Source organism: Atractosteus spatula, chromosome 4 (assembly GCF_055471065.1).
Source record: "Atractosteus spatula isolate fAtrSpa1 chromosome 4, fAtrSpa1.hap1, whole genome shotgun sequence".
NCBI lineage: Eukaryota > Metazoa > Chordata > Actinopteri > Semionotiformes > Lepisosteidae > Atractosteus > Atractosteus spatula.
This window is the reverse complement of record NC_142709.1, coordinates 14713476-14857654: the sequence shown is the minus strand read 5'-3', so window position 1 is coordinate 14857654 and position 144179 is coordinate 14713476. Positions and strand designations below refer to the sequence as shown.

The 144179-nt window shown below is 37.2% G+C and overlaps 1 protein-coding gene across 4 annotated transcripts; it reads left to right on the top strand.

Moving 5' to 3' along the window:
* Positions 1-25885: 25885 nt before the first annotated feature.
* On the top strand, positions 25886-130324 carry mid1 (midline 1). 4 transcript variants are annotated; one of them, XM_088914727.1, is made up of 10 exons: positions 25886-25943; positions 75495-76213; positions 102635-102730; positions 109264-109371; positions 115182-115330; positions 118603-118730; positions 119365-119508; positions 124004-124165; positions 126436-126643; positions 128324-130324. In XM_088914727.1, exons 2-10 carry the CDS (start codon positions 75551-75553, stop codon positions 128670-128672), a joined length of 2007 nt encoding a protein of 668 aa, XP_088770853.1. In that variant the 5' UTR covers positions 25886-25943; positions 75495-75550; the 3' UTR covers positions 128673-130324. The 4 variants fall into 4 exon arrangements, with proteins under 4 accessions (XP_088770853.1, XP_088770851.1, XP_088770850.1 ...); XM_088914725.1 differs by lacking the exon at positions 25886-25943 and adding an exon at positions 52207-52471; XM_088914724.1 differs by lacking the exon at positions 25886-25943 and adding an exon at positions 70807-71285.
* Positions 130325-144179: the final 13855 nt, after the last annotated feature.

Here is a 144179-nt window from a genome sequence, read left to right as displayed (position 1 = left end):
GGTGTGAAGTCAAACCCTGCAAATGAATAAAGGATTTAGCAGTAAAGAGTGGGAAGGTTTGATGCTAGTTTCGGGATAATTTTTGGTTTCAGATATCTTTGTGAGGGCACAGGCTGACAGTCCGATCTTGGCATTAGAGGTGACATGGGGAACTATCAGTTTAGAGAGATCTTTGATCCTCACAGCACTGCCATGCTCCCTGAAACAATCTGCCAGTCTCCTTCCTGCCTCACCAATGTAAAGAACTGGGCATTTTCTGCAAGAGATGCAGAGGTCTTTGAATGTGAGTGGTATTGGATATATATTTAGAGGTGATGCAGCAAGTCCCATTGCAGGGTATAGTGTCTGGTGTGGATGATTGCAGTGGGCTGTCAAGGGAGCTGTAAACAGGAAGGTTACGCAGATTAGGTGGTCAGTGATATGAGATGGTGGGGCAGTCAGGAAAGAGAGTGCCAGTGGAAGGGTCATCCTGTAAGATGGGGAAATTGTCATTAATGGTCCTGGAAATAGAAAGGATGGTAGGGCAGCACCAGTGGAATGTGGGTGTTAGTCCAGGACTTCCTACTGTAATTGGGTTGATGATCCGAGGGCTATTTTTGGCTGGGGAGAAGGCCCTGTCAATAACATGGGCCTTGGTTATAGCCATAGGTAGGATATCCTCTGTCAATGAAAAAAGAGTGCATTTTGAGGAATTGGTTTGAAAAAGAATTTTTTTTAAAGAAATTAAGATCAGGAGGAGACCTGGTTCAAATATTTCAAATTTACAGTCAGTCCAGTGGGCATCTTTAGAATCGACAGTGAAATGTGAAACAGGACAGAATAGGAATTTAAAACTGAGACGTGCCTTGGAAAAGTATTCAGACTCTTGCATAGTTTTCACATTTTGTTGCTTTAAAGCTTGCAGATACACTATGAAGTAGAAATTAATATTTTATATACTCTACAGAGCCTACACTACATATACAAAGCATAAGAAATAATTCTATAGATATTTAATATGAAAGAAAAATAGAACAGTTATGACTGCACAAGTATTCAAACCCTTTGCTACGCCAACCCTGTTTTAATTTAGGTGCCCAATTTTACCTTATTTAACAACATAATTAGTTGTTTGCCCTCTGTCTCTGTGCAACGATAGTGGTTCTGAATAAATCTCTGTGAAGTCCCTCAGTACAGTGGCAAATTTCAAAGAAAGATTCAACCATGAATACCAAGGAGCTTTCAAAGCAACTCCTGGATGAGGTTGTGCAAAGGCACAGACCAGGAGAAGGGCAGAAAACCGTTTCCAATTTGGTCAGTTACTTTTTAATGGCCAGTGGTCAGGCTGTCCCTCCAAACTGAGCTGCCGGGCACGGACAAAACTGGTTAGGAATGCCATCGTGAGGGTAACGATGACTTTGGAAGTGCTACAGAGTTCAGGGGCTGAGTTGGGAGAAAATGTCCATGGGTCAACTATACCTCAATCCCTCCAGAAGGGGGGCCTGGGGTTTGCTGCTGTACGACTCAACCTAAGTGATATTGCCAACATGTGGCAAAAGGTTTTATGGTCTGACAAGACAAAAAAGGAAGTTTTTGGTCAAAATACAAACCATTGTATCTCAATGCATTTTGCATTGCTAATTCATTGTAGCTTCTCAATATAAATCATAGCTAACATTTTATTTTCTCATAATTTTGACAACAGTTATCTTAGGGGTTGTGAATATGCCTTCTAGATATGAATAATTTACCAACAGACAATAAATTAATAATGATTCCTTACACTTATATAGCGCTTTTCTGGACACTCCACTCAAAGCACTTTACAGGTAATGGGTGTTCCCCTCCAGTAAGTTCAAAGATGGGGATTATTAGGAGGCCATAATTAGTAAAGGCCAGAGGAAACTTTTGGCCAGGATGCCAGGCTAACACCCCCACTCTTTTCAAGAAATGCCCTGGGATTTTCAAATGACCGCAGAGAGTCAGGACCTCAGTTTTACATCTCATCAGAAGGACGGTGCCCCCTACTGGCTCCACTAACACCTCATCTAGCAACCTTAGTTTTTCCCAGGAGGTCTCACATCCAGGTACTGACCAGACTCACACCTGCTGAGCTTCAGTGGGCTGCCAGTTTGAGTGGGTTGCAGGGTGATATGGTTTAGGATTAGGGTGTTTTTATTAATACGCTATTAATCTTATACATTAAGCTGTTTGTTTTATGGATTGCAGTCATCAAGTATCTGGTACTATGGAAGTGATAATCTGGTAATAAACTTGGTCAATGGTGTAGAGGCGATTTGAGATTCCCCTACCTCTGTAGATTCTAGAACTTTGGTATATAATAAGAGACAAATTCAGACAGATTAGAGGTGCAAATCTACATGCAGAGTTTTAATGTTTACATGTTTCTGTCACATTTAATAACTTGATCATGATTGTATGATTACCATGCATACTGTATCACCAGTTGCATTTTAGCACAGCACTGTCACAAGTTCTTCTGTAGATTATATTCCTGAGGATTTACAGTATGCCTTATCAAAACTATGTTTAATTACTTTCTGGGCACCTTGTAACTGACATCTTTGTAGGGGTTATGGTAGTCATGTGTTCAAAGCCCGTTACATTGTTTTTTGAAGAACCAAAACCTCAGAAACCAAAAGACACATGTAATTGTAATATTAATAAACAATAAGCATATATTTATATATATAAACATATATTTTCAGGTGGTTAGCTGCGTCAGCATGCGTAGGCTGCAATAGGTTTATTCCATGCTGAAAAGAGAAGAAAGAAAACACAACGTTTCGGCCATGGAGCCTTCTTCAGGTGTGGAAGGCTCCACGACCGAAACGTGTTTTCTTTCTACATATATTTTCAGTCTAGACATAAAAATAGACTATTTAAAATCTTTAACATTTTTTACATGGTCAGTCTTTTTTCAATTTGACTACAGTAACGTTCATTCATCCTAATATTTTCTATTCATTGTCACTTTCTAAGCTTTTGGAGCTTTGTAAACACAATAGATAAGCATAAAACATAAAGATCAAAATCAACATTACAATATTCAATATGTCAATATCAGTTTTATACTGAAAATTACTCAGTTAAACTTGAAGAACCTGCTGAACTGTCTTGGGTTCTTGTGAAGAATGTCGAGATTGTTGCTGGCTTCACTGCCTTCTCCCACTTGGATGTCAAAAAGGGCTCCAAAGGCTATAGCAACTCTTCTATAAATAATGTACAGTTTTTCTAGCATTTCTCATCAAGGCTTGTCTAAGGCAGCAAGAGCACTTGTGTTATTGCTGTTGTGAAGCCACTAGTGAAAAACATTCTACATAATGTTACTGGCTTACTGTTGTGACTTATGAAAATGAATATTACTATATGAATATGAAGAGACTTTCTCTTTTGAACAGTCTGTATACTTGACTTCCTGTGATCATTAAATCTGACTTGAATCCAAGTGTCAAATGTCAATATAGACCAAATCATATACAGTAGATAATGCATGCATTTGCTGAAAGTTATTTGGGAACAAATTCTCATTTGCAGTAGTGACCTGATGTCTCTTTAATCCAGAAGAACAGAAAACCATACACAGACACTTGCCTGTCTGGGTTCTAAGAGGAATGAGACAGTATCTGTAACCTTGTGTAAAGCATCCATCACAGATGTGATATCAGAGCACCTGTTTTATAAAGACAACTGTCCTTTCCTTATGACAATAGTGAACGTTACAGTTATATGTAATGTTATAAGTTTCTATTTGATACCCAGTATATACTGTACACACATTATCTACAGTATACTGCATGCTGCCAGATCTCATACAGTATCTCTGTGCTCAGCACCCTGGAGACTGTGTTCCTACAACACTTCTTAGAAAGGAGAATGGTTGTTCTTAGCCAACCGTTCATTTCACTACCTTTTCCAATTCTTAAATTAGTATCCTGTACTGAACGCTTCTCCAATATTCCGAGAACTAATTAATCTACTGTGTAAATTTAAAAAAAATGTTCATCTGTACTGTATACAGTCCTGTTCACATTATTGTAATTAACTTTCTCGAGGTTGGTCACTCCAAACGTAAGGCTAGATTGTAATTAACTCTTATTGCTTATCAAGCATGGTTAATGAGACATAATTATAATTATCACTGTAATTAAATTCTGAATGCATACCTCAGCTTTGAATCTGAATGTATTGACACAGGAGAAAAAATTGAGGACTAGCTCGGCGCTTCTTATCAACAGCACTTTGTCCTTAATTCTGTGACAGAGAACAGAGCCACTATATGCCTTTGGGATTTGAGGACTTGACGATCATCATATGCAACACACACTCCCAAATAATTGGTGTCAGCAGGGTCTTCTAGACCTTTATTTCCCTCTGCCCTGGAGATAAGTAGTTCTTTGATGTCTGAAGCATTGCCACCTCAATAATCCTGAAAGAGAATTTTCAGGCAGATCTCAATTATCAGTGCTCAAATGAAACAACAAAAAAAACAGGGCACTAAATTCTTGTTGCAAGTCTCAAAACAGCTGTGGAAACGTGATTGTTTGCTTTTTTAATCTAAATTAAATGATTTGTGGAGGAGTGCGGCTGCAACATTTACAAAAAGCCTGGGTATAACTCACAAAATGATGCAAAGTGATACATGATACATGAAGTGATACATGAAAATTCTGTAACACAGAAATGTGGAATATTTTCTGGACCTCAAGAATTTTGGAACACAATAATATCAGTCAATAATTCATATTTATTAGCATTCTGTATGAGTGTAGATTATTTTAACTAGCAGCTTATTTTAAGTGAAGATATCTTACGCATAGGTATCTTCCCTCAAAGTGTCTGGAAGTGCTATATCTATAATTAAACACTGCAAACTCAGGACCAATATGCTGGTGAATTGTGTAAAGGACTTCTTGTAACAGGTGGTCACTAGTTCTTAATTTAAATTATAAAACACCTAGAATAATACCAGGTACAAAAGTACAGTATAATACATGAAATATCACTGGTTCACTATTTACTAATGAACTATTAGTATCTGGCACAAAGACCTTGGGTAAAATCACTGTTTTCATATAGGTATGTGCAAGTGTTCAACACATTAATAGCTGAAAGAAGTGATTGTTACATAATTTCTGAGGGTTTTAGCATTTAAGTAATGCCTGTCAGATGATAGCAGTGTGTTGTCTTGGTTATATTATTTGGTTTTGTCTCTGAAATAAATACAACTGTAGCAAATAAATGTCTGAAGTGAGACAGAAAATAAGAAAAAACAACTTTTGTGCATAAACGGCATGACTACAATACATTTCTTTGTGGTGTCCTTTACCGTCTTCAACAGGAAAATAAATTCTTTCTCTTACAAATCTCAGAATAGTTTACTATTTTTAAAATACAGCAGGTTACACAGAAACAGAACACATTCACATACAGTACTGTATATGAAAGGCATCTTGAAAATTATCTTCAGAAAATATTAAATACAGCATTTGTTTGAGGTTCTGTCTATGAATGTTTTATGATGTTGTACAAGTAGGCATTGTTCCTTTCTAAAAGAATTATTCCATTGTTTCTATGAGCATGCTTTTTCACTCCATGCTTTTTCAGTGCAGGCTTTTTTTGAGATGAAGGAAAGTGCCGGGGCTCCTGCTGATGGTAACCTGAAAACCGGCTGTCATAAAAATTAGATGACAAAAAGACAAGACAGAAAAAGGATTAAATTTGTAACGCTGGTTCTTGAAATACACTTCTTATGTTCCCATTTTATTAATTATTAATAATTTATGGGTACAGCCCACTGTCTATATGGGTATCATGCAAGAAACCTCTCACCTAAAACACAGGTACAAGGTACCAGCATAAAGCTAGTGGTTTGTAGAATTCTTTACAGGATCAATCAGAGCCTCTTGGGTAGGAATAATAGGAAGACCTCTTGGGTTTTTTTCAAGTTTGAGCCTTTAATTATCATACATACTGTAGCTGGTTTTCCAAACATCTGCGAAACAAACTTGGATAAAACAACATGTCTGCACCTGGTTTAAGTCCTGTTTGTGTGATTTGTACTACTTTCACATTAAAGCCTGTCTTAACACTTGATTTAACACATGGGCAAACCACAGGAACATTTATACATTACTGACTCTGATCTAAAAGAAAGAATCGCTTAGAAGTGGCTCCAGTATTGTTCCATGTGTTGACTCTAAGTGCAACAGTACTCGTCTGCTTCCTTTATCTCACTGTGTTCCTTGAGATATGCTTCTCTATATGCTGAACTTGGATTATTAGAGACTCCATGGATGAGACGTTCACTTCAAAAGAAAGGAAATCCACACAGTCTGGGAACACAAATATTATCCAGAAATAAACAAGCCAAAGCAGTGTTACTTGTATGACAAACTGAAAATGACTTCAGATTCAAATCACTCTTCTTCAGATTTATGCCAAAATACACCGAATTTAATCATAAGAATCTTAGTTTCTAAAATACTTCCTAAATACCATGCTCCCATAATTTAATAAAAAATGTAGCATATCCATCTTTCCAGGCTGATTTGGAACTGCGCCTCTGTGCTCTTCTTGGAGAAACAACTTCTTTTTTTGAACAACTCCTACAGTTCAATTGTGTTAGTGCACAGAAACCTAAATTTTAGTTCTGTTCATCTGGAACAGAGTGCAACACGCTTCTGTTACATTTTTCAGTTTGATGATCTTTTTGAATGTTTTTTTTATGATGTAGCAGAAGTGTCTAGAGGAAGACAAGGGAATTGGAGACACTACAGTCCTTTTTCTCTTTTACGTGACATGCGCGCTGCATGTTTGAAACTGCAATTCAAAAATGTAAAACTGCGGAGTGTCAGTGTCATCATAAGATTAGACACAGCTCAGCCAGGATCAAGGGTCACTGTCTTGAATTGTCTTGAACAAGCTGTGAATTCCCCAGCAAGATCTACCCCCGCACTCCCCCAGCTAACTTTTTACTGTCACTATGGATTATCTACCACGCTCTTTGTGTGTTACAACCAGAATCCCAGATGGCAATCTCCAGTGTTTGGGACTTCTGCTCTCCAGGTGGAGGCTTCTAGCACATGAAGCACTCGAATTGCTGACAAAATGCACACACTGTGCAATGTGCAATACTCATTATCAGGCTTCTCACTCTGTCTTGTAAGGATCATGTGGAAAGAAAAAAGTCGTGGTTTGCATGTATTACTCCCTCGATGCTCGTAACTGGTGGCGATGGTAAAAATTTAAAGGTCTCCAAGGGAGCAGTGCACATTACACCAGGGGAGAACTGAGAGTTGCGTTAGAAAACAGTTTATGAAATGTTAGTTTCAGCAGCAAAAGTAGCTGGAAATATAAGGAAGGAACACCTGTGTTTCTCACTGTTCTTAAGTGAAGTGAACCCTATCCCTGTTCTTTATTGATTTCACTGTGGTTCTCTAAAGGAACTAGCAAGGATCTTGCTGTACTGATACATTTTCATGTAGGAGTGATACCAATGGATTTGCTTACTTTTAACAGTGCACTTTCAATCTGTTTACAGCCTCAACGAGAATCATGTTGTGCATTTTTTGTTGTTTAGAGCTGGAGCTAGTATCTTGTGCTGTACTGTATATCTGATCCACAAAACCCTGAAAATGCATGATTTATGACTGCTGGCCGTGATCGTTAAAAGAGGGTGGAGTCTGATGGTACTGTAGGTTCTTTAATAACAGAATTAAATATTAAATAAAAGCATCAATGCCAAACCAACATATTTCTGCAAAGACGTCTCTAAACCTTTAATCCATACTCACAAGAATATTCACATTTGTCAGGCTGTCATCATTTGGAAGCTCCGGGAGAGAGATGTGGAGGAATTGAATGGCGATCTTCTGAAAACAGAAGCTGTTACTGAAGGAAGGAGAGTATTCTGCTGAGTCTGCCTGACAACAGTGTTCAGTGGCTCTTTGTCTTATTTGTTTTACGGCTTCTGTCCTTGACACTTGCTAGTATAAGAAGATTATGTGGACCTTTCAGGCACCTTCTCATGTGATCTTTAAGAGACCACCAAAGTTGAGGCCCTGGGGTTCAAGTTATACCTCCTCTGGAATCATCATCTGCACTGAGAGTTCCAGACACTAAGTCTGTTTTGACAGATCGAACTGACAGGCAGCCATTGGACAATGCTATGATTTCCAAAACATATGTTGTGACCGATTAAAGAAATATTTATGTATCTGTAAAAGATATGTTTCACAACATTTATTCCTTCTTAGGGCAAAAGAATCTTAAAATGAAACGTTACAAATTATACAGAATAGGAATGGTTTTAAGCATACAATAATATTGCTGTCTTTCGCCCTTACTTCTTTTGCAAGTCTTTTTAAAACACAGGAGAAAAGATTGTACTTAGAAGACACATTTGAAAACCACCTGAAGCTTATATTTGTCTTTTCCCTCTGTAAATGCACCACATATATCTACTGTATATAGAACACATACCTAATTACTTACCTTTAAGGCCTAGGAACAAGTCTTTAATTCCACAGGATACAGGCAGTTACTGCATCAGTTCACTTTATGGCAAAACCGTGGGGCATCTGCATTTGGCAAACATGTTTTAAAGAAATAGAATCCAAAGCATAACCTCTGGGACAATAGAATAATATGTATAGTTAAGATTATTTGGTAAGAGTATATTTAACTTTGATAGATCTATCGATAAGTGTTTCTTATTGTTTTTCGTTTTAAACTGTTCTGTGGCACTGCACTTCTTCCATTTGGCCAGAATAATATTATTTGTCCCTTTTCAAGGTAAAATTCCAAACAATTTTTGCTTCATTATCTCAGAACATTGGCTAAGATTGGTTCTGTGAAACAGTTACTTTTGCTATGAAACAGTATAACTTTTGTTTGTTTTATCTAATTGGTGAAGGTATTTTCTGTATAATGCATCAGTGTTTCTCGAACCCCTTTTAATAAATATTATCTCAACTCATAGCCTTTGATTTTTGTTTTTAGGCAGGCAACATCCACAGTCTCCCTCCCAAGCACGTATGCAATCTTCACACAAAAAATGCACAAAGATTTACAACTTTACAAAAAACCTTGCTTGTTTGGGCTGTTCCAGTGTTTTTTCTTTTATAGAAGTGTTTAATAGGAATGCATTTTCTAAATCAAAATTTATTGTTTTTTGACCAGAATCCCTCTGTATATATCTTCAGAGTTCAGGTATGCACTAGCTGAAGCTTTGTGGATTTTGTGTTTTGGTTATTCTTTAGCAATGACAGGTAATTACTTACAAAAACATGTTTCTTGATGAATAGCTTTGATGGATAATCAAGGCATTCCACAGTAAATGGGCATTGTTTGTATCAGCTTAACATGGATTATGTTGAATAGAATGTTGGCAGATTTGGGCACAAAATACATATATGCACTTAACATATTGTATGTGATATAAAAGCTCAGGTCTTGAGGAGTTCTTTTAAATAAATTTTATTGGTGAAGATTATATGATACTTCACTCTCTACTTTAAAATAAAAGCACCATATTATTGTGACACGACATTCAGCATGCATTTTTAAGGGGACTGGAATAATGTGGAACTATGCAAAGTAAACTGAGAATTTAACTACTGTATATCTTTGATCTTATACCCCTGAGAGAAAGATACATGTTGAACACCATTCAATTTGAACAATGGCTGAAAACCTTTTTTTGTTTACAAAGCTATTTGAAAGGTACACATCACAGTTTCTCCAAATTTTACAGTACCCTAACATTAACATAGTAGAACATAATTGGAATACTTTAAAAGCTACTTTAAATTACTCTTTACAGTAGTTTAAATTATTCTTTTTCTGGGATACCTTGAATTTGGGATCATAGGAGGACTCCCACAGTATATTAAATATGGAAGACAGCATTGAGCAGGGTTATATCCCAAAGCATATTCCACAAGTACAGTGTTAGCATATTTTTTTCTAAAGGCTGAAAACATCAGATTACACAGTTGATGAAGAAATTCAGAATTACAATTGAAATACAAAAATAATGCCATTTTAGTATCATTGCTGAAGTTGTTAGCTGAAGATTTAAATAATGCAATCATTTAATATTATAAAATGTTAATTCACTGATTAGGCAAAAGTAGTCTTGAAAATAGTTACAAGCTATTTGAAACTATTTTTATTACTTCTGCTACAATGTCAGCACAGTTTTGTTTCTACATTTTCCCCTACATCTGTAGTAATTCATTTTTTTCATTTTAATGTGTGGAACAACGGTTAATAAAATGCATTCACAGTGCAGAAGATAAACAGTATAGCATTTATAAAATTATTATAAAACAATTGTCTTTTTTCACCTTTTTATCTGTGATACTGTTAAATATTCTTTCTGCTATCAGTTACATTTTTTAGTGCTTAACATGTTTAAATATATCCTGAGGCCAAAGGGAGAATTTCAGATCAAAAGAACATACAAGTTTTGTTACATTTAAGACCTGGATACTTAACTGAAGTCACAAGTGGCATTACTTTAAAAGCATATTTCTTTGACTGTGATTGAACTACGCTGAAGGTGTGCATGGCTGTCGTCATTCAGAGGCTAAACATATTCATATCAGTGTCTAGTAATAATGTTTTTAAATGTATATACCACAGTAAAAATGCCTTTATTAATTGTTAGCATCTCCTGTTGTTCAGTATTTTATATGAAAGTAGAGGAACTTCATCAGGCAATTGACACATTCAATTTAAACAACCAGCCGAAAAGTGGTTGAATAATTTGTCCAAAAGACCCACTTTCCCTGAAGCAAGCACTTCTCTGTCATTAGTCTTAGTATTTAAATATTTAAAAGGATTCAAAAGCTGGACCCCTTTGTCTTCAACACTGAAATCCCTCTGTAAGATAAAGAACTAGAGCCATTTTAGTCTTTTATTCCTGAGATTAGCTCTTGAGTAATTATGAGTATTTTGAATGTAGGAGAAAAAGACAATGGAACAGACATTTGTTGTAATCTCAAATACAGTTAGGAACGTGTATTTCCAAATGTTTGTGTTTCCCCTTTTTTCTCTTATGATAGAAAAGAATGTGCCAATATCAGAAAGACTGTCTGAGTATACTGTCAGTAATAAAGCAGAGACGCACACATTAAGTTAAGAATATTATCACATAAACTGCAAACAAAAGCACAAAGTGAAATGAATGAAAAATAATTACACTCTTTCACACTTTAACTAACCCTAACTTGAACAATTTTTTTTACATTTGAACTCAGTGATTTTCTTTTTTTTCTAGGTATAATGTGTCAATTGAATTCCTTTCTTTGGACAGCATCACACATTAGTTGCTGATTGAACAATTGTATGATTGCAACTTTGTGCTCTTCAGTTGTATATCCATCCATTTTCTAGCTACTTCATCCAATACAGAGTCATGAGGGAGCTGGAGCCTATCCCAGCAAGCAACGGGTGCAAGGCGGGATACACTCTGGACAGGAGGCCAGTCCATCACAGGGATGACACAGACAAACACAGAACCACACACATTCACAACAGGGCCAATTTTCCCAGAAGTCAGTCAACCTACCAGTACGTTTTTGGACTGTGGGGAGGAAACCAGAGCACCCAAAAGAAACCAACATGAACATGGGGAGAATAAGCAGACATCTGTGGAGAACTGAACCAGAATTGAACCCAGGGCCCCAGCAGTGCAAGGCAGCAATGCTAACTCCTTCCTAAGCCCTAATATACTTTATTTCATATTAGGATAACATAATTAATGCTGCAGTTAAAGACTCAACAGAGCCAATCTAGGAGGGTCCGATAGAGATCATGTCTTATTTACCACTGCAACTAGTAAGGTTGTATGAAAATGTCATTATTCCACTCAGTGAACTTACCAACTTACAATAAGAAAACCTGAGTATTGTTGCAAATACAGCTTTGGTTGTACTTATGGTGTTGGAAAAGCACACACAACTGTGTTGTTTGAAAATAAGAAGTGAAACAATCCCACTCCTTTTTCCAGTGTTGAACAATCTTGTTTTATTTCTCAGAGCTGTTGCTTCCTTCAGCTGGAGAGCCCTTAGGTAGGGATATTTAGGATACTGAGCACATACGTTTTCATTTAATAATTAGCTCCCAGATGTACTTCATTTTATGGCATTCCACCCACAAGGAGGCACGGTAAAGCTAGCAGGGCACTGGTAAATATATTAACAAATAATGGGTTTTCCATTTTTCGTATTATCGTAAATAAAGCAAATATCATGTTCCAGAGACTAATTTCTTTGTATTATACATTGTATTGTCTTGGGAATGAGAGCATTTGCAACATATTATGTGGCCTACATAGACATCACTAGGAAAATCAGCTGAAAGTCAATACTATCTGGAGTCTCACATTATACAGTACACTGTTGCAACCGAAGTCGTTCTAAAATAACAAAGTGGTGAAATGTAAATTGCAATCCTGTGACAGAGAAAATCTCCATCATGTTTTGTAATGATTTCAAGGTAATTGTGATTTATTTGGTCTTGATTAATTACCCTGTGATATAAAGTTCATAATTATAGCCAGTGACATACTGAGGTTAATGTATACAGTATGTGCATAGTTGTATAGGACACTATTCCAGCTGGATTATAAAATCTCTCCCTTGCTTTTTTTCAGAACTAAACAACTTTAGTGTAAAAAACAAGTTATATATTAATAAATGATTAAATAATAAACTGAACTCTTAGCACTATAAACAGTAATTTAAAAATAACCTAAAAATGGTTTGATCTCATAGCATTGTCAACAGCAAGATATACAAACCTTATCGTCTATAGATTTAAGAATTCTCTTTCCTTTAAAATAGGTGACTTTCATGAATACATGGCCGTATACAGTAGGTATTGTAGAGCATGGAAACAGAGAAGTCCAATTTTATCCAGCAATTAAACTGTTTTCCAGAAATGTTACCCCCATACCAGCTTCAGTTGTAGACCTTTCGGAGAGCTTTTGGAGTCTTTTAATTTTTGAAAATCATGGTCAGTGGTTTGTCTTTTGACAACTCCTAGACCCACTTCCCTGTATCCCTTTCCAACCACTAATTATTGACCGGGATTTTAAATCAATAGCATTTCCAAAGCTAGATGGTCTCGTTTTCCCTTGTCAGCTTTCCAAGCCATTTGACATTTGCGGTTCAGAACAAATATTTGTAATAGCTCATAAGAACAATACCTTACTGCTTCCTTTTACAGTGATTTATTAAAGCATTTCTCTTGTGTTAGGAACATTTAAATATGAATTAATAGTTTGAAAGTAATATGATGGAAGGCTGGAATGAAGAATTATTCATGCTGAGTGAATGTGTCTTAAGTAGAAAGTTCCTGGTGACTGGCCAAGGCCTGTTGATTTAGCTCTCTTTCTGTGCTAGGATATAACAGACCACACATGTGGTGCCGACCATAACCAAATCCATAATGTTTAATTCCCTAAAAATAATCTTCCCAGGGTCTGTGAAGAATGGTCTGATATCCTGTTTAGACACTTTTCATTGTGCCAAACCTGACCATCAGGGATGTTTCCTAAATCAAGGACTACGTAATATGAAAATAAGCACTTCTTTTAACTCAGTCATGCTGAAAAACAGACCATCTACCCTATTGATTTCTGGCACTTGGCAGCAGCTTTACCTCAAAAGGCATTCTCACCCACAAAACAATCTATTCTTCCTTCAATAGAGCACAGATCATCCTCACCCACAGGCTCCTTTCGCCCACAATTGACAACAGACAACAAAGGGATTTGTTGGCAAAATTATGTGAACAAGGAAGTAGGCTTGCCAAAAAATATATGATAGTCAAATTCGGGGAACTCCTTAGAACCATCAACCTTAGTACTGATTTTTAAATACCAAGGAAGAAAAAATATTTCTGTATCTTTAAAATTCCATTTCAGCTAAGCCTATTAAGATCTTATTCCTAATGCAAAATGTACGGTATTTTACTTTATTTACATGTTGGTTTCATAGATGTATTGCAAATTGACTGTAAACTGCTTTTCCACTGGAATCGTTGTGCATTAGTTCAGATATGAATACAATAAATTATGTGAGAGGAAGAAAGAGGGAGTGCCATTCCCTAAATGGTTAGCCTGAATCAGTTCTTCACCGTTATCTACACTAAGGAACAGTGCATTTCTCTAAATAGTATAAACAACGTTTTCTAACATTGTTTTCTAAGAGAGCAAAAAAGAGATACTTTTGTTGAGTGTAAAACTACAAACTATTTGGCCTGAGAAAATTCTTATATGTGCTCCACAAATACGTGCAAGACAGATATATTTAATTAAATACTTCAGTCATAATGTACAGAATCTAAAGGCATTCATTGTTGTGGAAACTCATGTATTCCCATTAAGAAATGAATCAGAAGCAATATTTTCTTAATACGAATATAACAAAGAACACATTCTGCTCCAACAGAAACATGTCACATGTTCTTCACCTGGAAGCCCTTCCACTGCTTTTGATCCTTTTGTGTCCTCTGAAGTGACTCATCTAAAGTGGCGTCCCTTCAGTTCGGCTTTTATGTGGTTATGAGAAAGAAAGCGCTGTATTAATTTTAACTTTCACACACAGCTCGTATGACAGGCGAAGGCTGAAACTGGTACAGGACAATGGAATTGGTTTGAACTTGAGTTTTATGATAAGAAAATGCTGAAATGTAATTTGGGAAACATTGCACACACACTCCATTTCCAGATATACTGTACAGGTGCTGTATGTTGACCACTTTCAACACTGAACCATTTCAACACTGAAAAATTTTTTTTATCATTCTTTACTACAGTATATTGATTTCTCTTACCATCTATTAAGCCGGTGTGCAATATTTTTTTACAGAGATCTATTCTCCACAAAAAAGTGCAAATAGTATATTATACTACATGAAACAGTAACTAGGAAAAACAGTTCCAAAATACTCCTTAAAAATCTCCAGGTAATACTTTAACGTCTGCTACAGACTTTTCTGTGAACAAGGAGCTGCTACTTCATGAGGATCTGGATAAAGACAAAGACATTGAAAGACTTAAACATGGCATCTTCAAGGATGAAGAAATGACTTTTCTATAACACGCTTCAGTGCTTGTAATCTACGTGCCAGTTCTGTTTTTGTTCAGACGGACACTGAATCTCAATGGGAGCATTCCTTCCATTTTCCAGCCATATTAGTAATGCCACATTTCCATCTGCCCCTGGGACGGAGTTGAATATGATGTAAAATCAATACTGGTTGTTTCCACTGGCAGCAAACCAAAATTAAACTGTTTTGAATTGAAGCTTTTGGCATCCTTATTGTGTGTACTTTCTAGTGAATATCTGTCACTTGTTCTCAAGTAGATATCCTCTGTTTGTTTCTCGATAGAGATTTAGAGAACAACATATAATGAATCCAGCATTATTTGAAGATGTTTTTTTTCTAATAATCGCACCATGAAATGGTTTTAAGTCAATGGAATACAGTTACCAAATAATAACTGTGTTGTATTGTTTGTTAAAAAGTTGTGTTGTATCGTTTATTTAAAAAGCTCAAATTAAAAATTGCAATTTATTTTCTCTAGAATGTTGTAACTTTCTAAATTATTTGTTATAACATAAAATGTTAATCATATCCAGCATTGTTAATGAGAGTAGACTACTTGAAATTCTCTTTGCAAGACTGCTTGGGATTCTTAAATGCTTTCTTTCATTTTTTTCTCGTAGATTCATTGTTTTACTTTCTATTATGCTTATTCTATCAGTAAATCATGAAACACTACCACTTGTTTCCTCCTTCCATTTCTATCATAGTTTATACATTTAATGGTATGGTTTTAAGTAATAATGTTGTTGTATTGTACTATCCAGGTTAGCTTGGAGATCAACATAGCTTTGTTTCCTAAACTGGACGAAGCTCAGCTGCTATAAGTAAATCTATAAGATATGGGGAATGCTCTCTGTGGCTGATATGATTGATTACTGATTACTGATACTGATAGTGCACAGGTAAATCTGACATGATCGACATGAATGGGGTATTCTAACCATCGAGCAAGCTGGTGCATTCTTCCCAGTTCAATTTTTTAACTCCCTTGATTTTCCTGTTTGTTGAAATTGACCATTTGGGTATAATCATACAGTGGAGCAGAATGTGTGTTTTTTAAATTTCATTGATTAGTTTCGATAAGTACCCAGAAATCCAGTGATTACGGCTTCCGTTGTGAACTGGTCACATAAATACCAGCAGTCTCCAGGGCAGTTAGAGATTCATTTTCAAAAGGCAAGCTCATATCACATCTTTTTCGGCTTTTATTATTTGAAGATTGATTTTCCAAGGGTACAGCTGACTTTATTAAAATCAAGAGAAGGGTAAGACCTCTAAATGCTAGTTGCTTTATAAAACCTACCCACGCACGTAGTGGCATTTTTCTGAGATCCTCAATATCAATATTCTTTTAAACATGTTCCTTGCACGATTTGCAGATGAGGTAATATTGATTATTAAAAGAGCAGAAATACGTATTTAAATCTATTGTTTCCAAAAACCATGTTTTACAATTTATATTCCCTTTATCTTTAAGACTGTCAGAATAACATTATATTGCAGTATAAAGCATTCACTCAATAGTTCTGAATGTAAATATTACATAAAATATCAGAAAAATACTCATGTTCTATAAGCAAAACATTTAAAACCTGTATAATTTTACATATACATGTGTATCTGCTCATACAGTTTATTGTTAATCTATTTGGCTGACCTTTTTGTCTAAAGCAACTGTGTTGTTTCATACTGTCATGAAAAAGGCCTTTCTTTTCAGAGACCCAAGGTGAAGAATTATTATATACTAAAGGATATACCACAAACTAAATATGAGTGATTTCCACTAGACACTGGGTCATTGGGAAAGTCTATTTGTTGAATGTAGTTGGTCACTATGTAACTCCAGCATTTTATCTTGAAATAACATAAGATGTTTTACAAGATGGGTCTATGATAAATATACCCGAAGACACCCAAAGAAGGCTCCACAGCAGAAACATTGTGCTTCTTTTCAGCATGGAATAAACCTTTACTTGTTCCTGTCATAAATGTTTATTTCCTACAAGACAGTGTTGTTTTGATCAACTTTTCTGTGAGATATTTTTTAAGTGGAAAACGTAGTAGTTGCAAGAAGCAAATCATTTTGTTACAAACAAGGGAAAAGGGCCATGTAGAATATTGTGACAAAGAAAAAAATGTGACATCCAGAAGACAAAAGTTGATTGACCTGTTTCTTTGCAAAGAACTTCCCAACTGTATTCCATGTCTGAAAACAAGATGTATTTTTTTGTGTGGAAATTAATCATTACCTCAATGAGTAGAAACTAGAAATTGAACAAGCATGATATGAAATGAACATCTTAATGGGCAGGAATTCCCCTGTCAGAAATGCAAAAAAACAGTAGAATTTCAAACCTTATGCCCATGTTTCCGCTCAATAATTAATTGTAAAATGGAATACCTATGTAAAATATGCAGTATTGCATAAAGTATGAATATTACCCAAGATTATATCATTACAGTTAGCCGAGTGACTGCTGCAAATCAAATTTCACATTCCGTATTTATGAATCTTGACTCATCAATTAGTTATGCTCATTGTGTATATCTGGGTCATGTAATGTGAGCAAGTCTGCTAAAGACTTTAATTTTATTTGGACTTACAGTACGTTCAAAAGAGTTAATTTCAAGTCAGTGCCACAAAATGAGCCTATAGTAATGACAGTGAATGAAAGAGGTACCCTTTTGTTATCATTTTATTGTTACATGCAAGCCAGCCCAGTGTGGGAGTTGTTAGCCTACGTTCTATAGGGGCTTTGTACATCTTATCAGTTTCATTAAATCCAAGTAGCCTTTCACTGTTCACTTTGATTACTTTAGTGTGGATTGTACAGGCCATTGATTTAGCTGACACGTGAAGCCCAGTGAATAAACAACTGTACAGCTCTGCTCAGATCTGAAGCCACAGCAATGCCAGGAAGCATTCCAGCTGGCCCAGTGTCCTCTGTGCAAAGGAATCTATTCCAGGTCACTTGCCATTGTGACTCACTGTTGCTGACTGACCTGCTAAAAATGAGCGTCATTCCAACTAATTTAAAGTGGCCATTGAAGTCAAGTAAATCCAGGTCGCAGTACATGGAGTGGTGTGGAGCTTGGATTGAAAGTGATTGACACGACCTCTTGAACCCTGCAGTGCTGGCAGTCAGAATCTGGAACGCCCTGTTAGAAATATGCAAATGACAGTGAGAGTCCCAGAGGCAGTGCATTCCCAGAAATGTTCTATTTGCTGTCCAGTGTTTTAATGGAATTCCCAGTACAGTGACATTAGAGCAGCTATTTTATTTTCTGTTCTTCTGCATTATATTGTAGAGTACTAATCATTATTTATTTTTTACCTGGACTGATTCATACTTTATTGGTTTAATTCTGCCCAAACATTTTTGAGTTCTAAACTGGTTTCTGTCTTATCACAGCTCTAAAACTGCTTCAGCCGCAATGTTTGAAATACAAAGAAAACAAATGAAAATGTGCAAATGTTACCCTGGCACAATCTCTGTACTGCTTTATAAATAGGGGGGGGGGGAATAATATTTGATATTTGAATTAAGGTTCTTTGAGGAAAAACGAAATATTCATTCAACTTATCATCACTGCCCCCAAGCTATCTGCTATTTTCGTTCTGAATACCAAGTACAACTAATACGACTAATGAAATTATACATTCATCACTGCATGAGTAGCATGAGAAAACAAGTAGTAGAGAAAGAATCAGACTGCTGTTCAAGACCTCCAAGACTAGAGAAGAGTATTATCTGAGAGTACGTGATGAAGGGAACAGGCATTTTACTCTTAGAGGCAGGTGGGAGAGGAGGTAAGAAATTATGTGATGGCAGAATACACTGTGTATATATGCAGTATATCTTACTGTAGGTCAAGGTAAGATAACATCAATAATCTACATGTATCATAAGACTTTCATTACATTGCAGGATTCTGGTTATGATACATACAGTACCTTTTAGCTCTACTGTCAACAGAAACCATTCAAAACTAATACAGTTATACATGCAAGGCCAATGTTTATTTTATTTTACAAATTGAATATTCCTATGTCATAAGGTAGCAATTTTCAAACATAGCACTTAGTGAAAATGGGGACTGTGTGCTCTGTCAGAATGTCAGTGTGCTTGATGTACTTGGCAGAAAACTGCAGATTGATTGTTTTCTGAAGTTGAAATCAGGTTAGTTGCAGGAAGAGCATGTGGTTCATATTTTTCTCAAAACAGATAATAAATGTGGCAAGAATGTAATGACTTATAATGGCATATGAAAGATGTTTTTATTCATTTTTCAGTTTTGCAGTTTTGACATTATTAACACCTTTTTTGTGTAGTCTACTTTGTTTAAAGGAGTTTCAAAAACATTTTAAGAGGAGAATAAGGTTGATAAAGATGTATTGTAAAATGAATTTGACCTCACTTTTCCTGACTATATTCAAATAACTATCAAAAACACATCTAAAGTTTAAGATTACAGATCTCTCATTCAGTACTTTCTGCCCATTGTTGCCAAATTAATTCTGCCCAAGTCATTGAACTATATTTTCTCTGAGGTGAATTCAGTATATATAATGTATATTGATACCATTTGAGCTATGGCTAATTTAGATATTAACTCCAGGACTTAGAGATTTTGTTAGTTATCCTCATTGTATCGTACTGAAGGTAATTGTTATTCCAATTATACCTTACAGTGCAATGGATCCAATATTTACTAAACTATGATTTGCTATTCGTTTTTGGTTCTTTGGTCAGCAAGTTACAATATTGTAGGCAGCAACCTACTTTTGTTTCCAAAGCTTTAAATTTTCCTCACATGCTAAAAATAATGTACTTTCATGGCATCTATAAGTGATGTGTAGTGCTCACTAGGATTCTACCCCTGTAGTACGTATAGGAGTAATGAAATACAGCTTTAGGTCACAACTGAAATTACCACACTTAGCTGCTGCAGTATTGTATTGTATTGTATAATACAACTTTGTGCTTTGTAGTTTGTAGTTAAAAGGAGAGAGACTAGATGAGTATGGTAAGTGAATTGTCTTCTTGTCTTATCCAGATTACAGTTAAGGGGTGGGGGCTAAACAAAGTTAGGAAGTTGCCACGTCTTTTCTTGCTCTGCGGACAAATAAATATTGTCTGTCTAAAATGTTCAGAAACCACACTAGTATAGAAGAGAACTAAATTTAAAAGATTTCCATTGGAAATTTCAATCATGCTTGTGTGGATGAGATTTGTGTTTCTAATTCATTTTGTGTCGCTTGGTTTAATAGTATGTTGGGCACACACAAGTTGAGGTTTAATGTAATTTCTTATTCTATTACCAAATAGCCTGTGAGTTGATTTTCAGATTGATCTAATAACAAATGTCAAGAGGTTGATTGGTTCTGTTGCTTTACAATATAATTATAGTTCGGTCAAGTGTAGACCAGGGTATCAACAAGAAAAAAGGTTTTAGCTGATAGCCTCTGATCATTAGCCTGCATGAAAGCATGTGTTCCACTGTACATTATGTATATTATATGCAGATCTCTTTCACGGAGTGATTAATCTCTTGATTCAATAAAGAATAAAATAATTAAACTATTATAGGATGAATTCTAAAAACCATATTGTGTAAATTAGTGATGCTTGAAGAGAGATGGAAAAAATAATAAAAGAAGAACCGTTTAGTTTTATGGCACTTAATTTAGTCACATTATTCAGGCACACCTGAAGGAATCTTTAACTCCGATCTGTTTTTAAGAATCAAAATGAAAACTTTTGCCCTAAAATTAAAATGGTTATTAATGCTGGCACCTCTATTGGCATTTACTCTGTAATCGAATAAAAAGTCATAACTCATTGGTTAAATTAATGCATTACGCTGTGCCAGATTAGTTTTTTTTCTTATTTGCTTTCTGCAAATCACAAAGTCCTGTCAAGTTTTTCTAATGCAATGACATTTTCCCTGTGACGCAGACAGTTTGATGTCATTGTTATAATGTGGAAAACACATACTCATGGGCAGTCACATAACTAAGGTCCACTTGGGTATAGATTCCATACATTTAAGGGTTGAGCATCACATACAATTTGAATAGACACACTACTACTGTAGCTACTGTATGTCAATAAGCTGTGAAATGCCTTTATTACTACTTTTATATTTGGATCAGGCACAGAATTGTACTGAAGGTGTAGACAGCCCCCTGAAGATTAACTCTGGGGATTTATACTTTACTCTTTAAAGAAATTAAATCTGGATTGGTTCTGTCTAGTGCAGGCACTTTCTTGGGGACTTGGAAATGAATCCTGGTATACTGTATCTGTCGGTCTGTCTCTCCTTTATGAAAGTAAGGAATGCATCTCTGCAAAGGAGAGCACCCTCCTATTAGATTAAAAAAACATATTCATTCTGCAACTGAAGCACTCTTTAAGCCTTAATTTTTGCTATTTAGGGAAAGTTTGTATTGCAGCAATTTTATATTTGCTAATGGCCTTATTTAAGAAAAGAAATGATTTCCATTTTACGTTTCTATTATTATAGTCCTTGTTGATTCCTGGTAACTTTGATAAAATATCTACAGACAAAGAATATATGTAACAGTGCATAGAAACACTTTTGATTTATAATTTGGATAAGTAACAGAACAGTGCATTGAAACAATTTGAGGTATAATTAGGAGGTTAAGTTTTGAATTCCTTTATCGAGATATATTGTTTTGTTCTTTCTTCATCTGGTCCAAAGGAATGTATGTACAGAAGTGGTAATGGAGAGTTTTGTGTAAAGGATGGCTTCTAAGGAGAACAGCTTGCATCTCTCAGTGCTTCATTTCTACAATGTTTTACAGATTAGTTGTATTAGCTGTCTTTCAGTGCTTGAGATACATTCTCAAACAGAGGATTGTTTTAATTAAACCAAATGTGCGCTAAGCATCTTAGAGAAACGTCATGTTTCATTTTCAAGCTATGTTTACATAGCACATAAATTGCTAAGACAATTCTAAGATAAATTCTAATTATTCTCAAGCCATTAAAAAAAGATTTAAATGCCATTATTAATTAATTTACCGGTACTTCATTTTGATCTTTTCAGCTGAAGAATAATAAAATGAGTCATTTATTTTCAAAAAGGTTATTGTTATAGTTAAAATGTTTTATCAGTCTGCTGTGCTTGTTCAATAGTGTAATATGAAAAAATGTGATTACCAGCATTTTATTACAGTATATCATCGTATTATCTGAAATAATGAATGTGAAATTGAATTTTGACATTTATTTCCTTAAATAATCAGAGAACCGGCACTAGCAAAAACCAGAGCATCCAACTTGTATGACAACTTGTATTAGTATTCTACTGGATAGAAAAAAAAAGACCATATTTCTGGATACACCAGAGAGGCAGCAATACACACGAGGATGGTGTGATTTTCATTTAAGAACAGCTTTGAGTTAACAAATGACTTTTATTTGCACATCAATCCATCTGCTGTATCCAGTTCAAGGTCACTGGGGAGCTGGAGGCTATCAGCAACAGGCACAACATGAGATACCATACCCTGGATGGGACACCAGTCAGTGGCAGGACACACACAGACACAAACACACACTCGCACCACTGCCAATTGTCCCAGAAGCCAATTAAGCCTCTAGTATGTCTTTGGACTGTGGGAGGAAACAGGAGCACCCAGAACAAAACCCACATGATCACAAGGGGAACAGACAAGCAGCACCCCAGGTCTGGAATTCAAAACAGGGCCCCAGTGGTGCGAGGTTGCAATGCCAGCCACTGCTCCACTGCGCCACTACACCACTATACTGTACCACCTCATTTGCACATATTAAAGCCAATTCTTAGATTTATTAATATACACACATTGTGCATTGTTATTATGCTTAAATCATTAGGGTAAACCAGACAGTTACATGTTCAATGGTATCACATTAAAGTGTACTGATATACGTACTGATAGTAATAACACTGCATCGATCCGTTGAAGGGATATAGAGTAGTGTACAGTAAGTCTGAATGTACGTCTGCACATGCAACTGGTTTTCATAGTTCATTAATATCTACTGTCTAAATGGATCTCCATGTTGTTGCAGTAAATGAGATTTTGTTCTTAATCGATTTACTGGATAAAATGAAGAAAAATTAAATATTTAAGTCAAAATCAATGTCACAGATCAATATGTTTAACATGGTGAAATGTAATTTCCTGATTTCTAAATCAATATGAGGAGTGTAAAACTACAACACTGATGTACACACAATCTAAATTGTAAAGAAGGTTAGTAAGATACTGTAATTAATAAAATGTTTCCAAAAGATTAACACAAGATCTTTTTTGTCTGCTGATGTGTTATTTTAAGCTGAAATTCAGCATCAATTAGAATTTAAAACTCGGTAGCTCCACTGGAAAGCCAAGATTAAATTCAGCTGCCTACCTTTTCTTTTCTTTTGTCGTAGGACTCGGGGGAGATCATATTCATGACATTTTTAGGTAATTAAAATCACAATCATCTGCCAGCAGGGGTTTTAATGTATTATTACTCTGTTCTTAAAAATCTCAGCGTGTTGATTGAATAACACATCTAGGCAGTGTCAGAACAAAAAGAGAAGTCAGCAGACCAAATGAGCAGTTATTAGAGATAGTAGAGATAAAAACATGTTTTATATTAGCAGGTGAAACAGCCTAGGAAGGCCAGGCAGAGGTCTGGATTTCTAATAAAGTAGCTGCACCAAGGCGTGATCTAGATATGTGATACAGATTCAATCAACAAAAAAATAGTCTGGTGCAAATCTTCATCAGCCTTTGCATCTTTCTGATGTTGTGAGGTTTTATAGGTATATATTTATTTTATTTTTTTATTTAAGTGAAGTAAGTCAGAAAACACCTGGTAGGCTTTGCACACTGCTATATTGTAATACTGTATATTGTAATGGAATTACAAGTCCCTGTGCTGAATTTTTCATATTAAACAACATCCCCTCGTGAGTCCAAGTCAATATTTCTCTCTGTTAACTTCTCCTTTAGTTCTTTGAGACAAATGCATTAATTTCTCATGAATGGAAGCAGTTTTTTTTTACTTTTGATGAAATTAAAAACACTAGGGTCCTTATTATTCCAGTGGGCAGAGTGTGGGAAAACTGCCCATTCCATTGTAAATGAATTAAGTGTCAGTGTGCCCTCAGGAAGTATCTGGTCTAAAGCGTTCTAACAGTGTCATTCCTTGGTTCCCTCTGGTTAACTCCAGAGTGATGTGAACAGAACAAGTATTTTGTACATAGCGAAGAAAGGCAGTGTGGGTCAAAGTCAAATAGGACACAGATTTTAAGGCACGTTTCAATGTTTTCAAAGTCTCTATTTGTAAGTGTGTAAGGAAAAAAACCTTTACCTGAAAAAATAAAGGAGATTCTTCTATTTCATTATAGTGATACAGTAAGATGTGTTTTTTTCTAAGTTACTGCTTAGTGTTGAAGCTGTTGAACATGGTACTATGTGGACTCATGCAACATAACAACTGTACTGAAGAAAATCTATTGTAATAGCATTTAGAAGAGAGTGTTTATATCAAAGTTTTCTAAATCTTTAAGGACAAAATGGTTATATTGGACATTGTGCTTCATACTCACAGCAAAATAATGAAATGGTCATTATTAATAAGATAAATCCTTTTCACTCTAGGTTGATGGGCCCATTGAACGATTTCTTCCTTTCATCTGATGAAACACTTAATCCTTTAAAAGTTACCTTTTTTGTATTATTGTCTTTTTGCATAAAAGCCTCTGTTAGGAAACAACCATCCATTATGAGTATTGTTATGACTTCTAAAAAAAAATGCTGTCATTGATTTTCATTAAAATGTACTAGGGGGAACATATTATCCCTTGGTTAGAAAAGCACCAGATTGCTTACCAGTTTGTAGCTGATTGTCGATTGACAATTAAAATGGGAAACATACAATCATTATATAAATAAATAAGCAGGATATTAATAATGAATTATCACTGTAAATAAAGGTGGGGCTGTTAATTCCATTGGTTTTATTGAGTCTTGATAGGGCAATATGGGTATAAGGTGTTATGGGCATTTGATATGGTTTTGTTATTGGGTAAAAGTGGGTTTGATTTATTTGAATGCAGTTTTTAAAATAAGAATGATAACTTGAGAAAGGTTGTGTTGCAGCTCTCAAACGATTCTACACTCTAAATTGAAATAGCAAAAATGAACACCATTGAGTCTCAGAGATGTAGACAGTAATACGTTTAAAAGAGGGGAAAAAAGAACAATCAAAGAACAAGAAGTTTTAAATCATGTAGGTCTTTACAGACTTATTTTATCTATTGTCACTTCACTGTAGTGACAATTAACACAGGAGTGAATCAGAGGGTCACTGCTGTTTATTGGTTTTAGAGAAATCTAGAATTATAAATGAGATTCAGTGGCTCAGTGAAGCTTTTTAAATTTGTCCCAGCTGTGCGTAAAGCTTAGTTATTTGGAGTGATCCATCACCTTGTCCCCTGAGGTCCACGCTCTTTCTGTTTATCTGTTTGTGTCTCTTTGTTTTAGGTGATTCATGGGGGACTGGGAGTGGTGGTTTCACCACGAGAACATTGTGCAGTAATGGGAGCAGCTATCATGAAATAATACACTTGAACTGAAGGGTTTTGCTCTGCGCTTCATGCTAGTCTGAGCACACGGCAGGGATTCTAAGGGGAGGAGCAAAAGGGGGTGGCGATAGAGAAGCTAGGTGGTGATGTTTTGTTTGGAGTCAGTGTTGGATGCATGCGTTTCTGAGATACGTGGTGTGTAAAGAATTGGCTTCGAGGAGGTACAGTAGTTTTCTTTTCATATACTCGTTTAAGGTGGCATGCTGTGATCTGCACTGAGAGCTTAAACACTTAAGATGTGTTAAGAGAATCTTGCATGTGTGTGGTAGCAGGTTGTTCATAGTATTACCTTCAACCTCTTTTAACTTGTATTATTTCATAGTTCTTGTGTTTACTTTCTGAAATGAGAATGGTTTCTTTTAAAAGACCAAGGGCTACGTTTTGAACTCCTCAAGTGTTGTTAAAGGTATTTAAACAAAAGAAAAACTGTGACATTTAGAACTGATTCATTTATTAACAGTAGTAAAAGAATGATGTCACAGTCTTACGTACCCTTTTCATGTTTGCTCTACAAGTGTTCTGGATTTCCTGAGGTTTTGCCAATGAAAGTTTTACCTCTGCTTTCTTCTTTAAACACTTACACTTTGCAGCAGAATGTTCAGGTCTTTTTACAGAAAGATTACTTGGTTTCTAAGTATTATTTGCTCTGGGAAATGTTAGGAAATATCCTATGGTGATTCTCTGTATTTTGTATTATGGGTGCAGCCCTACTGGTCTGTCAGGGGAGCATTGAATAGTCTCATGTGTTTTCCACACGTATCTTTTTAAATATGTTGTAAATGTGTTACTCAAGTCAGCCAGGTACCTGTCAATTAAAATATTTTGCTCAGTAAGAATATGCATATTTATACATCTAACAACATGGAAGTCTATGTGTACAACTTGTGAATTAGCAAATGTTTTAAAATTGTACATGAGGATGAACAAAACAGCGGAAAAATTCAATCTTTGTAACCCAGACAGACTATTCCAATTAATCCACAAAGGGACAGAAGGAACGCCCACAGCTGTTTCTAAACAGCTGTATATTTCTCTTGAAGCTTGAGTTAAGTTTTTGCAAGCTTAATACACCACCCTGTATTACTGCAGAAGCCTTTTCACCTGGAAAAAAACAGCATTACAGTTTTTTTAGAACAGCCTAGTAAATCAGCAGCAGTTTTGAGCTAGCCTATATTTCATGTGGTTGAGCTGAAGACAGCTTATAAACCACAGCCTGGAAAGGCTCTCTTACTATTGCTCTGCTGTAGCAGAAGAGGAAAGGTTGCCACCTCAACTTTTCTTAGGTCTAAAAATAATGAAGTTGTTCTTGAACTTGATTTAGAATACTGAGACTGCAGATAACAATTCAGATTTGGAGGAAAGAGACACATTACTGAGAGAAGCAAAGAATATGAATAAGCAGACACCTATTTTAGGAATTTCTCTCCACTTCAAAAGGAGCAATCAAAAACTGAGCAATGGAACTGTGGCATAACTACATGAATATCTTGGTGAGTACAGATCTTTGTATAAAAGCAATATCATGCATATTACTGTATAAATTGCAAGTGAAAAGGCATTTTGCTCATGACATATTATTATAAAATTATTATTTAAAGAACCTGCATACATGTCAATAAAATATTTAAAAAGCTTTACTCGCTTACTTGTTTAATTTAATAAAATTCAGTAACTAAGAATATCGAACTTACAAGTGAGAGAAGGCCATTCAGCCCATGTAGCCCATTTGGCGAGTCTTTTTAGTTTGCCAGAGTTGCTTTCTGCAGGGCAATTTTAAAAGCCCTCTAAAGGTAAACATTTCAAAGGTGAGACACACTTTCCATTTCTGAAAGGACCAGACCCCTTCAAATAAAATTGCTTTGACATGGTTGTGTGTTAGTCCAGAAAAAGAGCAAATTACCCTCTTACTCTTACAGTCCATCTAGGTAAGTGTGTAGATCGATATGCTGTTGTTGTGACTTGTTTTCTGTATTATGAGTGTATATTTTTTTTAATCACTGTATAATTACAGTGGCAGCCTCTGCTTCAGAGGTCACAAGGTCATATCCTATGGTACAAGCAGATGAACTTAGGACACAGCAGGTCACATATGGGACTATTTGTCTTTACAAGAGAGTAAAGCTAAAATCATGTGAAAGAGAAATTGTTTATTTAATTATTTAGAAGTGGGTTTTATTTCTGGATACAACACTAAGATGCCGTCTTTTAAACTTGCTCTGGTTGTATTAAATTCTCTGTAAAATGACTCAAAGGGTTATTATCATAACAAAGACTGAGTTCTGCCAATTTCTGTATTAGGCAATGTCAAACACCCATTTAACAGGAAAACTAAAAATAAGCCAATCCAAATCCAAAGCAAATGTTATATATCCATAAGAAGCATACTATTAATACTGAATTATACTTTTGTACTAGGTAACTACACATGAACTTTATACATTTATTCAGAGTGTAAATGTATGCATTAATATATATTGTACATTCTGAATCAGATGAAAATTATTTGTTGTGTTTTCAAGGATGTTGTACTGTATTTGCATGCAAATTTATGTACTGTTTATCCCAGGACTGAGCAAAAAGGTCTGAATCGGATTTTTGTCAAACTCAGCAAAAAAATCCTTCAAACTTACAAATATTCTCTGGAGCCTTAATGTCACTTGCTTATTGTTTTTATGATGAATCTAAAAATATATATTGTTCTGGTGAATTAATTAGATATCAGTTTTTTAAAAATCACTTTGCAGTTTCCATGGAAGTTGTATGACTATGAAAGATTACATTTTCTTGCAGAGATGCTCTCCTGATAGCAAAAATCTAGAACAAACTTACCCAGCTTGCAAGATGAAGGAAATAAGAACTGGTTCATACAGTAGCAGTACCTACACATGGTGTCTGTATCAGAAGTGGCTGAAGAAACTCCCTGGAGCCTTTCTGTCATTTGCATTAAAAGGGATTTCTGAGATTCTCTGCCTAAAGCACTTTTTAGCGTGTCAGACACCCATTAAAAAAACACGCAGAATTGTAAAACGACATTCCCTCCCTTTTCCTCTCGTTGAAATCTATGTGATGTTTCAGTATTGGTCTACAAATAGTATTTAAGACCTCAACAACATATTTCTATAGTTTGCTGTTTGTCTATATGTGGTACAATATATGATCTCACATAGACATACAGTAGAGGTTCAATTCATACTGCGATGCCACGCACACGAGGCAAGCTCAGTTTGCAGATGTGATTAATGATTATCCTTCTAGTGATAAATGTCCAGTTGTTCCTAATTGTCAGGGGGTGCCTTTCCCATTATGGTACTTAAATTTAGCTTGGAAGCAAAAAAAGACAGTGAATACAATGCTCATACACTAATTAACATGCCTTCAATAAATATCTCTCTATTTTAAATGATAGCCATCGGGTTAAAGTGTTTAAAAGTTATAATATTCGGAAGCCCTTTTGAAGCAGCTTTGTCTCACCACCTGAATTGCTACTAGACAAACAGCCGCAGTTCACGAGGTGGGGAAATAGTTGGATTTGCTGTGGTGGAAAGATATCTCAAAATCACAAATGAGTGACAGGTCAAAGTATTTAGTTGTATCTGGATACATTATTATACAAATGAACTAGAGAATCATCTGTATGTTGTTTAAGAACATGTGGAAATGTAACACTTTTATGCTTTAAGCTGCCAAATATTATATTGAGGTTGCTCTTCCTGCACTGAAGTGTTGTTTGATCTGTGTCGTAAAATCGTACTGTGTTATAAATTCATTGACTTGTACAAGCATGGACATGTTTAAGGCTGTTCCTGATATGTCTTTATAGATTACATGCGAAAAGCCCCATACTGTTAGATCAATCCCGATATTTAACAATTGCTGCCTTTTATTAATGGTTTGGAAGGAAGGACAGTAAAAAAGAATTTGATTATGACGTTTTGTGGAAAGGAGTTTAATGTTAAAGACAGGAAGGTCAGCAGACAGGGATTTATGCAGTTTGGATAGTTTTAAATGGCTGCTGTAGATGATCCAAGGCTCAGGAGAGGAGGAACTTATAGCAGCAGATAGAATCTGCAACTCTGCATACCAGAGAGACCATGAAATGGACATGTCTTAAATCAACATGGTGTCTACTTTTAGTGCAGATGTCAAAGGTTATTTCCTCTTGAATTACTTTGAGAAATTAAGTTTTCTAAAGAAACAGCACTTTTGTCCTCACAGTGCAAACAAAATGAGGACGAAACTAAGGGAATTGAGGAAGATTATATAAAGTGAAAATATTATTACAAAAAAGTGTCATAGGCGTTCTGGAGTGTGAGTTATGTTGAAATGCTAGCTGAATATGAGTCAGATACTGCTAACGTTGTACAAGACTTTGCTGAAAACATTATGTGAAATGGTCAAAAATAGCACCATTGGTAACAACACTTTTTTCAGGAAAATCATGGAGCTGTATGTTACAGTATTAAGTCACAGAGGAGAATGATTACTGATGACTGGTATACTGTGTATTGGCTGAAACACACCAAATCTTACACATTTCAGCCTGAAAAAGGTAATAGAATATTTTAATTTAAAAACTGTAAAGTAACATTACTTCTGTCCTTTCTATGTGTGTGCGATAGGATATGAACGTATGGTTGTATTTGTGTGAGGGTATGTTTAGCTATATGTGTTATTGAACCAAAGTATTTTGTAAGTTATTACACATGGGAAAATACAAATCAAGGAAATGTTCATATGTATCTCATATTAAGAGATATTTGTTGTTGTTACAGTGAGCTAGTTGCAAATCTTAGGACAAGGCAGAAATTCAGAACAGCCATATGCTAATAAAGATAAAGACCTAAAAAAAAAACATTTCCAATATGTTATACACTTTCATTTTTAGGTAGCTGTTAAGGCATGCTGTAGCTCTGTACCTTTCAAAGTTTTAAATAGATATTTCTTCTTTAATCGTGCAATTATGTAATAGTAAGTGATACTAGTGATCAGTGAAGCAGGATTCTAGGACCCCTTTGTTGTTATAAATAAATATGTTAGTACTCATCTGAAGCTTTGACACTCAATATCTACTCAAACATTTTATAATTAGAATAGCTTACTAACAGCTGACATGCTTTGATTGCATACGATTTGATACCAGCTTTATTACCTCATGCAATACCATAACACCACATCTTCTGCGACTAAATCAAGCTCTGTAATGACATGATCAATCCTATTGTCTTTCTGAGGACTCTATTCTGCACCTTCCATTGCACTTTGACAGCAGTGATGGCAGGCAAACCATTTGATGATCTGCTCTTTGAAAAAGAGGCTGACAATTAGCCAACACCTGCTACAATATTATTACCAGAAACAATGTAACCAGCATTTGTCAGCACCAACAGTATTTGAACCAGAAAATGCCAGTTAGGTTTTGATGCAGGGCTTTAAAACCACTGCTAAAGCATGCTTGTTCTGGACACTGTTCGAGCAAGAGAATGCCTACTTCGTTTTTAAGAAGCCTAGCTCTTACTGCCAGAACCAGAAGGACTACAGAGGAAGAAAGGGATTGAGTGGGGGTTTTAAATGCTTTTTATTTCCTTCTCAGGGCTAGGATTCTCAAGGGACACTCTCAAGTCGCTAATGTCACTATCTACTGGATAAGGTCTATTGGGGCCTCATCCATCACGCCTTCAGTTTAGTTGCTATGTTCGGGTCAGTGGCAACAGAAGTGTCCCTTCTTAGGTTGAATTACGCATCGCTGAAAAGCTTTTGTAAACAAATTGGTTTCCCTTCGAAACTTGACGATCCTTCCTGAAGCACCACTTAGAGAAAAGGAGAGTCAGGGATAGCAGCCAGCGAGGGAGGCAAAATAAGAGACAAGCAATCTTTTATTTGAAATCTGGAAGACCTGCAGTGAATAGATTATAGTGCTCTTTTGGTAAAAGTGCCAAGTGTAGCTGAGGAGCTGTTGTACTGAATCATAGCAACAGCGGCAGGGGAAAAATACACAACCAAAAATTCAAATTAGAAAAACATAAAGGCAAGTTCTGTACATGCATTTTCATGTGGCTGTTGTTGTTATCTTCGGTTGTGTGCAATTGGATTACATCCAGAACATTCATAGTTTCCATTTGATAGCGGTGTAGTAAACAGTCTCAATCCAAGGGGATATGAAATTGTAACTTTTATTTTTACATTTACTGTACCTTAAGTGGTTAAAATAAGGTTTGGCAACTTCACATTTATATCTGCTTTAAAACTGAGCATTGAAATATCCTAATTTTCATTACTTGTTCTTATTTTTCCTTTACTCTGTACTGTATAGACAGTATTTGACAGTTGCACTGTGTGGAAAACCCAGACTTTATTAACACTAGTGACCTCATTTGTTATTGTTTTCAGATTATGGTTAAAGCCAATGTACATTTTTTAAAGTTTACTATATTTTGACTATAAGGATCTATCAATCCTTTCAAATACATTTGTTGATTTGCATTATTGTTTTAAATGTCTGTTTCTGGGAGAAACAGGCACACGAATTTGCATTGATGGTAGATCCTTGATTTTTCTAGCAGAATTTTTTTTTTGTTGAACATGCAAACTGTTTACTGTCGTCATTGGTGATTTATGTTTAGGAGAGTTAAACTTAATTTTTTTTAATCAATTTTCAAAGCCTCACTCTCTGTGCACATGTGTGAGCTGTGCTTGTGTATTAACACAGGGCTGGAACACACTATTTCGAGCAGCCAGTTTAAATGCACGTGGCTCTCATTCATTCCCTTAACACACAGCACTTGATCATCTCATCTCCTCCCTCATGCAGTGGCAGCATTCTCTCCTCTTCTTAATTTCCAATCACTGGTATCTTTTGGCAGCAAGAGGCAACATTCGCCCACAGGGGTGACTGACAGCCTCAGACCACTGGAGGGATAGTGTTTATCAGGTCTCTCTGGGGGACTCATGTGCAGTAGTGCTCCAGTGCCAGCAGAGAAAAAAAACAACAACACAAATAAAGCCCAAGAGGTTCCTGTCTGCTGTAGTCATCTGGACTGTGCTCTTTCTCCAATGAGAAGGATTAGGAAAGATGCCTGTGTGAGGAGAATCGAAGAGAAGGAGCCAAACAGAGAAACTATATACAAGGCTGTTAGCTTAGAGTCTTAAAGGAGACACTCGCATTCACAGCATCTTCTCTCAGGCTTGGCAGATCTGCTCTTGGTTGTCCTGCTACTGTGTTTCAGAAACTGGTAAGTTGCATCTGTATGTACTGTATTTGTCCTTTTTTCAGTTGTGTGAAGTGAGTTAAAGGGAAAGATAAGTCAGTGTAATTATAGCTTGATTTATTCAGCTTCATCTGAAAAGATGAAGGTCTTATTTACTCTGTTAGGCTGTACATTTTCATAGTTTTGGCATCCGACTGAATATAAACTGCTATACAAATAAGGGTGACATACAAAATAATTTTCTCTGTTTGTTCTTGAGTTGTTTTTTCTAAAGTTTTTGTCAGCTTCGGTCCATATATATTTTGAATCACTCTTTCCTCTTTCTTCTTTGCTCTTAGCTGTTAAGAGTTCACAAAGTTCCACAGAGTATTAAGTGAAATTATAGATTCTCAAAGGTAAGAGGAACAGCTGAGGAATATATCGACAGATAGAGGAGTTTATCCGCCATATGTGCATGTACATTGGAATTCTTATCTGCTCCGTTCTCTCAGGACATGCACAGTACAGAGGACAACACAGAACAAAAGATTGTACCAGATAACCCAGCACAATGTCACAATGTAGAATATATCATAGAGAATCCATGACTCCACACAGTGTATTGATCAGTATGAGATTTTTTTTTCTCTCTGCACTGAATTCCTGTTTGTTTTCAATACCATCAGAATCAATATTGTTTATCTGAGAACTGTTTGAGTGCTCTTTTTGTTTAATACATTGCAAATATGCTGCACATATTCTTCCGACTTTTGGCTGCTTGACAAGCCAAATCATTTGTGTTTAATAGCTTTATCATATCCAAGGTCTTTTAGGTCGGTGAAGTTTGGTTTTAAAATGGCCTGGTCATTTCACTTGTCTTACTGATTAATACATAAAATTCACTTATCACATAAATCAAAGGGCTCTTCAAGTACAGTACATGAAATAAAATCTACATGGAGAGTCTGAACAAAACTAGGTGACGCAAAGGAATTGAAAATGAGCTGAATGCTACTGGAGTTGCAGATGTTTAATTATAATATTGAAAACATTTATGTTATTCAGTATTGTTATTTAGAGTGTGAAAATGGAAAAGGTTCTTTGAAAGATGGAAAAAAAATACTGTTGTATAATAATGAACACACATCTAGTTAACACACAACACTTTATTAAAGAAGGAAAGTACATTGGATGTGATGTTTGTTACTGCATGTGCAGATATTTGAGACGTGTTGTAATAAGTCCAATTCCAATTAGAACATTTAGCAGGGTACAGAGCTATCGTTCTGTGTTAATACAGACATGCATTATTGATTGAACTTGCATGTAATTAGCTTTCTGGTATCTGAGATACCACAGTGAGACAATTTATTAAAATAGAGGATCAGACTAATTGTGATATGAGGATTTTGAAATCGTGAGTTGAACATCACTTGCAGAAGCATACCCAGTCTTAAAAGTACACAATAAGCAAGTACAAGTAAATGCTTGATTATTTTTGAGGGACTAAAAACAAACAAAAAATAAAAAAAGATGGATCTCAAAATATCTGTCAATTGCCTAGATACATTTGCTTGACTTCATTTTGATGCTTTTAAAAAATGTTCTCCTCAATTATGTTTTTCGATATGTCCTAGTTTATTGTGCCTAGCTGTAGATTAAATGTGAAGAATTATTGTGATGATTATTGCTGTCAGCAAGGAGTCATGGTGACTTAGAGGAGTATGTTCTTATTGTCTTATTTATGTCTCACAGAAGTGTGAATATTTTTTAATATTATTTTGACGAAGAAGATTTTTCTAAAAATACCTCATGAATTCATAACGAAAATGACTTTCATTTGAAATGTTATTTTCTAATAGACTGTACACAAAGAGTTCTCTAAACCTCAAGATTAATGTTATAGCATGAACAGAATGATGTTATGTACTTTAGCTTGTAGATACCTGTTAGCACTATGAGTCATATGGGTAGCAGGTTGTTGTTTTTTGTGGGATTTTTAGCTTAAAGATGATCTAATTTCATAAATGCTGAAAATGTGAGATACACATAATTTGTGACTAAGGTAAACTAAGTTAGACTAAGTTAAAATTGGGGGAATAAGTTAAAGTGTATTTTTCCATCTCATGGTGAGAATAAGGTGTATATTTTTGAGACAACACAGGAAACACATGCTGTAACACAATCTACTTATTGATGTATTTTGTCCTTATACCCCACACTGTACAGTACTCCATAGTATAAATTGGAAACCAGAACTGCTTGTTTAAAGTTAATTAACATTACAGTTATTTAGTGTGTTTGTTCTGGTATTGTCCAATGTCATATGCAGTAACACCCTTGAAATACTTCATGCCTGAGCCATGAAATAAAGATAATAATAACATCACTTTGTTAACCCTTTACAATTTCTTGCATTAGGAATTGTCTTTTTGTATACCCCAGCTTGCTCTCCATGAGACACACAGACAGAGAGAAAGCCTGGGGTCAGAGCACAGGGTCAGCCATTGTACAGTATAGCAGTTGGGGTTAAGGGCCTTGCTCAGGAGCCCAACAGCGTAGGATTTCTCTACCAGGTGCAGGATTTGAGCCAGCAACCTTCCAGCCATGGGCACAGAACCTTAGCCACAGAGCCACCGCTCCATCCTGGGTTATAATGGCTGGGTTATTATATTTATATTTACATTTCTCACATTACTTTCTGTATGAGTGCAGTACTCTAGTCTTTTACTGTGTATCTAAATTACCAGAATATACGGAGACATATTCTCCAATATGGAAGTCTATAACAAATACTTCTACAATTGAAGAGAAACCAAATATCTGCTCTTGCATTTCTTTAAACTGGTATATGATCCTAACAATGCCTGCTACTTTAACCTACATTAAACAACTTTAAGTCAATTATGGATGTTTGCAACCCTTAAAGTTTTATGAAATAAAACTTTATTTAATAGTCAGCAGATTATTTTGTTCCGAACAGGTGATATTCTTCATTTAAATATGCCTTCCTTCTGTTTTTGCCCAAAGTAATGATTCTAGTAAGGATATATAAAATGCCCTTTAAACTACATAGTGCTGCATAAAAAGGCTGTCAGCTCCTTGCCCAAAGCAATATAAATGTAAAAATAATCTCCTTTTCACTTTTCCCCCCATGAAATGTTATTGCTTTTAAAATGTGTAAATTCGCTTTGGAAGCTGAAATGTGTTGCTGGCAAAATTAGAACACCGAGCAGAATCACCTCGCTTCCTTGATCTGCGTGTTTTCAACAGTGGGTGGATGTGCTGACTAAAAGAGTTAGTGTTTATTTCATTTAGTAAGAAGAGCATCTATTGTACACTTCATCTAATAATGCTTTACATTGCGCTTCATATATTAGATTATGTCAGAACTGCCTACCCTTTAAATGCACAGAAAATGAATGTTATTGCATCTTGAATAAATTCCTGAAGATGAAGAGGGCTCCACATAAGCAATGAATGGAGAGAGATATTGCTCCTTCCTTTTACCACTGTTACCTGCTCTCACCCACTGTGAAACACCCCCGTGTAGAGTCTTTTTAGAAAAAATGTAAACTTGGATATAGAAGATGTCATATCATAAATGACAGCAGATGGAACAGCACTGATGTTTCCATGATTTGGCTAGAAAAAATCATTTTAAGGCACTTATTATTCAAACATAGTTGGCTGAAAACAAAAGCTGGTGTCAAAGTAAATTATTTTAATATTTTAGTCATTTCCTCATATGATTTAGAATGACAAAGGGAATATTGAAGCACTGTGTGGAGGCTTACAGTGTTCAATTTGTATTTACTTTCCTTTGTTGATCTTTTCTGCAGTTTGTATCATATCTCACTGTATCTCTGCATGACACATTATGGATTCTGTATTGTACACAGACATAATGTGTTACAAGGGATTTCTTTGCAGCTTGTGGAAGACAAAGTATTGTATCGAGTGGAAGGTTTCAGGGTAATTATAAGGAGTACAGAAAAATACAATAATTATACGAGACAAGCAGGTCTTTTACTGGACTGTCATGTGCATAGGATGTATATGTGTTGCCCAGCCATGAACTGTGGTCAAACACCTCTTCTACAGAATCATTTTTCCATGAAGAAAAAGTATTGCACCTCCCCGGTCAAATTTCCATCGGTCTACTGAAAGGAAAAGACATAGGCAGACACAGACAACCCTATTTTGCCGGTTAAAAAATAAGAAAACTAAAAAGAAAGCTATTTCTATAAATTCCTGTGGTTTTTTTAAAAGATTAGAATTCTAAAATAAAACAACAAAAGACTGCATACCAAACATTTAATGAAAAGGTAAAAAATGTAGATGAAGTATATTTAACTGAATAATGGAGAAGGCCGTACAATAAATGAAAAAGCTGTGATATAGCTCCCTTTTTCAGCTGAAAGCTTCCACAGCCCTTCAGGATGGAACCTCCTGCTACATCTTAATAAAGGCTTTCATTGTCTGCTTATACTTTAATTACACTGTATTCCATACCACAGGTTAGTAAACTGCTAGAAATGATTTTCAAAAGCCTACTAAGAACATGAAATTAAAAATTTGATTAATACAATTGTATTTTTTTTAATTTTACCACTTACAAATGATTAATGGTTTCAATAACAAACTCTACTTTTCTTTAGCCCAGACAAGGTTGATTACCCCAGTCCTTCGCCCGTCTTCACTGCCGCGACTGATAGGCAGCAGGGAATACAAGATGTTTACTTATTAAACTTAAGTATCATTAATCAATATCAGTTCTTGCAAGATTGCCGATTCATTTTTTTAGAAAAAAGATTATTAACTTCAGACTTCAGTACAGATGCCAGCCTTATCTACATCTAATGTCAGGCAGATGAAAGATTTTGCCAGGCAACCATTATGAGAAAGCCACTAGCTCCCCCCCAAAAAAGTCATGGCAACCTGACTGGGCATCTGTCCCAGACGGACAGGGTGCAAGGTGGGGCTACACCCTGGTCAGGACAACAGTCCATCTCAGGGTTGACGCACACAATTAAGGAGAGACCATTTAATCTTTCAAATGTGCCACACAGACTCCGCGGGATTCCAGACCATCGCCGGGCTGCTGAGAAAGGGACAATTCAGAATGGCCAGTCATGCCTCGTCAGCATGTGACGGGGTGACTGGAGGAAATTGGAGCACCTGGCAATAACCAAGGTTAATATGAGCAGAACATGCAGAAGCTACAGAGACAGATGTCAAGCCCAGAATACAGGCCGTGAAGCTGTTAGGCAGCAGCTCTACTTACTGTACCCACGACGTAGTGTTGCCTTCTCTTTTTCAGTGGTAAATAAACAAAACTTCCAAATGTAATCAGCCATTACAGACTGGATTCCGTTTTATCTCAACACTAAGGCTACGGTACTGTAGGTCTTCCTCTGTTTTATCTGGCAGATCCAGTCCTCATGAATGTTGTAAGTGCCCAAAAGATTGAAAAAGGATAGCATTCAAAATTATGTTTACTGTATATATATATATTTAAATACCACATTTAAAGGAGTATTCTGCTGGTGCACAGGGGTCTGCATCAGCTTTCCTGTTTCCCACTGCTCTCTCCCAGTGCACCACACAAAGAACCATGGCTCCTGCTTGCTTGTGATTCCAGCTTTCTCAGGGCTCATTTGACCCACAACCCCTCAGCACTCCTTCAAGCATGTTACTGTCCTGCCAACTTTAAAAGAGATAATGTACTCATCTGACATTTTCATACTACTTTTATGTAATACCCCAATCTTCAAACCACAGTTCCTCCTAACAGCTCCTCAATATCTTTGTCGGCATCAGTGTTTCCACAACTTTCAAGACACCAGCCTAGCTTTTCTCTCCCTGTTGCGCCTAAGGTAACCTCTCAGCTCTATTTCAGGTATTTCAGGTATCCTAACTGCAGCTCCAGCCTCAGGTACAACCGCAGTGAGCTGGTGTTCAGTTTGGAACACTGCTGTCTTACTGACTCATGCCTTGACAAGTCCAGTTCTCACAGTGAAGTTTTTCCTGGCCTAGATCTTTTCTTCTCATCACCTACAAATGTTCAACAATCCTCAGATTTATTTCTTGCAGTATATTGGTAATGGCTATATCCAACTGAAAATGTCTGTTAAGTTTCATTTAATCTGTTACTCATTTTTATCATGAAGCTCAGCTTTGCTTGAATATTTATTGGCTCCAGCTTCTGTGTCAGTGTCCTGACAGCCACTTCTTGGTCCCTTCAGCTGTAGATGTTCTACCTGTGGCTCCAATCTGTGTTTTTCCTGACAGGTGTTCTCATGTCCTCTTAAACTTTGTTTTAGAATCCAGCATATTCTTCAACCCCTATCTCCTCTGATGGGCTCTCTGACCCTGTGCCTGCAGACAACCTGCCCGTAGCTCAACAGACAGGTGTCCAAACCCAGATGGTGTATTTCCTGCTCCCCTCACAATACATAGCCCTACTTCTTCATCTCTGAAACCTGTTTTTCCTGCCTTCACTTACAATGCTTACTTACCTCTGCCGTTCTAGTGTTACCATCTGTGCCCCTGTGAAAACCCTGCTACTGTGTATAATGCAAATATAATTATGTCTAAGCATCATACTGTAGCTGATTTAGGTTCAGTTAATTCAGTTTATTGTCATATGCAATGAAATGCTTATATAGGCAGAACGAATCTTCCGAGCCCTTTCTTTACAATAGAGAGTTGTGAAAAATTCTTCCACTGAGACAGCAAAACATTTTAGCTAAGATTGACCATATACTTTACAGTTTCTTGTTTTAGGAATTTGTCTTTTCACATACCCCAACTCACTCTCTATGAGACACACAGACACGGAGAAAAGCTTGGGGTCAGAGTGCAGGGTCAGCCATTCATATAGCACCCCTGGAGCAGTTGGGGTTAAGGGTTTTGCTCAGGGGCCCAATGGAGTAGGATTCCTCTGCCAGCCGTGGGATACGAACCGGCAACCTTCCAGCCACAGGCGCAGATACTTGGCCACAGAGCCACCCCCTTTTGTGTTATTAATTTTCACCAGTTTGGCAGACACTTGTCCAGTCCTGAAAATGTTATTGTATTTAATTTTTTTTGCTCCTGGTGACTTTTTATAATGGGATTTGATTATGTTTGTGTTTTTTTCAATGTGTGAGACACCTGAAGAATCCAAAATACATTATTAATACAGAGTCCAATACCTCGTATTAATCAATGAATACGATCTATAGTATCACAAAGGCAGTGGATTTTAAAACCCTTTTCCAAAACCCTTCAGATGGAACATAGTGCAAAGTCCCTTTCTAAGTCCTTCTTTGAACAGTTATTTTTTCCTCAGTTCATGAGAAATCTTGTTAGGTTCTGATGGATTATGAGCAGCAAGCTAACTGGTCTGTAATTCTTCAGCTTTTTTCCAGTCATCTGGTAATTTGTTTTGTTTTTCTACTTTCTGTACAAACCTGTACCAATATCTTCTATTTCTTCTCCTTTGAAGATCATTATCATTGCCTGGTGCTTTCCGTTTTTTCAGCTGTTTGATTGCGTTCTTCAAGAACACCTGATTTTTTATCCCTGATCAGAATACACAGTTTGTACAGCATATATACAACTTTTTTTGCAATATATACTAAACAATCTGTCCTCCCCTCATGTTGTCTGGTATAATAAATTAATGAAGAATTTAGCTGTGAAAAGCTCAGTGCAAATCAAAGGTCAATCCAGGTTAGAAGAGTTGTCTCTGAGAATTAAAGTTGGTGCCCTTTTAAAATGCTCATCCCTATAAATTCTTTATATGGTACTTGTAAACTGTTTGATGGCAATGCAAAATTGTCCACACATAAGAGTTCCTGTCACAAGATGTTTGTTTCTGGTTTGCACGAATGTGTTTATTAGGTTGTACACAGAATTCCAAATGTTCTTGTGGTCAGATTTGAAGAACATTTGCTTTCATAAGATGGATATCTTTGCTGACTGTACTATACAGGAAGTTACTTTCCATTTTAATAACACAAAAAACATAGGTTTTGGTAGGTACAGTAGGGTGTGGTGGCCTTTGAGCAGAAAAATAAGGAAGTTTAACAAGCCAAAATACTGTATAAGCACACATGACATTACAAAACCGAATTAAGGCTACATGGGTAGCACTTCTACTTGCTATCTACCTTATTACATAGAATTTGGTACTTATGTTGAAAGTACTTACCATCCACTAAAAAAATCTGTTTAAGAATATTATATAGGAATGTCAGAATCCTCTGGTTTATCTCAATGAAAAGCATGCAAGAATAATTACCACAGTCAGTCCATAGCAGTTTTTATTCTGCAGCTCCTTGAGAGAACAGCTCCAGTTGTTTAACCACGCTTTGGCTGTCCCCCACACAATTAATGACATGATGACAAGGTCATTTATTTCACCAGTGTTGACATTCGATACTCACACCTTCTTATCAGTTTCCTTGTACAGTATCACTTATGCCTGCAAAGCTTTCCTTTCCTGCACAGAGACTGGCCTTTGCATTTGAACCCCCCAGAGTAGCAAATAAAGTCACAGCAGTTTCACTTCTGCTTCAGTAAAGTTAAGGTAGTGTTTTGTAGTCTGCTCAGATTGCTTAGATTACTTCTACGTAGTAAGATACAAGATCTGTGTCAAGTTAAAGTGTCTATGTCGCTTCGACCTTATTGATTTGAAACCCTCTTATGCAATCTAATGGCAATTAAATGTCTTCCATGGAAGAAGTCTGTTCCAGGTTGTCATCACTCAAGCTGCCTAATCTACATTACATTAGTCCTTCTGCCTCCTAATTCCCATTATTGACTTGGAAGCTCACTGTAATCAGTGTGGGTCAGTGATGTGTTGCATTGCTATTCTTTGTTGCATCTAATTCAAGTAAATTAGATTTTCAGATAAAACACAATCACAGACGCTGTGGATAACACAACAAGCTCTCTTCTGCATTATCTGCGCTCCTTTAAGGATTAGCTGTGCTGAGTATATTATGTTGAGACAACATTACAAACCATGGAGGAGCTGTGTGAAAACAGAGCAGGTTTCATAACAGACAAAAATCATTTTGGGTACAGCAGAATTTCTGAGTATCTGAGGCAATGGCTAGAGAACAGGATACTGATCTTGTCATCTTTTTAATTACAGTGTGAAACACCTCTGGGCACAGATGAAGTGTTGAAGTTTTTCACTGTTATTACAGCATGGAAAATTGTAATACTGTACAATAAATAACATAAATAACAAAATGCTGTTGATTTGATCATGTTAATTAAATGCAAATATATTATTTGCATTTAATTAACATGATCAAATCAACAGCATTTAGCAATCCAGCATTGGGCAATCCAGTGTTTTAAGGTCTGAACTTAATACTTTAATTAGAAAAACTTGATCAGCTATAACAGATCATTCTTTTTTTTTTAATAATGATGACGTGAAGGCTTAATATCCTGTAAAGAGAAGTAAGGAAAGAATCTGCTGTCTTCTCACCCCATGAATGGAGCAGAAGGGTACTCACAAATGTTAGTGTTATTAAACTATAGGAGTTTAGACCTACAGTCTTGAATGAGTGACAGAACAGTAATTAGGCCTCAGCTGGCGTGGATTACCCCAAACATGTAATCAGGTGCAGTCTGGTAGAAACTGATTAATGGAGGTGAGGTTGATAGCTTAATAACTACCAATCACACTGTGTCCCAGCTTCCCAAGAGACCGTGTCCTGGAGAGGCCTGGTCCACATGTGCTCGTAACACGGTGGAAATCAGCATCAAAGTCTAATGAGCTGCAGTGTTGAGCTTTCTTCCAGCAGCCGGTCCTCTCGTGTTTCACTGGTCTCATCTGATACTGTGTGCCGTAGGAGTCGATACAATAATAGTGTCAGAATTATTAATAGCTGGCCTGAGTAGTATGAAGAACTGTCATAAATCTGGTCGAATGCAGTACTTCAGGTCCAGACGGCAACAAATTGAATTGATATAAAAGCTCACAACTGATAAAGTAACAACTAGTGAATTAACTATTATTACTATGAGCTGTTGGAGTTGTAACAGTATTTCCATCATAAGCAAATTCTCCCTGGAAAAGAAATACATTCACTGGCTGACCCAGGTCTTGTCTCTTGCCACCTGTGGTTAAGAAGTTAGAACAGAGTGTTTACGACCGCTTGCCTGGGGAACGGACTCCTCCACGCAGTCCTTGGCTCTTTACAGTCAGCCTCAATTCTCACAGGTCCTCACCCCACTGCCTCTGCCTGCTGCAGCTTTTTTCTTTCTAGTGCATTCTAATTCAAAATTAAACAGTCTTGAGCTCTCATGTTTGACATTATGCACAACCGGCACTGAGGCGATAGAGGGTAAAAGTATATGAATGTGTATGTGAACGCACTGTTGGGAGGCAGGACAAACTGTGGTTGCCGAGTGCAGGCCATGCTGCTGCATACTTCACACATGTTATTAAACGTTGAATAGTGTCACATATAAGGTCTCCTTGTTCAAATGAAAGTGGCAGCAAGACTGAGCAAAACAGGGAGGTTTTGTTTTTCAGGCTTCAGATGTGGAAATCTCGGAAGGTTCTTCAAACTGTATGGAGCAACAGCTTGTGCAATTCCACAGACCTGGACTTTTAAGTTCTTTCTAATATAATCAGATCATATTTTTATTGGATACTGGAACAGTCTGTACTATACAGACCAATTAATATATTTACAATGTGCGATTTGTTTCCATTTTCCCTCACACATTTTTACCAAATTGCTTTAGTCTTCATGTACATCATCTTATTTCTTTCTTAAGTGTTAGAAGGTAAAACTGTAACACGAAGACTGTGCAAATTCACATTCTTGGTCTTCTTAAAAAATTGAACACAAATCAAAAGCAAAATGAAATAGCATTCATTTTGCAGTTTCCGTCTTTTCAAGGGTCTAATGAAATACAATCCAAATAAAAAGGCCCGTTATCCGCAATTTGTGGTTAAATAATGGGCCCATTTTTCTCAGCCAGTCTATATGGGAGAGAAAGACCTGACAGTTTTGTAGCTTGAAATATATTGACAACCTACAGTTCTTGGCTCAGTAAATGAGTGTTACAAGCTCAGGGTTCAGAGCTGGAAGCAATTGCAAACCTTTCATTTCCCTAATTTACTCCCTGTAGTATTATCTGCTCCCATGCCAGGGGTCCCAGAAGCGATAAGATGAATCCTGGAGCCTGTGTGCCCAGCTCTTTGCCAATTCCATAAATTAGTTGTGGTCCTGTAAGAGGGGATCTTAAATGTTTTCAGTTTCACACAAAACTGGAGACCTGGGGGTCACCCTGCAATAAATAATAAAGCAGTGCTTGTTATCTCCTCTGCAATAAATTATTTACATGCATGTGAATCAAATCAGATAACCTTTTAAGGGCCATCAGCGCAAAGACTTTATTAGGCTCCATTTTGAAATTTCATTTGTGGAAATTCTTTTACGCTGACAAAACAGTTACAGTAGATTTCCAGGAATGTAGTGTTTTTTTTAAAAGCCTGTCTGTGGTTATAACAGCTAATAATAGCTATTATAATAGCAAATCCCAGAGCTTTTCATATCATGTTTCTTTCAATACGTTATCTAAAAACATGAGAAAAAGACAGGTTTTGGTGATGAAGCTTCACACATCCCTTCACAAAGAGATTTTATTGCATAACTGATGGGTTTTAATATAGCTGTTTTTCCTAGGCTAATCTGTAATAACAATTTGGTTTCTTAGAGTCTAGAAGCAACACAGTCTATGTTCAGTTTTCAAAGTCTGCCTGGAATGTGTCTGTTGGGCAGTGGAAGAGATTATCTCTACAAAAGCTAAATCAGTTACTTTAATGCTGTCATGGTTCATCAAGAATTGAATTGCATGACCCAAATGTATATGAAAATGACACTGACTGAAACAACAAATAGGATAATGTGTAGTGCTATGGACAGTAGAGTCTCTAAACAGCATAGCAATGGTGTTAACAATGATGAGCATTATTTTATTTATGTGAGGATTAAGAAAAAGGGAATTTCCTAAAGTGATGAGACCCGTGAAAATGTTCAAGCTCAACAATTGAAGTGATGCATTTGCTTTTCATTTTGTAGGGAATTATATTTGTATATACTGTATGTGAATTATGCTCTTGAGCAACATAAGAAGTTATCAAATCAAATATCAAATTTGATCCGCACAAGCATTGCTAAATGTGTAGCAGAAAAGACTGAACAACAATCCATCCCCTGCTTTGTGCCATTTAATGGCAGAGAAGCTTTGTGGTGGTTTGGAATTACAAATACCAGTCCTGCATGAGTTTTTTTTTTTCTTTATGCCTTTTTTTTTCTTCTCACAAGATTGAATTGACCTATGTTCTATAAAAAGGTCAGTCTGTTGTAAAGTTTTCCAGAATGGTGCCTTTAAGACTTTTGTCCATGATGGGTCAATATCCCAGGACCTTTCTGATATAGACAAATGCATATCAGCCATTGCAGAGTTTGGATTATCCTCCTCTGGGGTTTTTCTGTCATCAATGGAGTAAAGGTGTACTGAATTTTCCAGTTGATCCCTACCCTTTTAATTTATATGAAATGGTTCCAAGCAAAATGTGCCTTGCAGTCAGAAGCATGTACTGTAGATGATATCTAAAATGCTTTTGCATGTTCTTAATTTGTCCACTTGAAAACTTTCCAATGGCAACTGTCACTTTTATTTCTCTTTTGCTTATACCTTTGAGAGGGCTGTGTCACTCCAAACCCTACAACATTGATATAATCTGCTCCAAGACAATGTTTCCTTTATCTCTGCTTGTTCTAGGTTGCAGGGAATGATGGGAGCCAGGAAAGTTGACAAAATTAATGAAGTGGAGGGAGATTTATGGAGACCCAAATCCACAGCTCACCTCCCTTTTTATCATTTTGAATCAGATCAATCATTAATCCGTTTTTATAGGACGTGGGACAACTTTTAAAGCTTTTTCTTGCAGTGCTAAACAAATTCTCCTTTTTTCCCAAATGAAACTTAAGATCAGTTAACATGCCAAATACTCGATATCACTAAGATCAGCTTAACACACTATATCACTGGGAAAAATAAAAGATTCAGTTCCCATTTTCCACCCCCTCATTTTCTCTGTCTGCCTTCACAACAGCATTTTTCCAATTTGGGGGTATTCAAGCATGATGCGAGCAAGAAATTATAATATTAGGGCAAAAAATCTTGAAAGTGAGATATTCAACAAGAAAAAGAAAGGCTTCTTCGATGCTTAATGCTCTGAGACAAATGTGTATTAAATTATGCACGTACAATATGAAACGTGACTCCAAAAGGCATGTGTACACCAGGTGTGCAAATACCTTCTTGATTCAGTATAAAGAGTGAGCAAAGGATGTCCTGGAAAACTGCCAAGCTCTAAAAAGTGAACTAAAATGCAACAAATAAAAATGGTGTTATATGACTTCTATAGTGAGAACAGAACCCACACAGTGAATTCTGTAAATATTTGTGAACTTGTACAACAGCCCACAATGGAGCCCTTTGCATTGCCTTCTGCTGAAAGTTTAAGAGTTCACTTTCATTGTTCGGGTTTTCACTCCACCTCAGCTCTTAACGAGACAAACCAGCTGGATTGCTTAAATGGACCAGCGCTTAGCTACTCCCAGCTCTTCAGGTGCTGCTGCATTAAAGAGGTCTTGAAAGCCAAGGACTGAACACCCCTCGCTCTAACATGGATGAGTAAGCAATTTGGTACAGATCTTGCTTTGACTCGCTTGGCTGAAGGACCGAAAGCTTGGCCAGAGGCTAATACCCTCCCCCTCCCCTCGTGAAGTGGAATGAGCTGCTGAAAGGGTGATGGAGGGGAGATGAGAGAGATGAGAGAAACACTGAGAAAAACTAGCTACAGTACATTTGAAATTAGTTGGGTTGAATTAAGGATTTGTCTATCACCCTCTAACTTCAATAGATACAACTCCATAACATTTTCATGATAGTTTAGCAGTTCTCTTGTTTGATGCATATGCTTTGTCAGGGATTCTAGTGGCTTGTGTCATGCTTAACTTAAACTCTTCTTTTGAGCCTTTGTCTGTGGATATTAGCTGCACTGATGGGATGTATTAAGTGTTCTTTTGAGGAATTTCACCGAAAGAGAAATTCATAGTACATAGTACAACATGAACAGGAACAGTTACTTTACAGTCTAATTTCCTGAAGTGCACAGTTTCTCTTTCACGACGTCATGGAAAACACACTTCCGTAGTGATTTCGGTGGGTACACAGTTCACTCTATCCCAGCTCTACAGTTATTCAGTTGTTATTCCAGTGAAATATTCAGAGCAATCCCTTTCGTAGTGCATAGCTAGATGGAAAATAAGGTGATTTATACAATGTGAGACTCTATTCTGAAGAATTTGTACATTCTATATGTCAGTAAGTGACCCATTCTAAATAAAATCTTAGAATACTCCAGTTTCCATTGTTTCCAGCCAAGTTCTTACCTCAGGGGAAAAGAAAAACACAGTTAAAGAGATAAGTATCTTGGATATCTTCTAGCTGCAGCCATTAGTATCTCAGGCAAAGCAGATTGCTCCTGTACAACAGTCCTTCACACCTCTCTGATTTGCATTATTAATTTTAAGAGTGAAGAAATTCTGAAGCACTGCAGCATACAGCAGCTCCAGATCAAAGGCGGCTAGTGGCTTTAAAATAAACCAAACATTTGATGAAACTAAAAAAGATTGATTTTATAAGAATTCAGATAATGGTATGAATAGTCGATGTTAAAGTAAAACAAATTAAGTTTTTTTTTAAAAAAATATTCCATTTTAAATCTCTAAGGACTGGATTGCATTACATTCCATTGGACTAATTTGTGTAATTTTCCATTATAAGGAATATCTTAATGTGTTCTTAAGGAGTGTGTTATTAGAGGTGATTTTCTAATTAACACTTAGCTCAATCTACTATATCATTATCTCTATTAGTTACAGTACTGTAGTCTGTACAGTCATCATGATGAGTTTCATTTCTAAATTAGATATGTGGTGTGCTGGAGAGACTTGCTGTAAATCCTGGCTTGGGAAAAAACAATTTACATCTTTCTCCTTTCCATCCATGGTGTTTTTTTTTTTACACTAGCCAAGGATAAACATCTTTTCTACCGAATAGCATTAAGCCAAATTACATTGCAAAACCAATACCATTCAAAACAAATGAAAGTGAATGATTCACAGAGTGGCTGTTTTTTTGCTTCTTGCAACTCCTTTTCTAATCTTCAATCCTAAATTTTACTTAAATACTACCTGTGCCATCCGTATTAGCAGCACAGAAAAAGGAGGTTTGGTTAACCCTAAAATTATTATCTCACATTTCAGTCACAATGACAAATATCTTTGTCATCAATTTAGAATGGGTAATTTAATTTTTAAGGGAGGTAAATTTATCTCACATTGATAGCTGTTCTTAACAGAATTATTGATGTCTTGAATTTTGTTTTAAATTTTAGATTAGTGAGTTGTTATGTCCAGTTAGAATGTGATACTCTCTTGTGAACTACAGTACAAAGGCAGTTCACTTGCCTGGTGAGTCACAGGAGTGCCTTTTTGAGTGAAAAAATCCCCAGGCTGACCCTGCCCAGCTCCACCACAGCTGCTTTTAGACCCATTAAATACTATTACTGGAGTCTATTAGCTACGGATACTGAAAGGCAGTGCTTGGACTGGGATAATGCTTCTCGCTGTTTTGATTTTATGGTTTGTCTTGGAGTGTGGACTGAGAATTTAATTGAACTGGTCATTTAGAAATGGTGAATTGACTTGACTTGTGTTTCATGCACAAGTCAAGATCTCAGAAACAGTTTCCTCACCAAAAGCTGTATATTGCATTGCGGATCTCTGACTTATAACAGGAACTAAGTACGCAGTGAAGCAGAATGCACTGAAAAATATGTGTGTGTGTTCTGCACAGTTAAGTTACTGCTAAATAAAGAGGGTCTCCGTATTTTATTGTTAAGATAGTAATCTAAGAGAATTTAAGAGAGAAAATGTTTATTTAAAAAATGTCTTGTCACAAAGGCTGTGTGAATTGTCTTGAGCAAACGATTTTAACGTTCACTTTAATTCAAAGCGAAAGGTTGCAATAACAGCAATCAATAAGAAAAATATGAACAAAAGGTCCGACGCATGATCGAAAGATTTGTTTTTATTGTAGATTAGACAATCAGTGTAGTATAGGGTGCAGTACCTGGCAGCAGCCAGGGGTTTCATACTTGAAGACTGGGAAGTAAAACTGATCTGTTGGCTACTCTAGCCCTTTCTTCCAGTCTTGCCTGATTGCAGGGGATTCCATTCATGAGACAGCCTGCAGACTGACATTGCAGAGTTCCCCCAAATTACAGTAATGCATTGTGACATCATCACATTCTTGCCCGAAAGAAGGTCACAAACCAAGCCTGAATCATCAAACTACACTGAAATTGGCCTTGGAAACCAGCTGTGGGGATTTCTGTTTCAGTTCACTGGAGACGGAAAATCAAGTGAGTGCAGACAAATTAAATGTTACAACAGCACCACACCCCTTTTAAAACACAAGTTTCAAGAAGACAGTCACGTTAAAGAGACTTTCTCATCATTTGTCGAAATTCTGGCACAGAATGCAGAATAGCATATATTTACATCAACATATGCATTTGCTTTGCTTGCACTACAATAACACATTTATATAAGGGGGTTTCACTTGAGGCTAATAGTATTTAAATTAAAAGTAAGAACATTACACTGTAATATATGAACAGACCTTTTTTCACTAACTAGACCAACAGTGGCTAACACTGTTACAGAAAAGGGACACGTTCTTGCTTGGAAATAAACAAGTCTTTTTTGTTTTGCTCCACAGAGCTTTCACACATCTAAAAATAAGTTTCATATCTTTTTTTTGTTAAAATACTGGTTGTTGCCTAGCAACTTCAAAGATCTGGAGGTTCATTACATGGTTAATTAAGGAGTGTTTGCTTTGCAAAATGGTTGTGTGCTTTAAAATCCTGATTTCATTTCACCAGATTATTTCAATTCTTCTAGTGCTACCTATCCTCGAGCCAACGTGGAATCTTTGAAACGTCTGACGGTTAAATATTTAGACAACATAATATGTGAAAGCTCAAAAGACATCTGGAATAGCAGCTGATACTAAACAGGACATATTGTTCCTTCTAGCTGGTGTTACAAGCCATATATCTAGCATAGATGAGTAACTGCAAGTTTTAAGAGCCATGTGATATCACTTAAAAGGTTAAAGATCAAAAACTGTGCAGATAGCATTCATTCAGAGGTAGGAGGTCTTGTGATATTGGTCATATAGACTTTATATGTATGTGAACACCAGAGCTCAGAATTATGGGGACACTTGATAATATTATGACTATGTCATTTATCTCAATAACCCCAAACACAACACCGTGTTTATATAATACTTTTTTCCTTTTGACTTGTGGGTCGATGAGGGAGTTAGAGAGGAATGGAGGCCCCTACAGTAAATTGAAATGCTCTCCATCACATTAATCATTTGTTTTTGTTTTGCCTTGCTGACTTAGCCAGTGAATTAGAGTAAGAAGCTGAGCCTATTTCTTCAAACAGCATTGCTCTGTTCAACGGAGACAGAGAAAGGGAAAGAAAAGGCACAAAAAAATAATCAATTCCTTTATTAGCCAGAAAAGGCAATGGAGAACAACTTCTCATTACTGTTAACAATGACAACAGTAATGACCAGGAACACAATAGGCTGAGCCCAGCCCTAATTCAGTCCCCTTTCCCTGGCAGTGAGCACAGCCAGCTGACACCACACATCATTTATTCATTATTTAGATGCTTTGTCGTTGTTTTGTTAAGAAGAAAGAAGAAAAATGCTAAAAGGTTATAATTTTGTAGTTTGATGAGAACTATAATTATGATTTCCAGTAATTCACTACCTTCTGTGTAAATGTTTCTTTTTTTGGTAGCAGAATATAGCATAATTTGTTTTTTAATTAATCTGTTCATGTTCAGGAGATGCTTTACATTAATAAATCATAAGGGTACGGTTAAAGGTCCAGAATACAGTAGATGTGTAATTTTTCCACTTCACTGATGTGTACTTGGATCAGCTGTATTTATATATGTGCTACTGCTAAGTTTGTTGTTAATATTAGCATAATATAACACATGTCTTTGAATGTGTCAATGACATTTTAATGACAGTTCTGTGACCATTTCCGTTTAATGACCATTAAGGCTTATACTTTCAAATATATGAGTTCATCCCAAGAATTAACTTGACTGGCATCGTACACAAGGTGTAGATGTTTGTGTTCCCACGGGGTTAACAAAAATAAAATCCATTTCCTTCCAAATTCCGGACATACTTTACAACCAGGCTCCTGATTCTGTATACAAACAACAGGGAGCAGCCAAAGAGAACAAAAAGACTAAAAAGTGGTTGAATGTTTTTTTTTTTGTAATTCTCAGTTGTCTGGAGTTCTCAGTATTGTTAAGAAAAGGAAGGTGGAACTTTATTTGAATTATTCTGTTGAAGTAGAAACAATCCCACGTTAGACATTAAAAGGCAGCTGCAATCCCACAGCAACTGGAAAAAAAAGAAATATCCAGAGTCCTTTAATTATGGTTACATTATCCTGTAAGTACTTTGTGAAGGTTTGTAACTCGTGGGTCCTTTTCTGCTGTTGCATATGTGTATGAGTTCCTGCCTAGGTAAAATATGATGTAGCAATTTGTTATACAAAGTAATCAACAAAGAGATCTGTTTACTTTGCTTATTTTTGACTGTCTGCAGCACAGCAGAGCCTGGTCACCCGTGCTAAGCATCGATTGTATTGTTTAGCCGAGATGCATAGCTTTGTCATTACCTGCTGTACTTAATAATATTGGACATACCTTAAGCTCATAAAATAGTACTTATTTCATCGAGGACTGATACTGTTTCCTTAGGACTCTGAGAGGCTGAACATCAGCACTAATGGAAAACGGGGATCTTCATTGTATTTTTTTTTAAAGAAAATGGCATTTACCTGTTGTTGTTTGTTTCGTTTCACCTAAATATATTTATAGAATCTCATTGCTGTTGCCGAGAGAAAAAGAGCGCCGCGAGTTTGCCTCGCTAATCCTTGGAAAGACACGCATTCGGAGAGTTTTACTCCCACCCCCTGTGTGTGATTGGCGGCACTGCGAGGGTGCAGCCTACGAGGGCTTGTCTCGGCTCCCATTTGAAAGGAGAGATAGGCGGACAGTTACCGCCCTTGTACTGGTTTACAATAGGCTGAGAGGAAAAGGTTAGGATGCCAAGCATTTTCGGTGAGAAGTAATAACATGGTAAGGGATGTGCAAATAGTCAAAGTTGGCTGACCAGCTCTGAAAGCGGACAGCTGCTGTTGATGGATTTATAAACACTTGTCAAGGTTGTTGTCTTGAATGCGGACTCGTTTTCTCCTCTGCTCTATGGATAATGGAACTTTAACCATGAGGCAGGTAAGGAAGTTGGCACTAGCATAATCCTGTAAAGTTACTTTGGATTTGAAAACTAACATTTTTTAAATCACTGTCCGCTGTTGCAACATTCTTTTACCGCCCCTTCTGGGTCGAGTTACTCTTAAGTACTAAAACTGTGTGTCAAGGCAGTTTGAAAAAAATATTTAGTGAATATCATTACTAAAACAAAATATTCAACAACAAGGATTGTACCAGCTTTAGCGATCTGAAAGGTTTACAATGACGCAAGTTTCTAGTTAGAATAAGTTTGTAAAGTGCAGTTAATTGAAGTGTCCAATGACCTTATAAACCCAAGATGCACTGTAATTCAATAACTTATTATAAGTATTGTCAGTCTTAAAACCTCAAAACGCGATATTTTTTTCCGATTGAAATAGGTTTATGTTTAAGCAAGTAGATTTCGCCAATAGACAAATCCACCACAACTGAAGATAAGTTTCTTGAAAAAAATTATCAGAGCATTTCAATAGCTAAACTACCGCGCAGTCGTAATGAAGCATTTTTTAAAGGTGTCACCGTATGTCTCGTGTGCATTTTATAGGAAATAATACTGGGGGATTTTTGACGCGGTTTTAGTATTGTAAAGGAACACCGATAATGACGACGTGTTACAAAAAAACAAATCATTTTAACAAAAAAAAACTATAATGACAATACCACGTCATCATGTAAGCAGATTGCTCGCCAAATCCATGGGTTGTGGAGTTTTTTCCCCCGCATCGGTTTCAGCATGCTCAATTTCAAATAAACCTGGGATGCAGCTGTAACATGGAAAACTCCATGTATTAGTGGCTCTGCTTACAATAAATAGATGGATTTTATGGCTCCTATAAATAGGTGCCTATGTTTGTACAATTGTTTTGAAATTGGCCTGCCTTTGCAAACTGATATAGAAAACTGTTTTAAGTGTATTTAAATATTCATTTCTAGATGTATACAGCAATGCACTAATGCGATACCTTGTATAATCTAAACAAAATATATGGGTAGCTCCAGTTAGAAAAAACACTCTTCTCTCACTGGTTTCTGCTTTCAGAAAGTCAGGTATTTTGGTTTCCCCATTAAATCTCTCGCGAGTGCCTGACTGGAAGGTAATTAGATCGAGAACAGCTTTTCACCTATAGTGTCAATATACTATAATAAACAACCTACTCTTAGACTGCTGTTTTTAAAGCTTTTAAAGCTTTTTATTAGGAGTTCACCTACACTTTAAAGACTTTATTTTCTATTATTTGACAGATCTCTGGTGTAAATGCCCCCTTTTAAGATGGATTGCTCAAATACTTGTTTTTGTAACAACTTCATTTTCTATCACGACATTGCAAAAATAAACTTTCAGCGTTTTTTCCATTATATTATGTGCAGTATCTATTTTATACAGATTTACAGATTTAAAATGCAAGCAAAGTGCATTTTCTGCCATTTCAGAAATTAATTTTAAGTTATTTATTTTAGATTTATACACAGTTGAAAATTGTCTACCAAACATAATGCATGTAAAAATATCATAATTCTTATGGTTTGCTGCATCTGTTGTGAGAGTAGTGTGACAATTTATACAAAAATAATGTGAAAAAAATCGACACTAAAATAATTTATGTACAAGCCAGCAGACTTATCTTCCAGCTCTGTTTGTTGTTATCATTTTTCAAGTTAGAGGAGTGGTCCCTTATCTTTGGGAAACTTTTTTTCTTTTCAGACGCACAACAAACAAAATTTCTTGGAGCCAGCAGGCAGAGGGGTCTATCTGTTAATTACTAACTGGCCATTGCCCAGTTGGAAGTCTGGCATCATTTTTCCCCCCAATGTCTGCTCTCTTTGATCATTTGTGTGTTAAATACACATGCAGTGTCACCATGGTAACCTTTACTGTAGGATTGTGGGAACAAGAGAGAATCAACCATAGGACAATGAGTGATTTGTTGCGATTGTTGGTCTTCTTTCGAGAGTAGGTATGGCTGTTGCACACTAGAGTTTTTTCTCTTTTATGCCATACAGGGTCAGTGATGTGCAGAAGGATTTACACAGTGTACGGTTTCTCTGAAAAGGTGCAAGGACTGGACCTTATTAAAGAGGCCACGCACTGAACAGTGACATAGTTATCACATTCCACTGCTCTAATGCATTGCAAGAGAAAAGCAGCAAAACCTGCTTTGTTAAAAATGAAAGTTACAAGTAAGTTAAGCAGCTTAAAATGTTCCAGGTTTGCTTCAGGTGACCCATGCTGACTTTAAAAAAAAAAGAACAATACCAGTTCAAGTTGGCCATAGAAATTTCTGGCTTCCTGGGAATAAAATATTTGCCTCTCTAGTTGTTTTATAGTTTAACCTGTGATGTATGTGAAGAGGGATTCCATTTGCTTCCACATCCCCAGGTTTTTGCATTTTCTATGCACTCTGCATAGTGGCCTGTAGAGGTCACACTTGAAGCTCTTTTGGAAGCTGGTTTTATAAATACACAGTTGCACTTGACTGAAATATGCTGCAATCCCAATAAAAACAGCAAAACAAGAGAAGGACTGAAAACAGAAGAACCTATGAAAAAGCATTCAGATTCTATGTTGTCACATTTAAAATGTCTGAACTTCTAGAAAGCGCACAGAATATTAGGATATATTGTTAAATGTATGTAATTCAAATCAAGAGATGTTCTGTTAAAACTATATAGTGCACTAGTAAAACCTCATCTAGAATATTGTGTTCATTTTTGATCCCATTATAAAAAGTATTGCTACTTTACAATGAACCCAGAGAAACACAACCAGATACGTTGAAGGAACGTCCTGACTGACAGCAGGCTAAAAGAACTGAACTTTTATAGTCTTGAACAGTAAAGACTGAGGGGACCTCAGTCCTCAGAAGTGCTGAAAAAATTAACCCAATGTCCTTTCAAAATTTGTAACTGTAATGAATTTGTCTGTGTCCAGAGACGCAATGAAAACCTACCTCAAAGTGAATTTAAAACTTGAGAATAAGAGACTCTTCTTTACACCCATGGTTGTGGGAGTGTGGAACAAACTAGCCAGCCATATTGTTGAAACTGACACTCTGGTTTCTTTAAAGAAATGACAGAATGAGATTCTTGGATCAAACAGTTGCCAGTAACAAATCAAACTAAGTGGGCCAAATTGCTTCCTCTTGTTTGTAGTCTTTTTCCGTGAAAGCCATTACAAACATTGGATTTGCATTCGATAGTTCTATTAACTAACTTGTGTAAGTGTATTCTATCTCCGGTGCATAATCAAATATCAAATAAGTCACTAAAGAGGTATCTGGTACATTTGAAGAAGGGTTCAAAAAATAAATTTCAATAAGGATAGAAGTGTAATAAAAGTCATCATTTGTAATTAAACTGGAATTTAATTTCACCGACTGCCTCTTAAGCCCTTTTCTCAACAGGAAGAATGTATTTGGCATTCAAAATGTACAGCCATTTATGAAATGCCTTCCATACATAAAGGTTGAACTGCAAACTGACCTTGTGTGCCTCTTGCTCTACAGAGATGACCAAGCATAGTATGAATTTTCTGACAGGAAGATGAGCCCTGAACCACACTGGGCTCAAAGACCTCATCACTGGAGTGGCTCTCAGTGTGAGCTTTTCAATTTGAAGCTAGCGCTGTGGGGGGAACACAATTACAGGCACTGCTGTCCATAGGAAGGGGCTGTGGGTACTCTGTAGGCATCACTTTATTCTCTCAGCCATTTGTTTCCATTTTGGCCCAAACTTGCTTCCTTGTTGAAAGGAGCATGCATGGACAATACACTTTACCTTCGTGTTACATGCGCAGCCATAAAATGATGAGCTGGTTTACCTCAAGTTTCACATAGGACAAACTGTATTCTTTATAAATATAAGTGGCAGGAAGTTACATCCCAGAATTTGTTTTACTAATAATATGGATTATCTCACATAATAGTATCTTGACAGAGAGTTTCAAAATATTTTTTTAAGTCATCTGCAAGAAAAAGCTATCTGCCCTAAGAATAAGTAAGGTTCTTGTCTGTAAACAGTAGAAAATTGTCTGTACATCTTAGTGTATAGTAGAGCTGGGCAATAATTCGATAACGATAATTATCGCGATATAATTTTCCTCGATATCATTTTAACAAAAATGTGATAAATGTTCGATATATATGTTTATGCTTTGCGCATGATATGCGCATGCGCACAAAATACTGCGCGAGTGCGCGTGCGTGTTGCAGACTGGGCAGCTAACAGATTTGTTTAATGTTTCTGCTGTTTGGCAAGTGTTTGTTGTGTTCTTAAAATAAAAAGTTGTTTAATTTACCAGTTAACTGCCTGGTTTCTTCAACTTTCACTCAGGAGAAAAAATCTGCCTTTAAACTTGAAAGAAATAATGATTTGACATTTATTGTGATAATTATCGATATCGACTGATATGAAAATTTTTATCGTGATAATGTTTTTGGCCATATCGCCCAGCCCTAGTGTATAGTAATGTTTTTTTTTATTACAGGTTTTTGACATCTTTTATTTTGGTATTGTTCTTTGTATATAGTTTTGGGCTATCTAGAGCATGCTATTTGTGAGATTAGAGTGATGGACAATTGAATTGGATTGGGGTGTTTTTTTTAATATCAGCAAATTTAATATCCATGCAAGGTGTTAGAAAAATGTCTGTGCACTTGAATATGTTTATTGACATGATTCCATTTTCTTAATTCAAACTTTTATCAAATTTCTTGTAGATTCATCTGAATTGAAGTTGATATTCACTAGTACCAAAGAAAAATTAAATGTCTACATCTGTAAAAAAAAAAAAGTTTTAAATGGGAACTACAGTCCCAATTTCTCAGACCGGATATTACATTTCGGTAACAAAATTGACGGTATAGAAAAATGTGACAAATTTTGAATTAAGCACAAAATCGTAAACTTTGTTAAAATACTGTAAGTCTCAATGTTGTCGCAAACCCCTGGTCTCACCACTGTGGAGGGCGAGTGTTCCCCCAAATTGTGACGTGATGCTGCCTTTCCTGCTCACTAGTCCCTGTAATGACTAATCTAATGTACAAACGACTGAGTAAAGCTTGCATAGCAGAAGTTTCACCGCAGAAGTGTTCCAACGTGATCTGCACACTGAGTTAACAAGTAAGTATTATTTGTCGGCAAAACCGTCTCAAAGTCGAGGGCAATATTTCTATTGGATTAAAAGAGATGTATTTACAAGCCTGTTTGTACAATGTAGTAGAGCTGCTTCACCTCAGCGTTTTGTTGCCTCATTCAGAATATGGCGCTGCGCATACCTGGAAACTTAATCTATTTTGTGACAGAGATTTAACGAATTACTGTGTACATTTTAGTTTTATTGTGGTTTGAAAGGCACTCGTCAATGCTGATTCTTTCTAACCCCTAAAAATAAAAATAGGTTTGCAGTTCCCCTTTAAAATCTCCATCTATGTAACTAAAGATGCATTTCTCTCAGGGAATAAAGGAACAGATCTTCATGTATTAAATATGTTTTTGCTTTGCTAGTGTGCCCTATGAACAAAGACTGAAATACATCAGATGAATTTTAATGGTTCAGAAAGATATAAAAATACTTCAATTAAAGTGCCACTAGGAAGCGGGGGGGGGGCAGCAGAAAGTACAGTATATTCTAAAAATATTATCTAGTTAGCTTTTGTCATGTGTGAAGATTGTGTATTGCCATATGCATACAGTTTTGCAATAATGTGCAGAGTGATCTGTTTTATGACCAAGAATTGTACAATTTCATGTTTACATTTTTTTTATTCCGTGTTAAAATACATTTCCTTCCATGTTAAAATTGTAGGGAAGATTGTATTATTTTAGAAATGGAGGTACAGATTGAATTCAAGGATTTTTGATTTGAACCCTTATTGGAGTATTTGCTTCTGCACCTACAATACGGCAAATGTAAATACAAGTTAACTTTACTTAAAAACAGTTATATTTCACCATCATTACACCTGCAATATTTCCGTGTTGATGTAGTGCTTGTGATGAAGAACCTTTTTCGAATCATTAAGCTTAGATACGGAATTTTCCAAGAATTATGGTAAATTTTTTCCTGTTGATTTTGGAGAGTCAGAACAGCAGGCACCAGAAAACAGTGCATCATGAATAGAAATTCCACACTGCTACAATCCCTCTGCTGAATCCGAAAGCATATGGTAACCCTAACCTATAATCCTGCCCCCCCACCCTCCCCACGGCGAATATCTACTGCATATACAGTATCCATGCTTCCAACAATTTCATGGCCAACTAACCACTAAATGCCTAGGCCTCACACTGTGCACAGCCTAGCATAGGAGGTGTCCGATGGTTCAATTACTTTCAATGAACTTGTCTTATTATGTGTTGACTCTGTTCAGGTGCATGGTCCTTGAAGTGTCCACACCCTCTAGAAAATAGTAGCAATTGAGTAATTAAAGTCAAGTTCAGATACACAATTCAATACATCATGCTGTTTCATCAATTTGACAAATACAGACTATTTGTATCTTGGAAAATGTGCCTATAATTACAATACGGTGGAGTAGTTGAGGGTACAGTACACTTTAAAATTATAGAAGAGTCTGACAGGCCAGCGATATATTTGTTTTATTGCCCAGGTATAACTACAGTGTAGCTCATTTAACACTGAACAAGGTATCAAGACCTGCTTTGACAGAACACTTATCTTCCACCTCTCTTTTGCTCAGCTGTTCATACCTACTTAAGCGGCACATTTTATTTTCTCCACACATAGTAGCTGGATCCAACCACAGTTGTTATTAAGTGGTTTAGTGCTCCTTTTTCCAAGTACATGTACCGTATATGCTTTATATAATACAGTATATATATATAGGCACAATTTTTGAAAGATAAACAGTCTGTATTTTTCTCATTGGCAGGCGAACTGAAAACACTAAAATTATTTGTATTACATAGAAGAAATTGGCTGTACTTTTAATTTGAAAATCTAGGTCAGCTCCATGCTCTGGAGCACCTTAAATTACTGTTGAGTTGTCTCAAGGCAGATGCATGACATTAGAGTCATATGGAAATAGTTCATCCTTTAATTTTGCTTTCATTAGGGTTGCAAATGAGTTGAAAATCACGTTAGACTGAAGGAGCCTGACATGTTGTGCTCTGTTTTGTTTATACGAAACATTAAAATACTGTATGGTCAGATCAGTATGACTCGATTACATATAAACAGACCCATAAAAGAGTTTTGAAAAAAGTCTTTCACAGTAATGCGTTCATCATTAAAGATGACTTTTATTCATTGTACTGCCTTGTCTTGATGGGCTATTTAAGGTGTGATCTCATAATTGGCACTGCAGTAGTAACACCTGTGTCCTTAGAACAAAGAACAAGAGTTGGCACACAGATTTTCACATGCTGGTCTGACAGGAGCCAGACGTTTCAGTGAAGAAAACACAAAACAGCTGAGTTGTTTGTCGTTTCTTTACGTTAAGATGGCAAAATAAGCTTTCTTAATCAGGAGAGCTCACAACTTTACATTCAATAATGCGGCCACCATCTGAGATTCACCTCAGTTGTGTTGCAAACAAAACATCATTCAGTTAGAAGCCATTTCATTACTAATAAAGGGTTTTGAAATTTCAAAGTTCAGTGTTTAAGTGAAGAGGCCTGTGAGGTAGATTGTATTAAAAATCCATTTTGTTTCCCATTCTAAGTGAAGGACTTAGAAGCTGTAGTTACTGTAATTAGCAATGTGTGACTTGGAACAAGTAATAGGTTTATTCCATGCTGAAAAAAAGAAGAAAGAGAACACAACGTTTCGGCCGTGGAGCCTTCTTCAGGTGTGAGAGAGACAGGGCAGTAGGCAAAGGTAAAGTAGTGGGAGAACAAAGGTTGGGAGGGAGGAGGAGTGAGAGGCGGGAGCAGACACAAGCAATGTGTGACTTGTGTATTTCATAGAGGAATTGTCGGGTTTTTACTCTGTAGCAAGTCATGTGTTTCCCTCTCAGCAGTATTGCTTTATTAAGTTACAGTTTTGACTGGCAAGGGCAAAAGATTTTTATTTTAGAAAGAGTGCAAAATACAACTGTACAACACAATAATACAACTGTATTAACTTTGTTCTCGGTAAGAGGTTATTTGTGATGTCGGCTAACTTACATTTCTGTAATTGGATTTCTTCTAGGTTTAAATTAAGATTGACCTCCCTAGTATCTGGAAAAGGCTGTATATTATTTCACTACATTGTTGCTCCAAGCTTAATGTATCAGGGACATATTTTGATCTGATGAAAGGTATTTTCCAAAAAAGGAACACCAAAACACACAGAACACTACTTGAGTGTTAACATCAGGGGAAGGAGAATCCAAAATCTAAGTCTCACTAGCAGTCTTAACAACAGGCCGGTCAGTGAGGGAGCTGTATGTGCAGAAGCGGTAAACATGTTTTCTGACGCCACCTTCCTGCAGTACAGTATGTATTATTCACTCCTTTCAATATTTAATCTCTAAATTGTTAATCCATTAGCCTGCTGTTATTGCCAAAACAAGAGATTTCACTCTCATTTTATGTTTCAAGTGTCTGCTGTATGAAAACTAGTCAAAAATATAGTGTGCGGTGTTTTATGGAGTATTCTCAGCATTGCTTTTTTCTATAAAGTTGTCTTTTCTTTAGAGAAGTCATTTTCTCCAGGCCTTATTTTATGTGCATTCGCACTTCATCTCAAAATAAAAATCCATATGTGCTCTTGCTGATTATGCTAGATAGGTCAATGCCTTTGACCTACTTTCAGAGCCGCACTACAAATTATGTCAACATCAGTTAAGTCAAGGCATTGGAAGGGCAATTTACCCTCCATTTTGTAGAAAAGAAAATCTCTTGTGCGGTTCTGCTCTTTCCATACGCACATATCGCTTGTGATTAGTTATATAACACAATGAAGTCAAGTGTTGAATGGATTTTTTTACGGAGGTAACCATCTTGACAAAAACCGCATTCCTAAAACTGTCACGTTCAAATGTTATCTTGTAGACTCTAGTCTTGAAATCCTGACGGGTGTTACGATACATTTCCATGCTGAAAAGAGAAGAAAAGAAACACAATGTTTCAGCTGTGGAGCCTTCTTGGAGTTCTCTTTTCAGCCTGCAATAAACCTTTACTTGTTCCTTTGCAGCCCACGCATGCTGGCGCAGCTACCCACTCGAACTGCTTCAATATAGCTGTATAGTATTTGCAAGTCACTAATATAGTTTTTAATATTGTAGTAAAAGATTGTTACGGAATAAATGGACTGCTGACACTAGTCCACTGAAAAGCTGCCGTGTTGCTCCAAATTTTTGTGAAAAGTGGTGAGAGATGGCATGCTACATGACAATCTGACCTTGAGCTGTGAAATACCGGTTTGCTTAAAGACTTACTCCCATTAAGGACAGTGGAGGAGATTAAAAATGCCACTGCCAAATTGTAAAATTCTCTCAGGTTCATTATGCTATTACAATTAGAAGAATTGCAATTTGTAGTAATTTTGTGAATGTTTTCCAAGCCCAGAGTTAATTTTTAATAGAAATGAGGTGCAGTGTTGTATAATGCTGACTTTGTATACCACTAGATTGATTTGTGCACCTTCCATGACTCTCATGAGCTGTAAAAGAATATTCCACGCAGCTTCTTAATATAGTCTGCTTTTGAGCACACAAGGGTTTTTTTGAATGCTTGGCTGTTCCTGAGTAAAAGCTGACATTGGTTACTTATTTTATCCATCTGTAGTGCAGAGCAGTTACCCACAACATTTTTAGAGAGCTGGCTTTAAAAGTTAAACAGGTTTAGCATTAACTAGGAACCAGGGCAGTTGAATACAGCTTGAAAATACCTTTTGTATTGATATTGATACTTCCACTTTACATTTAAATGAATACAACTACAACCAGTAATAGCAAACTCAGGGCCCATGTTTTCTTTGGCTTAGCAGGGCTGGAATTTTCGCATAATTTGCATCAATGAAAGAACCGGACTTAGAGGAAATTTGTTTCACATATATTTTGACTAGGTCCTAATTGATGGCTACTAGTTAATGGGTCACAGGGTTTCTTTCCTTTATTAGACATGCTTAATTACCTACTAATGGCCTATGTGTGCAATTAAAATTAGGAGTAATATAGTTTATGAAAATATGTCATTTTAAAACGATCTTATTAAGATCACAGAGTTAAAGTGGCAAAACAAATTAAAAAGCAACTAATAGAATTACAAACATTACAAAATCAGACAAAAAACATTGTCCTACTCCATAAATTCATTAAATCTAAAAAAGTTTCATATGGTTAATGTAAATGCTTAAAAGTATATAAGGTTTAGCATTACACACAACATGAATTAAACCTTCAGAATCAAAATATAGAATAAAACTCTGCTGAAGCAAGTGAGCATTCACAGAGCACAACCATTATAAGCAGATAAATAAAACAAGGCAGCCCTAGAAATTAACTCTTTAATATTTCCGAGAGGCAGTATTCAGTTCAGAATGGCTAAACCTTGTTTTTCAGCTTCTGTTTCTCCACAACATGTTCGTTTTTGTATCATCACCAATTTTGAAGTAAATGCACACTAATCTGAGATGGTAAATGTTTCAAGGGCAGAGCAGCAGCGACTTGAAAAAGCCAGATTCAAATCTTATTTCTGATGCCGAGCCAGATGTGTCATCTTCCCCCAAGCTGTGATTTGTGATATGGTGTAAATATGAAATGCTAAGCTTATAATCCATTGCAAAGAAAGAAGCTAGTGGGTCTGTCAGACGGAGGCAATTTGTGTGATTGAATATGCAGGGGGAAATAAGACATTAACATTGTCTGTGAAGTTTGAAAAAGTGGATGAGGGCAGTTTGTTTAACCATTTTCAAACATGTACTCTTTAAACCACCTCAGGAAACGGGGAGCTGTTTTGATGGCACAGAAATGTCAAACACCACCATCACTTGACCTCTTTTAAAATTTGCTTTACCCCTGTTCGTCAGAAAATGTTGGCTTCAGCTAAAATGAACTCGTCTTTTTGGTCTGCATACTTCAAGAGCACAGTTTTCGCTGGATCGCCTGTGCGGATTCCACATCGGTAAGATGACTATCTGAGCACTTGCAAGTTGGAAGAACTCATAGACATTTTTGGAAACGTCCAACTAAGAGAACATTACATGTGAGCCTGGAAAACCCACTCAGTTGTCAGATTCAATTCACACCTATGCAAGTTAACACCCATGGTTTAAGAAAAGTATGCAGAAACTTCACAAATTCCTGTGCTGTTTGTTAAGGGAACATTATGGCAAGGCCAGTGACTGTGGTTTCCAAATTCCTGTATTTTCTAAACTTCCCATGACAATAAACCTGGGAGACACTATAGCCTTATGTATAGACCTTCCAACCCATTCAATTGTACGATTTTGCTGCAAAATGTTCTTTGAATACTTAATTCATAATTATCATGATCAATACAGCAATTAAGTCAGAGGTATTATACCATGGTGTTAATAATGTAGAATAAATTCTATATGGTGTATAATAAGCATAAAAAGTATAAGAATATATACTATATATTCTATATATCTATCTATCTATATAAAAGTTTAAGATTAAGCATCTATGTATTGTATGCCATAACTATCAGTTACCACCTTAGGATGTATTGAACAGAAATGTTTTTCATGTACTTTTTCACATCTGCTGCTGTGGACAGGTGTAATGTCCTGCTCATGTCTTATATCAGGACACGAGGTTCACAAAATAATCAAAAAATTAATTTAATTCCTCATATTTCACACTTTCGTCACCGGTTCTATACATAGGCATTAAGTATCTGTTTGGAGGCAAATGACTGTGCTTCTGTGGAGGTTTCATTAACTAACATAAAACTGTATTGCCCCCAGACAAACTCCATTCCACTTTTTGCAATGGACTAATAACATACAGCTTTTCTTCTCTGAAACTTTAGATGAAGGTAAGAGAAAGCAATTCACATGTAATTTGTAAGACTTTATATCTCTTATGGCAACTCACTCATGGTTAGATGAGTATAATGTTAATGCATTCAGTATGGAACCTTGTGTTAGAGTGGTTATTTCTGATGATGCTGAAGAAGAAATGAAAGTAACAAAATGGTAAAAAGAGATTTAAATAATTTGAGAACCAAATCTTAGAACAGCATTAAATAGGGTCTATAAGCCATGCAGAATGAGACCAGATGGCATTTCATTTCTTAAGTAATCCATGGTGTGAAAGTTGTATTAGACTAAGCAGTAGTGAAATAAAATGTGCTCATCCACTAAATCCTGAGTGTTTTTTTTAAGAGCTTTACATTTTAGAGTAGAGTCTCTGAGAAAAAAAACGAGGAATATTTCTTAGTATTTTCTATTCAATTAAAATAATGTATTTAAATGCTTTTTTTTCCTGCAGACCTTTAACTGTATCGTTGTATGTCCGTTATCTAGAAAACCTTTAAGATAAATGAGTTTTCAAAGTCTTGCGAATGGAGTTATTAGATTTAAAGTCACTCACTTGTCAGGGAGCTTTTAAATCTTGCCTACAAATGTGGTGTTACAGTAGTTAGCATGGCTGGCTTGCAGCTCTGGGGCCTGTGGTTCACTTCTGGACCTGGGGTACTATCGGTGTTGAGCTTATATGTTCTCTCTGTGTTTGTGTGGGTTTCCTCTGGGTGCTCCAGTTTTCTTCCACTGTCCAAAGGCATAATAATAGGCTAACTGGCTTCTGGGGAAAAAATGGCCTTGGTGTGAGTGTAGGTGTCTGTGTGTGTGCCCTGATATGGACGGTCATCCCATCCAGGGTGTACCTTGCCTTGCGCCCTGTTGCTTGCCGAGATAGACGCTGGTTCTCCTGCTACCTGGAATTGGATGAAGTGGTTAGAAAGTGGATGATGGATAAAAGATGATATCTGTGATTCTTCCTTGTTAATTCATTTTCTGGGCTATGTAACTTGATTTCGTTTTAATTTGTATGCTTTTTATGTATTGTGAATCACTCTGAGATGATTGTTTTTTGCAGGTGTCATATAAAACAGAGTTTGCTTTTACTGAACTCCAGGATATCCTGAGAGAAAGAGACCAGAATATTTTCTGAGGGTTTATTTCGCAGAAACTATTTAGCGTAAAACTAAGAAAGCAATGTTGCGGTCACTAGTCTAATACAGAATGTGATGTCAGAGGAAAGTTCATCAGTTGTGAAAGTAAATTGCCTATTTGAAGGAACCAATAAGTACAGGGACTCTTGATGATTAATACGGAAAATGCATTTCAACATTCTGTGCAATCTGAGATCTGTTACTAAGATTTATTTATTATTCTTTCAACTTGATGTCAGAGGCTACCACAGACATTCATCCAGGGCTGCAGCCGAAGAGGTCCTGTTTATAATGAGTGTATAAGTGTGGGAGAGATGTAGACGGACACTGAAATTAAAAATGTACTGTTTAGATTCCCTGTAGCAGAGCAGTGAACACCACTGCTACCTGTATGATAGGTACAAGTTGCCAGTTTTGGTTTGTGGGCCATATAGAGTGTGCAATTAATTTAGGGGATTGTGCACAATCTCTTTATTTGGAATTTTCTTCCCATCAAATGCCAAAAAAGACTCAGACTTATCAAGATCCTGGCAAGGTCAAATAATGATTTATTGTATTATCAATTTTAGTGTTCAAAAGGAAGACAAACTAGGCTTTGATGTGCAAGTCAATACTAAATCCACTAAATGTGCTTTCTCAAATTACAATGACAAGCTCAGAGCTCTTGAATTGAGGTCAGACTTTTGAAGTTTCCCTTGCAAGTATTAAAAGTTTATTAATTCTAATAATAACATTATTGTAGCGCTGTATATGTAACATTTTACACAGAAAATACTCAAATATATATATATTCACTATATTTTCAGAAAATTAATATCATGAGGTTTTCCCCCATCTATATTTTGTCTAAATGGTCAGTAGATTATATAACATTGTGCCTGTGTTATTTCTCTCGTAAATCTGTGAGCTGAGGGAAATCAAAATTGATTTATGAAACCGCATTTCTTTAGGTCTAGGATTACTCTATACCTTATGAAATTACATTTCCAGCATTTCCTTAAGTACTTCATAAGGTTTTCTCATTTTTCTCATGTAGTGGATTCAGAAACTCCCCTGCAGGTCTGACAGGCTAAAGTTCAATTAAGAAATCTTGAAGGGGCAATAACTGACGGACAAATGGGACCAGGGTGCTTACAAATGATGACGGTGACCAATCAGTTAGATTGTTTTTCGAAGAGCTGCTTCAGATGTAGTTAACTTTAGGATTACTGTAAATTGTGCGTCGATAAAGTGGTTTAGCTCTGCCTGAGATCCTCTTGATGCCACATCTGTAAGAAGACTTCAGGTTACAGTGGGCGTTCGTCTTCTTCCTTCTTCTTGCAGTGATTTAGTAAGTTTTGGATATTCCACGAAATCTTTGTTTTATTCATTCTTTTTTCTTCTATAGCTCACAATAATCTGTTTTCTTTATTCCTTACTGTTCTTCCTTGTAACACTTGTATCAGCTGTTTTCAGGGTGAGCAACGTGTTAGGTAAAATAAGATGGAGATTAATTCCTAGAGCGCAATTTATTTAGTCCATTCATGCTTAACCTTAAATTGTCACTGTATGTGTAGCATCGACAGTCTATTAAGAATACAGACAAGGCATGAATAAAGACTCTTATAGTCGCATAGGAGCGATGGATATTTCAGGTTCCCAAAGGAATGTCACCTCTCTTTATAATAAAGACAAACTAAAATTACTTGATGATGAAACCCTGTTGCAGCAGCTTAGATAAATGAGGTTATTGCCCTAAGGGGAGTTTGTAAAAGGTAAGAGCCAACTTAATTAACCTTTGAAAAGTTGTTTTTCTTAATTAATGCACACATTACAGCTGTGGCACCTAATGTACATGTGAACCGTATCGAAGGTCAGAGCTGGAATTCGAATTTTTCAGACAACGTATCGAGAATGGGATCAGTTTTCTAAATGTATGTTAATATATGCAGCGTATACAGATGTGAATTATCATTAAAAAACATTTTCAGCTGCATTATCAAGGTCTAGGCTTGTTTTAACTTGTAAAGCTTAGTCTCACGCAATCTAGGTCCTGAACACAAAATGCTGTCAGAATTTTAAACGTAATGTTCTGGCATGCTATACTTTGTTTTGGGCCAGTGCTGCAGTTGTGTTGACCTGCTGATGAAGTGCACTCACAGCAAATGAAAAATATTCACTTGGGTTAGGGAACAGCATTGTTCACCTAACTCTAAGTTGGTATCCCATGTGTCTTTGCCAACGAATGCCAGTCACTCTAGACTAGAGCCCTTGAAGGAGAAGGAGCTCATTAAGAAACATGTTTAAAGGCGGGGCGAATGGATGTCTGTTGAGCCAAAAGGACTTGTGATCAGCTGACTATAAAGTTTGCCAAGCACTAGTGTGCAATAACCCACAGTAGCAAGAGGAGTGAATGGGCTTCAGGTCAGCCAGGGTCTCCTTAACTTGCTGTGAGACTAGCTGAGCAATTGTAAGCCTACAGTATTATCAGTGAGCACACATCCATCTTCTGTCTCAGGCTCAACAGTGCCACGCAGATCTTATTCTTGAGGATGTGTGTTTCTCACTGCAAGGATGAATTGTTCTGGACCGAGTTCTGTAACATGTGGTGACTCCAAAATAGCAGAGAAATAACAAGCAAGACCGATCCTCTTTTGTGTTACTGTCCTTTTATTTTTCTACTGGTGTGTTCTTTTTTTTAATGGGGATAGGCCATAAGCACAAAAAAATGTATACAGTATCTGTTGCCATGTAGTGTTCGTATTTGTACTGTACTATGCATATTAGCAATGTAGTGTTCTTTTATGACAGAGCTCCAGGGATAGTAGATTCTCCCAGGCTTTAATCAAGTCAGTTAGGCTTTATTTATCCTGACATGCTAAGCCAGTGAGCTACCTGTAACATTCAAAATGTTTTAGTTCGGTTGCCTCTTAATTAATAAATACCACTAATAAGGCATGTTCTTTCTTTTCTTGGAAATGGATGGAAGCAGTACTCTGAAGATAAAATAGAAGTTTAATAAGGCAGCACATGTACAAAAAAGTGGGTGTGATAATTAAGGGCGAGGTGTTTATATAGTGCAGCACAAAGGTCAGCAGCCTGAAAATATTTATTAACTTCTGTCGGTAAGATAACTGCTGGAGGCAAGACTTAACTGTCAATCTTTCTCATTTGACCTTTTTAGGAAGGAAATGTGAGAAGAAAACAATGGGGAAAGATTGTGAAGCCTCTTTACTCTGAAGTGACATTAAAGTAGTCATTTAGGGTTTTTTTTACGTTTCTGTTCAATTTAGGGAAAGAGGCCTAAAAATGCACAGTTAAAATTTTTTATTTACAGTTTGAATTCTCTGGTAGAAATGTAAATGACTCACTGATTTGTATAGTCTACAATATAACGTGTAACATGTAGAACGAGGACTGATTTATCTCACCACAAAGTGAAACCCCCTCTTTGTAAGATTGACACCTTTTTTAAGTCTTCAAAGACCTGTTTGTCAGTCAGAAAGGAAATTAAGTGACCTTGTGTAGAGAGCTATTGGAATTTAGAGATGAGAAGGGCTTCTTTTACCCATTTTCAAAGGAATTCTGAATATGAACTTTTTTTTTCTCAAAATAGAAAAGAATGAAGAAAAAAAGCATTAATATATGATGGGTGGTGACCTTGGTCTCTTTTTGCAAATCCTTTTTGGGATGTTTTTGGTTAAGAGGAAGTTGTTCCAAGCAGTTTCGTTATTGGAAACTGTTTTAAATGATGATGGTTGTCTTAAGTGTCGTCTTGGCTGGGTCCGAGAGTACTAATCTTTAATTAATTAATCAAAAGAGACTTCAAAAAAGTATATAAAGCTAAGGAAACAAAGCAGAATGAGTAATTTTAATGGATACCGTAATGTTACCCCAACAAAGACGTTTGGAGTTTGTTACATTCGGAAACAAAAAGCAACCTAATTGCAATCGGGAAAAAACACAAACACAAATCTATATTGTTTTGTGTTTTGTCATTGTTATGTGCATAGCAAATAATGATTTCATATTTATTTGTGAATTTTTCATTGCAGGTTTAATTTGGAAATGCTTTTGCATTTTTAGTATTGAATATCTTGTGGATTGATTTGCATAAGTTAAACAGCTGACGGCGTGCCTCATTTTGGCTGTTGATCTGTGGAACCAAAAGAAGGCATAGAGAATATCTTTGTATAAACCAAATTTCCGTGATTTTTAATATATATTGAGTTTTCTAAAAGCAAAATGAATACTTCTCTCATATTTTCTGTTTCAGTTGTTGGTCAGTAGGCAAAAAGTGTGGAATTCACTAACTGAATCCAAGAATTGACGAATACACTCACCATTGTCATGTAAATGAATTACAAATCAAGTAAAATTGGAAAATTAAGAGTGGTGGCATTTTCATTTCAAATGTACAAAATTAATTTCAGAATATGAAATAAACCTTATTTTTAATATTTATTAATGAACACAATGCTTATAAACCATTCCACAAAAGAAAACAATGGGTTTTCCTCAGTTAAAAGTTTAATTACACCCAAAATGTTGCTGTGGTGATTGATGTGGACAAACAGTTGGATTTTTAAGGAAATGGAACACAAGTGTATTCTAATCAACAACTGTGTGCTTCTAGGGAGGGGATATCACTATTACAAAGAGCAATGAGTAATTCAATAACTGTTTGCTGCCAAGAAATAAATGCTGAAGTTAACCAAAAGGAAGCTTTTTTTTTTCCAAATCTTTAAAGTTTGTAAAGGTTATAAGCTCTATACGTCTTTCAGTGACATGCGTTCTGCGCACACAGAATGGCAGATCTTTCCTGAGACTAATTCATATAATACTTTAATGATATTAATATTGTCTGATCTCATTGGGGATTCTTCACACCATAAGCAGTTTGACATGACAGGGAACAACCGCTAATGACCAAAACTCTCACGCCTATGTGAATTCATCATAAACTCTAGAGGATTTAGGAGGGGGTCAGACAAAGTTGATAGCGCATAGCTTGTTATGTCTCCTTTCAATAAGAGTGACGAAAATAAATATTATGGATGTGTGCGGAGTCGTAAGCAGAGTGAGATGGAGAATGAGAACACATACACAGACAGTCACTGAGATGTAACAGTCTGTGATGTAATCTGTCGGTTTCAGGTCAGCCTCTTGTTTAGGAGCTTGGGAATCAGAGATCTCGTATACACTGCTTGGGATTAATTACACAGTGAGTTGGGCTGCTGCTCACTGCAGTTTTTCAGTGACAGAGCTCAGGAAGGTTCCCAACACAACACAGCATTGTGCCGAGGGGACAGGCTGGGGGGGGACGCTAAGACAGAGAAACTGATCTCCGCTAGTTTTTCACTCAATTGCTGCTGAATGGGCAGAGGGAAGTGGATATTGAACCCCGACCGTGGGGTCCCCTGGAAAAGCTTGCTCCCTCTGTCGGAGGGCTCCGTTTTTTTTCTGCTGGGTTTTTCTTCTCCCAGCTCTGGCGGAGGTAAATTAGGTGGAGCTGGCTTTCCTGGAATTGTAGGGCAGCTTTTCCTGTTGTGCTCTGCATCAGACTGTCTCGCATTAAATGACAGCCCAGCATCGGGATTACTGAGCGCTGAAGGTCGCTGCCATCTGGCTTCCTCATCCTAGTCGTGGCTTTTTTTTTTCTGTAATTTGGGTCGGCGGTGATCTTCCTTCAGAAATGTCCCAGCGAAGCCAACCGGGGCGAAATCCATCGGTGGGTAATGTAGAGAGTTACTCACGTAAAGAGAGGTTGTTGAGACTTTCCTGCAGGCTGAGTCCCAGTCCTTTCTTCTGGCGGTTGGCCAGGGTGTACATTTACCTGCAGTGTTTGATGAGTAATCCTTAGAAGTACAGGAGGAAGGGGAAAAGTACAGAGGGCAGCAGCAAACTGATTTCTAATCTGTTGTAGTGCTACTTCTACATAAGGAGACAATTCATGATTGTTTGTGACACCAGAAAAGACAGAAACTGAATGCTGCTGTTGAACTGGAAGTTCTCTGCTTTTCGTTTTTAATTTTGTTCAATTAAAGGCTTTGAAGCTTTTAGACCAGTAAAGCTTTTTCGTGCCTGACTATGATGTTGTGGGTAAAGGGTGTTATCCTTAATTTGTTTATGAAAAGACCTGTTTATTTTTATTTTGTATGTAAATAAGTTATTTAAATGTGAATATCCTCGCAGACCCACGCGGTTATGCGTATTCTTCGGTGTGTGTTCATTTTTTACCTACTGTTCACAGAGGCAGGTAGCTGTTCCACATGTCAGTTAGTGCCTTCTCCAAACCACATCAGGGCTGTCAGAGGAGTTTGTAAGGAAGTAGGTCAGTGGGAGAGCATGCACATGCTTTAATATAAATGACTGCCGCAGCACATTTACAACTAAATGTAACATGGCAGAAAATATAAAGAAGCATGTATTACCAAAGGTTATCACCTGTGGGTTGAGATCACCATCACTGACAAGAGGACTTTAATTTCTCAGTTGAGCTCTCAGTCTTTGATTTCTTTAAACAGCTCTAAAATAATTTATAAATATCAATCACATTTTAGAATCTGGAGATCTGATCAGAGAATTTCTCTGTCGGACAAGGAATTTAGGAAATTTAAGCTGCAATATGAAAAACCAGGTATCCAACAATTTTCTCCTGAGTTAAATATGTAAGTGAGATAAAAGGTTTCAGGTTTACCTTCTAAAATAGAATTAAACTGTTTCTGGAGCTTTTCATTTGATCATTTTGAAAAAAATTCTAAATAAATTAAACAGCATTAATACTGTATATGATGAGATTACGCCTCGTTATTGTTGCTGTTATTATTCAGGTTTGAACAGATTCAAAGCACAAAACCTTGATATTAATTTTCAAAGTAGTGGATGTAGCCCTGCATTACAGTGTTTCCAACATTACATGTATTGTTCTCCAGCTTTTGCAGTATGCAACATTAATAATCCAGTGCTTACTGTGTAAAGCCACCTGACCCATCACAGACATTAGTGTTATCTAAGAGTTTGCATTCTTGTCAGTTTTCGTTTTTCTGATGGGCTTGCTCAGCACATTACAAGCTTTGCAGCACTAGTGCCTTTTCTCCCAACAAAGGTAAATTGCAGCTCATCATAGCAAATGTTTAACTTCTTCGGATGGGTGAGAGTCTGGAGAATCAAGATGCTGAGTGTATACCTGTCATTTTAAACATTGCGACGGTAAAATCAAATAATAATGGTCATGCTGTGTAAAAAAAGTCTCAGGCGCTGCCACCCTGGATCTTATCTTCAAGAGCAAAACTGCTAATCTGGAATTTTTAGCTTTTGTGTTTTTGAAATTATATTTTAAAATATCTTTTGTTTCCCATTTCAAAAGACAGTGGCAGATGTTTTAAATAGTTGCATATGCTAACACTGATTTTTTTTGCAGTAAAACTGAAATACTAGAATTCTTCCTTAATTAAAGTAAATAATTACAAAATGGTTAATGTGGTCATGTTTTAAAATGGGGTCGTTCAGAGTTAGACTTAGTGCTGTAGTGGTTTGAATTTTAACCCTTTTATTTTACTTGTATAAATGTATGAAGTAAAGTATTTAGCGGACTCTATTGGCACTTAGTAGGATGGGATATTTTCTTTTGGATGTTCATTAGAAATAGTGTGAAACTGACTTAAAGTGATAAATCAGTAACTTTACTTTTGAACAACCAATGGCAAAAGTGAATATAACACATGAAAAGAGACATTTCATGTTCATCAAAATAGACTAAAATCTAAACTATAATTCACAATTTAAATCAGAAATGTTTTATTTTAGTGTGGCTATAAAGCAGCTCCAGATATTAGGCATAATTTCCCAGGAACATGTTCAACAGCACAGTGGCACAGTGGTTAGCATTGCTGCCTCATATCACTAGGGCCCTGGGTTCACTTTTGGAAACTGGGGTGGTGTTTATCACGGAGTTTGTATGTTCTTCCTGTGTTTGTGTGGGTGCTCCAGTTTCCTTCCCACAGTCCAAAGACATACATGTGAAATTGGCCCTGGTTGGTGTGTGTGTGTCTGTGTGTGCCCTGCAATGGATTGGCGTCCCATCCAGGATGTACCCTGCCTTGCACCTGTTGATTGCTGGGATAGGCTCTGGCTCCCCCGTGACCCTGTATTGGTAACTTTAATCTCTCCTCTTTCCATCTATGTGCAAATATCAGGCTTCATTCGCATTTTGGTTTTGCATTCTTACCTCCACTCCATCTCCAACCTTGTAGCAGCTCCCTGGCTCGATCCTCAAGCAAGGAGGGGTGCAGTTCCAACAGCCCCATCCTTAGGGACCGGGTGTCTATCGTTTTCCTCAGCCAGGGGAATTTCCCCAGTTAAGCTCAGTCTTCAAATCTCCCCCTGACTTCGCCCTAGAGTTTGACCAAACTACTCAAATTGAGCAATTAACTAAATTGCATTATATTCTAAAAGAAAATAAAGGTATACATTGTTATAAAACAGAATCTTATAAAGCTTTTTAGTGACTTAATTTAGTCAATAAATGGCAATAAAGCATCTGCTTTTCTTCTGAATTAACAAACTGCAAATATCTGGGAGAACCTGATGTTATCCTCTACTATTATAAAGACCTTAAACATAACAATACACTAATTTAACACAGAGAAGTAAATGTAATGGCTGCTGCTCAGATTCACTTATTGTTTTACCTCAGCACTCCAGAATGCTTCCAAGGTTTTCCATAGACAGAAAGAATAAACACCAGTCATTTCACTGCGGCTGGAACACATGGTCACATAATGAATCTCCAGAACTTCAAAGAGTCCTGCGCTGCTGTGCTTGTTAAAGCGGTTTTGCCTTCTTCACCCTTAATGAGTGGAGATCTGTAAAACGTACTGAGAGACTGGAGTTCACACAGTTAAAGAGTGCGGAGAGGGTGCAGCTGCGCTGTCTGTGCCGGTCTTCTGCTACGATTAACAAAGGCTCTGCGTACAGTACTGTAAAGAGGTACAGCACTGCGCTGGGCATAGCTTTCACTTCTGCTTGACTGACCTGTCTGTCCGAGGTAGATCTTTAACAACAGAGCAGATAGGGAGAACCAGGCAGGGCGATTTTTTTTAATTCCAGACAGGCAGGAAGCCTGTTTTATATAACAAGTTGTTATACAAGTAGAACAGAATTGAAATCAATAAAATTTAAAAGAAATGCAAATGGATAATATTTTATGATATTAATTAATTGGATTTTTGTTTCTGCAGCTGAAACATTTTTTCTTTGTAATTTTCATTGTGGAATTAACCTCTGCTTGTTCCTGTGTGTGTATTTGCCTTGCTAGAATTTTGATAGAATCCTGATAAGAGCTGAAAAATGTGCTACAGACTACGTAATATTATTGTATGTCCCACTCCTGTAGGAAAAAGAACAAATGATGTTGTTTTTGACACCCATCTCTGATGTTAGGCAACAGATGTATTTCTTCTAATTAATCATCGATTTTTAGCACAAAGATTAGTTGAGTCTGATTATGTCACTTTTCCTTTTTTGGCTATGAAAACAGCAGTGAAGCTGACATATTATCGAGAAACCAATATCTTAGGACTGGACAGGAATTTTACATTTTTCTGTGGTTAAGATGCCAGCTTTTGTAAATGATCCTCCAGAAAACATGCACATCAATCTCTTTGCTCTTCTTAGGAGGTGAATCTTCTTTTCCCGGCTTTCAGCGAAATAAAATCATTAACAGTTTAAAGGTTCAAACCTGTTAAAGTTGTAGAATCTTTTTTTTTTATTTCAGCCAAAGTTTGTGTTTTGTACTCTGTATTCTCTTTCTCATCATTAGAAGTGCGACACATTAATTGTTCAATCCTTTCTGGGAAAGTTGACAGCCCCCCACGGCTTCCCCCCCCCCCCCCCCCCGGTCTCTCTCGTCTAATCGAATTTTGTGTCATCTTTCCAGATAGCTGATCAGCTTCCCTGGATTTCGCTGACGACACCGCTTTGTTTCGCCTGAAGATGGAAACACTGGAGTCGGAGCTGACCTGCCCTATCTGTCTGGAGCTCTTCGAAGATCCGCTGCTGCTGCCTTGCGCTCACAGCCTCTGTTTCAGCTGCGCCCATCGCATCCTGGTCTCCCATTGCACGTCTAACGAGCCCGTGGAGTCGATCAGTGCTTTCCAGTGCCCGACCTGTCGTTATGTCATCACCCTCAACCAACGGGGCCTAGAGGGACTCAAACGCAACGTCACCCTTCAGAATATCATCGACCGTTTCCAGAAAGCTTCCGTGAGCGGGCCCAACTCCCCAAGCGAGACCCGGCGCGAGCGGGCCTTCGACGGCAACACCATGACCTCGTCCAGCGAAAGAGTGCAGTGCCAGTTCTGTGACCAAGACCCGCCCCAGGACGCGGTCAAGACCTGCGTCACCTGCGAGGTCTCGTACTGCGACGAGTGCCTCAAGGCCACCCACCCTAACAAGAAGCCCTTCACGGGCCACCGCCTGATCGAGCCGATCCCAGACTCGCACCTGCGGGGGCTCATGTGTCTGGAGCACGAGGACGAAAAGGTGAACATGTACTGCGTGACGGACGAACAGTTAATCTGTGCCTTGTGCAAGCTGGTGGGACGTCACCGCGATCATCAGGTGGCCGCCCTCAGCGACCGCTTCGAGAAATTAAAGGTAAGGAGTGAAAACGAGCTGCTGCCAGGCTGTAGTTAAGTCTTAATGCTAATTGAGGAAGAAAGCGCACCGAGGCGCCATGTTTTTCATACAGTATGAGCGTTCTGTTTTGAAATGAGGTGCGACTGCACAGTATGGAGTCGTGCTTACAGTCAACACCGAGACATTTTCGCGTTCTCAGCCTAAAGCAGTGACACTGTTTCATCCACTAAGTCTTACATCCATGTTTTCCTATTTTCAGATTCAAACAAGAGAAAGTTTTTATTTCTAGACGAAGTCCAGTCCAGCTGCAAAGCATAAAACAAGACAAAGCATTCTATTTCTACAAAGTGTCTCTCTTTGTGGTTCATGTACTGGGTGGGATCAAAAATGCAACAGATGCTATTGTTTCCAGTGCTTATCTGATACATTTTTAATGCCTCTCAGTATATAATATGATGACCACAACGTTTCCTTTTTGGATTTGTATTACATTTATTTTGTATGTATCATTATGGATCAGAATCCATAATTGTCTTCTTCCCACAGTATGGAGTTAAGTGTTTAACTCTGTCTTTAAATATGTCGCCAGTTATTGTCTGTCCTAATTGTTGTAATATGTATTAATTCTGAATCTCACCAGTAAAAATTCCCTGTGAAATGCCAGAATCAGTTCCCTTTCTTTACAGGAAAGTTTACGTTTCTAGTTTGATTTTCTCATGTTTTTCAGTTTTGGCTAGAAACCGATAGCTCTTATCTCAAAGTGATAGTTCCTATTTTTTATTTAGAAATATTCAGTATTGAATGTGTCTTCTCACTTTCGTTAAACAAAGTACAATTTAATTAAGCAACATGAAACATGCATTCGTTTTCCTCCTTGATGTAAGATGCTAGGTAAATTACAAAAATGCATTGATGGACCAAATCAGAAACTTACAGCAAGGAATGTTTCTTTTTTTTGGAAGTCTCACAGCAAGGAAAATGCAAAGGCCCAGATTTGATCACTGTTCTTGCCACCTGCAAATGAAACACACTGCATCTGATAGAGGTTCACCAGTTTTAGAACCAAGATACCACTGCAGCTCAAAAAGACTTCGCTAAGCACCAGATTTGCAGTTTTTTTAGGTAGTTTAATTTTTATTAGGCTTAATACAAAGAAAATAAGGCAATATTTCATATTATAGAATCACCCTGACACTGATATGGATACACTGCCACTGTGATAACCTACTACTTTACAAATTTCCATTATTAGCTGGATTTGATACATTTTTTTCCTTTTAACTAAATTATTCAAATTACTGGAATAAAGACAAGTTTTTTTAATTGTACCTGTAGATATTAATCTGTCTTTTGTTCACCCTAAGCTAAAGCAATGGGGACTTTAACTTTTCATGAATAAATTGGAGACTTGCGGCATAAGCTCAGTACCATTTGTATTGCTAAAAGGGAACAGCTTACGGCTTCATTAATAGATGAAAATGATTGCTTCTCTAAGATTTGAGGTCAAGCTGTGCTAATTACTCTCGCTTTTTCTACACATTCTAATCAATTAAGAACCTCATGAGTCATTGTCATGTGGAAGCACAAAAAAGGTGGCAACAGACTTACACCACTTCAGTCTAGTTTGAAAACCATTGTTTTGACAGACTTATCAAAGCAGAGCAAATCAGTCTCTGTTGGACAGAGTTTGCCAACACATACCATTTTTATATGGCTCAGTGGCCCTAAAAGTTCTTGTTTAAATCGAAACTCTAAAAAAAGATAAATGCTTCCAATCAAGATAGTTTTCTTTATCATAGCAATTAAAAACTTTTTAGTTTTAAAAACTTGTCTCGTGGTAGATGTTTATATTATGCAAGACTCAACCATTATAGTTTTTGAGAAGGCACGACTCCCGAGACATTTTAGGAGCATTATTCATTCAAATTCTCAAATGAATGTGTTGTAAAAATGCAAGACATATTCCATCTGCATAAACTCTAAAGTTAAAGCATAAGGAAATATAAATGTTTTTTCAGCCAACGATCTGTTAAATTAAGCTTCATTGAGGAAGACCTACGATTTTTTGTTTATAATAAACTGTTCTGCTACTCTTATGAAAAAGTTTTAATAGTGCTGGAAGGTTTTTTTTTAGTAGTGTTTCTTTTTATTGGTGTAAAACACGGTTTATGCTGGATCTTAGCTGTGAAGCTCAAGCAGTACAGTAGTTTGTTCTGTCACAGTCTGTGGCTGTGTACTCCATAGTGATGTCTGTGCTCCCTATCCTGCTGTATTTACTTTACCTTTCCTGTCAGACACTGCATTCAAAACACATACGCTGCTCCAAACTGTATATATATTTTCTGATATACAGAAGAGAATAATTACGGAACAATAAATGTATTCAAAACCTAGTCCGGGATCTGAAATGCAAGGTTTTTCTTTTAAAATTTCCTTCACATCTGTTTGTAATCATGGGAGACAGATACTCGCACATCTGTCAAGTTTGCGTCTTGAGCACCTTATTGCCATGGCTGTCTAAGCTGACAATTGCCGTTAATATTTTTAAGTGAACATTAGCTTGTGATTGCAATGAATGCGAATGCTTCTGAGGCCAGGATTAAGCCTTTGCTGTTGTTCAGATTGTGTTATTGCACAACCAGTTGTGAATTAATACCTTGCTTCAATGCATGAACTCTACAAATGTTAGTTTGTTGCTGTTTGTTTGGAGTTAGATTATTAATAGATTTTGATCTCCATCATGCTTGGCCTTTAAAGAAAATGTACGATCACTGCTCAGAGCAAATGCTTAGTCACTCAATCTCCAAACAAATGATGGAACTAAAACTATCATGATGCATACAGGGATGACCAACTAAATCAGTCTCTTTTTTTTATTTAATCATGCTGACATTGCGCAGAGAACTCCTGGGAGGTTTTTCAATGAGAGGAATGAGCAGAAAGCTTCAGACCAGGTGAAATCTGTTACACAAACTCCACTTAATCTGGTCTCACCTAAGCAAGAGGCACTGGTAAATCACCCTGTTACTTCACCCAGTCCTTTCAATTGTTTGGTTTTCAGTTAAGCCTGAGAAAATGGATAAAGACTTCTGTGTCAGGTTGTTTTGTTACATATAGATTATATCGATATCAGAGACTTTTATTCAGCAACATGTTTTAACGGTTAATATTAAGATTTGTATGTTCAATTTAAAAAGTAAATAACTAGATTTAAATGAGTAACCTATGATACAGGATTATAACATTTTGCTATGGTATTTTCCATTAGAACCATTTTACTAAAGAACTGTACATTTCACAAGATATCTCATTGTGCTGGTAGAAAGCTGTCCTAGATGTGATGTTGACATGCAATATGATGTACAGTATGCATCATACTTACATACTGTATAGTGTGTACAGTATATACTCGTGGCTACCTTTTATAAAGGCCGGTATACACAGGTAGGCCTGTCAAAGGTAATTATGCAGCATGGATGAGCCCCAATAACTGCAGCTAACTTTAGATTATTTTAAATATGGGAAAGCAAAATTAGAAGAACGTGTAGATGGTGAAACATTGTGAAAGCAGCCAGATCTAACTAATATTCACATTCCCATAACTCATGGCAACCGCTTGCTCCCAGAGTACGTTAGCACCAAAAGATATCTTACAAGTTCCTTGTAAGATGTGCTGTACATTGTACATATATACTTATGTACTGTACCTGAGTGCTTTATCTGCATCACATCATTATGATCGTAACTTCAGAGCATGAATGTGTGCACTGTAGCTAAACCTTCATCTGATTAAAGGGCTGATGAATATGAGCACAGGTTAGAATTTTAGAAGGGCAAGAAAAAACAAGAACCTCCTGATCTATGCCAGACATGTAACAGCCATGACAGTTTTGGGATAATCCCATTTGGCATTTTTTGTCTCTATGTGAAAGTTCAATTGTTTGTTTTATTCGAATGAAGTGCTACGGCATTTGTGCTGTAAGCCCAGGGGCAGATTCTAGCATCCCTGCACCCGTATCTCTTGTGATACCTCCTTAAGAAACCAGGTAGTGCTGGTGGTAACACACTACGAATGTTGCACAAAACACAAGCATGCCATCACCCTTGATTCGATCCAGCTTGTTCATCACATTAACAAGAGCTGCGAAACATGGATATTAAAAATGTTTCCATCCTCCCGTTTTCTAACCCTGGGGTCAATCCTGGAGCTGAGTACATTCTCCCTCTGTTTGTGTGGGTTCTGTTCTGGTGCTTTGATTTCCTCCCACAGTTGGAAAAACACACTGGTAGGTTAATGTTGTTCTGGAAAAACTGGCCCCGGTGTGAGTGCGTGTGTTCTTTGTGTCTGTGTGTCTGCCCTGCAATGGACGAGCGCCCCATCCAGGGTGTATCCTGCCTTGTGTCCGTTGCTTGCCAGGATAGGCTCCGGCTCCCCCTTGACCCTGTATTGGATAAAGCAGTTAGAAAATGGATGGATGGACATTCATTAATTCACTTTGGCATATTATGGTTGTATATTGGACTATATTTCTTAATCAGTGATATCTTTCTATGTTTCTGCAGCTCTGATTTTTCCAAGTAATTATTCATGTCCAGAACCGGGGGGGGAGGGGTTAAATCCTATTAAATCCTATAGTCTGAATTACCATCTCTGTTTTCTGTGACATTCTGTAGAGCAGTTTGTGTTAATTAGTGAGGCGTTCTGGCTGTGTCTGTCTTGGATGTTTTTTGCATTAAGCTGCATCTCCAAAGATCACTGGTTCAAATTCCAAGTCTGACAAATACCGCATGCCTTCCCTTGATTGTCTCAGCAGTCAGGGGGTACCAGCTACCAGAGGTTATAAATGTCAAACGTTGACTGACCAGGTCACTCTCTTTAGTGTGGAAAGGTGGGCTTGCATCACCTCTAACCTGAACACCACTGTGCAGTGTGTGAATGAATAACCTTTGACCGGTATCACTGTGCTGAGTGTTTTATTTCTAAGGTGAAAACAAGGGGAAGAACTCTAACAGACCTCTACATTGCTTCACAGATATTGCCACACGAGACCTAAAAGCTTTTCTCGCGCCTGGTTTAGAAGACGGCTTTTAATTCTTTAGTCTAGCATGTCAGCTTGTAGTGGGACAGAACATGCTTGCCTCTAAAGCCAAAGTACTCCAGCTTTGTCAAGCCAGCTGGGATTTCTTCACTGGAAATGTGGATCGGAGTGTGCCTGTGGGTGATAGACTTAGTTACTTGGTGGCTAGGGATGACCTCGTGATTTTCCCAGCATCTGTCAGGAGTGCCCTACTTTCTCTGTGCTTAGTGCTATAAACTCTCAACTAAGATCATGATTAATCAAGGTCTTTATACCAACCGGCTACCAACAGACATTTTACTAATTTTAAGAAAAGAGGAGCAAAAAGACATGTTTGTGTTGTCACAAATCCATTTGCTGTTTTTGTCCTTGGTTTTGTTGATGGAAAATACAGGTTTCATACATGTATATGCTTGAACTACCTTTAAAAGGAATAACAAATGTGTCTTGAATCCTGATTGCATATTTTGTCTTTGGAAACACAATATGGTACTTTGAATAATCAATTATTACGCCACAGCAAAAACATTAGAAAGACACAAGAACACATTTAATAATTTAATACAATAAATTTAACTGAATTAAAACTTTGTTTTTTAAAGCAAATTTTTAGACAGGGATTAAAAGTGCCTTGGAACAACAGAACAGATAGCTTGGTCTCCCAGGGTTTGGAGCAAAAGAGGTGTAGGTGTGTAGGGAAACAGTGTACTGATATACTCATGAGTCTAGACACTCAGGCACTTAATGGTGACCATAAGTATCTTTAATTTTAGTCTGAATTCCAAAAATAATTAGAGAATAAAGACTTAAAAAGAAGAGAGATACTCATGTATTTTGGATTTAGTTAAGATTCGAGCAGCATTCAGAACATATCGCAAGTTGTTGAGAATGTTTCAGTATGCCACCAAACATTGCATTAATCATGCTTGGAAAGGACATACCTAAACATTATCTTTCACATTGGGAGAGACATGCATGGATATGAGGAATGCTATACAAATGAAAATTACACTTTCGCTATATAAGGAACATAAATTTCAAATGCAAGACTAGAATCAAAGATGACACTACAATTCCTCACCAAGTGAACTTCCTGCTTTCAAATTCCAACACTATTAACAGTCAGTAGGAAAGCTGACACAGTTTTGAAGTCAATCAATCAGCATAGCTTCAGTGTTGTCAGAGTTCAAATATAAAAAACATTGTTCATCCATTTTTTTAAATTGTCTAAGCAGTGTTACAAGACAGAAAGTCATTGATTAATGGCAAGTATCTTGCAAGCATAAATTTGGTTCTCATCAGCATAGAAATGAAAACTGATTCCATAAATAGGAAGAATCTGACTGAATGGAAACATGCTCTAGACACTAGAAAGAAAGTTTTCAAGACTTGTAAGAAGCCCAGTGTGACCAACTTTGTTGAAGAGATACAATACCAAACTGTTCATCAGTTAGATAAGTTTTTAACTATGGCAAATCTATTCAACAGAATGGTACCACCAACTATTAAAGACAGCACTGAGGTGCAGCAGGACAAGAAAGAGCTACAAAGAGTCAACAAGAATGAATAACTAAGGAGTCATTAGTAACAAGTAACAAGAGCTGCTTCAGTTCTGTACGTCAAACCGAACCCAAAATAAAATGGCCCATCCTAAATTCTTTCCCTAGGTCTAAATGGTAAGTCAGAGATTGGGTAATAATTACTGGGTAGGCTAGGACCTAGTTTATCCTTGTTTAACACAGGGGTTGATTGTGTTATTCATTGATGTTGTCAGTTATAGAGAGAAAATTGATTGCATTGGTCCATAGCCTTTTTAAGAGACTCATAACTGTGTTGAAGAGGTGATGTATTTTTAGTATCCTAAAAATGATTTTCCTTGCGAATGCACTACTCATACGTCTCGCAGAATTGAGCCTTTTTTCACACCTTCCAGAATATTATTAGTCAACTGCTGAGCAACGTTTATAGTGATATGACGAAGATCGTGTCACATTAAGAAAAAGAGAGACAAATCAGTGTCTTGTTGAATCCAGTAAACAGTCTGAATTAAAAGGGCTGGATAGTGCATAACATAATCAGAGAGAAAACCTCAATAAATGGGAAAAGAAGAATTCCCACCCACATTAATGGAGGTGCTATCAAGTGAATATGAATCAAAAATAATACAATGAGCTGGATGCAGATCCTCTCCATTACTAATGGAAATTTATCTTTTATCTTTTAACTTTTAATTTATCTCCAAAAAATAAAATTTCTTCAAACTTTTCAACATTTCGGCTTGCATAAGCCCATATCGGCACAATCTCAGTATATTTTTCTGGAGTAGAGAAAGTGTGTGTCCAGCTCATCTTATTATCTTTAGAAAACTTCAGTAATTTTACAAAAGAGTTGTAATTGTAACATTATTAGTAATCATACTTGATGTATGTTCCCAGCTTAGAGTGCAAAGAGCAGGAACTAAAGCTGGGTTAGCATATCTAATTATGAAATTATGCCATTATGAGAGGCAGGTTAAATCCTCAACTTTATCTTTTAAAAATGTATTCTTAAGATTTCGAAAGACGTTCTCAGAAACTAGATAGTGCAGCACTCAATTAGGAATGAAATCAGACACTTGCAAAAAGGTTTACACTTTTCACCCCGAGATGTAGGGCAGGGTGCAGAATTAAAAGTGTGTAGAATACAAAATTCATTTAATTTTTTATTCAGTTTCAGATTTTCTGAGTTAACGCCACTGCTGGAATCCAGACTTCAGTTGTGCGTACACTCTGCAGCTGGTGGTTCTGACTGCCAAGTCAAAGGAAATTATTGCCCTATATGGTCACTTTACAGAAGGTATGAAGCTGCACTCAGGCTCAAATGAGAAAAGCAGGGATCTTAAAGGTGCCAGAGTTCATGTCTAAAGTATCCTTGCTCTGTCAGTTTGTTTCCCTTTATCTAACTCACAAGGATTTAAATACAAAAATACATTTCTTTTAAATTTCTCTTCACAATCGTTAGTTAAAATGCAGTGGTTTATGATTTATTTGTGGCCACAATGCTTCACTTTAGGTTTTTATGAAGAAAAGCATGGTAAAACATACTGTACAGCACGGTATATCTTTGATTTTTTCCTTTTGCTGTTTGGATTTATTACATATAAAGTGTTTTCCCTTTACAAAAATCATTTCTGCCATTTTAGGCACTACTTTGAAACGCTGGAACAATAATTTATCTTCTTTTCTGTCTTTGGTGGACATGTTCACTGACGAGATTATGTTCTCATTATGTGTTTTTTCTTTTATTCTTTGTTTATTTTTATTATGGTAGCATATTTAGGAGAAAATTACACAAGCTGTGTGCATCCCCTTGTCAGATGAGGATTTTTTTGTGTGTTTCACCACCATACAGAACTCGTCTTGCAAGCTTTGTAAAGCTATTGTATAACTGATAGAACAGCCAACAGGTAGTTTGCTAGCCAAGCATTACTGAAGACATCGCATTGGTATCACTTACATTGCAATGCGTATTGATTATGCACTCATATTGATAAATCAGTATCAATATGTTTCTGTATAACATTTGTTTCTGTATAAGGAATCGCCAGATGTCTAACCTCAGTATACTGGTCCCCAGAGGATGCATATTCCAATGGGTAGATAAGATATCCTAAAAGTATTTTGGTTGAAACAGTAGACTCAAGTAACAAATTCTGTATTATTATGACTGCCAAAGCTATTTTTAATCTCCTGCATTTAAAATGAAGCAGTCTGATTTAGTGCATTGCAAAGACAGACGTCTTCATTTTCTCCTATTGTTCTTTGTTCTCCTGTTAGTTGATATTATAATCTGTGAAAATAGCAGGTAAATTCCCATCGGATGGAGACTTAGGAGTTAAAAATGCTGATGAAAATTAAATTGCATTGCTTCTAAAAATTGAATCTTCACCTCTAGCAAACATCTTTTCAAAAAAAAATCTTATGTTTTTTTCGCTGCAAACCGGTTCTCCACGGCACCACGTTCTACCTGAAAGCAGACTGGCTGAGGGATCACACAGCGCAGTGAAGTGTTTCAGTCTTCAGTGATCACAGAGTTGCTGTTCTATGTTAGCCTTGAAATGATTAAAGCATTTACTTGGGTCATTGCTGTAGTTAGAATAAAGTGAAATATGCTGTCAGTCCACATTAATAAGAACTGACATGCTGGGCTGCAGACTTGCGGTTAAGACTGTCCTTGAAAAAGGTGCTCTTGATCTACATCAAACCTTTTTCTCAGAATGGATGCATATTAAACAATCCATAAATTACTGTAAATGCTGTTAACTGAAAATTATTGTAAGTACCGGCACTGAATAATTACTGACTTTAAACCACTTTTATTCTTTTGTTTTCGTAAAATGCGTCTGGGTATGAAAAGCTAGTGTTGTATCAGACAATGTTAGATTCATCTTTTACCATCAAGTAACTTTGACTGCCACTGTGCCCTTGTTTTTCAGCACTGTCATGCTATGATGTGCTGACATCAGTTTCCTTGTTCTTCATTGTTATCAAGTGGTTATTTTTATTATCAGGCATTGACCTTCTCTCTAAAAGGACAGTGCTCTGTCCATTATTCATGCAAATGAAATGCCCAGCTTGATTACTGCATACCTCAGAGGGCACTGAAGGACATGCCCTCTCTTTTTTCCAAATTGTTTTGTTTTCCATTGATCTATTTCAAGTGCATTTCCAAAAAAATCCATTCTTTGGTTTCAACTTTTTCTAGTGGCTAGGGTTAGCTCTATTGCAAAATACCCCTTTAGCTCTTCATTATGTGTCAGTAAATTCCAGCCACATGCCTGTCAACACTACTTTCAGTAAAACAAGTAGAAGTTTAACATGGAAAAACACAAGTCTGAAAGCACTGAGATGCCTGTGTCAATGTCAGAATCCACAGTACTGTGCTTTGTTTAAATGCATTTTTGTTCTATAAAGCAAAACTACAAGTGGGTGCCATTCAAATGGCAAAATGGTTTCAATAGTTTTTTTTTTTCCTTTGCTAAAATCCAAAAACGTTCCTCCCTGGGGCCAAAATCAGGAAAAGGACTACCATTGAGCCAGCAGCCATATCACCCTGCGGCTCTCAGCTGGCTCTACCCACTGAAGCTCAGCAGGGTTGAGCCTGGTCAGTACCTGGATGGGAGACCTCCTGGGAAGCTATGGTTGCTGCCGGAAGTGGTGTTAGTGGGACCAGCGGGGGGTGCTCACCCTGTGGTCTGTGTGGATCCTAATGCCCCGGTATAGTGGCAGGGACACTATACTGTAGTGGGCGCCGTCTTTCAGATGAGACATTAACCGAGGTCCTGACTCTCAGTGGTGATTAAAGATCCCTGGGCATTTCTCAATAAGAGTAGGGAGTTATCCCGGTGTCCGGCCCAAATTTCCCCCCCTCTGCCTTTACCGTGGCCTCCAAATTGTCCCCATGTATGATTGGCTTGACATGACATGACTACCATTGAATATTTTAATTTGGATTTGATGATTATGTATTTTTTGCAAATAGGTTTTCAATTTTAAGGTTCACGGCTGCTTTTTTTTCACATGGACATGCACCACTGCTTGGGAAATCCCTATCGCAGTCATCTAATGACATGATCAGTACGTCTGGGTCTGGATCATGGGCTTCACTGCATACCATTCCTCTTCAAGCCACTCTCTTTGAGAATCAGTGGAACTGTTGTTTTTGAATATACTGAGTGAATCTTTCACTAGTCCCTGCCAGCATCACAAGGCAACAGTTATCTAATACATACCAGTTTTATACTGCAAAGAGCTGCTTCTCTTGGTAAACTAGTGTCATTGACTTCCAGTAAAAGTGCTGGTGTTCATCCACGTACAGCACCCTCAGGTTTCCTATCGAGCGTTTTCCTTGGAGGAACACATTTCCTTCCTGAGAGTGTCCAGCAGGTCATGAAAATATCCGTGCTGGGAAAGATGCCCTGCCCGTTCTATCTGTAAGTGACGGCCAGAGGGGACTTTCCTTTGGCCTGGAAGAGGTGACCCCTTGGGAGCATCAGCTTTGAACTTGTTCGGTGGAAAATCATTGTGAGGAAAAAAAAAATAACAGAGGGGCGTATAGTCTCGGTATAAACCTACGATCCAAAAGTAATAATAACTCGGCAGACAAATTCATTTTTCCATTCCTTCCAATAAATGTGTTTGACTTGGAAACAGTTACACAAACTCTATAGCTACAGGGGTGAAGACTGACATTCCAGTGGATAACCATATAATATTTTGTGTGTACATGTGTGTGTGCGTGATTTTAGCGAAACAACTTGCCTGTTATTCCTTCCTTTTTCAACACGGATGTTCTAACATGTTCTAACACGAATGAAACGGAGGTCTTATTTTACCATTGGTCAGGGTTGCGTGGCTCAGACAGTGAGCATAATCATGGTGTTTATCTTTCAGTGAGTTGCTATGTAAAATGAACAGCTCTGCTTGAAAACGGTAGAAGCAGCTTGACATGTTTGGGTAGCACAGTGGCCTCAGGACCTGAGTTGCCGTGCATGAAAGTGCTGTTCATGCGAGATGAGCAAAAACGTGTCATCTCCTAAGCTTGATGATGTCAGAGGTCAGAGTGAAAATTCACACTGGCGATTTTCCTTACAGGAGAGCAGGGGAAGAAAATTCAGTTTGGAGTGAGATGAGTTTCTTCATTAAAATGTTATTATTATTATTATTTATTATGAATAGGAATAGTTGTGGGTTTAAGCTGTATTCTGTATGCATACAGTATGTATCAATTTCTTTTTAGCCACATATTTGGGGCTTCAGAGCAGATGAAATGCATTTTCCCCACACTTGACTGCATAAATAAACATTTAAATTTTTATTCCTTCTGCATCATGTGACTGCGGTGGTCTTCAGAGTGCATTAAGAAAGATTGTTTCACCAGAAACGAACCTTGATTGGACCTGTTAAGTCCAAAAATAGTTGAACACATGGATATAGTTTGGGTTATGCATCAAAGACATGTATTATTCATCTACATCAGAGGTGTTATAATGGAAAAGCATTGTCATTTTTTACATTAGTTTAAAAAAATAAAAACTCCACGTTGCAAATCCGTTGTGCAACTTTTCTTTCTTCTCTCCGGCTGATCTTTGCCCTCTGGTGCAGTGTCAGGTGACTGATGAGGTGTCTGACATTTCTCTCAGCTCGTCAAAGGCATGTCTGCTGCTCAAAGTGTCACAAGAGCCGCAGGTTCTTATAAAGATAATCTGATCAACGTTGTCATTGTTGATCACAGCAAAACTGAATTAACAACATTTCCTCCCATTCAAAACTCTGCATACTCTTCATAGCAAGGACAAAGTGTTTGACTTTCTTTAGTTTTCTTGTAGCATTCTTCATACAAGGGGCTCCAAAATGAATCATTTACTAATCATTTAGGGCTTACTGGAGATGTGCTCCTCTGATGTGCAGTTTCTTTGAACTGAAATGCTGAACTGCTTGGTTTATTGGACTCACACAGGGCATTTGTTTTAGTTTGGAAACGAATGTTGATTTCCCCATGTTCTCAGCAATTCCATTATGCAGTTTATTTACCAATGAATCAGGACTGTTCATCAGGCTGATTAGAAGCGCTTGTTCCCTTAGGTCTGAAAGATGTATAAGTTAATTTCAGTCACATACTTGTCCTTGATCCATCACATGGTCTTGCCTGTTGCTCTCTGCACCAATCCATTAGAGCATTCTCACAACGTCTGTACATGCTGATGAAGCACCAAAATTATGGATAGATTTTGGACTTAATGCTCTGCTTTGCCATTGCTTGTTTATGGCTGTTATGAAACCAGTAAGAACTTCATAGCACAAATGCTGTATCTTTGCCAAAAGCCAGCACCGGCTTTGTCAACGGCAGATCGCACAGGTCAAGCCCAGGCTGGTTTGCATGACAATGCCTTGCAAAAGTATTTGCTTCCTTCTATTGCAGTAGCTTTTTATACATGATTTTTTAAAGTCAATATTTTCAATCCAAGCACAGATGTTCAAACTGACCACTTTTGTAAGAGTCAGCAAAAACTTCAAAGACAAGTCAGCAAATGGGATGTATGCAGCTTGTTGCCTGCTTAGAGGATATTTCTCTCAGGTCAGGGCAGGGTTAATTTGGCAATTTAGCCGGCTGGCTGCCAGCCATTCTGTGCTGAGGTAAAAGAAAATGCAAATACTGGAAATTTTTTGGGGGGAAAATACAAAAACAGTAACGTTAGTTGAAAGCACCAAGGTAAATGTACGTCAGAACTGAAGTGTTATGGGACTGTTAATTACAATTTAAATAGTTCAGACTGCTGAACCCAAAAACGTCAGTTCGTTTGATCTGTCTATACCTCCAGCCATTTTCTAAAGTACAATTGATTATGTTAATTTTCATGATTGAGTGCATTTGAAAGGGATGTTAGTTTTCGCCTGAAAACTCTACCTAGTGGAGTCTCTTAAAATCTGTGTCATTCAGAGGACAGAGATTGTACTGAAGGCACAATTGCCCTTGATCAAAAAAACAGAAATGCAGCGAAAACGAGGTGTACTGACCCATTAACGTAGTTACAGCAACCAGTAAACCCTTAAAACGTCGTTGATGGATATCTGCATAGGATATGTGACGAGGTTAAGTCCAATAATATGACCTCAGGGAAGCAAGCAGGAGAGCGAGCGAAGCATACTGTAATCACAGTGAAGTGGTAAGCACTGCTGGCTGAAGGATGTAGTAGGCAGACAGTACAAATCAATATTACAAAGCAAGTTACTAGGGATCTCTTCAGCCTGTCCCAGGAGAGTGTGGCAGAGGATTCACAGTGAGCTGTGTTGTTTCAAGAATAAGTTGGGGAATAAACTACAGCTCTTTTATATCTGCTCTCCTTATTTCACTATCAGACAAGATGCTTTGTCAGATGACAGTTCCTAGTCACACACTACATTTCAGTGCACTGTGTTTCATTTTTACTTAACGTAGTGAATGGCACAAGAACGGTCTGTTACTTTGTTTGCAATCTGAGTTACAGTAGTTTATCTAAGACTGCACAGAAAAGTCAGTGTTCATACAGTGAAGGGATCCCCATACCCCATAGCACAATCAAAATAAGATGGCTTTGCATCTTATCTGCACTGGCATGTGCAAATTCACAGATCACTTTGCTTTTTTAAGATTTAAAAATAAAAGTGAAAGGATAAAGGATGTAGCTGAGAGGTCACAGCTGCTGTCTAAGCCGAGGAGTCCTGGACAGGTACCAGAAGGTGGTCTGATTTCTGAGGGCCGATCGTACCACTGTTTGGTGAGGATGGAGAAGGAACAGGATCTGGAAATATATCTCAAGGGATAGGGGGTTCACAGGTTTGGGCAAAACGAGACGAAAGGGAGTGTAATGGAGCAGAGTGGTTAAGACCAAAGTATGCAAACTAGAGTTTTGAATCAGACACAGACAGACCGTTGGAGTAATGGTTTAGAAATGAGAAAAGGACGAAAAAATACAGGGCAAGCTGCAAAATTCTGGCTGAGGAGTGGAAGGATAGCATTGGCTATCTACAGTGGTGTGAAAAAGTGTTTGCCCCCTTCCTGATTTCTTATTTTTTTTGCATGTTTGTCACACTGAAATGTTTCAGATCATCAAACAAATTGAAATATTAGACAAAGATAACACAAAATGCAGTTTTTAAATGAAGATTTTTATTATTAAGGGAAAACAAAAATCCAAACCTACATGGCCCGGTGTGAAAAAGTGATTGCCCCCTAAACCTAATAACTGGTTGGGCCACCCTTAGCAGCAACAACTGCAATCAAGCGTTTGCGATAACTGGCAATGAGTCTTTTACAGCGCTGTGGAGGAATTTTGGCCCACTCATCTTTGCAGAATTGTTGTAATTCAGCCACATTGGAGGGTTTTCGAGCCTTAACCGCTTTTTTAAGGTCATGCCACAACATCTCAATCGGATTCAGGCCAGGACTTTGACTAGGCCACTCCAAAGTCTTCATTTTGTTTTTCTTAAGCCATTCAGAGGTGGACTTGCTGGTGTGTTTTGGATCATTGTCCTTCTGCAGAACCCAAGTGCGCTTCAGCTTGAGGTCACGAACAGATGGCTGGACATTCTCCTTCAGGATTTTTTGGTAGACAGCAGAATTCATGGTTCCATTTACCACAGCAAGTCTTCCAGGTCCTGAAGCAGCAAAACAGCCCCAGACCATCACACTACCACCACCATATTTTACTGTTGGTATGATGTTCCTTTTCTGAAATGCTGTGTTACTTTTACGCCAGATGTAATGGGACACACACCTTCCAAAAAGTTCAACTTTTGTCTCGTCAGTCCACAGAGTATTTTCCCAAAAGTCTTGGGGATCATCAAGATGTTTTCTGGCAAAACTGAGATGAGCCTTTATGTTCTTTTTGTTCAGCAGTGGTTTTCATCTTGGAACTCTGCCATGCAGGCCATTTTTGCCCAGTCTCTTTCTTATGGTGGAGTCATGAACACTGACCTTAACTGAGGCAAGTGAAGCCTGCAGTTCTTTGGGTGTTGTTGTGGGGTTTTTTCTGACCTCTTGGATGAGTCATCGCTGCGCTCTTGGGGTCATTTTGGTCAGCCGGCCACTCCTGGGAAGGTTCACCACTGTTCCATGTTTTCGCCATTTGTGGATAATGGCTCTCACTGTGGTTCGCTGGAGTCCCAAAGCTTTAGATATGGCTTTATATCCTTTTCCAGACTGATAAATTTCAATTACTCTGTTTCTCATTTGTTCCTGAATTTCTTTGGATCGCAGCATGATGTCTAGCTTTTGAGGATCTTTTGGTCTACTTCACTTTGTCAGGCAGGTCCTATTTAAGTGATTTCTTGATTGAGAACAGGTGTGGCAGTAATCAGGCCTGGGTGTGGCTAGAGAAATTGAACTCAGCTTTCCAAAGATGTGATAAACCACAGTTGATTTATGTTTTAACAGGGGGGGGCAATCACTTTTTCACACAGGGCCATGTAGGTTTGGATTTTTTTTTCCCTTAATAATAAAAACCTTCATTTAAAAACTGCATTTTGTGTTTACTTGTGTTATCTTTGTCTAATATTTCAATTTGTTTGATGATCTGAAACATTTCAGTGTGACAAACATGCAAAAAAATAAGAAATCAGGAAGGGGGCAAACACTTTTTCACACCACTGTATATATACAGGAATAATAAAAACGATGCAGATTTAAGGTATAGAAGGTTGATTCATTTGTCTAGAGGCAAAGCAAGCACTACAGTTTGCAAATGATATAAGAAATACACTCATATAAAAGTAAAAATGAGTTATAAATATGAAACAAAACTGCATATATATTCACCCGTTTACTATAACCCACCTAAATAGGCTCTGGTGCAACTAAATGACTTTTGAAGGCACATAATTGGTTATATGGAGTATACCTGTTTGCAATTAAGATCTTTCACATGAGTTACATGGTGTTTCTCAAGCAGAAGATTAAACATTCACACTTCAGTGTAGGCTATAGGTTTTTATTTTATAGTATTGTTTTACTTCAGCAAAAGATATGTTCATGTAGCTGTTTTGTAGCCTTAAATATTTCATGAAAGGACGGTATTTGTGTGGGCTGAATGTGGTAATCCCCTTGTTGTTGTCAGCTCCCATGAAAATGTAATTAGAACTCTTTATCCTGGTACTGGCGAGGAAAGAGAATTACTTCATAATTACATCACATTAATGTTTCATCATCTGGGACAGATACTGTATGTGCTAGTTAGCATTTTGTATTGCTTGAGTTCATGGGGAAAAAAGAAAAGGTAGAAGAATATTCCACTTACACAGATCAATGTACAATAGCATTCTGTGTAACTGCATAGTTGTTTGTGTTCAACACAGATCAATATGGAAAAAAACAGAGTGTTCTTGATCACTGATTTACGTCATGTGAAATTAATTAGAAGTGACATAGTGCACCATGACATGTACTTCACACAACTGTCAAACATCTCAGCACAACAAGGCCTGTTAGAAATTAGCCTGTTTTCCACAATGTCCTTTTATACTGTAAACTTAAATATGAATAGCTTTTTGAAAAACCTGCGGTGTTATTTACCGGATCTGTAAACAATAGGTCAATCAAGCATGAAAAAATGCAAAATTCTTGGCTCTTGAACCTCCCCCACACTGGTCACTTTCAAAACTGACTGTAGTCAAAAAAACAATAACAGTCTGACGTTTCCTCTGATATAATGAAACACAGGCAGCCTGTGATGGAATTCTTGTCGATAATATTACTGTAACTTCATCTCAACAGGCATCATTAAAATGGTTTTCATTTCTTGATCAAATTCAAATACTGTATCTCCCATGACCTTTGATATCTGGTAGAGCACATTATTGAGGAGTTAAAAATGAAGTTCACAAGAACAGTAATTATTTTTTATTATTAAGCGGTGAGGAGCAAAGGAATAAAAATCTAATGGAGATTTGCAGTCAGTAAGAACAAAAACACAGTCTTCGCTGTGTGTGTTTTCTCAAGCTCATTTGAGCACACAGTGGCTAACTTTGCATACGGGTTTAATATCTCAATATCATCACAGGAAGGTTCTTTATTAATTGTCCTCTTACTCCTGAAACCATTGGACACTGATCTTTGTCTCTAATCTACAGTACATCTCTGTCCTTTAATAAGTGGACTCACACTGTGCAGTCACAGTTATTGAATCTTGTAAAAACCTAAAGCAATGGCTTAAACGTTAAAATAGCCTGAAGTATAATATCAATTTGCTTATTCTCATTGCTCACATTTCCTGACTAAGCTTGATTGTCAGCTGGCAGGCATTCTTCATAAAGGCATCTGTTTTCCCCACATCTCTTCCTTTTAGTCATTGTGGTGTTATGCAGAAAACAAAGGTTTTTGAAAGCATAGAAAAGGACCACTTTCTTTCCTGCGATTAAAGAAACAGTCAGAAAGGTCAAATCTGAAGAATCCATCTGTGCCTCGGTTGGAACTTAATGTATAAAATGAATTACAGATTATCTCATTGTGCAGTTAAAGATGTTTCCTTCCATGGGGAGATGTAGCTAAGCGTCTGCCTCCAATATCATATTCTTGGCAGTCTACTGAAAGGAAGATTGTTTTATTCTTAGTGTGTTTCATTTCCGAGAATTTTCTTTTCACATTATTTTAACTATCTCCCAGAATGACTAGATAATTTCTAATAACCTAGAAAGCCATGCGGCAAAAATAAGCTTAAAAATGTTACCCATTTTGTTGAATTGTTTTAGTCAATTTGTAGATATTGTGGGCTTCCATATTAAAACAAAAGTGCAAATGCCTTTTTTCATAAAAACCAAGAGCTACAAAACATAATAATGAATGTGACAAAAGCAAATCGTTTTTTTCCTCATTTGGTTTTTGTGTTTGTCCATTTTCATGTCATGTTACGCATGTTCTTCCTTTTCGTTGCTAGAGTGAAATTGTTTTTTTTTTTACCATCATCCAAATGCAGGTTTCCTTGATTTTTGGTCTGACCTCTTCTTTCATTTCATATGAGCATCTAGCTAGATCATTTCTGTCCATTCTCTGTAAGTGATAATGCCACTGCAGTTTCAGCTCTGCTACTTATATACTAATGCTCCTTACTTTAACTCTTTCTGTTAAAAAAAGAAAGAAAGAGAAATTTCTGATAATTTCTGATCATTCATTTTGTCTTGGGGCCCACTCCTGAAAACACCATTTAAATCATGCACACTATAGCGTATTGTAGGTCTTACACATCTTCCAAAAATGATGGAGTTACAAAATATGTTTTAAGCGTCAAGTATTTATTCAGGACATTCACTACCAGTTCCTTCTGTTCTAAACTTTGTAATAATAAAGGTTTTTATTATTAAAGTAGTTTAAGTGAAAAGAAGCTTAGCTTGTCTTTAATACACTTTGTTTAAAAGCTTCAAAAAGGAGATCACTGTAACTCATGGTATACTGTATACTGTACCAGTGCTGTAGGAACTCATCCATCACATTTATCAGTCAAATGTTCTTGACACTTTGTCAGGTTTTCCTCATCAGTAACATCATTTCATCATCTCTGTACATCCATAAGCCTAAAAAGGAATCTTTTTGCAATTAAAAAAACAGATTAGGATTAATTTGTCTTAAAATTTCATTGGAAGAGTGCCATAGAATTGTCAGTTAACATTTCCACAACAGTGTATTTTTTTAATGTATGTTTAGTAATTGTAATTGTTCAAGGCTATGGTCTTATGTACTGCATATGATATGTTTTAACATATCATATATGGGGTGACAAGATGGCGCAGTGGTTAATATTTCTGCTTCGACTGCGCTAGGCCCCTGAGTTCAGTTCCTGGGCTGCTAACTGCATGGAGTTTGTATGTTCTCACAGTGTTTGAGTGGGTTTCCTCCGGGTGATCTGGAAATCTAAGCTGGTAGGATAATTAGCTTTATGAAAAATGGCCCTGGTGTGAGCTTTGTGTGTTTGTGTCTGCGTGGTCCAGAAAATATCAGCCTCACGCCTCCCCCGTAACCCTGTATTGGAAAGAAGTTAGAAAATGGATGGCTGGATATGATATACAGTATGCATACATACACGTATGGACTCCACACGTGGTGTTCAGTATTTTTGAGCTGATTGGCAGATGCTTTTATCCAAAATTGATTTATGCATCTGTACCTTTTACTGACAAATTAACAAAGTGTGTTGCTCAAAAATATAAAAGCATTGCTCTAACCAGGATTTGAACACACAACCTACCGGTGTTACAAATCCAGCATGCTAACCACAACTAGCCATGACTAAGTGACACTACAAAAATGCATTCTAAAAGCACATGCACTAAAAATTAAGTTCATTTTACACTGAGATCTAGACTATTTTATCACTTTCGAGATCAGAAGAGATCAGAAGTAAAATCTTCAGGAGTCTTTTCATTTTTTCCTGTCCTATTCTAATGCTTCAGTGGAAGTACTTCTTCACATGCTGCTTGACATTTAAGAAGTAGATTATGTATTCCTTAAACTCTCACTACAGTAAGAGCTGAGCGATCTCCCAGGAATATAGGAAAACGTGCACATCATTACTTTAAAGCTCTGTGCCTGATTTAGTCCCCAGAATACAACATCCCACAGATGTTTATTTTCGTCTTACTCGTGTATGGACAGGCAGAATAATCTTCATATTAGCAGTTTGACAGAACTATGAAGAGGTTTAATTTAATTTAATAGCAATTCACAAGCTATTGAGGCGGAGGTAATCTCAGTTTATAAGAGTATAATGTGTGCTGTGATAGGTGACAAGAGTATTGGAAAATTGCTTTGTCTGTTATTTTACATAAGTGATATACTGTTATACATAAGTGATGTGTACTGTTAGGTAAATTTTTCAATTAAGCATATAGATATAGAAACCAATTATATATATATACAGTACACACTGTATTATGCTTCTCTGGGTTCTGCAAAAGTAATGTTGATAATGCAAAAACCAAAAATTCCATTGCAGAACTGTTCTGCAGTGAATTAAGCTGGGTGCTACAGAAATAGCATTCATTTTGAAAGGACTATCACAGAAAGGCTTGGGACTTTTTTTTAAAGATGAGGACTACGACAGATGAGATCAGATATTGAGCTCTGCATCTACAGTTTTAATACTGGGGATAATACACCCACACACAGCGTACACGTTTAGCAGTTCTGTGAAACTAGAATATAATACACTACAGTTGTGGCCTCTTCATAACATAAATCTGCAGAAGAGTTAATTTAACTGGTATGACTGCGCTTGCACTAGTCAGAAAGTAATAATTTAATACAGTATGCCTCTGCATAACAGATCAGAATATTTTCTTTCTCTGTTTCATTCGAGGTCTTCCCTTTTCCATTTATTTTTCTCTCTTCACAGCTGTCTGTAAATCAACAGCATGAAATTTTGATAAGCTTAACTGAGTATGAAAAAAGGCAGCGAATAAAAGTGTAGTTCAACCGTGGCAAGACAGATCCTGCTTTAAAAGGACCTGGGGACATTTGCGCCCGATGCTTCCCATTCAACGCCAGCATGCGTTTCACGTCTTTCATGATGAATTATTATTATATGCTTAATGATGTGGAATTTCTAACATCTACAGCAATAAAAAGACTGCAGATTGTTCTGTAGATTCCATCAATTAATGTCCACACAGCAAGTACATTTCAAAACAAAATCTTTTGTACAGTATCTACCCTACAAAGGTGAAAATAGCCTTGGTCCTGCATCAGGAGTTCGTTCTGGTGATTCCTTCCCGTTCAAGGTGAACTGGACCTCTGCCTGTGGTTTTTTTTTTTTGCTGCTCTAGATCCATATCCAGTTTTAATTTGTCAGTCCTTCCCATCGCTTTTCTTCACTGCAGGGATTAGAAAAAGACAAGAAGGTGTTTCTCAGCATATCTCCCTAAGTAAATAAATGTCAACAGTTCTGAATGCATGTTTTTCATTTATCACTCCGGGGTGCCCTAGCAGTGAGATTCTTTGTGTTTGTGTTGCAAACTCTGCACAACTTCGAAGAGAATAGAGTGTTCTGAAGCCACTGGCCTCTTTAGGGACCAACTGACAAATCCATTATGCCGGTAAATAATCGACAGAGCTGGGGGAAAGTGTTTTATTTAAGAGTTATGAGTCACAGGCCTCTCGGCACCTTTAGTTACAGGGTTTGTTTTGTAGAGTACTGTAGGTGTGGTAGGTTTCTCATTGATCCGGATGTTTCTCCTTGAAAGCTGCCTTGAACTAACTAATTTAAAGAGAAAAGGACACCGTGAAAGCATCCCATGAAATGCACCTTTGTTTTTGAATATTATGAATACATTATCTCCTGAAATAAAAAAGCATAGTTTTGAATAATGATGTCTGCACATATGTAGAGTGTAAGTCATAATCACCCTATTATTGAGAATTCTTTCCTCATAGTACAGTATTAATATGTATATCTTCAATTTAGTGTATGCTATCACTTTTTCTCAGCATGGGCTACAGTATATTCACATTTTAATTAATATCTGTGAATACTCCGGTTGCAGTAAAGCTCCGGCAGCCAGAAAAGATTGAGATATTTTATGATTTAGAGAGAACACATTCATTGTGCACATCGCAAAGTGTGCCTTTACTCTGAGCCCATGTTAATTATTAAAAGAAATCTTTCGATCTACAGCCTGTTGTGTAAAGGACATAAACCATTAAATAGTTTAGGACAGCTGCAACAATAAGGAAAGTTAATACTCCTTCATGATCTGCTTTTTGATCGATTTAAAAATCAAGTATGATTTTGTGCCTGCAATACCTACAATGAAAAAATATGCTGTACTTCAGATTATAACATAAATATAACTGTTATGATATATTCGATTTGACTTATACATTTTCAGATGTCTTCTTACAACCTGCTTCCTGAAAATATCAGGAGTCACTGGTGAAATGGATCAGGGATGATGTAACAGATGAAAAATTATTGATTGAGGCAGAGCCCAAGTACAGTAACACTGACAGTGAATCCTGAAGCAACTGCTTTTAATATGTTTTTTTTAAGGAAGAATACATATTCCTTACAAGATGGGAAACAGTTTTAAATAAATATAATGGATTCACATCTACTTGGCTGAATACCAGCACATTGATTGACCAGTGTAGTTGCTGGCTTTTTAAAATTTTATTCTAATGTCCCTCAAAATCGATCCAACCCATTACTTAATCGAAAAAAAATATTGTAGTGTTTTTAATAAACTTACATAATATTACTTTTTTCCTGACAGACATTTGCTATGGGAGATGCTTCTAATGAACCATTAACACAGTAATATAAGTAGCTATACAGTATATTGTTATAATATATTTAAGCATTTTTCATGGGGAGTTTCCACTTTTATCATTATCCTACAAGAGCACAGGTTTTTGTTGTGTTTTTTTCTAAATTGAATCTTAGAACAGTCTTCAGCAGTACTGGAATGTAAATTAGAAAATGTAAACCAGATGACTTTCCTTTAATACTTTATGAAGCTGTGCACTAAGCATTTTGTCTGTTTTCTCTTCAGAGTGCTTTCAAGTCAGATCATTTTGTGGGATGCTTCAAGAGACATAATTGTCTTGTTTACACTAAAATCCATTATACCGTTGATGACCTAAAAAGATGTTCAAAAGTCTTCTTGAGATCTGATATAAAAGGGGAGAGGGAAAGACTGTTTCTTCATGTCCTTTATGAATAGACACTTGTCCCTTCCTGCATTTACTGTATTTTTTTAAACCACAGAAAGGTACTGTAAGTATTTATCCTATATCATTATTAATGAAAATGGATTAACTAGTCCACAAACGCCTGCAGTGTGATGAGATGGGCAAAAGAGAGATTTTAACATTTCTAATTGTTATACAAAAGATATAATGCAGAAATAGAGCGTGTATTATATGGTACAAGAGGTTTCAGGAGGTTTTTTCCTTTTAAATTGCCTATCATTACTTATTAATACATTTTTTATAAATAATTTCTGAGAAATCCCAAGACTAGAGCAGCATCTAGTTTTATTGTTGCTTTTCCTGAATGAACAGGCTAGATGTATATTTTAGGTGATTTACGGTTAGGTTTTCCTTTAATAAACAGAATGGAGTTCTACAGTTGTTCAATAATTAAAGTCTTATTAACCATTTATACTGGACATGCTATTCATGTTGTGTCTCTGTGGATCAGAAGGTCAGGTAGTACATGCTCTATGTAGTACTTAGATTAGTAATACATGCTGTATGCAGTCCTTAGATTAAATATTTATTCCGTTAATATTTGGTTGAATTGTCCCTCTTGTCCAGCCTAGATGATAGTTAATTTCTCTATTTCATAAATTCAATCTGTATATCTTCCTCATTTTGATGGACAGTTTCAAGCACCAGTGAAAAATCAGAAAACATGCATCATTGCTGCAGGTTCTACAAGGATACATGATACATTAATTACTTACAGACTGACCTTTGGTGCCATTGGTTTTTTAACAAAGCATTTGTTTTGGAAAGGGAAGCCTTAGCTCATACAGAATGTATGATTTTACGGCCAGTCCAACCAACCCACACACACACTCACCGTAGGCCCTCCAAGAGTGTGTTTCCTTAATCTCCAGTCACTACTGTGGCACTAAACGAGGAACCAAAACGTGGAGGAAGCACCTAATTAAGAGTGTCTTGTCTTGTCAGAGTCATTAAATAAAGAGCACTATGATATTTTAAGCAAAGGTTTTGCCTTCCAGAATACCGCAGTATATTGCCTGATCTTTTCCATTTGTGGATTACAAAGCTCTCCTTGCTTTCTCAACCCATGAAGAATCCACATCGTCAAGTTGCTCAGAACATTTTGTACTGTTGTAACTGTTCTCAGTGGTTAAGAAGTTGGGAAACTTACAGAAGATTTGATTACTGTTTTTTTATATATGCGTTAGTCTTTTAAGTTTTATACAGATAAGGAATCTGCAGATACGTATTGATTTAATTAAATATTCTCTTCACCTTGAGCACATTACTACCCCTTTGTTAATCTCCATCCTGAATTAATAAGAATAAGAGACAAAAGGACATTTTTCCTTCTCAGTTGGTAGTCAGAATCCAAAACCAAATACAGTATAACTTCTGTTACACTTTATTCATTTTATTATTCATTATACCCAGCATGCTCACTAACTTATAATTGTATGTATTTTATGTGTACTTTTGGATTTAAAATACATACAGTACTGGTCCTCAGCCTTCATTTTGATGAACTACTTGATAAAAGAAAAATACCGATATGGTTTAGATTTTTCATTAACTTAAGAATGTTTAAGATAATGATAAATATTTATGTGTGTCAGTTTATACACCATATGAGTGCATATGTGCAGTATTTTATTTTTCTTTTGGCATTTGGGCGTGTCTTTGGTCTTGGAAACCATGTTCCGTTCACATGCAGCCTGTTGTAAAGTTGTTCTGCCGAGAGTAGTGATGTGTGAAGGTGCTGGTTTATAAATAAACTGTGACAGACCACACTGTAATCTCAAGCTTTCCAAGAACATAATAAAAGACAACGCGTCACCTCTCTGTTCCTCTTTTAAGTCCGATAAGAACCAGAAAGTCCAGCGTTACATAGATGGTGGCCATCAGATTCTAACTCTCTAAGTGTGCAGCCTAGCTTTATTAAACAGATTTCTCCTTAATTGCATAATTAAATTGCAGGAGAACAACTAATTTACCTCACTGTTACTAGGAATTCTTTTTCTGCCAACAAAAAGAGGAACTAACTTTTCTCACTCTGGGTCGAGATGAACAAACACCACAGTATGTGTGTTCAGGACCCAGCCTTTAACACACCTCAAAATGTCCGAGTTGCAAAGTCCAGACAAACCTCAAAAACCCTTAGATCAAAAGGCAAGTTATTTCTCCATCTTGCCCTGTTATTTCAAAATAACCTGTTATGTGATCTTTTACTCAAAAATGTGTTTTGGAGTCTTGTAAAAGATTGGAAAAGAAAGCACACTACATGTAAATTGCTAACATTGTCATACAAAATATGCCAGATTAATCTTTTCTTTAAAAAAATGTTCTTTTAGGCATGGATTGTAAATAATCTCTACATTTGTCATGTGCATTTATTTTGTGTCTCACTGATACAGATTATATTTTGTTGGTATTTTGTGCACTCTTCAGAGACCATATAATCTCTTCTCATCTGTATTAAGAGATAATATATAGTACTAAGACAGAATATTAATGCAATACCATTAGTGGGGTTACCCTCCATGGAGTCTCTGTAAATTGGACATCAAAGAGTTAATCTGAATGTAATCCCAACAAAATATGTAGTGGTTCCTTCACGCGATTCGTATTTCACATTGTTACAGTCGGGACATCAGAAAGTTAAAGTCCTTGTTCATCATTTACACTGTTTCCAGGCAGAAAACATATTAGCCGCTATATAAAGGCATAGATAGGTAGACAAGCTGTGTGAGGGCTTGATGCTTAATTGGTTGGTGGAAGATTTATGCATGGTTTGGTTTCCCAAACTAGATCTGTCAGGAAAATTGTAAGCACTTCGGCTGTAAGTGTCTGAGCCCAGCAGCAGTGATGATGTCTGTACCAGAGGACTCTGAGGTTGGTAAATACCGATTGTAATAAAATGTGACAAACTGCACAGTAAAATGAACAGTGGACTAAAACAAAGGGGTTTGTGGTACTTTGCTTCTCAGACTGTGGAGATTTGTGTAACTGTATAATCTTATCCTGCATTGTTTTAGAAGTCTTGTTTTTTCTCAGTGTTGTGAAAATGAACACCATTGAAATCCTGTTCGGCTCACAATGGCACTCTTCTTGTCGTCTTTTTCTTCTGCAGCAAGCGCTAGATGCAAACCTCAGCAACCTGATTAAGAGGAACAATGAACTGGAAACTCTAATGAGCAAGCTGATCCAGACATGCCAGCACGTCGAGGTAAGTTCTTCATTGCTACCAGCAAGGATGCTCTTCAGTGCTTTCAACTTTGTGCAGTGTTTCACTTGTAGCATATATGCTGTTTGAACCTCAGTCTCCACAGTGAAGGTTTTGTTTTTTGTTTCTTATACGAGGTACAGTAAGAGACCTTCAAGTTTCCCCAGCCTTCAGTTACTGTTGATATAGCAATATAATATAATATCAATGCTTCATTATTTCTCAGAAAACAAAATGCACGGCCAGAGAACTAGATTCCCTTTCTTGGATGAACTTGATTTTTTTAGAGAGAGGTATTTGTGCACTTGCAGTCCGAGAATCTGGTGCTGCTGTAATCTTTTGTTTTGTTTTAGTATGGAAAACAAATGGTGATTTGTACAGTGAATCCATATCGTGTCAGAGGACCAGTAATATAATTTTTTTTTATTATTAACTTGTTGGCACAGCTAGGGAAGGCAAGTCAGGTATTTCCAGTGATTCAAATTCCTGGCTAATGTTTTGGGTCTCTATGGAAATGTGAAGTTAATTTATTAAAGGAAGGGAGCAAGTAAGGATTTCTCTGTCACAAGTGCAGGTTTTTGGACTAATTTCATTATTTCCCTAGGTTGCAAATGAGTTGAATGAAGTAATAAATGCTCATCTTTATGAAAGCCTGCGACTCTTTTGAATGGTATATACTGTATACCCCATCCATGTTATATACAGTAACAAGACATAAGTATTACTGTGTTATCATACATTATTTCTGTTAATTCCTTCTGACTATTATGTATTTCATGTTATTTTTATTATGCAAGCTATCAATTCAATTTATTTTTATAAAGCGCCTTTCACAACAAGGTTGCCCCAAGCAATGCTACAGTATATTACACAGCGGTTTATCTAAAAAAGTTAGTAAATCTGATCTTTCCAAACAAACCCTTCTAACCTTTTGTTCATTATATACTTTTCTAGACCAATGGGTTTAAAAATCTGCTTATGAAGTATACTGTACAAATTTGTCATCACCCACTTTGAAGTTTCTAATTTGTACTGTATATTGTTTCATACCTTTTAAGGTTTTTCACAGTATTTTTAAACTACCTTTTAGCCATATTTTCATACTTATTCAGAACCTTGATATAAAATGTGCTGTACAATATATGAACATTTGAAAAAAGCAGGGCACGTACAAATAGCATGTGTGTTTCACCTGTGGGAATTTTACTTCACTGTGTGTACACATATTTGCCCGTGTAGGTTTTACAGTGTATTAGTCAAGGAGTGCAGCTGTGTCACATCTGGCTCAATGTTAGTGCCAGATCTATTGATTCAAACTCTTCAAAGGTTGAACATACTCAACCAGCCCACGTTATATAAATGTTGAAAGAACATTTCACATCCAGAATGGAGTACGGAACACAGAAGTTGTTCTTGGGTTTGAAACCGAACAACATAAGAGAATATCCATGGTGAGGAATATACATACTGTACATTTACAAATGAATAAGACCCTCTGTCATGGTTATTACTGGCAGCTCAAACATGCAATATGCATTAAGTCTTAATCTTTAGATTAAGACCTTTAGAATATTTATTTAATGCAAGGAGCCAGGTGAAGAAGCAATCTTTCTGTGTTTGATTTTCTCTTCAGTATTGTAAGCACCAATGGTTATTACTGATGGTTAATTAAGTTGTTCTTGTTTATATATAAAGAATTGCTTCAGTATGGCAGGATTATGGTACAGTACATCCAAGAGGCTCAGTCTTTCAGGGTTACGGGAGCTCAGGCTAGGGTTATGGTACTGTCTGAATGTGACCAGGATTAGTTAGTGACGTCGGCAAAAGACATGCTACTCCACCAATCAGCGCTAACCCTCTTATATGCCACCGCAGTGCCCAAGTGTGTCATTTTCAATTTATGTTTCAATTCATGGTTATGAATAACAGTAATTAAATTCCCTCAATATTTAAAAAAAAGTTTGGCAGATGTTTGTCCACAATACCATAGCATAACCTTTAGAGTTCTGTAAAACAGCAGTAAATCTCTTGTTAGATTTAAGTGACCAAAAAATGTAAGTACTCTGAAATGTTCAAAAATAAGATTTAACCCTGCTGTGTAAATTGCTGAATTCCAGGGGTCTTTTTTTTAATTCATCTTTTTTCTAAAAAACATCATGGTTGTACCAGCAGCCAGATCACCCTGCAGCTCTCAGCTGGCTACCCACTGAAGCTCAGCAGGGTTGAGCCTGGTCAGTACCTGGATGGTAGAGACCTCCTGGGAAGCTATGGTTGCTGCTGGAAGTGGTGTTAGCGGGGGGCACCCACCCTGCAGTCTGTATGGGTCCTAATATAGCAGCGGGGACACTGTACTGAAGTGGGTGCCATTTTTCGGATAAGACGGTCCTGACTCTCAGTGGTCATTAAAGATCCCCAGACATTTCTCGATTAGGGAGTTATCCCGGTGTGCGGGCCAAATTTCCCCCCTCATTCTTTTCCGTGGCTTCCAAATTGTCCCCATGTATGACTGGCTTGCACTTGCCCTGCGATGGACTGGCGCCCTGTCCAGGGGGTACCCTGCCTTGCGCTCGTTGCTTGCCAGGTAGGCTCCGGCTCCCCACGACACCGTCTGGTATAAGCGGCTTGGCAAATGACATGACATGACATCATGGTTACACTAAAGCTTGCAGTCCAGCATCTGTGAAATTGTAAACATCAAATGCTGTCACATCACAGCTTCACACAGAATGTGCCATGTTTGCTGTTGATTAATGAGAAATGTAAAATACAATTACAGCACTTTCAAAGAATTTCACCTTCAAAATAGGATAAACCATTGAAATCAGCAATTGATTGCGAAAAAACTTGATCATTTTAGGAATACAAAAAGGACATTAGGGCATTTTCTGTAATGATTATATATTAGGTGCAGCTCAGCATTGCTGCCTCGCATCGCAGGGGTCCCAGCTTCAGTTCCTGGGGTGCAACGTGCATGGAGTTTATACGTTCTCCTTGAGTTCATGTGTGTTTCTTCAGGGTGCTCTGATTTCTTTCCATAGTCCAAAGACTTACTGTACTGGCAGGTTAATTGGCTTCTGGGAAAACTGGCCCTTGGTGTGAGCGTGTGCACATTTGTGTCCGTGTGTTCCCTGCGATGGACTACCGTTCCGCCCAGGATATATCCTGCCTTGTATCCATTGCCTCCCGAAATAGGCGGTGCTCTCCTGTGACTTTGTATTGGATAAAGTGGTTAAAAATGGATGGATTATAAATTAGAACAGATTTAAAGGCCACATAATCACTATATTGATATTAAACCATACAGATTCCTACCTAGACGTCAAGACTGATTATTCATTGTTCAGTACAGTTGGATTGAGGCACATTTGCAAAGCTACACAAACATCATCTGTGCAGCCTCCAGACATGCATAGCAGTTGGCGGTGAACCTCAGAATGTCCTGACACAGGCTGACTCTTGCCCAATCAGACATCAAGCACGTGCATGCTGTAAAAGCCCTGTGGAAACACTTGCAACAACAGGGAACAAAAATGAAGACTGCTTTCATTTATGAAAATGGAATGCCTACATTTAACGTATGTGAATATTGCATTATTGCAAATTTAGTGAGATCTACTGGTGAACAGATGGAAGACCTATTTACATACTATATATAAATATACAGTATGTATTTAGAGTATTTTACACTTACTCAAGCTATAGCAAAAACATGAAACCTGGGGTTTAAAATCCCTAAATGAAAGTTAACCAAGGATGTTTTCACTACACATTTAGGTAGTTCATTAATTTGCACATTCTTACTGTATTTTTATTACTGCACGTTTATTTTTGCAAGGCTATAATTCTCTTCTTTTGAACGGCTGTGCCCTCTTAACACTGGCTGGATACTGTTATTAATAATCGGCTCTGCCTGCTTTTGTAAATATAAACTGATAGAATCTTACAGTACATTTCCTGCTTGTGAAGCAAGGTATTCTTTAGTATTTTCAGCAAATATAGGTAAGGAATTAATGATACATTCCACATTCTTTCAAGAGGTGGACAAAAAAAGAAGTGGAATAACATGGGATTTGGGCTTGAGAGGTGCCACTCAGTGCATAAAAATTCTGAGTGGAATCAGAATAATGGAATAAGTGAGACTTTGACCCTCGCATGTTGCCTGCTGGGCTGTAGCAGGCTAGGCGGTGCCTTTCCGTGGTATGTCCTAAATACCAGTACATCAGGGAACCATTTTTAATTTGAAACTACAAAGCCATTGTGCTTTCTGTTGCTGCCACACTTGCTGTGGACTGTGCTTGGTGAGGGATATGTGTAAAAGCCGTCAACACCTGTCCCCTCCATTACTGCCCTCGTTTTCTGCTTTTTGTGTTGCAAGCTTTGCGCTTTGTGTTGGTTCGCTTTCATTTGTTACACACTTTTGATATGCTTTTGTTGGTTTTCCTGTAAAGAACGGAGTGCGTGTTATATTCACGGGTGGCTAGAAATGCAAAGTGTTGCTTGGCTGTCGACAGAAACTTTCCCTGGGGCTTGTCCTCCTGGATTCCTCAGCTTTGCGCGTGTTTCAGAAGGCATGCAGTCTCAGTGACCCCACAGCCTTGTTCGAAGATTGGAGTTTACCCCTGGCATCCCGAGAAGAGTCCAGCCCCTCTCCACAAGCCTGGTGCTACAGTATAAGCACCATATAAAGCAAAGATCATGTTTTATTTAATGGCACAACAGTAAAATGCTCATTTTTGGAAAACCTAAACTATACCTTCTTGGTTTTCTTGTCATAATTCAAGCTGTCTCGCCAGGCCAGCATGTACTTCCTGAACACATTTGCTTTCCTGCTGTGACATTTCTTACTGCTGTCAGTTCCTGGAATGGAATGTGAGTTTCAGTCCCTTTGATAGCTGTCTGGTTTCCTGATGTAAGGAAACTCACCTTGATACTGTGGCGACAAACTCTTCTCCTGAAAACAACCCGGAGATAAAGACAGTGCTGTTTCACCTCCTGATTGTCCGTTATTTGATTATTTTTTTAACTGTATATCAGGTAGGGTAGCAAAAAAAGAACATGACTGAAGTACTTAACGATTTTTCATTTTGAGCTGTTGCTGACATTCCACTAAATGCAAACGTTGCTGTTTAAAGCAACAATAATCAAACACTTGATTGAGGAAAAGTTAATAGCGTGTTTATATTTTTTGCCTGAAGTTTGTAAATGTGTTCAGTGCAGTGAAGCCTTTTACAATAAATGTCAAGTTTAGCCTGGTTCACTGTGTCGTGCTGCAATATTTAAGCAGTGGGACTTTGCATTTTAAATATTTTTTTCTCATTTGTCTATTCTAGTGCTATTTTATTGGTTTTTATACAATCTAGAGAAAAAAATGCTTACATAGCCCTGAGGAAACCCAGTCTTATGCGCCTAATAGTTCTGGACGCAATAAATGATTTATGTTTTATTAGGCTTCATGAAATATTAACAATAATTGTTGTTTTGATAATTTCTCTTTATATTCGCTAACGTGAAAAATGTAGCCATCGGGCAGTGCTAATAAATGCAGAGAACCGCGTCACTTCTGAATTTTGTTTTCACACAGATGATAAAAGACAGCTGCATGAACAATACTTGGTGATAATAGCGCAGTCTTGTTATGTGACAAATATCATTCCTCAGGCTTGCTCATGTTAATATTCTGGCTTGGAAAATCTTTGTCAGCAATTATTAAAGTAGAAAAAGGAGCAGCTGCCTTAAACAATGACTGCTTTTGGGATCCTGTGAGAAAATCCTGATTGCTTTTCTGGGGACCAATTAGTTGTTGCGAACAGACTATAATGAATTGAATGACTCTCTTGTTCGTAACTACAGTACACTCTGCACAGTGTTGAGTAGGTCACTCTTGGGAGTGACCGTTGCACTCCAGATTCATTAGGGCCCAACTAAAACAATCCAGTCTTTCATGCTTGCTCACAGTTTTCACAGGTTTTGTTAAAATTAAATACCGACAGGCATACAGCATCCGAGACCAGATAAGCCAAAGACTGATAGTATTTAAATAAAGCATCCCAGTATGTGAACATTTTTCCTGGGTATGCCTCACATGTTTTGGAAATAATTGAAAACTGAAATATTTGTCTTCCTGTTTTTCCAACCTTGACGTTTTACAGACCTTTCTCTGTGTTATTTAAGCCTTTTAAGATTATATAATAAGGACTCTTGCATGAGAAATGCTGATGCCTAGACTGAACTAGCAGCTCTGGTTTTTGTTTCTTCAGATTATTTATAATGACTTATTTGTCAGAGGAATCTTTAAAAAACTGCACATTCATACATCTGGAGTATAAGCATTTTAATTCTTAATATCACGCTGTGCCGGGCATGGTAAGTACATTAAATAGATAGTAACCTCCTCTAACATCTTTTTTTCCTTTACATCAGGATGTGTCTAGACTGCAGGTGTGTCATCCTGAATATTTTTTTAAAGATGCCTTGATTATACTGTACCTTCAGAGCTCTTTTCTCCTCACAGCTGTCTTCTCTCTTTGTCTTATCAGGTGAATGCAGCCAGACAAGAGAACAAGCTGATGGAGGAGTGTGACCTCTTGATTGAAATTATTCAGCAGAGGCGACAAATTATTGGAACAAAAATCAAGGAAGGCAAGGTAAAAAAAAATGATTGTGCTATCAAATTAAAAAATCTCCAAACATTTTTTGAGAAAAGTTTCAGTATTTGCAGATCATTGTCTTTAAGAGCTCTGGTTGGAAAGATGCATGGGGGATTAACATTACCTCTCAGGCCTACCATCATTGACCTTATAATTCCCACTTTTACCTATACAGTATGTTCTCACAATCCCTTTAGTCAGTGAAGCTTCATTGTCCCTCCTTTGTTGAAGCTATTGATGAAGTTTTCTTTGTGGGGTAACATGGAAAGGAACTTGTAAAGAAACAGACTGTCATCAATTTTATCAGAGTTTATCAATGATCATCAAGATGGAGAATTGAACTGCACATGGCAATTGTTTGGCTCATATTTGTCTGTGTTCTGATTAAATTCTTCAGTTCCTCTTATAAACGCAACATTGGGACTGTTGAGAAGCTGTTTATGGTTTGTTAGTTGCATTTCCAGAAGCCATAAACTTCTTCCAACCCAGGTTCCCAGTTTCAAATCAATATTCCCTACTTTTACCATTCTTTATTTTTACTCAGTGACTATAGGCACATCTCTCTCACCTTTGCCAAAATGGCTGATAATGCAGTATGATCCCACAGAAGAAAAAATCCATGACTTATCTACAGCAAGACCATTCATAATAATAATAGTGTCCCATGATCTAATTTTTTAAAACTCACCGGATGCTTTTATTAGATACACAATGTTAACATTTGAATCGTAAAAGTCAATTTTCAACTAACATTGGAATGCTACACATTGCACACATAAGGATGCCTGCTGTTCTGATTAGACTGGTCAAACAGACCCATGACCTGTGGGCGGGTATGTTCATATTTTCCTGGAGTTGTTTTTGTCTGGTGCCCTGAGGTGATTAAAGTTTTGTTTTTAGCCACCCTGACACAGGAAAGTCAACGTAACACAAGGGAGCTTTGTAGGGTAAAATTGAGTTTGTAGGTGCAGATTCTTATGAGGAAGTAAACAAGTCTATCCTAAAACTTATCCAACAGTAAACCATTTATACACTTCATCACATTTTCACAGGTAATGTCGGGACTTCTGTTTAACAGCTTGAATGAAATGTTTTCCTTGAAAAATGAACAAAAAATAAGAGGCACCAAGATAATGAAACAGGCATTCTTTTGAGACATGCAGGATTCAGATTAAGATATTATTTTTCTATTTCCAGCTTGTTTAACAAAATCACTGAGCAATCTGACACAGAGTAGTCAGAGATGAGAGGAAAGTTTTCCCCTGAGACAAGTGAAGTTTTGCTCCTGGCCGCTCTCTGGAGCCTGTGTCTAAACATGCCCTGCGCATAGCTTGCAAGTTATTTCACAACTGAACTGTGCTAATGGACAACACACTGTATGTATACTTATTCTTAAAGATAATTACATTCTTATGTCTATTCAAGTTTTAGAATGTTTTAATGGACACCATTCATTTTGAGAAATCATGTTTTAATGATTAAATGAACTTTAATCTAGATACCTTTAATATTTTGCTTTTAAATAACCCTTTAACCCGCAGTTTTGTCTTTGTTCTCTGGAATGCCATTAGGAATCTGTTCCCCTGACACTCTGTAGGGCAGGAAGGGTATGAACTGTTGTAGGTTTATTGATTTCTGACAAAGAGAATGCTCTTGAGCTTAGGAACAGGCCAGTGTTACAAGGTGAAAATTTTCCACTTGAATTAACTTACAGCATGATGGCAATCTTTAGTCTCCGTGGCTTCAGAAACACGGAGTGCAGACAGGGTAGCATGCTGCAAGATCTTTCTGTAATTTCCATTTTTCTAATTGTGAAACTTGTACGAAAATGTTTTTTTTTGCCTTCAGTTTTTTGGATTGGTTTTTTGACAGTGCTATTTTCTTTGTTATCTTTTGTTTCTATGGCATTTTCCCTTTCTTTAATTTTTTGCTAGAAAGCAACTAGTTATAAAATGTGCTCCATACATTTGCCTTACACTGACAACTCTTGTTTTACTAAAATGTTTAATTGCTGAATTCGTTTTCATCTGCATTCATACTTTATTCAAGCAGGTTGCATATCACTGTTAATTGTGCTACAAAATGTGGACCCATTGTGCACAACAGGCAAGTTAAGAGTAACTGGGAGAACAGAATGCCAAAAAACAAGAATTAATTTACCCACTGTAAAGAACGATTTTCTTTACAGTTTCCTGGTGTCCCACAGGAAAATGGGAGGTGTATAACTTGTTCCTAAACATTAGCGATTATCCCTAGTAGCCACACACATAAATGGAACGAATACTGTGCAGATGTACAGTTGTACTGTGTTACAATATATGAAGTGCTTAAGCTTTGTTTCTAAAGAACATTCTGTCTGCAATTAAATGACGTTGTTGAACTGAAAGTGACAGGCATATGTAGTAAATAGGCCAATTCCATTGCTTCAAATAAAGCAATAAACTTTTCTATTTCTTTAATGTCAGATATCATTTTCTCTTCATCTATCGTGTGTACCATGATGGTTCTTTAGTTACTTATGGATCTATTCATTTGTCATCAGCTTTCAACTTACATCATTTTATAGTTTGCCTGCAAGTCTGAGTAAAATATCTAAGCTCCTTCTCTTTCTTTTCAGTGTGTTAAATTGATCTGATGTTAGTTAATCCTTCCTCGCATCTAAAATGCTCCCAGTCGAAGTCAGTGAAAGTTATGCATTTTTGAACATCGCTTCTAGTTTTGCAAAAATGTTTTTCTTAAAATCTGCTTGTTAGCCGAGAACAGTGAAGCGCTGTCTGACTTCCTACTACTGAAACAGCTTTCATGTGGGGTGATATGTTTTCTACATGCATAATAGTACAACTCTTTTAAACCTGGTCCCAGCAGTAGCTTCCTGGCTTTCACACAATGAACCGCAGACTACCTTTTTTGCCTTTCATAGCCCTAACAAATCTTTTAACCGTTGGTCTGAAATCCCTTTATTTACATTATTTACAGTTTGGAACTAGAATTAACTGGGTTGAAAAATTTTAAGCTTGCTCATTCAATTTTTATTTCGTCCCAGGACAATGTATGTTTTACTTCAAAGGCGTTCAGAGGTCTTTAGTTACACAATACACATTTATGAAACACTTGTCTTACAGACAGCCTAGTGTCCTGAATGCACTTGACCGTATTTTTATTATACAAAAATAGTCAGACTTTTACAGTACATAATTTTCAGCTGCTACATGCTGTGTGGAGCTTTACAAGTAAAGCTATAATTTAAAAAAATAATCATTTTCTATTAAACTGTCCTTTACAGGAGAGTGGTACAGATACATACATGTATATCTGGAGTGAAGTCTATATGACTACTCAGTGGGAAAGCAGTGTAATTGCCCTCAAGTGCTCAGAGATTATGATAGTACAAGAGGTGTGTAATCACACTGCTTCACTCTGTACCTAATTCAATTACATGGAAACGAAATGTGCCTTCAGAAGAAAGTCTTTTGAATTTACGTAATTCAGTGAAATATGCTGAATTCCCATAGAAACTCCTTCATGCAGACAAAAATGTCTTGTGTTTTCTTTTTCAGAAGCAGACTAGTTTGTCTCTCAGCTTTATCGTTAGGAGGGGATCTTTTCTTTATTACCTTGACATTCATCAAAATGCAACGTTGACTGAGGTTCTGATTTAACAACGTGATCTGTATCTAGCAGTTTGCACATTAAAAAAAGTGCTGATCTTGGGATAGGGTTTAGTGCCATCATCCTCTGATCAGGCAAACACATAGCTGCAGTCCTTTCATTTAAGGAGAAGCTCCTATCTACTCAGTTGGCATGAGGTGCCATTTATGCTTTTTATTTTTTGTTGATTAGAGATGAACACTGTTTCCTGAGTTCACACCTACAGTACCTGAGGTTGAATTGTCCCTCTTCTAACAGATGAGACTTCCTTCCTAATTTTGTGTCAAGGCAAAAGCAGGCCTGTTCATAAAGGAAAAGCTAGAATATGTGCAGTGCGGGATTGGTACCTGTGGGAATCAGGGTCGAATTACTGTGTTGGCTTGTTGGAAAATACATTTTGACCACTCTGCACTGTGCAAATCCCTGCATTGTTCAAAGGAAGCTCTTTGCACAGTGCCCATAAGCAGCTGAAACAACAAATTATACATGGAAGTGCTAATGAGAAACAATACACTGGTATTTGTTTTTGTTTTAGAGAGAATTGTCTGGGCATGATGGTCTGAACTACGGTGTCATACATTATTATGTGTTTGAAAGAGGTCATGGAATGAAAGGGGGAGAGAAGAATGTTTGAAATGTCCTCTGAAGGGGACATTATAATTATGTTTCTGCTTCTTTTGTTTCTTTTGGCTGGCAGTCCATCTATATATGGACTTAAACTTTCCTGTTTATTATTTCTCATTGATCTACCATCAGGCTCTGTCGCTGAATAAATTCAGCATCCTAGGCCTGACAGCCTCTAACATTCAACTTAAGAAACAGCCTTGCTTTTAGGATTACAAAATAAATAGCATAACAGTTTACACAAGTAATGACGAATATGGCATGTATGTTTTCTGTTTTCTATATATAATCTTGGTCTGCTTTCAGCTTGGCCACAAAAGAAGTACATGTTGTGCATCCTGAATTTGAACTTGTGTGCACCAGCAAAACGGAACTGTTTCGTTTAAATGGTTATCAGCTTGTTGATGCACGTTGGTTGCTGGGGAGTTGTTCATTTTAATAATACATTTGTTGATTGCTATGGGCAACCTCTTAAAGTTTAAAAATGTAAATATCATAACAACCATGTCATGAATAATTTCGGTACTATTTCCTGAACACCTGCTATTCTTAAAACAAGGATAGATGCAAGCAAAATTTGCAACACCTCTTGATCTTGCATTCAATTTTTTCCCTGTGTTACAGTAATGTACATACAGTATAAATCTCTCCCACACATGTTACATTAATTGACCGTGGATTGTTATGGCATCTCTGTCTCTTTTTTTAACGTCATCAAAATATTGTAATCTCAAGGGTGCAATTAGTACTTTATTTGGAAATTGTGTATATTATGTTTAACCAAAGCTGACATGGAAAAGGTTTATGCCTTGAATGCATATTCTCTTCCAGATGCTTGAATAAGAGTTTAGGAAATATTTTTGTGAAGGAGGAAGGGTAATTCATTTGTAAATCTGATATCTGGTTACCAGCTTGTAACAGTGTTTCTAATAAGATGAAAAAGGCTATGCCTTTTGAGCCAGAATGTCTGCCCAGACCGAATGTTTACATGCTAACGGAAATGCATTTGTAAATAAGATTTTAAGATCAAAGCTTAAAATGGTCTCATCTGAAGGCCTCAAGAATTGATTTGGTATTTCTTAAAATGTTATTCAGTAAACTTTGGGACAATATAAAAAAGCTGGCCTCAAACAAAGGAGGTAAAAGGATCACAATCTAGAATTCTGGGAAATCATCCCTGAAGTTCACAGTTCGAATGGCCATAGTAAGAATCGGAAAAAATAAACGTTTCTTTTCAGAATCAAACACAATGAACCTTTCAGTGGCCGTTCCTCACAGTTTTACCATGTGACAGTATGTGAATTATTTACATTTTTATAACTCCTTGGAATCCAGCTGGGCTCTGTGGTATTTAAATGTGTTTTTGCCCCTGTATTTGCTTGCTTCGCTATGAAACAAAGTCATTCATTATTGCTGCGTAGAAAGTCCCTCAAGAAATGACAGAGAGGCTTTTGCGGTAGCAGATGTAGCTCTACACCTGACTGAACAATTCACATTTTTCTGTTTCTCTTTATTTTCCTTTTCTGTCTTAAAAGGTGGTGAGGCTGCGGAAACTGGCCCAGCAAGTCGCCAACTGCAAGCAATGCATAGAGAGATCCTCATCTCTCATCACCCAGGCTGAGCAGACCCTCAAGGAGAGCGATCATGCTCGTTTCCTTCAAACAGCAAAAAACATCTCCGAGAGGTAAAATACAGGCTGGTGTCGGTCAAAGGACATAATAATAATAAACTTTATTTTATATAGCGCCTTTAAAGGTGGCTTCTCAAAGCACTTTACAAGATGACAACAACAATAAATAAAAAGACTACACAAGATAAAACACAATTACAATATACAGAGGAGACATGGATGGTGGTACTAAGAAAAGCAGAGGGGTGAAGAATGGAACCAGTTCAGTAAAGGCTCTTCTGAAGAAGAGGGTTTTGAGTCTGGATTTGAAGGAGTTTAGAGAAGGTGACTCTCTGATATCCTTGGGGAGAGAGTTCCAGAGCTTGGGGGCATAACAGGAGAAGGCCCTGTCACCCATACAATGTAGACGGGCTTGGGGGACAGTAAGCAGGGCAGAATTTGAAGAGCGGAGGTTGCGAGGTGGGGAGTAGGGCGATAATAGTTCAGACAGGTACTGAGGTGCCAAGCCATGCAGAGCCTTCTTCTGCTATGAGTCTTCTTCCTAGTAGTCAGTACAGCACCTCTGGTAAAAGCTCAAATTAAGTTGGTGAAATTCAGCCCACACAAAGGGAAAGATTGTTGTTTTTTTTAATTTAGAGAGCAGTTCTCTAAAAATGGCATTTTGTGATTCCACAAAAGGAATGCATGTTTGTAAGAATCTGTTACATAAGAACTCAACATGGCTGTGCACTGTAGCTTGTCCCAAACTCCCACAATCCTGTACTTAGTTTTTTTTCATGTACAGTACCTCATACCTGTTACCTTGCAGTTTTGCACTGTGGTTCATGTTTTACTGTTCATTCAGAATAAATCCATCAGATTGACTTTTTTAGTGTCTTTGAGGATTGTGGATACTTGTATCAGGTCCCCTTGTAATGTTCTCTGTTCAAGACTAAAAAGGTTCTTTCAACCTGTCAGTGTAGATCATTCCCTTAAGCCCTGGAATGTATCTGGTTACTCTTCTCTGGACAGATTCCAGAACAGCAACATCTTTTCTTTAATATGAGCAAAAAATTGTACACAATATTCTAAATGAGGCCTTACTAGCAAATTATAATGGCCATATTTGTGGCAAACAGCAGTCTTTTCATACCATGGTCACAGTGTAAGTCATTGATGTGAAATCCAAAAAAGAAACAGGTCAGTTTTCTGCAACATTACTTCCGCTTCCAAATTTTAAGCTTGAAGAGTTACGCCTCTCTTTTTTAGCAACACGAAATAAAAAATATTGAGTTAAAAAAACAAACTGGGCCAGAAAGATATCATACTACAGACAACATAGTATATGAAAATATTTATCAAATATACCTCACCAGTTATGCTGCCCAAAGAATTAGTAGACTTTGAGAAGTACAATTCTATAGTTTAATAATTGGACCATGACAATTTCATCAATAGTACGTGCACATTGATTTCAGTGTATTTAAGTATTATAGATACCTAAACTCTGAGCAAATATTTAAGAGTTCAATCTTTTTTCAAAGGAAGTAATCATTTCCCTAAAATATACTATTTCAGACAAGGATACACTTTCCAATAAACCTCAGAATTATGCATTGTATTGGATAGACAAGAAAACATGGAACTATTGTTGTTTTGAGTTTCTCTCCTAGCAATAAAAATATGCTTTACCGCCCAGGGGAGATATAATAGCTTTTAGATTTGTACCTCCATTCATTTTGCAACACATTTTGCAAAAAAAACCATATGTGACACCAGATGTGATTTTCTAGGGTCTATGACAAATAAAAAGCTGCAAGTCACTATGACAGTACCAAAGAGAACATCAAATCTTTCTCTTGTTCCATAAAACCTACAAACTATTAAGGAGAATTAAGCAATATAGCTAAAACTGTGGCCTATAAACGAAAATTTGGTCAGTACCAATCTGTGAACGTGGACAGAAATGTAGGTATTCCATCTATTTTCTACCCACTTTATCCAGTACAGGGTCCAGGGGCAGCCGGAGCCTAACCCGCCAAGCAAAGGGCACGAGGCAGAATACAGTCTTGGTGGAACACACGAACACACACACTCACACTAGGACCACGTTTTCCAGAAGCCTAACCTATCAGTAACCTATACCCTATCAGTATGTCTTTGGACTGCAGAAGGCAAACAGAGCACCCAGCACCCAGAGGAAACCCACGTGAACACAGGGAGAACATTAAACCTAAAAACAGATAGCGTCCCAGGTCTCCACTTGAGCCCGTGGCACAGAAATGTACTGTGGGTATTCTCCGACCAAATTCCAGTCCTCCTAACACGGGAAATGATTAGAATAGTTTATCTAGTGAGTTACCAAAGAAAATGTTCAACCCACTGCCCCCTATTGTTTGGGGTACTATATCCAGCCCAGTGTCCTCTGCATCTCTGCTTACCCCTTGGACAGCACTTAATGGAGTTTTAAATAAAGGTTTGACAGGAGGACAACCCAAAATCATGCTCCCTTCTGCTCACCCAAGCGGGTTTCTAAAACCTCTTTGTGCATATTTGTCCCTTTCATCCCTCCCTTCAGTGATGAATCATTCTTGCAGCAGCTCTTTAGGAGGCAGCGATGGCTTTGTCCTTACTGATCTTGACCGAAGCTGTTGTTCCTACAGTCAAGATGGTTAAGCAGATAAATCGAGCTCATTGAAATATGTCTAAAGCAAAACTAAATCTTTTTGTATCCGGAGTTACCAAGAAACATCTTAAATGTTTCCTTCATCCATATCACTGATTGTTTTTTTATTTCCATGAAGCGTTAGGGTCAAATCACAATTGTTGTAGTCCAAGAGGAGTCTGAGTCCTTTAACAAAATTTCGAGTCAAGTCGAGTTTGAGTCCCTAGCTCCACAGAGTCTGAGTTGAGTGCCACTGGAGTCGAGACGATTCACAGCAATCTTAAGTCAAGCCCAGTGAAAGATCTAATGTCAATACGCATGTATTATTCTTCAAAGTATTCATTGATACCTTCTTCAGCAGTTATTGAAGTGACTCCAAAAATAAGGAGGTTGCATTTTAGTGTCAGTTATCACATTTAAGTACATAATGTGAAATGAAAATGCTTAATCTATCATTTTGTTTACAGCACGCCTAAATGACATTTTATGTTTGGGATCCCTAATTATTTATTATATGCTAAATGATTGTATTGATTTCCAAGAAATAACTACTGCAAGTAAGTTGCTTTACACATTTCTGTTTTCAAGTAAGAGAATAGAACTACTGTCTATGCATTTTGTTTGAATTTACTAAAGAATACTTATTCCTTAAAAACTCATCTCAATGATGGTTATACTGCAGGGTTTCCATGGCAACAGCATCCTCTCAGGTGCTGATACCAGAGATCAACCTGAATGACACCTTTGACACTTTTGCGCTAGACTTTTCCAGGGAAAAGAAAATGCTGGAGAGTCTGGACTATCTCACGGGTAAGATACAACATTATAATTGTGAAAAAAGTGATAATTAAAATATCTCCAGTTTATCTGTGTCTTTGTTGAGTGCCTTGATAACCTGATAACTTGAGTTATCTTATAATCTTGTTTTTGGATTCTGCTTCAACTTCCCTTTTTTAACTTTCCACCGTCATTCAACTCACTACAGACACCCATGTACTAGTCATGCTATAAATCAGGCTATAAATCATTATTATTATTTAGTTTTAGTTTAATCCAGACCAACCACTTGTTAACTGATAGCTAGCTTTCCTGATTTCAGTCCTAGATACACTACCTCATATTTTCCACTTTTAACCTAAAGTTTTTGTTTCAATTGTTTCATTTCTGTTAATCTAGCAAAAGTCTTCTTTTACTCTGTATCTTTCAGGATTCAACCAGTATCACATACCATGAGAGTCTCTTTTGTTAACTGAAGGTGCATGTACTGGGCTAGAGTTTTGTCTTCGGTGTTGTGTTTAATTATTATAAGCCTTTTCTTACCATCAACACTAAAATGGAACTGAAATTCATTCCACTTTATGACCATTTCACAATGTTTCACTTATGTGACAGCATCATGGAGAGCTGTCACCTAGCATCAACACAGAAATCTCTATTTTTCCAGCTCCAAATCCTCCAGGAATTCGAGAAGAGCTGTGCACCGCATCTCATGACACAATCACTGTTCACTGGACCTCAGATGACGAATTCAGTGTTGTCTCCTATGAACTTCAATATGCCATCTTCACAGGGCAAGCCAATGTAGTCAGTAAGTATACAGAACTTTTTTGTTGTCAAAATATTGTATATGCCCACCAGCCTCTCTACCCTGTCCTATTGTCTTTAGGTTATTATCTCCATTTAGTTCCTTCTTAAGTAGGAACCAATAGTTTTCATGGATCATAAGCGTGTAATACAAACAAAAGAAGGACATTTAACCCATTTGTAGCATCTCCTTTGTTTGCCAGTAGCTATGTGATCAAAAATCCCATTCAACCATTCTTGGAAGAAACAAGGGTATCAGCTTTGACGAAACATCTGGGTAACACAGACTTCACAGGGCACTTTACTTTAATAGTATAATCAAATAAAGAAAACCATATTTTATGTGTGACACAGAACCACAAGTTACATGGCGAACAATAGTCTGCTTTTGTATTTCTGCCCCACGTTTCATTTGCCAGAAACAGAGTGGGCAAGCCCCCTCCACTTTTAAAAGTGGGTGGTCCATAGCTCCATCTGCCCTCCTGGCTCCAGTGCCCCTGGTTTGCATATGTATACAATGTAATATTCCATATTTCTGGAAGCATCTGGTTTTCCAAATGACACAATTCCCAGCAGTGGATACATGGGCAAACTATTCTCTCACTGATGTTTCTTATTATTCCTTCAGAAGTAAAAGTCTGTTCCTCAGTCTCTGTGTTGTTTGGGGTGAGGGATGGACCTTTTTTCCTCTCTTACTGCTTTGCCACTTGACATGTTGCAGACAGAAACCATGTTTATGCTCTCGACAACTGCAGTGACCGTAAAGAGTATTTTGAGTGCCCTTGATGACAGTCATCTTAATCTTAATGTATAATTACTACGGAAATAATCGTCTTGTAATAAAACTAAGATAAGGCCTTTAAGAGTGATAGGAAAGTACCAGAGAGATAGGTACAATATTTTCTCTATTTAAAAGCAGAGAATAATAACATTTCCATTCCACTGAGCATGTTTACAGTACATCTAGTTTTTCTGCTGCAAGTCTTTGGCTGAGATTCAACTGGAGCAGAATATATAGGCTGACTGAGAGTGGATTACAGGATTAAAGGGCATGAATTGCCATGGTTCATATGAACCACAGACTGTCTGCAATATTTCATGTGGTGATCATTGAAAAGGGCCATGCAATGCTAAATCAAGCATTAGACTGCTCCTGCTTCAGTGCATGATAGGCACTGAGCCTGTAATATGAAGCAAAAATTGTTACTGGCAATTAAAGATCCTTTGGTGTCAGCCAATAACCGGCACATTTGTAGAAAAGCTTTTTTTGTGCTGGGACACAGCAGCTCTTCTGCTTGACACTGTAGTGTGCAGTTGAGCAATAGAATTCAATGGGAACGCTGATCCGTCCTGCAGCGCTATTCAAACAGCCCTTGAGTGGCTTGCCCTTATGCAGTTGATAGAGCATGCCGGCATAGAAGATTACATTTGCTCTGCAAAGGGATTATCCCACAACTGAGCTATGAATACCAAGACATACAAACTAGAAATTGCTGCTTTTGAAAGTTTAATAGCGAGGACTTGGTATACACTGAGGTGACGTGCTGTAGAGCCATACACTGGGATTGAGCGGACGAGTTGATCGATTTACAAATCCATCAAGGAGGGAAAAATAGTCTACCGCTGACACAAAGGGAGTGTCTTACTAGTAATGCCCAGGTCCAATACTGTTCTTTTTTCTGTCTCTTTTTAACTCTCAGCTGCTTCATGTCTGTTTCATGTTCAGTCAGACCACCATTGTGTTAACACCAGTGCCAGTCTGTCCTAGTCCAACTCATTCGGCTTAAATGTAATGTAAATGTAATGTAAATGTAAATGTTCTGTAGCCTGTAAAAAAACCCGTCAAAGTACACGCTAGGCATTATTTTAATAAACACACTAATTCAACTCAGCATGATCAGAACTCATCCCAAAGAAGACTAGATACAACTGGTTACATTATGACACAACCTTCCCAATGTGTTTTTTGTGTAATAACGTAACCGGTGTGTCGCTTTGGTTTCAGAATAACTTGGCTAGCTGAGCCATTCAAGCAGCTTAGGTCTTGGATGCAGGAAACATGAAACGTACTGCTAAATAATGCAAACGTATACTATCAGCACTTTTTTCAAACAAGTCTAACAGTCTGGTAGAAGGAATGTGCAAATTCACTTTTTAGTCAAGGTGATATGGAGTTTATGCACGTGTTACTGTTCTGTGACATTGTTTCACATTGAATTGTTCCAGGAAAATTCTCCACGGAAGAGTTTGTACTCGGTGCTTTCACTTATGACTGAAGTTAGAGCAAGCACTGAGGACATTATGCAGTAGAATCTTATCTAGCCCCAAGATATGGATAATATGAACTGTAGTTGCATTAGAAACAGCACATTAGCCACTGGGGCATAAGGGCCTACAGAGTAGAAATAATTTCTTCTTATCCACAAGGAGGTGAGGAAGGAGGAGAAAATAGTCAATGAAAGTTACAAGTTGATTATACTTTTTTAGAACAGGTAAAGGCTTATTCCATGTAGAAGGGAAAAGAAAAGAGAGAGAAAGTTTTGGCTTTGGAGCCTTTTCCAGGTCTTCTGCAGGACTTTTTTTTTACTGGAAACACAAAATAATCACATCCAGATCCAGCTCATCTTTCTCATCTCTGTGTTTAAAGGTAAAAACGTTGTACTTTGCACCTGAGTTTACAAGAAACCGCATACACAGTGAACCTACTGAATTAATCTGGTTGGTGAAACAAACATGATAGACCTAAATGTAATAATTGAAATATATGGGATCTTAAAATACAAAGAAAAGCCACAAAAAGGAATAAAAAGTGATACACAATAGTATAAGATTATTGCATTATTGTGTTGCCATGCGCAAAGCAGATCTAAATGTTTACTTTAAAGAAAAAAAATGTTTATTTTGTTAGATGAATAGCTTCTATTTTAGGGTGCAGGATATGGCCTGAGTAGGAAGGCATAACACATAATTCTCACTCACAGTATGCAAAGGGACCAGCTTTGAAAATTGAAGGCATATTGTAATCACAGTGTTGGTCTGTAGTATATACTGTAAACCAAAAGGAATTTACCCAATTATTGTAAATAATCTGTAAGGTCGTAGACCCAAATCCTATTTGTTTCTCTCTCAAGGCACCAACTTTAAATTCAAAAGAAGATTGCTCTTAATCAGTAGTCTAACCAAGATACATGAGTGCTCATCCTCTGCCTATTTCCTGTCCTGGGCTGTCAGATCTGAGGCACAGTACCTGAGTATCCATAAACTATGTCTGATTACAAGTCAGCCGGATTTTGATCTGAGATTTATAGGAGGAAATGAATGATATGAATGCAGAGAGCTTACCATTCCCTCCTGTGTGGTTAGAATTTAATTAAAAAGCTGCTTTTTCTCTTTGTAACCAAATTACAAAATTACTGTTCCATGATCAGTTTACTTTTGCTTTTGAGTTTCCGTCCAAACCACAAATGCAGAGGAATGTATGAAATGTACCTTTGTACCTCTGTTTAGAATTACTTGGACTTTGTGAATGGTCTGACACTAGAATAAAAAGTGGTATTTAACAATAATGGAAAACAAATTGCACAATGTGACTGTTCAGCCAGCGTCTCCATATCAACTGTCTTGAGCCATTAATTTCAGAATAATATAAATGATGAAGTAAAAACCTTACCATTCTTCTTTTACCACATAATGGGAATATAATACTTTATACTTCATAAAGTATAAGTATACACATAAAGTATTGTATGTATAATGCTTTTATTGGCAAACCTTATAATTGTTCTGTTGTCATGAAAAAAGAGATCAGAAGAAGCATTGATTACCATCCACTAGCTCTTTACTAGCACATTTTGTAGTTTACTGGGATATTACCCACAAAAATACAACCAGCTACATATTGGAGAAACCACAAGAAGATTAGCTTCATGGACCAACAGAAACTAATACCACAACATTTCCAGCTGCCCAGTACTTCATAAGCCGTAATCATGAAGTCAAAGACATTATCATTCTTGTGAGTTTACTGCATCGTGTTTATGTTACTTTATACGGAGCAGAAGAAGGGCTGTGTTCAAGTCCCGTTAAAACAAATGTGTTTTTTTTTTCATTTCAACACAAAAGCGTTTTCTTTGACTTTGCAGGCAAAACGGACATTTTAAATTCTTGACTTAGAATGATTGCAGATACTGTTGATATTAATACTTATTTGTATTACTCCAAATGTGTTTTGCATACAATTTTTTATTGCTTACTTTTAAATTGGTCTCTGCTGGGCGTTGAAATGGTGCACTCAATACCCATTCACTCACCCTTCATTTAAAGTGTATTCTTAAAAAACAAAAGTTTTGTCCACTGCAATGCTCAAAAAAACAAACACATCTGTCTTTCTGCCAGGACGATTTATTGTGAATTCTAGGTCGTCACATCCATTGGCTTATAAACCGTAAGTTGTGCTGGGGGTTGATCTTGACTGGGTATGTGTGTGTTTCCTTGTGCAGGTTTATGTAATTCTGCCGACAGCTGGATGATTGTTCCCAATATTAAACAAAACCACTACACCGTGCACGGCCTGCAGAGTGGGACAAAGTACATCTTCATCGTCAAAGCTATCAACCAGGCCGGCAGCCGGAGCAGCGAGCCAGGGAAACTGAAGACAAACAGTAAGTGAGGAGCGTGGAGTGTGTGGAGTTCTTGCCGCCTTGTGGGCTGCAGCCATTGGACAGCACTGAGCTGTCACCCTCCTTGCTTATGATGCATTTATCTAAAGACAGGGCTGTTAACCACATGCTGGGACTAAAGGGTCAATTTTAATTACAGAAAGTTCATCCATCAAAGCTCCAGAAGAACAATGGTGAACATGTCATGTAATGTTAGAAATGCATCAAAACCTGCTAACTGCTGTATGCTATTCCCTACAGATATTAGAGGAGAATATACTGTGACTATAGAACATTGGAAAACCAAGAAAAAGCAAAACCAGACCATTCAGCTCATTTAAACTGTTTTGGTTTCTTAGTAGCTAAATGATTTAAGGGAACTCATCCAGCCATTTCTTCTTAAAAGGAACCAGAGTATCAGCTTCAACAATGTGTCTAGATGGTCTGTTCCTGTAATAGCCCTTCCTATTCTCAGTCTTAAATGCAGTTCAGCATAATTCCCCACTTACTGTATGTCTACTAATCCATTGATTCTGAAGAAACCCATTGGGTTGAGTTTGGCAGTATCTTTGTCAGAATACTTTGATCAGGTCCCCTCACAGTCCTTTCTGTTTAATACTGCAAAGGTGTAGTTCAGTGTAGGACATTCCTTTAAGCCCTGGAATGTATCTGGTTCCTCTTGTCTGGCTTGATTCCAGAGCAACAATATCTTTTTTACCGCAATTGTGCTTGCTTTTCTAAATGAGGTCTTAAGAAGTGCAGTCTACAAAAACATTTGCAATACATTGAATACCTCTGCCTGTAATTTGAGAATTTTCTTTTATGAGGAACGTTATGAATTTTCTTTTATGAGGAAAGTATTGATTAACCTGATACGTAAAGTATTGGATTTAATTGTAGTTTTTGATTGGATGCAATCTAAAGAAATCTCCGTAACCACCTGGTAGATAATATAAAAAAAGGACAGTGAGCTCATTTGTTCCAAGTAAATATTTATTTAACTATTTTATGTCATATCTATTTTTCATTCATTTTTAACTTGTCTTTTTCTAAAAAATAGGCTCTTGTGACCATTATTCTCATTAAAAATGCCAGATTTTTTTTAAAATAGCCTATATTGCTTTCCAATCAGTGTTTTATTTTGAATTCTTTCAGGATGCTTGAGTTAAAGTATTTTTTCTCTTCCTTCCATGCTATATTAGGAGTGATAAAACTTATATTTGAATCCAATTAAAACTTAGATAATATACAATAATTTAGTTGAACGTGCTGTTATTTTTATCTTCAGTTTCTGACTATCAACTCAAAGACAGTCAACTCAAAGAACTCTGTATTTTAAAAATAATATGTTAAAATATGATGTAAGATTGATAACATTTTTAAATATATTTAGAATGACTTACATCAAAAATAAAGAAGGAAAAGTGAAATTACAGTATCTAACAATTCCTGGAGAAACAAGGTACACAATTGTTTTGTAACGCTTTGTGTATTACTACAGACCCTGAGACAGGTATTTGCTAAATGAATTATGGGGGAAAAAGGATACAGTAAATGCTTGAAGTTGATAATGTATCTATGGTCACTTAAAAAAACAAATAAATCTACCAGTCTTTCATTACATTGTCCAAAGTATTAAAATTAAGCCCAGCATTTGAATGTCTGTAAAGAACTACTCTTTCTGCTGAAATGGATATCACCTTTGAAATATGATTTACATTATAACAGTTTTAATCAAACAAAGAGAATAAGAGATGTTCCATCTGAATTTAGCTGTTTAAATTCTTTATAAATTCTTATCCTGAGTAGGTTAAAGCAAAATAAACCTAGCAAGATTATCTGTACATACTGTACCAGTGATTTCATTTTATCGGATTGATCAGAATCCACCTTTATCCTCCTTCTGTCGCTGTGCAGCTTGAAACATTCCTAATCCTTAATTAGTCTTAACATACATCAACTGGAGGACTGATGAACATCATTTACCCATATACAGTACATGTATTTCTTACAGTAAATCTGTAAGGTTCTTGGGCCGTTAAGAATTGATTTATTGTTAATGTGATAATTGGTCAGCTCGTATTCTCGTACTCCTTTGATTTTTAACCATGATTCATGCTGTGTTCAAGACTCGAGTATATCGTGTGTGTCCATGCAACAGTTGTCATATTTTTATAAAATATGTACAGTAAATTATATACTTCAATGAAAGTATGCATGAACTGCCCACAGGCAACACGGAATTAGATCATACCGTATACATTTATTTTCAGGTCAGCCTTTCAAGTTGGACCCAAAATCTGCCCATCGGAAGCTGAAGGTTTCCCATGACAACCTTACAGTCGAACGTGACGAAACCTCTTCGAAAAAGAGCCACACGCAAGAGAGGTTCACCAGCCAGGGGAGCTATGGTGTGACAGGAAACGTGTACATTGACAGTGGGCGGCACTACTGGGAAGCCCTTATTGGCGGAAGTACATGGTACGGCTCTGCTCTGCTTCTAATGACCCCTCACTATTACTGACATGTAGTGCCCCTGGCCTAATGTACAGCTGGAGCAGACTGGAGTGAAGGGTCGTTTATATGACACTCATCTGCAGGCTGTGCAAGTGTGGGAGAAACTGTGAGCTTTGAGGTTTTCATGATATTTTATCGTGACCTTTTTAACCATTGAAAATGATTCTGTTTAGAAGAAGTACTTTAACTGGTGTAAGTTAATTTTCACAAAACATTTATTTATAAACCGAGACATATGCTTTGATTATTGCTGGATTTGAATGGAAATCCAATTTAAAAGGTAGAACATAAGTTAAACGCGTTTTTCATAAAGTACATTTCATTTATCATTTATAATGCCTCATTTAATTGAGTCCATTCTGTTGACTGCTGACCTTAAATATTGTTCAAATGATGCAGAGCTTTATGCTGTGTGAACTGTTAGCATTTTAAACCTTTTATTCCATCACATAGGTTGCTAGGATAGCACCTGTGTTAGTTTGCATTAAATTTCAGATCTTGTAAAGATCTGAACGAAAGCTTTACAAAAAGAAAGAAAGCCTTACAAAACTGTAGACGTGACTTTCACATTTATTCTTTCGTATGTACTGAAAGTGAATTTGAAAATGAACACAGTCTGTAAAGCTGCTGATGAAATTAAACAAAATTCTTAAATGCAGTAAGTAGATAACCATAGGGTGCTGTCTGCTTATTTGGTCCTAAAAGTCTTATTTAACTAGAGACTGACCACATCAAGAGCGGAACTGAATCAGCACACAGCAAGTAGAGTCTCCTCCTCCACTCAGCTGACTGTCTGGAAAAATCCCTTCATTCCAAGCTGGTACAAAGCAGTTTTGCTATGGCTTGCCAAATTGTAAAGGGATCTCTTAAACTTAAACTTGTAGCTATCCATCTGGATTTTTTTTATGCACAATTAAGTGGGATGAAAAGGCGGTGATGATCTAAGGGTCCAAATGGCTACCGCCATACTCAGTGTAAATAAGCCTGTAAAATTCCTGAGCTATGCCTTCATACTGGAGCAAGAAGGAGTTCTTTGTAGCCATTGGCAGCTTTAGAATTCGGAGCTTTAGTAACCTTCCGAGTAAAAACCAGCCTGAAAGTGTGCATTCAAGCAAACCCTTCTCCTGTTCAGATTGGTATCGGATTTACAGGTGAAGATAAATACAGTAAATAAAAAGACAAACAAAAAACCTACAGTCTGTTCTTTATGTTTTCTGAATTATTCTATTGTGGCACCTTTTGAAAAGGGCTATTATGAACTAATAATATGCCAATATCCAAAATATTTTGATCATGATTGTGATCATATTCAAAGCCACCAGCACACTGTCAAGGGCAGATGGGCACAGAATCTACTCTCAGTGTGCAGGGGGGGTGAGGGGTACCTGGGCAGGGAAGGAGCTGGGTGCCTAGCTCTCTACCTCATCGAGTCCACACTGAACCCTGGACCCTGGCAGTATCGGCACCGTACTGAAACCACCTGACCCAATATGCAAAACTGCAGAGTATCATGAATAATGGTAAAAAAAATATATTGAATTAGTTATCATGCTTGTTTATTAACATCAAATGAAACCCCCCTAAATCAGAGCGTATTTTACACAGATCAATGGAATCCTTTACTGTTTGTTTTGCTTTTGGAAGGTATGCAGTGGGAATCGCCTACAAGTCTGCCCCAAAGCACGAGTGGATCGGGAAGAATTCGGCCTCCTGGGTTCTGTGCCGCTGTAACAACTCCTGGGTGGTGCGACACAACAGCAAGGAGCTGCCCATCGAGCCGTCCCCACACCTGCGGCGCGTCGGGGTGCTCCTGGACTACGATAACGGCTCCCTGGCCTTCTACGATGCCGTGAGCTCGCAGCACCTGTACACCTTTGACATTTCCTTTGCACAACCCGTGTGCCCTGTGTTTAACGTGTGGAACAAGTGCTTAACTGTCTTAACTGGGCTGCCCATCCCAGATCACCTGGACTGCACGGAGCTGCAGCCATGATCGCCACGGAAACAAGCCCCAAAGGAAACTCCGTGAAACTTCACCGGGAGCAAATATGTCGGCTGTGGGGGAAGAGAGGAAAAGAAGAAGGAACACCTGTGACTGGAACTACCGGATTTTACACCATTTTCCACAGACCAGCCAGCACAAAGACTGAAATGTTCCCAGTGCTGTATAAAATGTACAAGCCATGGCTTTAAATCTTCTTTGTACTTATGCTCTGATAGTATAAATTATTTATGGAAAAAAAGACAATAATTCGATAAAAAAAAAAATGTTGTAGAATTTTCTTGCTTTGCACATTAATGTTTACTATTTTATTTATGCTTAGATGATTTATTTGGGAGATTTGTTTAATTGGTTGGATAACACTGCAGTCCTTTTATTAATTTTTAAAGAAGCTTATTTTGGACAGTCCTGGGTTTCTTTTTATCGGGGTCCTTAACATTGATAAACATAACTGAAGTGTCGTCTTTCAGTCGATATTGTAAAGTTGTCTGTCCAGCATTTGTAATCAGCATGTTAAAGTAATAAATCCTGGGGAGTATAGCCTCATGACAAGGTCTTCAAGCAGTAGGTATGAGTTACATAGTGAAAATGTGTACATTTGTGTGACTCATTGTTGTATTATCTTTAGTCCTGTTTAACTTTCCACAAAGGGAAATATGAGCTTATTTAAACCTCTTACGTTTTTTGTGTTTCACACAATCTAGGAGTGAATAGGAAATGATTACACAATCAATAAAAAAGCAGGTGGCTGATATAGCTGCAAAGAAGCTCAGGGCAAATTGAGTTTCAAAAGAGACATTTATTATTTTGAGTTACAACTTGCAAGCCTTTGAACAGGTCAATCAAGTCAATCAAGTCAATTAAACTGCGTAATGCATTTACAATGTTTGGGTCTCTGTCAGCTCTTTCATTACATTGCAACAACAAACAAAAAAAAATACTGAGAAAGTTCTGGTCTGAAAGGCAAACTCTGGAGAACCTGAGAAGATTCCTTAACACTTTGTGAACTAATGACGGAGATCAGGCCAAAATGGACTTTAACTTCAGTTTTATTGGATACAGGCTTAAACCTGCTTTTAGTTCAGTATTGTGGTTCGGCTGCAGCTTTTGTTGGTTTTAGTTTCAACACTTTTGTCTGGACTACATCCTTTGGAAGCCAACTCTTCTTCAAGCTTTAATTGTAAATCCTAGCTGCAGACCTGCTCTCACATATGGACTGACCACTCCTTTCAATCTCCAGTCAGCATCAAACTCTTCTGAAAGAGTCAGCTTTCTGTGCGCTACACACCGATGCTTGTTTTTTTTTTTATTTTGACTTCCGATTCTGATTTTCAGTTGTCTTTTCCTTTTGTTTCTGTAAGTAAGATTTATTTTGCCATATTCTGTGCAAAGTTGGTTTTCAAATGAAATCAACAAATTAATAAATTGTTACCATGTGATATAAACATTATATGAGTGTGAAAAGATCTTAGGTGCTGAAAACCATTATTCTATTTTTTTTTCTTCTGTTGACATTCCATTCTATTTGGATAGCTCTGCAGAACATCTTCAGCTGGATTTAAGGAAAAAAAAAGACCAGATTCTCAAGATATTTGCATCACAGTGCAATTTTTGTGAACACAAAAATAAAATAAGTTGTCATAGTACTTTGTATCATTGATTTAATCACTCAAACAAGTCAGCATTTCCAGGGTCTGAAGTATTAAGTGGCTTGAAACTTTCCAAAAACTGATTTTGAAACTTATCCACCGTGTGTTGCATTCAAATGTCAGCAAACATCCAATTATAATTGCGTTTTTTTCCCCCCAGATTTTCTGTGATTTTCTTTTTTTCCTGTAAGGCCTCCTGTCTTAACATATTGATCTTCACAGGAATCTGAATAAATATTTTTCCATTTCTGGTTTTCAGCATTTAGTGAATTGTTTATAAAAAAAAGTTTTGGAATGGTTTTGGAGAAATGGCACGTCTCTAACCGACACCTGGCAGGGTCACATTTCAAAAGTTTGGCCAAATTCTAAATAACGTGACAGAGAGACTAAACATTAAAGTTTTTTTGGCAAAACCGGCCTAACTGAGGGAAAGGCAGGCTGCCCGTGAGAATGAAGTTGACAGAACCCCAGGGAATGAGCCAGGGAGCTGCTGCAAGATTGAAGATGGAGGGAGGGAAGGGTATGAGTAAGCAGTACAAAACAGCCACTCGGCAGGTGATATAATTAAAGTAGATGCAGTGGTTATCGATTCTGTAGCCTAAGTTCCTGAACCTCAATATTCTTTTAGATATATTGCACAAAACTGTGGTGTGTCCACTAATGTTTCATTCCTCTCGATCATTTTCAGTTAGCCAGAGCAATATCTCTATTATTCTATCAGATACACCAAATTCTGATCACCTGCATAGGAGCTGTCTTGAATGCACCATGTGACACAAACACCAAATATCTGAACTTTCTTGTCACAAGTTTATTCAGAAGATGAATTTACAGTATGTCTCCATTACAATTTACAGAATAAACAATTTCATTCTCTGTTCAGCATTTAAATATAAACTAACTCCTATATCTGACAACTGCTAATTGTTTGAACTTGACAGCCTTGCAATAGATCAGGTATACAACCATTATTATTTCAGAGAATCCACAAGAGCAAGTGTGTGTTTGTTTAGGTTTGAATTGTTTTCGTGCTTTGGCAAATCATTGTGTTAAACCTTTCTTGGAAATGGGTGTCCTTTGACACAAGTACTTTTTTTGTAACAGAGCCAAATATCCACTACTTGTTTTGTGAAAGTACTTTACTTTCTCTTTAGCACAAAGTCAATATCATTCCATTTTCTAAATTACATTAAGCATGGAACCTTAGATTGTAATCTTCTGAAAGTCTGTTCTCATTCAGGATGCATGCTTCTGTGGTTTCAAAGTCTTTAATGTGAGCTGCTTGTAAATACATTAATATAATCTTAATTTATAGTAATTGAAGGAGCTCATGAATTTTTCAAGAGACTTATGGGAAGTTTTAAGGCTTCCCATATCTTTTTATTAATTTTCCATGCTGCAGAACAATACTGACATGCTTGGAATATATTATACTAATTTAGAAACTGTTTGCCTTTTGATGAGCTCTAATGCTACAGCTCTCAGGCTGTTCTATCATATCTACAGTATATGACCCTTACCAAGTTTGCAATAATATTATGTACACATAAAATAGTGTACTCCTCCAAAAACTGAAATACAGGAAACGGATCAAATTATTTTCCTTTAAAAAAGTTACAAGAGTTTTGTAAAGTTTATTTTTCTGCACGTCACAAATGTAGTATATCACAATTCCAAACATTTTGTCAGTCAGCTACTGCATTAGTGTACGGTGAGGTAGCTGTAGCACAAAAGGGAGTTGTGGGCACACAACTGACAATTTTGCTTTACAGTTAGTAAACAGACCACCACATAGTCTTCACGGTTTGTGTGTTTTTTTCTCATGCACAAAACATGAGGATTGGAAAAGAAAGTAAAGTATTCATCACTACAACCCTGACCTCGAAGTTTCCTGAGTGATTTGTTTTCTGGATGTACTGTATCAGCAGGGTTGTAGCGTTGCTCGTGTTCACTTCAGCAGCTGAGTGTTTTGTACGTCTTGGAGATTTGAAAACATCTCTTTTCCTTCCATCGGACATTGAAACTCCTCTCACAACTGCTTACGCTCACACTTGACGGCCAAAGCTCAGTTGACATACAGAGCTCGCGGACGTGACGCAGAACAGACATCTCCTTGATCTCTCACACTGAAGCTCTGGCGAGAAGGTAACATAAACATGGAAGATGGCTGCCTGACAGAAATGTATGGTGTTTGTTTACGAATGCCATCTCGTCTATTTAACAAATACCAACTACAGCTTAACTGCGTTTTTCCAGGTATATACACCTGACTCACATGTATCCAGATACTGTTGCAGACACCAAACTTAGATGCTCCTTGTGCTTAGTATTTTTTTTCTTTTCTTCTAGGTGACAGGTTTCATGTTTTTTTTTAATGTTGCTCAGATTTTGGATAACATACTCAGCCCATAGCCTCATGCCTCACCACACCCTTAGGCATGCGGTTATTGTAGCACAGCCGACGCCTTGTGGCGCCTCTTTGCTTGAACTATAATTCAGACAGAGAAAGACACTTAGCTGGAGTTGCAAAAAATATGTGGAATTTGAAATGTAAGCACAAGGGAATTGGGTGAGAAAGTAAAATATCACAGGAGTGATACATGTGCTTCCAACAGCAGTTATGACTAGCATGAGTAAATGAGTTATAATCCAGCTATCAATTTGGAAAGAACAGACCTGTTGATCTTTAATATCCTTACACTTATATAGCACTTTTCTGGACACTCCACTCAAGGCGCTTTACAGGTAATGGGGATCCCCTCCACCACCACCAATGTGCAGCCCCACCTGGATGATGCGACGGCAGCCATAGTGCGCCAGAACGCTCACCACACATCAGCTCTCAGTGGGGAGGAGAACAGAGTAATGAAGCCAATTCATAGAGGGGGATTATTAGGTTATGATGATTGATAAAGGCCAGGGGAAATTTGTGCAGGACACCGAAGTACTCTTTTTGAGAAACACCCAGGGATTTTAAAGGACCAGGACCTCGGTTTTACGTCTCATTCAAGGACGGTGCTTTTGTTATGATTCTTTAATCATATTTGCATTGAATCCTTTAAAAATAGAAAGTATTCCACCAGAGACAATATGCCAACAAACAGGGAATTATAAAATTCCTTAAAATATGATGAAAATTTTAAAAAAACTAAATACTAATACTTAATTTCTGTACAAAAATCATGGAATTGTCAACCAGTTCACCTGTAAATGGAAAGTACAGGACAAGGTAAACTATGGAGGATCTGGCTCTACTGAAAAAAAATGCTGTTTCTTAGGATCCAAATGAACCATTCTAACCAATGAACACAGGCTATGATAGCACTAGTAGAGAAAAACTTTGGCTGCTCTGATTCAAAAGCTGGTCAGTGATGTGCATAGCATATTTTCTTCCATGGAAGTTGAGGAAATGCAATGGCTCCTGGGAACATTTTGGAATTAACTACATTTCCCCCACATATTCATCCAGAAATGTGCTGCAGTATCATAAAACTCTTCCCCTGTTATTTCTGCAAGAGCTATTTCCGTTTCTCCTTTCATAAAAGCGAGGTAATGGCAAACAGTTTCATAAAAACTGTCAATGGCAAACAAGAAGAGCACAGGGATGAGAAGCGATTTCTGCTTCAGTTGAAGTCATGTAAGGAATGTATTTGGCACTGGTCTGAACGGGAGGTGCAATAATGTTTTCATCCCATGCTTTAATTTTTGGTTTTAAAATGAAAGACGTTTAAACGCTGACATCACGAGGCCCTGGAGATCTAACTTGTAGTCACCATGGAAACAAAGATCAAATCACCTAAACAGGATGAGAATGATGTCCCTGAGGATAAGAATAAAAATCTTCACATTGTCACAGCTGAAAGCATTCTGTCCAGCTTTCCATAACAGCTTTTCTCAAAGTGAAACTAATTTGTGATTATCCATGATGTGTTGAAACATTTAAGCCAATTTTTGATGTATTGAAGATACTTACAGTGCACAGTGTAGCGCCACCTTGAGCCCTTAGCACCCTACTCAGTCTTCCCCTGTCCTCATGAAACATGTTCCTGCAAAATTACTAACAGATCGTACTGTTTTAGTCTCTTGGGAACTAGTTCAGTATTTCTTGGGTCCGACGAGAACCTTCAGTTCTTCTTCATGTGTGATTTTACAATGATATTTCTAGCTATTTTACTGTTTTAATCATATCAGCTACTTGGTTGCCCTCTGACCAATTTCTTTCTTTGCCCGTAACTCCTTGCTGTTCCAAACTCACATATTTCTATGTTTTTTTAGTCATCAGAGGTTTTTGTATCATTTTTACATTCAGGATATTGATTTTGCAGCTATTTGGCCAAAGACATCATTCTTAATGCATAAAGGTATTTATACCTTTGAAATCAGATTTATTCTGCAACTTAAGAAGGCTCCACTATTCTTCCAATCTGTTACAATGTAAAAATTCTCTTCCAGTGTGAACTTAAGAGAGCTTTAAGTTATTGCTTGTCATGGTGGACAGTTTTCTCAGTTACACTTAGTCCTTTAGTACTTTATTAAACTTATGTAGCCATATTGCAAAAACAAAATTTGTTGTTCTTTATTAATTACTTTTTAAGTTGTCCAAAAATATTTGGAGAATAGAGAATCAAATACTTTCTAGTAATCATCCAAATCTATGCATGATGTGGCATGTCTCGCACATTTGGAATTTCTTGTCCTTGCTGTTGGCCCATGGTGTTGAATACTTTTCTGAATCCTACTGTTTCTCAATTGCATTTTGTAGTCTGTGTATGAGTAGCTAAATGAAAATCTGCTTGGTTTTCCAGCAGGCAGTAAGCTAACGGGTCTCTAATTTATTAGATTGCTGTCTGCTTATTTGTTCTTTCTTATAACCCTCTTACATTTTTCTATGCTTTATGGAACTACAACAAAACTATAACAGAAATTTGGGATGAAAGGTAGATCCTAATCGCACACACTTCAGCTCGCCTGTGTATACTGTATACTGTAAGTCTCTCAGCCGAGACTTCCTGTAGTGCACCTCTCTTGCACCCATCCCGTCCCCCCATTTACACTCCAGTAGCAGCACCCTGGCTCAGTCCTCGCTTTTCAGAGGTGGGGCTCTGGGCAGCCTCAACCTGATGGTGAGACTGCCAAATTCCCCCAGCCAGGTGAGCTATGCCAAATACACTCTGCATATTTCATCTCTCTCACACCGATAAGGATCTAACCAAACCTACAGGAACGATTTTAGTGAAAACCCGAGCAGCTCACCTCCACCTCCTTTTATAAAGACAGTTCATCTTCAGCTTCCAATTTTTCCTGTGTGCTTAGCAGTGTGTTTCACTACATCTGGAGGTTCATCCATAATCCTGAAACTTCTTTGTTTCTGTCCTCTGTCCTGGCACTGTGAGTACGTCGTCAGTTTTGTTCTTATTTTCACTGGCGATTTATCTCTAGCTTGATTTCACGACAAGTATCATTCATCCCTGATACTTGTAAAGGACTGCTGTCCCATTGAATCCAACATCCAGCAGAGGGCTTCCTGATCAATGAAACACCTCAAGACACCGTAGGACTATCCTACTGTAGCATTGCAGAATTGTTTAACTTTGAAAGTAGAAAACCATGAAAATTAATGTAGGAATTCAGAAGGAGTTGGTTTTTAATTTCAGAGAGTTTCTAGAAGAAAATAAAATGAATGAAGATTAACAGTGTATGAAACATTTGTGATACAGCAGTTTTTTAGTGCCTGTTTGGTGAATTTGTTTTGTAGCACTGGCTGGTTCAGCAGCAGTTCTCTATAAAAAAAAAAAATCCCACCCCCCAACAGGCTGAGGAGCCACGTTATATATTATGTAAGCCTCTCCCCACTTTGGAACAAACCATTTCTTCTTTACATAACCATAATTCACAAATTACAAATCCATAATACATCCATTTGATTTACTAATCTTAACAACTCATCGTTTTCATTTCCCTTTATCCCGGTTAAAACATCAACATAAACAATTACATTCTCCCCTCTTCACAAGCACGTGGTTTTAACTATCTCCATAAATACACCTTTAGAAGTGGGGTTAGGTTTGGCCTTCTGAGGCCACCATAGGCTGACCCACCCCGGAAGTCACGAATACCAAACAAACCGTGAGTATCATTCGCTTCGAGAGTGCTCTCCATTCACGCCCCAGTACTCACTCATAACCATATGTACCGTTAGTGTATGTCTTAGATGAGTGTATGTGAAATGAAGTAATAGCAGTTACTAGTCAAGCCCCGAGTGTGCACCCTTTAAGAACTTATCTAGCAACCACTCAACGGAGAGTGTATGAATAGTGTATTTCCCGTGATACAAGTACCTCTAACGGGTTCCTCTGTCACATGGAGCCTGTCCGGTCAATCGACACAAGAAAGGGCACCCCCTGGACATGATGCATGTCCTTTGCAGGGCATGAACTAGTTCATCTGTCTTAAAAGGTTCTCTCTTATCTTGGAGACATTAACCAGGGTTTCACTGGCCTGGATTAGCACTATTTTGGACTGCTTGTCTTTATTTCAGGTAAACAGACTTGTAGCTAATCGTGGTCTGTGAACCCAACCCTAAAACTTCTTTCAGTATGATAAAGCAATATAAAGCAGTCTATTCAGCTTTGCGACTACAGTGAATATTTTAAATTGCATTTCATTAATCTAAAAAAGTAATAAAAGTTCAGCACTGAGGAGTATACTTTATGTTCTTTATAGGAACTGGTATTAAAGGAGAGATGAGGTTACATGTCAGGAGACAAGTTGTGGTGTAGAAGTGCAAAGGCCATGTTAGGGGTTTGAATAATTCATTAACTGTGCCGTCAGTGTATTGCCACTTATTTATTAGTTACTAGTTTAATACTATAAGTATTGTTTAAAACCTGGCATTTCATATGATGGAAAATTGCACATTATCAACTGGGAGGAAGGGTCAGTGTAATTTAATAAAACTTATAAAGGCATTAAAGGCCAAGGCTTTGCTACATTCATTAAATACTTTACAATTGCATCTAGCTTCTTTTGTCCAAGATTTGTTTTAAAAGCTCAAACAAAAATGGAGGTCCAGATGTTATAAGCATTATCATCCAGTACACAGTGTTTCAGATTTTCCTTCATATTCTTCAAGTTAGTCAGCCCGTAGGAAACTATGATTCTTCTGATTTGGATCAGCCAGTATTTTGTATGTAATTTAGTTGGCTTAATTAAAAAAATAAAATATAGCAGATCTGGGAAGAAAACAGAAAAAAACAACTGTAAATCAGAGATGGAGAAAAAGAGATAATGATGCATCAATGGATTTTCAGACAGCTGCACAGTGTCACGCTGCTGCTCCCATCTTTATTGACCATATGTAAAAAAAAATCTACTTGAACAAGCTGTTAAAATATTCTAGTGTTTTATACAATGAAGCAAATTTGTTTTTTGTGTTCACTGCTTTCTGAAATTCTTTTTGCATCCTTGATAAGGTGAAATGGGTACAGAAAAGTGTTTTATGGCATGTTTGTCCCACTGTTCTAGGTTAATAATAATGTCATACTGTAAGCATCATAAGGTAAATTTCTGATAGTCTGATCATAAGGTATATCGGACAATCTGAGATTTAGTGTGAGAGGAAAGCAAAGCTTACTAAATACGATGTTAGTCATCATCCTTGAACTCGGAGTCCTTATGCTTAATTTTAATGATTGATGTGAAATTGTGCATCAGTACAGCAGCAGTGAAACTGTCATTTCAATGTAAAAGGACTAGCAGTCTATTTAACACACATACCGTAATTGAGCAAAGCTTCACTTTTTCTTACCAGAGGATCATTGAGGTGGCTCGAATTAACATGTTTCGCATTACCAACTGATTCCTATACTGTATGCTGAGGAGATATTTCATTCCTCTTCTGTCTCTAAAGGAACGAAGGCTTCCCAAAAAGTTCCTGATCTGGGGCTCACAGCTGGGATTGATCACATTACGTCATGTCCACATTGTGCTCCCCATTCCTAATGGTATTATGTGTGTGGTTTGAAAAGGCGGATGTTATATTAATATGTCCTCTAAGTCTTGTAAAGATAAAACATGGTGATTAAAAACAATTGTTTCTTGATAGCTGCTTTCAATAGCATCCTCTAGGTTTCCGTCTTCCTGTCTTTGGTTTCCCACATACAAACACTTACATGGGATTGTTTCTAAGATTAGACCAGGAATCTGTTGAAGTATTCTTAGAACTTCCTCAAGATGACAAGCTGATTTCCTCTCAGACCATGAGCCTGGTATATTCCCACCAGGTTTACAATCAGCCGTCCCTGCGCTGAAAGAGTATAAGAAATGCTTTTCTTTTAGATTTCAGCAACCACTTCATCATAAATCACCATCATAGCCGCCTCCTGAATCCAGGATCCCTTTCTTTTTCAATACCATATCGTTATTATTTACAAGGAAGAAAAACAGCTTTAATGCACTCCGCCATATCTATAATGTGTAAATTCCTTGCATATTTATTTGCTGTTTCGTAAGTGCCAGTATCAAGTGCGAAGTTTGAGTATCTAAGGCTTTTAAAACTTGAATGTATTTGTTTATACAGTAATATCAAGCCTCAGGCACCTCTGAGCTGAACTTTCAGTTTACCTCTGTGTTTTTTTAATTAGGCATGCTCTTCTTGTTCTATGCACTTTTTATTTTCTTTCTCAATGCAGTATGCTTTTACGGCATTCTGGGATGACTTTGCCTTGAAAAATAAGCTATTATTATTATAGGATCTAAGGAGACTTTTCAATCAGTATGTAGCCAAGTTAGCATTGTGCTGATTAAAAACATACAAATGTTTGTAGGGAGAAAGGACATAAACTGTTTCTCAGAAAGCAGTGTCTTTAAAGAGATCCTTTTTTTAAATTAAAAGATTATTTTAGTATGGTTTTGATTTTCTGGTCTAAGGAAAAGACTGATACCTCCTAAAATGCCAGCATTGCTAAGTGCCACCCCCTTTTTAAATTGTATTAAAGTCTAACCAACGTTAGCTCGGGTTGATAACATCAAAATCCACACTGGTGTTGTTTTGGGATGTTTGTAAAACACCACTTTCTGCAAATGAAATCACATAAAGCAAAGAAGACAGTGAATCTGGACTGCCGTACTCATCGCAGTTCAACTCGAGCAGTTACAAACCTATTTTAGACACAACTGAATTAAAGTCCCGTTCGTACTCTCACTGACACTGCAGTGATTTTATTTTGGCTTTTGCAGTTACCAATATACAGTGGTGTGATAGACTTCTGAATTCAAAAACCAATATGAACTGACTGCACTGACAAAGATCTTTGTAATAGGCCATTCTCACTGCCATCAGGTTTACACTTTCCTGTAGTTTAATGTGGTTTACTTTTAGTATGACTCGTGAAATAAGCAAAAGACGGTCTTTCAATGTATGTTAATTTTCCAGTAGTTCTTCAGTACAATACTCTGCTCTACAAATGAATACATAACTTCACTTTAATCTACAAGGGTCTGAGAAATCACTGTGAATTATTGGTATGAACATGATTTGGTCTTTTGTTTCACATGCCAAACAGTCATCCTGAATCCTGGATATACAACTGCCATCTGTTCCTGGTCTCTGCTTGAAATTGTGGCAGAGGTTATCACTTGAAGGAATTTGAAGATTACAGTAAATATTCTTTAAAAGACTGCTTTGTCATTGAATGAAAAGACCAACTCCCTTAAACTGTGTGCTCACTGAAAACCTTGAATTAATCTGGCTTCTCCTCTCTGAACTCTTTCTAAATCAGAGAGATACTGTTTTTGTTGGGTTTAACATTGCAACAAAATCTAAATTAAATGAACAAAATAAAATGTATTGTATCCGTTTAGTCTTATTGATTGTTTAGACTAAATGTAAAGTGACGAGAGATCTGTTGCCTTTTTCAAAAATAAAACTCTAATGGCCAGCCAATAAGCAATTCTTTCACAGTATGCTGTTATTATTGCTCTTATTTATATAAAAAAGAAGAATGTTAGATTAAATTATGGTACACCACATTGCAACTGTATTTAGCTGATTCAGCAAGCTAAACTATAATTTTTGTATTAATAAGCAGCAAAACAAAAGACCAGCCACAAATACCCATTTCAACATTCTTCATTGTTTTATAGTGTGACAGGCAATTATGAATTTATTTTTATAAACTGGTCTGAGTCAAAGTCTTTTTTCCATCTTTAAATTTTTAAACAATTGTTTGTTTAAAATATAAAGCCATCTTGAGAGAGTAATCCTCTCTCAAGTCAGCTTTTGTGTTTATTTTTGTAAAAAATTACTTTCCTTCCCTGAAGCTCTTTTATCTTAGACTCAGTAATAAATGTGCATCTCTCCTGGACATCCTTTAATGTTTCATTTAACCAACATCCAAATATCTTCAATTTAATTTTGTCAATATCTAAACCATCTGTGAATTTGAAGTCTTAATCCTAAACAGTGGGCGTTTCAGACTGCAAATATTTTCCCACATCCGTGTCTTAGCAATTATAAATGTTTCTAGTGGCTATTTTTACCAGAACTGTTAGTTGTGTGACAAATCACTTCACGCGGATCCACAAGAAAGACTTTTATACAAAGCTTGTCATGGGATGGGATACAAGACAAGGAAATTAATTAAGCATTAGGAAAAAGCAATCCTCTAAACCACATTCAGATAGCAAGGCACTGTGAAACACAAGGAAAATAGCTATATTAAGCGCAAATTCTGTATTGTGTACATTTTTGTTGCCTTGTCCTCATCTCATAAAAGGAAATCCTGGAAACAGTTAAAGAACAACTCAGGTAACGGGACCCACTGTTAGTCTTTTTAATCAGAGGAGCCTTCAAGGGGATGTTAAATGAACATTTAATTTCCCAAAATGTATTTAAAATCGCAGAGGATCACTTCATGTCCAACAGTGAGACAAGGACATACAGTAGTCAACTTTAAGCTAAGTTTACAGTAAGAGGGGAAAAAGAAGCACTTCATGTAAAAAAATGTCTTATCAGTACTGTTGAAACACATTCCTTCAGAACCTCCAGTAAATAGCAGAACAGGATTAAATGAACAAATGTCATTCTCTCATTCTCAGTCTTATTTTCTTGAAAGGCTCTGTAGATAACTACAATTTAAACTGGATCAGATCACAAGTTTTTTTTATATTCTGGAACCACGTTGCATTTAATAATTTCAGAAGCAGGTGTTGACCTTCATTTGGTGTGAGTCAGCTCACAGCATGAGTGCCTGTTGGTGCTTTGGTTGTCCTGTTTTTCTTCACCATGTATCAGTAAACTGTCTGGCCAGTGAGGTCAGCTGTGTCACTGACTCATCACTTGTTTGGAGTCAGAGGAGTCGTCAGACGTCGGAGGGGTCCAGGCAAAATGTCCGAGTGACAAAGACCAACTGTGACACTGCGCGCCTCCTGGATGGGGTTTGTGTATTCCAACCCAGGCATCCTCTGATCAAGACTCGAGGACATTCCCTGCTGACCCAACCTCAAACAGTGTGTTGCCACTGAACAACAGCCCTTCAAGACTGATCTAATTCCCACTGACATCTTTTTCTTTTCTCCCTAAAGTAATGTAGCTGCAAGACTGACTGGGCTGCCTCTCTCAGCATTAAGTCAAAACACGTGTGAACCTGTTTTGTCCTATTAATTCCTAACACAGATCACAACAAAGGGACATCTTGATAAAGCTTCCTTTGTTAAGATGCCATAAAAACCACAATGACCCCAGAACACTGGTGCCCCCAAGTATAACTGTCATGAAGATAATCGTCTCAAAAACCTGAAGTTGAAAAAAATAAAATTCTTTCAACCTGTGGGGCCCAGCAATCTCTTGTTCGGTCATTATCCTCATCGGGAATCATTACTTTATCCGCTGTATGAAAAAGCAGCACGACACTGCTTTGGAAGTGCAATAGAACTTGTGTCCCATAGCTATAGAAGCTTCTAATGAAATATTCTTCTGTTTTTCAGTAGACTGTCATTGATATTTAGTGAGAAACCAAAATATTTTTGGCCATCATTATTCCGCTCATGTCATTATCATATTTTTTCCATTATGCACTAATGAAAATGAAGACCTTCCAATAGACAGTTTATAGTTTTGCTCTTTTCAAATTGTAGAGATTGTTAACATACTGTATTATTTTTGAGTTACCGCTTGAAAAAGAAGAAAACGGAAAGCTTGGAATATTCACAATCTTCATTTCGGTGAGCCAAAGTGAAATCTAACTATCCCTTTTCTAACCGCTTTATCCAGTTCAGGGTCGCGGGGGAGCTGGAGCCTATCAGACGCAAGGCAGGATACACCCTGGACAGGAACAAAGGCAATGCTAACCACTGCACCACTGTGCTACCCAGTGAAGTGACAAAAATCATTTGAAACCCTTCACCCTCAAAGTTAGAAGCAATGTTTTGATAACCGCCACCTCCATTCAGACACTGCGTCTCCTCATAGTGAAGTGAAGGCAATGGCTGAACCAGCTGTCCTGTTGTACTGCTCACCACCTGTGTTCTGTACAGTGGACTTATGGTAAATATTAATTTGGCTGAAGATTACAGCTATATTCCCATGGCAAGGATCTCGACTGTCTAGACAATAGGAAATCTTAACAGGAGGGAGAAATTGGCCATGGAATGCAAGGACTCCTTCTGGGAAGGAAACCAGAATTGAAATAAGCCTATATAGAAAAAGTTTAATTTATGCTGAAGTGCACTTTTTAAAAAGGTTGCCTCTTCTCGCCATTAGTCACCAAGTAATGAACCACTTGCTTTTATAAACAACAGGAAAGGAACCAACTGAACACCAGGCTCCCATCTCAGAAATCACCTCCTGCTCTTGCACACACATGCGGATAACAATTTGAGTTAAGCCTCAATAATTTTTTACTTAATTATACCACTGAAGCAACATAAAGTTTTGAGACATCTGTCCAAACAAGACTTCATAGGCAATCAACACAATTCAAGCAAAAGTGATGATTCAGGCAGGAAACACAGAACACCACAGCTCATGCATGCCATTTTACTCCAACTTCCCTCACCACATGCTGTACATGGTCATTCCACTGTATGAGTAACTAGCGTGACTCCTCCCCAGGCTCCACCTGTGTTCCTGGCTCTGTTCACAGCAGGGGTGTGAGAGTGGACTGTCCTCCCAGCCCAGGGGTTGCCACTGGCCTAGTAAACAGAGCTTCAAAGTGCAAAAAGTACTCTAAAGAACAGGACCTAAGCCCAGCACATGGAATAAAAAATGTTATACTAAACACCTGCTTGCATGAGTTCTCTTGACTGCATGTATGGTATTTTCTGGACATTCCTAAGTTTTACAAGCCTGAAAATCATTCTACAGTTGCTGTTGATTGACATTAACAAAAGCAGCATGCATTTATGGCTACAGTAAAGATTGTGTGCTCCAGGTTAGTCTGTATATTTCTAAGCACATAAAGTATCTGTTCCAGTTGAGCTGCAAAATTGTTGAACTGCTTTCAAATGTCTTAAATTGCAGAAGAAAAATAAATTATGGCACTCAGCATGTTCTTTTTTTATATACTAAGTGTGGATAAAAACATAAAATGCCCTGTGTTCTAAAGGATTGTAGGTTTTTGATATACTTGGTACTGTGAGTTATTGTAAGACTAATGGCACCTTTCCCAGCATCCAGTTATTAACAGTGTTCTTTGAATACACAGCACCACTGGTGGATAAAATGAACAGAATGGAGCAGAAAGAACAACTCAAAATGTCTTCATGTTTAATTTTCTTGCATTTTACAAAGTCCTTGATAGCCATTCCATGTCTTGATAGATTTCTTCTGTGGTTGTTTAGAAAGGAGCTC

Bases quoted from the DNA above. Each gene is read 5' to 3' on its own strand.
- mid1 (XM_088914727.1), top strand. From the start codon at position 75,551: ATGGAAACACTGGAGTCGGAGCTGACCTGCCCTATCTGTCTGGAGCTC. The intron at 102,731-109,263 runs GTAAGTTCTTCA...TTGTCTTATCAG, and splicing joins AGACATGCCAGCACGTCGAG to GTGAATGCAGCCAGACAAGA. The intron at 126,644-128,323 runs GTACGGCTCTGC...TGCTTTTGGAAG, and splicing joins CTTATTGGCGGAAGTACATG to GTATGCAGTGGGAATCGCCT.